Source organism: Cavia porcellus, unplaced genomic scaffold (assembly GCF_034190915.1).
Source record: "Cavia porcellus strain 051 isolate PalLab524CR breed Dunkin Hartley unplaced genomic scaffold, mCavPor4.1 scaffold_8, whole genome shotgun sequence".
NCBI lineage: Eukaryota > Metazoa > Chordata > Mammalia > Rodentia > Caviidae > Cavia > Cavia porcellus.
The window spans coordinates 22197965-22319935 of record NW_026947491.1 but is presented as its reverse complement, the minus strand read 5'-3'; the positions used below and the strand labels follow the sequence as shown (position 1 = coordinate 22319935).

The 121971-nt window shown below is 39.0% G+C and overlaps 4 protein-coding genes, 2 non-coding genes and 1 pseudogene across 25 annotated transcripts; 3 read left to right on the top strand and 4 right to left on the bottom strand.

Annotated features, from left to right (window-relative positions):
- The first annotated feature begins 4358 nt into the window (after window positions 1–4358).
- LOC134477455 (large ribosomal subunit protein uL5-like) lies at window positions 4359–28075 on the top strand (annotated as a pseudogene).
- Window positions 6526–28075, top strand: LOC100722805 (zinc finger protein 14-like). 6 transcript variants are annotated; one of them, XM_063254170.1, is made up of 6 exons: window positions 6581–6708; window positions 11865–11915; window positions 13929–14055; window positions 14245–14305; window positions 16102–23616; window positions 25623–28075. In XM_063254170.1, the coding sequence occupies exons 3-5, from the start codon at window positions 13941–13943 to the stop codon at window positions 18233–18235; spliced, it is 2310 nt and encodes a 769-aa protein (XP_063110240.1). In that variant the 5' UTR covers window positions 6581–6708; window positions 11865–11915; window positions 13929–13940; the 3' UTR covers window positions 18236–23616; window positions 25623–28075. The 6 variants fall into 6 exon arrangements, with proteins under 6 accessions (XP_023419566.1, XP_063110239.1, XP_063110240.1 ...); XM_023563798.2 differs by lacking the exon at window positions 11865–11915 and having other exon boundaries at window positions 6526–6708; XM_063254169.1 differs by lacking the exon at window positions 11865–11915 and having other exon boundaries at window positions 6567–6708; window positions 13906–14055.
- Window positions 28076–36582: 8507 nt separating this feature from the next.
- On the bottom strand, window positions 36583–53978 carry LOC134477132 (zinc finger protein 14-like). 5 transcript variants are annotated; one of them, XM_063254173.1, is made up of 4 exons: window positions 53833–53977; window positions 41749–41875; window positions 41501–41561; window positions 36583–39593 (listed from the first exon to the last, which is right to left on the bottom strand). In XM_063254173.1, exons 1-4 carry the CDS (start codon window positions 53833–53835, stop codon window positions 37742–37744), a joined length of 2043 nt encoding a protein of 680 aa, XP_063110243.1. In that variant the 5' UTR covers window positions 53836–53977; the 3' UTR covers window positions 36583–37741. The 5 variants fall into 5 exon arrangements, with proteins under 5 accessions (XP_063110243.1, XP_063110244.1, XP_063110245.1 ...); XM_063254174.1 differs by lacking the exon at window positions 53833–53977 and adding an exon at window positions 52066–53821; XM_063254175.1 differs by lacking the exon at window positions 41501–41561 and having other exon boundaries at window positions 53833–53978.
- LOC111755926 (small nucleolar RNA SNORA2/SNORA34 family) lies at window positions 45617–45753 on the bottom strand. The gene has a single exon (XR_002790446.1). It is a non-coding gene; the product is annotated as a small nucleolar RNA SNORA2/SNORA34 family (small nucleolar RNA).
- A 4347-nt stretch (window positions 53979–58325) lies between the features above and the next one.
- On the bottom strand, window positions 58326–80798 carry LOC100723080 (zinc finger protein 709-like). 3 transcript variants are annotated; one of them, XM_063254178.1, is made up of 5 exons: window positions 80649–80792; window positions 67015–67084; window positions 61692–61818; window positions 61436–61496; window positions 58326–59955 (listed from the first exon to the last, which is right to left on the bottom strand). In XM_063254178.1, exons 3-5 carry the CDS (start codon window positions 61723–61725, stop codon window positions 58797–58799), a joined length of 1254 nt encoding a protein of 417 aa, XP_063110248.1. In that variant the 5' UTR covers window positions 61726–61818; window positions 67015–67084; window positions 80649–80792; the 3' UTR covers window positions 58326–58796. The 3 variants fall into 3 exon arrangements, with proteins under 3 accessions (XP_063110248.1, XP_013004836.3, XP_063110247.1); XM_013149382.3 differs by lacking the exon at window positions 67015–67084 and having other exon boundaries at window positions 80649–80798; XM_063254177.1 differs by lacking the exon at window positions 67015–67084 and having other exon boundaries at window positions 80629–80792.
- A 9437-nt stretch (window positions 80799–90235) lies between these two features.
- LOC106027014 (zinc finger protein 791-like) lies at window positions 90236–110604 on the bottom strand. 9 transcript variants are annotated; one of them, XM_063254161.1, is made up of 5 exons: window positions 110445–110604; window positions 95634–103713; window positions 95049–95175; window positions 94792–94849; window positions 90236–93359 (listed from the first exon to the last, which is right to left on the bottom strand). In XM_063254161.1, exons 3-5 carry the CDS (start codon window positions 95080–95082, stop codon window positions 91319–91321), a joined length of 2133 nt encoding a protein of 710 aa, XP_063110231.1. In that variant the 5' UTR covers window positions 95083–95175; window positions 95634–103713; window positions 110445–110604; the 3' UTR covers window positions 90236–91318. The 9 variants fall into 9 exon arrangements, with proteins under 9 accessions (XP_063110231.1, XP_063110230.1, XP_063110229.1 ...); XM_063254160.1 differs by having other exon boundaries at window positions 95049–103713; XM_063254159.1 differs by lacking the exon at window positions 95634–103713 and having other exon boundaries at window positions 110445–110601.
- LOC111755924 (U6 spliceosomal RNA) lies at window positions 99612–99714 on the top strand. The gene has a single exon (XR_002790444.1). It is a non-coding gene; the product is annotated as a U6 spliceosomal RNA (small nuclear RNA).
- Window positions 110605–121971: the final 11367 nt, after the last annotated feature.

Sequence of the window (121971 nt, the reverse complement as noted above, 5' to 3'; positions counted from 1 at the left end):
TGAGGTAAGTTTCTGTTCACTTACCCTAACATTTAATCTAATACATCTAAAATTTTTGTGGGCTTCCCATCTACTTTACTTTTGGGAACATGATGGATATTCAGCAATACCATAGGTCGACAGGTGCCAGGTGATTCTGATCACAGTTCTTTTTCTGCTCTACATTTTCATAAGTGCCTGCACTTTGCTTTTGGCAATTTTGTGTTGTCATTTCACTGTTCCCACTTTAGGATCAACCAAACTCCTTGCCCTCAGTTTTCCCTGTTGCCTATCTTCGGTTTACACCCTAAGGTCCGGCACAGAGAGCAAAGCTGTGGCATGGCTCTTCAGGGAAGTAGTGCTCCTCTTATGAATCCAGTTCTCAGGGTTTTAGTGTCAGGAACATTTCTCTGAAGCATTCTGGTGTGTCAGATTAGCATAGACATGAAAGATCCCTTTTAGCATTTTCAATGCCCTAGACCTCTAGATACCCTCATTAATATTAAAGTGCAAAATGTAAGGCCCCTCTGTCATTCACAGTGGGCCCCACTTCAATGTATACTTCTGCCAAACAGTGAAATATAAATTAAATCTTTCTTTACTACATGAACTGCAACATCAAATTCAGAATCACTGCTTAATAGGCCCATATCAACAAGTTCAGCTTGATCCAAGTGTATCATTTTCACTCCATTATCCCACACATAAAATCATTTCCCATGATGCTCATAAAGCTTTTAATTATCAGAAAATTCAAGAAGTTCTTTGGGAGACTATGGGATCTCCTCATTGGTCATACTATGTATGTCACACTTTAAAAAGTGTCCTTCAATTCAAATCTGGCTGTGGGCATTGGGGCAATTGTGCATGGTGAATGTGACACCCAAATGGTATCTGGATTATCATGCTTGTTTAACAAAGAATCAGTTTTATCTGGTATACTGGCAGAAGCTAACTCCACAGGCATGGGGATGTTCATGACTCCAAATTTAGAATATGGAAATCTCTTCCTCTGGAAAATCAGTCTCATGAGAATTTAGATGCTCAATGCCCTCAGTCGCATCAGGGCTCCCCTAAATGTTCCTATTCCAGTATATGGGGTCCCACTGTGTTCGGATCAGAACTTTCACTTTTACTTCCGATTCTTGTTGAGGCTGAGCATTAACTCAGCTTTTTGGCTATTCAGACTATGCTGGCCAGTGTTTGAGATTTTGCAATCTTGTCCAAGTGGCTAAAGGAGAGGAGATTACTTTTCAGGACACACTTTGAAAATTTTAAGTTTTTGTGTTTGTTTTCAGCTAGGAATTTGAATCTTAGAGTTCTTAATTTTCCTTTATTAGGGGCTGGAGATTTAGCTCAGTGGCATAAGAACCTGCCTTGCAAGCAGGCGGTCGTGAGTTCGATCCCGGGTACCGATAAAAAAAAAATAAATTCCTTTATTTATTTATCCTTACACTTAGAAGCATTGGATTGCTTCCAAATTGGTTGAGCTAAATGTTTCCTTTCATTAGTTTGCCAAAGATGCTATGAGCAACCAACAATCATCATTATGCTTTCCTCTCTGCCGATACTACTAAAAAATTTCATATAGTCAATAAATTCTTTCCATTTCATAAGTGGCAAATCAGGACAATCGATTAGATCCACATTGTGTGTTATTTTAAACAGTTCCCAGCAAGGACTATTCGTATTCTCCAAAGTACTTGACAGAGAGACCATGGCATCTTTAAAGTCTCATCAATTGGGAGAGCCAACTTCAGAAATTTTTTCTGCCATTAAAGAATTTCATCTTTGTAATTGTCCTTGAGAGTGATTCCCAGTACTAAAATTTGGGTCAGTCAGCCAAATTTATGAGAGCCAGATTTAATGGAAGATACACACATAGATTTAAAAGACTGCCATACAGGGGGCTGGGGATTTAGCTCAGCGGCATAAGCGCCTGCCTTGCAAGCAGGCAGTCGTGAGTTCGATCCCTGGTACCGATAAAAAGGAAAAAGACAAAAAAAAAAAAAAAAAAAAAAAAAGACTGCCATACAGTGGCCACTCACACAGTCAGATGTGGAAGAGTGCAAAAGGTGTGTCCATTTGCTCGAGATCTGAGTCTCCCTGTGAAATGCCCAGGGCACACACTGTAGTCCTTCCAAGTTCATATCAGGAGGCAGAATGCTCTGTGCTGGAGGATTCAGAAACTACACGGGAAGCCAGGAGACAACCTCCAAGGTGAAGGTGAAAACTGCAGTTCTGCTGAAGAAAAAGAAGCAAGTTTTCCTTTTCATTTTGGTTTCTCTTTTATTTCCCTCTTTTTTTTTTTTTTTTTTTTTTTTTTTTTTGGTACTGGGGATTGAACTCATGACCTAGTGCTTGCCAGTGGCACTTACTCCGCTGAGCTAAATCCCTGGCCCTCCTTTATCCCTTTCTGATAACGGTCCTCCTTATTGTGGGTCTTCTACTCAGGATATGTCCTTTCAATTTATGTGGGCATTTCTTACTCAAATTCTCACCCTCAGTTAACTATTTCAAGTAATAAATCTCTCCAAAAGTACAAATGATGGTGTGGTTTGTCAGAAGCAACACTGACAAAGGAATTTTCGTGAATAGTGGAATTATTTGGGGGAAAATTATGTTTATTGCATGACATGAGGAAAATGTCTTTTATCTGTTCCCTGTTACTGACAAGGCCATTGCCTTTGGTACCTATTATTGTTTTTACATAAAAAGGTGAATAATAGTACAAAGGAAAAGTAACCGTTTACTAAAAAGAGGAAATTTACTAATTTATGATTGATTGTGTTCTACTTTATAAATTTTTGAGATAAATTTACACAGTTCCCTTTTTAATTTTACTCTTCCTTGTGGCTGAGTAAATTAGTGGAGAAATATTATTTAAGATGCCTACATGCTTGAATTTGAATCTTTTCTTCTTTTTGATGAGATAGCTAGGTGTTTTTCAATTTTATTTCATCTTGTAAAGGACCAACTCTGACTCATTCTTTGTATTGTTTTCTTTGTCTCAATTGCATTCACTTCTGCTTTACTTTTATTATTTCTTATAATGTGCATGCCTTGTGTTTGATTTCGTCTTCAAATTATACAGGACAGAAACTTTGAGTTCTGTGTAGAGGAGCTGGAACTTTCCATCAAGCCCATGGGTGACGGTCCTGTCGGTCTGCAGAGTGCACAGGCTTGCATGTAAACCTAGGTAATGCTGAGGGACGGTGGAGGAAGACTTGGAGGAACCGTCTGCAGAGGAACTCTAGCAACTTCTGACTGAGCAAGAGAGGATGAGAGCTGAGGAACTTTCTATAGAGGAGGGGGTATCAACAATCAGTGCAGGAAAGTTCTTCAGAAATAAAGGAAATCCTGAAAAAAAAAATAGAGCTACAAGTATCTGTAGAGAAGATCCACAGAGAAGGAAAAAGGACCAGTAATTAAATTCACTTGCTTAATGAAAATCACATGTAATACTGCAGTTCAGTGTTTAAAAAAGACAGAACAGACAATCTTGGAGAGGTTTTTAGTTCTGAAAGTTTCAAGAACTAGTAAGCCAGAAGCAGGTCCTAGTGGGTGGCAGAATCTTGCAAGAAAAAAGTGCACCTGAGACCCAGATTCCTGAGGTCTGTGTGGCAGGAGTCTCTGCTTCAAACAATTTTCTCTTTCTACTTCATTCTCCCCTCTGCAAGCCAAATATGTGAACTTGAATGGTGAGTACAGTAGGAAATTTTTGGTTTTCGTAAAAAGGAGACAGCTTACAACGTTTTGTTGAACAGAGAATGAAATGTTTTGCAGGCTACAAACGCCAAGAAAAGAGCACAGCAGAGAGCTGGAGTCCTGACGTTCTCACCGAAGGGGCCTGCGGTAGGCGCTCGGGGCGGGCGGGCGGCTGGGCCCAAGCGGGGAGCTGGTGGCGGCAGGAGGCCGAGGGCTCGGCCTGGGGAGTTGAGGCAGGCTCCGCTGGGCGCTAGACCTGTGTGTGCAAGTCCTGTTGTGGGCCGGATAAGAGGCAGGTTGCACAGACTCTCGGTAAACATTTGTTATGGAAAATGAAGTATTGTGTTCTGGTCTCCCAGAGGCATTTGCGTTTCAGACTAGGAGAGAGAGATGGAGTTTGAGACTGCGCAGCAGGCAGCAAGCACCGACCGGGAGAGGGCCGGATTTTGCTTGTTCGTTTGCTGAGTACAGAGCGAGGTGTGGGCCGAAGCAGAATTCCCGGCAGGGAGCAGAGGCGGCCACTGTCGCACCCGCACCTGCTGTGTGAGATGAGCAGCAGCAGCGCCTGCATCGAGCGCCTAAGGGAAAGCCGAGCCCCGATGGGGGAGTAGGAGGCCCAGGGCCGTCACCCCGCGATCGCCAGTCACCTGGGGAGCCAGGAAGGAGAAGCGATGAGCGGAGAGGAGAGCGCGGACCTGAGCAGCAGCGGACTGCCGAAAGCACCGGGTTCCGCGGAGAGGGGGAACCGGGGCTGCCCAGTGGGGTGGGAAAAACGTCAAAGGAACGAGAGAGAAAAGCCCAGAAAGGGAGCGAGCTTAGCGATCCGAAGCAACGAGCATGGGGGAAACTGGGAGCTTTCTGGATTTAGAGAATCTTGCAGGCAAAGTTAGGGAAAATAATAAAGAGGGAGACACGGAGATTGGGGACAGGGAGCTTTGCCAATCTGAAATCCCAGCGAGATCTGGCTCAGCAGAAGCTGCAGAAGCTGTGGGGACCGTGGTCTGAGGATGTTGCCAGGTGATCTGAGCTGAGGGAGAGTTTCGAGAGGGCTTAAAACCTTACAGAGAGAGCTTGTCTTCCTTCCCGGACCTTGGCACCAAAATGTGGCATAAATAACCAGCGGAATCCACCAGGCTTGGGTAAAGAGAACATGGCAGGGAATTTATTGCGCCTGGGTTCAGGCAGAGAGCACCATAAGACCTTCTCCCCGCACACCCCCCCACCCAAGAGAAGCCTGTCCTTTTATAGGGATAGAGAAAAGGCAGGGACATCAGGCAGCAAGATCTCAGTGAATACCTGTGGTTAAGTTTTCTAGCAATCTTTCTCTTCCTGTTCCCCACCGTGGTGCAGGATCAAGGTGAAAAGGAGAACCCCATGCAGGAACTGTGAATCTGCAAAGCTCTGCCTTAAGAGACAGACTGACCAGGGCAGCCAAGGTATGGGAGCAACTCACAGACCAGACTCTGGTATTTTCTGAAGCTAGGTACACTGTCAGATCCTTTGCCATCAGGAGAAATGAAAAGATTGCTGTCCGCTGCACAGTCGGTGGAGCTAAGGCAGAAGAAATCCTGGAGAAAGGTCTAAAGGTGTGAGAGTATGAGTTAAGGAAAAACAACTTCTCCGATACTGGAAACTTTGGTTTTGGCATTCAGGAACACATTGATCTGTGACCCAAGCATTGGCATCTATGGCCTGGACTTCTACGTGGTGCTGGGTAGGCCAGGTTTCAGCATCGCAGACAAGAAGCGCAGGACAGGCTGCATTGGGGCCAAACACAGAATCAGCAAGAGGAGGCCATGTGCTAGTCCCAGAAGAAGTATGATGGGATCAGCCTTCCTGGTAAATAAATCCCTGTTTCTGTGCAAGAGGCCAATAAAATGTTTTCAGTGAAAAAAAAAAAAAAGTTTTCGAGCAATCTTGCGATTCCCCTGGGCTGAATCCTTTGAAGTGCCCATTGAAAATCTGTGGGTGTCTCCAGGTCCCAAAGTTGCTTATCCTATCTCATCTCCTTTCCCAACCTTGCCAATGACAGGCTTGGTGCTGAGCTGAGTTCCCTGCAGAGAGAAGTAGTTCTGCTGTCAAGCAGGCTGGGAGCTGAGAGAGTCAAGCCAGCTTGGACAGTTAGCGCTTTTTTGCTTGGAAATATGTTTATCTTCAAAATTCAGGTACTTTCGGGGAAAATGTCTGCAGTTTGAGGGGGATGGAATGCCTGCTTCTCTTTTACCTTCACTCTTTTGCAGAATACTACCGTTATGCTACTCCATTATTTTCATGAAATTGTATTCTTAAGGGCCATATATTCATTTTCATAAGTGAAAATGAGTAGCTTGAGAGAGTGTGTGAAACTCTTGGCAATGAAACCAACTGCCTCATTTCCAATAGCAGGTCTTGTCTTTATTCCATTTTGTATTAGAGTTATCTAAACTCGTAGTTTTTGTTCATTTGTTTTTGTATTGAGAATCAAACGAAGGCCCTTGCACTTATCAGGTAGACACTGTTCCGCTGAGCTACATCAAGGGCCATCATATTTTCTGACATGAAGGGATTTGATTCTTCCGCAGGGCATTGACCCTGGAACCTTTTGGGGACGTTTGTAAACCAACCCACTTTCAGGAAGTGTCCATTGAGTGCATTAATAAAACCACGGAAGTTTTGGAAAACTAGGATGAAAACCTTAAGTGCAAACATGAGAGTGCCATCACGGGAGACAGACGAGCCCATGAGTTTCTGGGTTTGAATTTATCATTTGAGCTCCACTGATTTTGGGAAAAATTTGCTTTTCTTGTACTCACAGTCCCTGGACCCTCAATGGAGCAGGAGCCAATCGGTGATGAAGGTGGGCTGTCTGAACCAACCAATCAGGTGCGGTGAGGGAGGAAGTCACTTCCTGTGTCATGGCGCCAAACAGTACCGCTGGGGCTCACTGCTGAGAGCCCGCACCTGATGTCCTCCTGTTTCCTGTGACTTCTGCTGGCTGCACCTGCATTAGAAGGATCCTGGGAGACTATCACGCACACAATGGTGACGTTGTGTGATGGGTGCAGGGACGGGGTGGGGGAATCGCGTAAGTTCTGGAAGGAAGGGGCAAGAGTGAGCAATGACAATGAATGCTCTCTGCTTCGTTCCAGAATCAGATGAATGCGGGGCTTTGTGAAACCCTTGGTTGTATACTCTGCAAAACAATTGTCATTTTAATTGTTTATGTGAGACCACTACTCACAATGGTATTCCTACATGAACAGTCCTCGCGATCTCACAACAATGAGAACGGGGGCTGTGAACCGAGTGGAGGCTGTTAGATTTTATTGGAAATAATAACTCCAAGATTTCCAATAAGAATCCCAAACAAGTGGCCATATGACAGTCCTTCAGTCAATTCAGAGCTAGTCGTGGGTAAGCAGAGCACAGTAACTGCTCAGTTACTTCGTGATCACCTGTCAAAGATGTCTGGCTTTAAAACTAACGCACTGAATTCAGGATCTCTAAACAATTTTCTTAGCATGCACAGTTTAAAAGAGACTAGGCTTTTAGAGGAAAAAAAACTGGGTTGTTTTGTATTTTAAATTCCTGGAAACTCAGGAGCTTAGTAGCATGTGGCTGCATCTCCTTTTAGTAGTGAAGTGGCTGCATTACTAGATGGGCAGAAAGTTTACTCTTGGTCCAACATTCTAGGTAATTCTACCCTCATTTCAATTCTTAGAAAAATGTCTAATTTCTCTGTCTCGAGCCCTTCCCCAGCCAGGTGCCTTATTTATGTGGTAATAAAACAAATTATTCTTTACTTTTATGGTATTTAAAAGAAGCTTTCTATAGAGTTTAGAATGCTGAGGAAGATGGAGGAGTTGTTAATGTATTACCAAGGGAGGGGAAAATGTTTTTGCTAAGGACAACTTCCTGAAGAGGCTGCCTGTTAAACCACAGGGAGAAATGCTTGGTTGGATTCTTGTGAACTGCCCAGCAGCCTCACTGTCCATGGAGAGGAATCTTTCTGTGTCAGGAACCCAAAGCATAAGCTCTCTGTGACATTTCCTGGTGGCAAGTTGCATGGACAGGGCTTTGAGAGACCCCTAATCCTGAATATAGTGATGTGCAGCTTTCAGTGATCCAAGAAAAGAGTGAGGCTGTGCTGGAGGTGGGAGGTCAGTTACATATGGACAAAAGCAGCCGTGGCAGAACCTAGACCGCTGCATCACCTGAGAGGTCTTGGTCCTGTGTGTCAACTGTTGTTTTTGTGTCTTTGTTCTACTCAGGCTTTCAGGGAGAGCCTGAGAAACTACCAGGCCCTCAGCATCCTGTGCTATGCAAATGAGATGACTGTCATGGGCAGCTAATGGCCTGCTCCCCCACAATTCATCATATTAGGCACTGTCAACTGGACATTTTTGGTGGATCCTCTGATTCTTATGTGATGTTTGTTTTTGAATGACACTGGGCTGGCTTGTGTCTCCTCTTTTCTTTTAAAGTAGACCTGGTGTTGTAGCCTATGTGTAAAATATCTCTCAAATCTCTTTTCTGTTAAAACTTGATTTGATCATGTGAGATTTATAGTTTTTGGTGAATTCACCCATTGATATTTTCTTTTTATTATTATTAGTATTTTGAAAGTAGTAAAATACAACAGAACAAGACAGAACAAAGCCAGTTGAGACAGTGTAATGAAATTGGTACAGAACTTCACAGCAGGTTACTGGGATAGCAGTAATAGGTATCACAGTATATCTTGTTATCTGCACAATAGTTGTTCTTTCAATCACATAGAGCAAAATAAAATGAAATACAGAACATTATAGAACTTATCAAAACATTGAATAGAGCAATACCATTAATCAGAATAAAGCAAAACAGTAGTAAAAATATTTGCCTTCAAAGAGATGGTAGAAGAAAATCCCCCTTATTTGCTATATTGCATATGGTCAACCTCCTAAGAGATGTTCAGATCTCTAGTTCCCATTTGCTGATGGGGCGGGCAGGGGAAGTGGGATGTTTGACTCTTAGCACATGCACTGGTAGGCTCACTATTGCTTAGCAGAGAGGCAGGCTGGTTGCTTGTTTTCCCAGCGCCCTAAGTTCCAACATGGATCTCAGGAGACACTGGTGGTTCTCCCCGTGGAGGGGCCACAGCCTGCCATACCACAGCCACTTACCAGGGAGGCAAGCTGGTTGCTTGGTTTCTCAGTGTCCTAAGTTCCAACATAGCACGGATCTCAGGAGACGGCTGGTGGTTCTTCCCCTGGGGCGGCTGCAACCTGCTACACCATAGCCGCTTACCAGGGGAGTGAGCTGGCTGCTTCCCCATTGATGTTTTCAGCATCAAGGTATGCTTCAAGGCAGTGAAGCTTGAGTGGAAGAAACTCATTAGGGAAGTTTCCTGGAAAATTGTATTTGTCTGTGGCTCTTCCCATTTTTCTGTGCTCCTTCCTTGCTGCAGTGAGTTGCCCAGACTGGGTTTGATATCATCATGGGCTTGATATCAAGCATCCACCAGAACAGCAAATAAAGGCATCAGGATTATAACAAAAGAGAACAAGCAGATAGGGCCACAGATGCAAGCACACCTAGCAGGACCACAGAGCTTGTTCAAATAAGACATCATTGGTTATTCCTTTTAATGTCAAGAATGTAGAAAACATTTTTCATGACAATGTATTGAGATTATTCTGAAAGACTTCTTTGGTACCTAGATAAGTAGCTGTGAATTTGAGTTTAGTTCTGCGTGTAGTATAATTTTTAAGTGAAATTTTCCCTAGATTCTAAAGGAGAAAATCTATGACTATCATACTTTTCTGCACCATAGGGATGACCAGCTTCTTAACACTTTGAGGCAATATATTCATTTCTATTAATGCTGTGACTCTGTGCCACATATTCAGGACTTAAGAATGATGACTTGTAATGAAAGACATCGTGTCTTGGACAGCAGTCTACTTTTGAAGCAGGATAGTAGGATTGTGCTCTGAATTACATAACATTCTATGTAGTGCATTGATTTTGGGAACACCACATTTTGTTGGAGAATTGCTTAGTGCTCAGAAAACTGTACACACATGATTTTGAAATAAAAATTGGGAAAAGTCAAAAAATCAAACTTCAGCTGATTGTGGGTGCTTGTCTCTGCTCAGTACTGAGACCTTGGAAAAGAGCACAATTCATCCTGTGAATTGTGATGTAAAGTAGCCCAGATCTAAATTTCTTGACTTTTCATGTTTCCCACTGTCACCATCTTGATTGAGCTACCCTGAGCTGCAGACGCACTAGAATTTTATGCCACCTTGGAAATATGTTTAACCTTCTGAGTGGGGGTTCCCTTGTGAAGGGCAGTGAAGGAGGGTCTTCCTCAACAGCCTCCCTTTTGCTTTTTCTTTGCAACAAGTTGCTTGTTTAAAATACAAGTTATTATAAGAATTTAAGAATTGCTTTTCAAGATTTCACCATAAGATTATGGTTTTCTTAGTTTAACAGGGAACATAATATTTATTACATATGAAGAAATAAAAGTAATACATGCAATTATTTATTTTACATTCATTATAAATATATGTAAAGATCCATAGAATCATGATGGAGGTGAGGAAATGAGCTGTGTTTACCTCCAGTGTTTCCCTAATTTCATACAAATCCCCACAAAGTGGCCATAAGATGGAGCTTTGCACAAAATCTTAAGTGGTTTCAACATTTTGAATTGGCATGAATAATCAAGATTAATATATCTTTATAATTATGATGAAAAGTATTTAAGGTTTGTGTTGGACAGCCTAGTGGGTATAACATTGTAGAGAACTTCATATTTCACTACCGCACTCCACTGCCTCTGGGTTTGTGTCATTTCAAATTGGTTTTCTCTTATTTGGGATGGACATTTAGCTCTAGGGCACAAGTGCCTGCCTGGGAATCACAAGGCCATGAGTTCGATCCCCAGTACCAAACAAAAAAAAAAAAAAAAAAAAAAAAAAAAAGAAAGAAAGAAAGAAAGATGGTTTATGTTATTTATTATCTATTATATGTTTAATATGTTTAATATGTTACTGGTCATTTTTTCTACACATGATAGTGAACTAATAATTTTGCTAGGATAAGAAAAAAATACTGGTATGCAGATGATAAAAAATTTCAGCATTTGTACAGCAGTTCATGTTTAAAGGCAAACAAATATGTAAATGAATATGACCATTATTATTGGTCATTTTACCTACATATTTTACATCAAATTAAGTGAATTTTATTGATAATAAGTATAAATTATCCTTGGTGTGTTTAAAACATATCATAATTGGGCTTTGGGCAGAGGATGAGAGTATGCATGTGATAAATTCCCTACCTGATTCAAACTTTGCCTACCTTATTTTTGACCAGTCTCATTCTTTGGCAACTTTTCCTCAGTTTACCAAGTGTGATTTTCCATGAATAATTTTGGTTCATTTCTTTTCATGTAATTTTTGATAAGTATTATACAAGTTGCACAGGGAAATTCTGGGACTTTTTATTTGTCTCATTCACACATGCTGATGTCTTAATCAAGGAAAAAGTACTTTCTCATCAATACTATTGGTAACGAGGTTCAATATTTTTCAAGTTTACTTAACAATAATCACATCCATCTACAACAATAATAACACAATGTATTCTCTGGAAATTAGAACAAAGTCACTGTTCCATTGCTTTTGGCAGACTTGAATGGAAAAGAGATGAGTGTGTAGTGCTATCAGTCGGTTCTCTCACCTTGTAGAAGTCCTACTGAATTCTTCCACACCTCACTTTTTCTTGATACTTTGCAGATTTGGTATTGTTTTATATTCAATGTTTCTTTTGAGTGATATGTCTTGCATATTTTATGGATTTGTGTTCATTGATCTTTATTCTTTATACAAAATATTTGCATTCTACACAAAGCTAATATGCTAGTCTTGTTTTGCTTATCTGCTATTGTTTTCCTAGACTTCAACTGATGGCTACCATTCACTGAGGAAAGTCTTTGTTGTCATATCTAAAATTTATTTCACTGTAACATTCTTTTTTTTTTTTTTTTTTTTTTTTTTTTTTGGTCTTTTTCGTTTTTATCAGTACCAGGCATCGAACTCAAGACTGCCTGCTTTCAAGGCAGGCGCTTATATGGCTGAGCTAAATCCCCAGCCCCTCACTGTAACATTCTAAGGCATTGGAATTTATCTTTCCCTTTTCAGGATGTAACTTAATGTACATAAAATAGAAGAGGATACAATTTAGATTTCCAGGTACATACCTATTTCTCTGTAAGCATAAATAAAAAAGTGTCATTACTATTGGATGTGTTTAACACTAGCTGCATCATTAATCACTATTCTATTTACATGTGGAACTGCAGAAGACTGCCTTTCTTTTCTGAGATCCATTTTGTTATTCTCTCTACTAATCACAAAAGATGTAACATACGTATTTTCAGTATAGTATGCAAGGTATCATCTTGCACAGGAGGTGCTGAATATTTTCAGTCTTCTGGTATACTTTGCAGTTGAAATTTTTCAAACAGAACAAAGGAGTGACTTGTAAGTGATACAATATTTTCTTTGTTTTCCTTTTGTGGAGTTAGTTCAAAAAGAGTCTCACTGTAAAACTTGACTTATTGGGGCTGGGGGTATAGCTCAGCAGGCACAGTTGCTACCTGGCAAACACAGGGGCCTGAGTCACATTTCCGGTACCTCCTCCACAAAGAAAAAAGAGGGTTGATTATGGCTGGGGATATGACTCAGTGGCACAGTGCCTGTGTGACAAGCACAAGGTCATGAGTTTCATCTCAGTTAAAAAAATACAATAAACCTTTACTGGCCTTGAGGTTACCTTCTGGCTTGGGCTGGACTGTGAAATCCTGGCCATCATGACACTCCTGGAAGTCTTCCTGCATCAACCTCCCAAGTGCTAGGATTACAGCCTTGTACCGGCACACCTGGCTGAAGTTTCCCTTTGTAATTAATGCCTAATTACTTTGTGATATCTTCATTTTTAATGTGTTTAATATGTTCACATCCTTCCCTTTATTAATCTCACAGAAACAGTGGTAGGATTTCTTATAATCTGAATACAACATCATACTATGCCGCACTACCCCTATTTTCTTTTTCATTTTTTTCCCATAGAATTTCTACAGGAATACTGCTTTTTTTATTAGCATGTTAATATTATTTGTAGAAATTCTTTTTCTTTTTTATCAATAGGTTTTAGGTATACATAGTAATGACATTTATCTTGGGAATTCATAATTAGACATATTGTATCTTGCTTCTTTTTCACCAACTCTCCTCCCTTACTATTAAACACTTTTCCCCTCTTTATTTTTAAAACTGTCGTCTTTTTTTGCTTCTATTTTTGTCTTGTACCTTCTTTCCTTCCCCTACCTGTCCATTTCCCCGCCCCCCATTTATTGAAACATTTTCTTTGCAGATTTCTCAAAAAACAAACCTAGAGAATGCATTTGATCCAGCAATTGTTTTTCTTGTTCTTGCCCCCCAAAATTAAAAACTTCATATGACAATGATATTTATACACTCATATTTATACAGGCACAGTATGTAATAGGTATATCTTGAAAATAGCCCACATCTCCTTTGACTTGTGAATGGATAATGAAGATCTGGTGTTTTTATACAATGGATAGTACTTTGCTGTAAAGATGGACAAGCTTGAGACATTTCTATCTAATGTGGGTGGACTTTGAGGTCACACTGTCAAGTGAAACAAATTGGGCTCACATGTAAATATCATGATTTCTCAAGTGAAAAATGAGATGTGTAAATACAGGCAAAAATGCGAAGTGTAAATATGGGCAAAAATGCATATATGTTAATGTTTATTAAGGTTTTTTTCTGAAAAATGATTCAGATTTCAAAATGCTGCCTCTGAACAATACTAGGATGAATGATTTAATTCTACGAGTAATCAGATTTGAAAAGTGGTATAATCTATGGTCTGTTGCAATTCTTCATTAGATATTTGTCTAGCCTCTTTTTGCGAATGGTGATTTGTAGGCTGCTCCTTGAACTCTGCTTTGGCAGCAACACACAGACATGTTTCCTGTGAGCCTGCCAGGAAACCAGGGCTTCTGTTGTGCCATCTTCAGAATTGTGTGTGAAACTATTCACCTGGGTTTGGTGACAAAGACATGGAGTTTATATTTGAAGGAGCAATCTCAGTTCAGCTTTTATAAGAGGAGTGCAGGCTGTCAGGCTATGAGTGTGAATCTTTTTTCAGGAAATACACATGTGATTCTTTAGGAGGCAGTGAGCATGGAGGATGTAACTGTGAACTTCACGAAGGAGGAGTGGGCTCTGCTCAATCCATCCCAGAAGAAGCTCTACAGAGATGTGATGTGGGAAACATTTAGGAATATAAACATTATAGGTAAGAATGATATTTTATCACTATATAGTGAGGCAACATTAGTTTTTGATGAGATTAGATTTATTAAATAGTATATGAAATCTTTTTGAAAATATCTCAAGCATGTTTATATTATTCCATGAATCTGACATCCAGTGATTGTTACATACTGATATGGTGACTTTTTGTATTTCAATGGCTACAATTTAGGAGGGACTTGGAATAACCAACAAATTGAAGAAGAATACAAAAATTGCCCAAGAACTCTAAGGTAATTTGCATTCATAAGAAAAAGGAATATTTCTCAAGTGTTGATCAGAGAGTTGATATATTACAGGGAAACTACCACGTATAGTCATACCATGTATAAATTTATTTAATTTTACAAAAGTTTTTCCTACATGCATACATATAGGTTTTTATATGACAGTGATATATATACACTCACATTGATACAGGCACAGTATATAATAGATACATCTTGAAAATAGCCCAAATTTCCTTTGACTTGTGAATGGATAATGAAGATCTGGGGTTTTTATACAATGGATAGTACTTTGCCATAAAGATGGGCAAGCTTGAGACAGGTTTTATATAGTCTTATACTTGAATGTAGAACTATTTCAATACAGGAAACTTAGAGGTGACATTATATAACTAGAGACACTATTGCATTGGTACCAAAAAATTCATGATTAACATCATAAAAACTTATGAAATTTCATTTAGATGTTGTATATAGGCATATGTGAAAAGAATACATCTTGAACTTTGACAAGAACTCATCTTCATGGTCTTTGTCTATGTATATATATGAATATCGGGTATATGTTATCTAAACAAATTGCTAACCTGGAAGCAATTCATATGGGTTCAAAATCCATATAATTTCTAGTATATTAATAGATATATGAAAACAACTTCCAAGAATTATGTGTGTTTATGTTGTAAAATTCTTGTTATGCATCCTCATGTAGAAGGAACATAAAACAATGAGTTTTAGGGGCTGGGGATTTAGCTCAGCGGTATAAGCACCTTCCTTGCAAGCAGGCGGTTGTGAGTTCGATCCCCGGTACCAATAAAAAGAGAAAAAGAAAAAATTGAAAAAAAAAAACCAATCAGTTTTATATTCCATATACAGATGTCTTAAAAACTAAAAATATAAAGTTTGCTTTATATTATATACATAGGAAAAACTCCCTATGTATATTCTGAAAGGAAGGATTTAAAAATATTATATCTCAGTGATGTCTATGTACTTATGCCCAAAGCAGAGTATCCATGGATTTTCACAACAGCTAAGTTCTGGACATAATGCACAACACCTAAGCTCTGGTAACAGCCTAGGTGTGAAGCACTGTTTGCATGGGAAAGGAGAATGTGGGGTTGGCTCAGCATGATGGTGCTTCTGATAATCCCAGCACTCTGGGAAGCTGAGCAGCAGGACGACAACATGTGATTCACCCTGACCAAATGAATGAGCAATGAGAATCTCTCTCAATATAAGTAACTTAAAAGCTAGAAATGTATTTTATTGCTCAGACCCTTGTTAAATTCTCACCACTGGGAAAAAAAATATCTGCTACATGTACTCAGCTAAAAAAGAATGAGAATATCCTATCTTCTGGCAAAAAAAAAAAAAAAAAAAAAAAAAAAAGAAAGAAAGATGGGACTCTGCCTTAAAATGTTCAGTGATCTAAATCAGAAACAGAAAGTGAGTTATCAAATGTTTCCTTTTATATGAGGTACTAAAATACAAATTAGGGTATAATTTTAAGAGATAGAAGGGGAGAATCATGGGGAAAAATGTCAAAAATGATAAATGTGTGATACACATATATTTCAATGACTTAAATGAAGCTAGACCTCAAGTATTACAAATGTATACCCACTTAAAATTGCCAAATGAATACCATCTTCTGGGGAATGTGCTTTTGGAGGCATCCTCCAGGGTATTTACCCTATGCATTCAGAAAGTTTCTTAGCAGATATCATGCCAGAACTTGTCTTGGTAAATTATTGATATGGAAACCTTTATATTGTGATTGATATTTTGTTTCTTTATAGAAATGAAGAGGTAGCAAAATACTATCAATATAAAACATTTAGTCAACATAAAAACACATTTCTTCACGCATCAGAAGCTAATGTGAACATGAAAAAAGCTGCTTTAAAGCCAGCCAGAGATCTTGTTTGGAGAGACTCCCTGATTGGGCATTTATCATTAAAAGTACTAATCTTACCTCATACTGGAGAGAAGCCACATGAGTATTTGGGATTTGATGACAAGCTGAATAAATGTAATGAACACAGAAAATCCTGCAGTGATCTCCAGCCATTTGAGAAGCATGCAAGGACAAAGGATGGAGAGAAAACCTATCATTATGAGCAATGCATGAAATGCTACTCTGAACTTAGTGAAAGAACTCAGCCTAGAAAGAAGACCAAGATAGGTCATAAAAGTGTGAAAGCCTCCACCACCCACAGTGGTTTTCAAATTCAAGAAAGTATTCACACTGGAAAGAAACTATATATATGCAAGCAATACAGAAAAAACTTCAGTACTCAAAGTTCTAAATCACTTGAAAGGAATCACAAGGAGGAGAAACTCTATGTGTGTAAGCAGTGTGGAAAAACATTCCACACGCAAAGTTGTTGCCAAAGACATGAAAGAATTCACAATGGGGTGAAACCCTATATATATAAGCAATGTGGGAAATCATTCAGCAGATACACCCAGTGTCGAAGCCATGAAAGTACTCATACTGCTGAGAAACCTTATATGTGTAAAACGTGTGGTAAAGCTTTCACCAGACACAGTTATTGTCAAATACATGAAAGAAATCACAGTGCAAAGAAACCTTATGTGTGCAAGCATTGTGGGAAAGCATTTACTACAAAGACTTATTCGAATATACATGAAAAGTTTCATACAGGGGAGAAAAATTATATATGCAAGCACTGTGGGATGGCATTCATTACACGCCAATCTTGTCAAATTCATGAAAGAACTCACACTGGGGAGAAACCTTATATGTGCAAGCAATGTGGAAAGACATTTACTACACACCAGTCTTGTCAAATACATGAAAGTACACACACTGGTAAGAAACCTTATGTATGCAAACAGTGTGGAAAGGCATTCACTACACAGCAGTCTTGTCAAGTACATGAGAGAACTCACAGTGGGGTAAAACCTTACATGTGCAAGCAATGTGGAAAAACATTTACTACAAAGACTTATACCAAAATACATGAAAAAATTCACACTGGGCAGAAACCCTATATGTGCAAGCACTGTGGAAAGGCATTCACAACACATCAGTCTTGTCAAATACATGAAAGAACTCACACTGGAGAGAAACCTTATGTGTGCAAGCAATGTGGGAAGGCATTCAATACACACCAATCTTGTCAAGTGCATGGCAGTACACACACCGGGATGAAACCTTATGTGTGCAAGCAATGTGGGAAGGCATTTGCTACCAAACAATCTTGTCAAATACATGAAAGAACTCACACTGGGGAGAAATGTTACATGTGCAAGCAGTGTGGGAAGACATTCACCACACACCAGTCTTGTCATAGACATGAAAGAATTCATACTGGGAAGAAACCTTACATGTGCAAGCAATGTGGGAAAGCATTCACTACACACAAATCTTGTCAAGAACATGAATGTACACACACTGGGAAAAAACCTTATGTGTGTAAACAATGTGGAAAAGCATTCATTCAAAAGAGTAATTACAAAAGACATGAGAGAACTCACACTGGAGAGAAACCTTATGTGTGCAAGCAGTGTGGGAAGGCATTCAGTACACGCCATTATTGTCAAGTACATGAAAGAATTCACACTGGGGAGAAACCTTTTGTATGCAAGCAATGTGGGAAGGCATTCACTACACACCAGTCTTGTCAAATACATGAAAGTACGCACACTGGGAAAAAGTATTATGTGTGCAAGCACTGTGGGAAGGCATTCACTGAAAGGAGTAATTATAAAAGACACGAAAAAATTCACAGTGGGGAGAAACCTTACATGTGCAAGCAATGTGGGAAGGCATTCACTACACGCCAATATTGTCAAATTCATGAAAGAATTCACTCTGGAGAGAAACCTTATGTGTGCATGCATTGTGGAAAAGCATTTACTACAAAATATTATCATAAACTACATGAAAAAAGTCATACAGGTTAGAAAACGTGTGTAGGTAACGTGGGAAGGCATTCATTATATACCAATGTTCTCTAAATCATGAAACAAGTCACACTGCAGTGAAATGCTATGTGTGCAAATAATGTGGGAAGGCATTCACTACAAAGAATTCTTACACAGGAAAACCCATATGCATATGAGTCCTGTGAATAAAGACTTGCTAGTTACTCATTTTGTACACCTAGACCCCACACTGGAGAGGAACCCTATATGTATGAACAATGGGAAAACATGCAGTGAATACTTTTTTTAAAAAGTCAATAACATGAAAGAAGTCACACTGGAGAGTGACCCTTTATATGTAAACCAATTTTGAGAAATGGCAAAAATTCCTCATGTAGTGGAGTATTGTACACATATGAAAAATTTGATGTCAATATTTCTTCATGGGTTTTTCTGAAACTCCACTCCAGGATAAAGGTTGAGGTCTCCTGGTATGTACTTTTTCTGTGTTAATAAATCACTTGTAAGTAACTGAACTATATCTTTAGTCTTATTAGAAACTATTTAAGTAATATATTTTTATATAAACCATTATCTTTGTGAACTTAATATATATCTTATAACATGATGAAATGTATTTGTCACTTCCAAGTAGGGTTAGTGTTTATGTAGTTTTAATTTTGTTTTCTTACTATAATGAAGTGTAGGCTGCTAAAAAATTAAATTGTAATAATAACTTTTAAAATTGGAATTTCTACTATATTTGATTGTAATTTTCTTGGTGTATACAACCCCTATTGTGTATACAAAGAGATAATTTTGAATTCCATGTTGTATATATAAACATGCACATTTAGAGACAGGGGAGTATGTATTTTTTAAAGTCCCTTTGTTTATAGACAATTTGTAGACTAGCAAGTGTTTTATGTGTTATTTCCTAACTTGATACCTGTGTACATCTCAACATAAATATATTACATAAAGCAAATAATTTCACCCATTTTGCTTTCATGTTGAAGTCAATACTATGAGTGACATAAAATCTGTTTTCCTACAATCGACAGTTTACTTTTCATGCTTGTTTTTTTGACCATTAGTTTGGTGCTAATTTAACAACAGTTTACACCAAAAAATAAACCACATTTCTGCAAGATTCTGATTGTCACACATCTGAAGACCATGCTTTCACTAATAAAGTATATTATGCTCTGTAATACTGTTATCAGAGTGCTTACTAGAGATATACACAATGCATAAGAGGTGTTCAAATGAGATATACAAAAATATATAAGCATTTACAAGATTGGATTATAATCTGTCCACGCACTCAGGCAGGCGCTTATGCTGCTGAGCTAAATTCCCAGCCCTAACACAAACAGATTTTTAAAGTACATTATGTTCAACAAGGTACATGAAGTATTTAGCACTTTATTATGAATTTTACTTTGTGTTACATTATTGTTCCCAAAAACAGATAAGCATTTTTGTAGTGAGGTGAAATATCAGTGTTGTTTTAAATTTGCATCTCTCGAATGACCAGAGATATTATAACTTTTTAAAAATCACTGTTCATCTATATTAGCTGTTCAGAGTTATACTTAAAAATACCTGTGCATAGTTTGAACACTTTGAGTGGAATGAGTTAAGGTGTGGTTGAAGAGTTTTTGCTGTAGCTGTCACATAGTGCATATCCAGAAAATATTTTTGCCTAGGAAGTTTAAGTGTGGGGATTTGTGTAAGTACTGATTTTTTAAAATAAAATATCTATTCTCTCAAGAGATTGATTGGCAGCCATGCATTGAATTAGCAGTCAAGTATTGGTTTCTTGTATGAATAGTGTATTATGAATAATACATGAGAGTATTTACATATATATATATTTAAATATTATTCTGTTAGAGAAAATAATCCAGTAACTACTATCTGATATTTGGACTGCATGGAATAGAAATTCTTTTGTCTGGAAATGACAGGTTTGGGGGTACAGGCCTAGAATTTTGGAATAGCCAGAGTTGTCATTATTCTTCCCACAGTTCCTTAAGTGTCAGGATGTGTCAAGTAAGTTTCATCTGTATATAAGTTTTTATTAGAGGAAAGAGTTGTGTTTTTTTTATTTCATTTAAGGAGAAAAAAAAAAGAGAAAGGGTACAAGTTATACAGATTTACAGAAAAAAATAAACAGTAGGAAATCACTAGTTAATGGATTACATATTGTCATCTTAGAAATAATTGTTCAAGTTACAAAATTAAAGCTTATAAAGTGGACATTCCAACAGTGAGATTGCAAACAGTTCTGTTCAATGATCCAACAAAATTCAGTAATATCATTATCTGTCTTATACACTTAAATATACATGCAGTTATATCGTTTAGAGCACTTTCTTTTCCTCTCTTTTGTATAATGACAATTACACATTTTGGGTTTTGTTGCTCCCACAGTTCTTATTACTTTTTTGGAAGAGAGTAGAACCAAATGTGACATAACAGAACAGAGTCAGTCAAATCAAAAGGGTGGACATAATAGATAATGTAAAAGCATAATACAAGGTGATCAACAATGGTTACCATAATGCCTCCCGCTATCTCTAATAGAATTGCCTATATCATCAGTTATAATAAAATTGAACAAAACAGTTCGTGATTTGATGGTTTGTGCAGAGAAGTCTGCTGTAATTCTGATGGGTGTTCCCTTGTAAGAGATCTGTTTCTTGTCTCTGACGGCTTTTAATATTCTGTTCTTGTATTGGATTTCTGGAATTTTAATTATTATATTCCTGGGTGTTGCTCTGTTGGGGTTGTAGGTGGCTGGGGTCCTGTATGCTTCATACAACTGAGTATCTTTACCTTTTGCTAAATTAGGAAAATTCTCCTGGATTATTTCTGTGAGTAGCTTTTGTAGTTCATTTGTTTGTGTCCCTACTTCTTCTTTTATGTTCTTAATTCTTAGGTTATAGATTCTCTTATCATCTTCTAGTCTTTGTATTATTGCTGTTTGTTTCTTTATTTTTAAGAAGTTTTTCATTTCATCCTCCGATATTACAGTTCTGCCCTCCAGTTCAGATAATCTGTCCTTAGTTTCTTTCAAGCTGTTATGCCAGTTTTCGATAGAGTTTTTAGTTTCCTGGTAATCTCTTTGAACCTGTTTCATGTATTCTATGCTTTCTCTATTTTCTCCATCAAATAATTCTCCCCTCTTTTTCTGTTCTTCCATTCCACCATCTTTTTTTTGGTTGGTGCTTAGCATTTCTCTAACTATTCTGCTTATGTCTAGCTTCAGGTCATTAATAACTTCATTCCTGAACTTGTCCATGAGGCTCTGGAGATAGCGCTTTATATCTATTGGTGCTGTGTCTGCTATTGCCTCTTTCTCAGGATTGGGGGCCAAGGACCCTTTCTTGTTGCTGCCTCTTCCCATATTCTTTGTTCCTTATATATGCAAGCGTATATAGGAGGCCCAGCTTCATTCCCTGTTGGCCACAGTCTGATTGAATTGCACCGGCTAGGTGTTCCCGCCCATTGCTGCGCACCAGGAATTTGCAGACCAGGCAGCCTATGTGAGGCTTGCCCCTCTAGGTCAGTCTAACTTCAGGCGCTGGGACCTGGGTTGTGCTAGCCTACTGGGTCTCAGCCAGCAGCATCACATAGGCCAGGCACTGTTCACCAATCCCACTTGAGAGAGGGATATGTGACTGAAGTCACTGCAGCGCCCTGTTCCCGCAAGTCTGCCCGGTCCCAGAATGTCCTCTGTTGGAGTCTCCTAGACCATGGAAGAGTCCCAGTTTCTCTCACTCACTGCAGGTCAATGCACAGCTCCCCGCCCGTCCTGCTTTCAACTCCGTTCACCGATTCCCTTTCTCAGAGCTTTCTTGCGTCTTTCTCCCTGCCGAGCCGATGTAGACGCAGCAGTGGTGGTGGGAAACCCAAATCACGGCTTCCAATGGTGCGGGCTGCAGCTTCCACACTATGGCTTTTCTGTTCCTGTTATAGCACCAGGATTGCATTCCCAGTTGGTTTCTCTCAGCCCAGTTCATTCTTGGGTCAGCAGGGCATATCTCCTCTTGCTTATGATTCCTTACTCCACACCATTCCAGAATTCTAAGCTGGGTCTTTCAGAGAGCCTCCGTAGCTGCTGCTATCTGTCCACCATGTTCTCCCGGAAGAAGAGTTGGTTTTTAAAAACAATTTTCCAGTGTAACTATATCTAAGACAAGTGAGGGAAGTATGTGTGCTCAATAATACATGTCAGTATTTGAGGTATACACATAAGCAAACTGAGAAAGATAAAAGGCCATTTTACCTTTTAAATTTTGGAGGTACAAGTGATTTACATGATCTTTGTAACAAACAGATTTTCAAGAATAAAGAAAATTTGTGTGCTTTACAGAGTCTTCAGCTGAGTGATAGCTTATCTGTTCTGCTATGAACCTTTTGAATTATAGTTTTAAAAATGTAAAGTTTTGACCCATTTTCCCCTTTTTCATATTATACATTTAATTTTTAGTAAGTCACCAGCACATTCTCTAGTTGCTTGTCTATTGGGGTTAGTAGGGATATTCATGAAATATTTAACATGTCAGAGTTGGAAGAAAGTTTGTAAAAAAATTGACATTGCCCTCCATTAGAAAGCTAGAGAAGCTACTAAAGAGAATCTTAGCATTTTCATCATGAAAACGATCATTAATCATGTTTAGGATGTCCACAACATAGGCTCAATCAGGGACAATATTGATAGTTTGAAGTAGGCAACTTTTTTTTTTTTATCAGTTATGGTTGTCTTAGAAGTAGAACTCCTAGAATGTTAAGAGGTAAAAATTAGAAATTTCCAAAGAAACTGGAGACCAAGAACAACATAGAAAATTTTTATAGTCATCATGATGACATCACTGTATTATATGAGATGAAAATTTTACACCAAAAATGTCATCTTTCAGTAGAGTGTTACAGAAGAATGCTTGTATTCACAGATGTATTTTATGTGGTATATGTTGGGCCATTCAATAAACATACACATGTATTGTAAAGTGATTATATAACATACATGTAGTAATTTAAATGTCTTTTTTGAGATGACAGAGTTGATATTTGAGGGAACAAATTCCACTGAGGTTTTACAGGAAGAGCTCAAGTTCTCAGGATTTGAGTGTGAACCTTCTTTTTTTTTTTGTCTTTTTTGTTTTTATCGGTACTGGGGATCGAACTCATGGCTGCCTGCTTGCAAGGCAGGCGCTTACGCTGCTGAGCTAAATCCCCTGCTCCAGTGTGAACCTTCTTTAGGAAATACGTATGTCATTCTTTAGGAGGCAGTGACCTGAAAGGATGTAGCTGAAGTTCACCCACGAGGAGTAGGCTCTGCTCAACCCATCCCAGAAGAAGCTACCGAGATGTGATGAGGGAAACACTGATGAATATAAATGCTGTAGGTAAGGATGACATCATATTCTTATATACTCAGTGGAGAGCTATGCTTCTTGTTGCTGGATACAGATTCAGTAAATAGAACAGGAAAACATTTTGAACAAAATTTCACTGCCGTTAACTTTATACCATGAATCTAATTGCTAACAGCTAATTTTTTTTTTTATCGGTACCAGGGATCGAACTTATGACTGCCTGCTTGCAAGGCAGGCGCTTATACCACTGAGATAAATCCCCAGCCCAACAGCTTATTTTTATAAAATGATACAGTGACTTTTTCTATGGCTACAATTCAGGAGGGATCTGTGATAACCAAAAAATTGAAGAAGACTATAAAAACTGCTCAAGAAATCTAAGGTAATTTGCTTTCATTAGGAAAGGCAATACCTCTAAAGTGATGGTGTATGATCAGAAATACTACAAGGAATCTACAAATCCTGGTATGTTCAAATTTATTTAATATTGCTGGGGATTTAGCTCAGCAGCATAAGCGCCTGCCTTGCAAGCAGGCAGTCTTGAGTTCCATCCCTGGTACCGATAAAAATACGAAAAATGAAAAAAAACCAAAAAACCAAATTTATTTAATATCACAAAATTCTTCCAATATGTATACAGGTTAATTTTATATAATCTTACAGTTGAACAGAGAAATACTCCACTATAGGAAACTAATTTATCAAGTGACACTATGCAACAAGAAACACTATCTCAAACATTGGTATAAAACATTTCATTCACAGCATCATGAAAATATATGAAGTTGGATTTATGTATTGTATATTTATACATATGAAAAGATATATCTTCAACTTGAGCAGGAACTCATCTTCAAGTTATCTGTTTATTTTTATGGATGTATATAAGCTATACGTGAACTGAATCTTGCTAACATGGAAGCAACATTAAAAATGCACATAAATGCTAGTGTTAATGATTGAAAACATCCTCCAGATAATTGTGTGCATTCATGTTTTAAAATTCTTACAATGCACCCTCATACATTATTGGTAAGTATATAAAAGTACTATTTTTATATTCATTATATAGATGTCTCAATAAGTAAAAATAAATGTTTGCATTTGATCCAGGCAAAACTCCCTGTATATGTTCTGAAACAGTTTAAAAGTATCTTGTCCTAGTAATACATATGTACTTATGCTTAAAGCAGGGTGTGCATGGGAAATTATTCACAATACCTAAGCCCAAAAACAGCGTAGATTTCAATCAGTGTTTGCATGGAAAAGGAGAACATGGGATGGGTTCAGCATGGAGGTGCTTATGATAATCCCAGCATTCTAGGAGGCTGAGCCAGCAGGGTAACAACATAAAGTCCACACTGCCAAATGAAGGAACTATGACAATCTCCAAATAAGAAATTAAAAAATATTAGAAGTGTATTGTATGGTGGAGACCCTTGTTTAATTCTCATCACTATAAAAGATGTGCTATATATATTTACCAAATAAAAAGGAGAATGTCATATCTTCTGGCAAAGAATAATAATAAAAATAATGGGACTCCACCTCAGTGTCAAATGAAATAAGTCAAAACCAGTAGGTGAATTATTGGCTGGGGTTATAGCTCATCAGCACAGCGCCTGCCTGGTAGGCACCAAGTCATGAATTCGACCCTCTATACCAAAAAAAAAAAAAAAAAAAAGTGAATTGTTTCCTTTTATATGAAATACTAAAATACAATACTAATAGGGAATAAAATTAAGAAGAGGTTGAAACAGACAGTGTTGGGGTATAGCTGTCAAAAATGATTGATATCTGATACACATGAGTATCAGTGACTTACAAGAAACTTGACGTTTTGTATGACAAACATATACCAATTTAGTATTTCCAAATGAATACCATCCTTTCGGAAATGAGTGTTTTGAAGGCATCCTTCAGGGCTTTCAGCCTATTCATCCTGAAAATTTCTTAGCAGGCATCAAGCCAGAACTTGTCCTGGTAAATTGATATGGAGACCTTCTTATTGTGATTGATATTTTGTTTCTTTTTAGAAATGAAGAGGTCACAAAATGTTATCAATATAAAACTTGTAATCAAAGTGAAAACACAATCCTTTGGACTTCAGATGCTAAAGTATACATGCAACAAGCTGCTTTAAAGCCAGCTGGAAATCTTGTTTGTGGAGAGACCTTGATTGGGAATTTATCATTAAGTGTGTCCATCTTACCTCACTCTGAAGAGAAACTACAGGAGAATTTGGAATTTGATGACAAACTGAGTAAATGTAATGAACATCAAAAAATCTGTAGTGGTTTTGATTCCTTTCAGAACCATGACAAGACAAAGAATCAAGAGAAACCCTATCAAGAAGAGAAATGTGGGAAATCCTCTGAACTTAGTGAAAGAACTCACTCTGGAGAGAAGACAGTTGTTGGTCAGAAAAGTGTGAAAGCCTCCACCACCCCCAGTGGTTTTGAATTCCATGAAAGAATTTACACTGAGAAAAAAATATGTAAATAAGCAAAATGAAAAAACTTTCAATACTCAAAGTTGTAAAATTCTTGAAAATATTCACATGGAGTAGAAACACTATGCATGTAAGCAATGTGGAAAAATGTTCACTACAAAGACTTATTCTAACATACATAAAAAATTCACACAGGTTCTGACATCAGTAAGCATAGTGTAAAAAAAAATTCACACAGGGGAGAAACCTTAGATGTGCCAGTTCTGTGGGCAGGCATTCACTACATGCAATCAATGTCAAATACATGAAAAAACTCACTGTGGGGAAAAACCCTATGCATGTAAGCAATATGGAAAAGCATTCCCTACAAAGAAATACTATAAAGTACATGACTGAAGTCACACTGGGGTGAAACCATATGTGTGCAAGCAGTGTGGAAAGGCAGTCATTACACATGTATCTTGTCAAAGACAAAAGGACTCACACTGGGGAGAAACCTTATGTGTGCAAGTTTTATGGGAAGGCATTCACTACAAAGTTATTCTTTGAGCATACATGAAAGAACTCATGGGAAAAACCTCATGTGTGCAAGCAATGTGGAAAGATTCACTAAAAGATATTGTAGCATGCATGAAAAGGCTAACACAGGAGAAACTTTATGTGTGCAAGCAATGTAGAAAAACATTAGAAATACTATGAAAGACATGAACAAAATCACACTGGGGAGAAATCACGAGTATACAAGCAGTGTGAAAAGGTACTCATTACACACCAATATTGTCAACTACTGGAAACAACCCACACTGAAAAGCAACCTTATGTGTATAAGCAATGTGGCAAAGCATTCCTTACAAAGAATCATTTTAAACAACATGAAAGAACTCACAGGAGAGAAATCTTATTATGTTCAAGCAATGTGGGAAAGCACACACCACACACCAAATATTGCAAAGTATATGAAAACTCACAAAAACAAGAAAATATATACATGTGAGTCGTGGAAAGATTTACTAGTAAGTCTTCATTTATATACATGGATCTCACACTGAGGAGGAACCCTATGTGTATCAACAATGTGGGGGAAGTAGTCTGTGAATCCATTTATTAAACTGAAAGAAGTCACTGAAGAGCTGGGGATTTAGCTCAGTGGCATAAGCACCTGCCTGGCAAGCATGAGATCATGAGTTTGATCCCTGGTACCAATACTCTCCAGTGACTGGAGAGTGACTATATATAACCCTATTTTGAAAAAACATTCAAAATTCCTCAGGTATTGGAGATGTGCACACCTATAAATGAAAATTTCGTATCAATATTACAAATTTTCCAGAAAATATAATTCCAGATTGAGATCTCTGAGAATGTTTTCTTTGTTGTTTTGTTTTGTTTTGTTTTTTTGCTGGTTTCTGTGAAGAGACAGATCCCAACAATGAGTTGTGGTGGATAAAAAGAAAGCAAGAGAGACAAAGGGATCTGGGGGCCACAGCCTCTAGGAATGAAGCCCCAATTACAGCTCTCTTTGTTTTTTTATTAGAGTCTTTTTCACAAAAAGCAGAAGCAGGGGTAAGGTACAGATAAGTAAAAACTTAGTTTTTTAACTATCCCAGGAACAATGTTTGCCATTCTTTTGGACACATCTTAGTAGCACATCTCATGCTGTCCCAGCATGAGACTCAAGACCTTAAATACCTTAACCAACGCATTTGTACGACTTCCTCCAGAACAATCCTATGGCCTACTACACCACATAAACACTGGTTATCTCAGGTTAAACTAGTTAAGTTAACCTATGATCCACAGTTTTTCAGTAAATAACTTGAAAGTAACTGAACTATGTATATGCAGCCTGACATAGTATATTTTTGTGTAAGTCGTAGTTTTTGAACTTAATATATAATGTCTTCTAATAAAACATGGTGAATTGAAATGTATTTCTCACTTCTGAGTAGGTTTAATATCTATGTAGTTTTGGTTTTATGTTTTTAGTATTGGAAAGTATATGCTGCTAAAAATAAAATTGTATTAATAGTTTTTTAATTGGGCTTGGCCAGTATCATTTTCTTAGTGTATATACTTCATATTCTGTATACAAAAATGTTGGGGTCTATACCAAGACTTCCAGTTTCCCAAATGGGTGCATAGTGAAGGCTCAAAGGAATAAGACAAGCAGCATGATCTTCAGGGTTGCAGGAGGAGAGAAATCCTCAGCAGAACTTGTAACTCTGCTAGCTGGCCAGCTGACTGACACTAGGCAGCCTGTATTTAATCAGAACAAGTAAGGAGTTGAGCAGACAGTGGAGGAAACCTGAGCAGGATCTTGGGAGGGGCTCAAGGACCTCTCAGCAACAGAAGATGCTAATTAAGGAAAACTATCCAGAAAGTTTCTGTGTGTTCTCAGCTGTGGCCTATCTTGCCCCCTGAGGCATCTCTTCGTTCTCAGGGGGCAAGATAGGCCTGGGCCATGCTGCAGCCCTGCACATGTATGTGTATTCAGCTTCAATGCTCTCCAACACAAAAGTATAATCTTGAATTTGATTTATTTTATATATGTCAGAGTATACATATTTAGAGAAAGGGTGTATGTGTATTTTTTAAAAGTTTCTTTGAATACAAATTTTAGATTAGCAAATGTTTTGTTTTTATATCCTATTAGGTATCTGCATATTTTTTAACAATTGTATTTTATAAAGCACATAATTCCACCTATTTTGTTTTCATGTTAAAGTCAATAATATGATTTACATAAAATTTTGATTTTTTTTATCAGTACCAGGGATCGAACTCATGATCGCGTGCTTGCAAGGCAGGTGTTTATGCCGCTGAGCTAAATTCCTAGACCAAAATTTTGATTTTTACCATCGCCATTTTAATTTTCATGCTTATACTATTAAAGATTTAATTTATGGTGATTTGCCCACAATTAATACCAAATAATAAACCATATTGCTGTGAGTTTCTGATTGTGACACATCAGATTCACCATGGCTTTTCTAATAAAGGATATCATGATTTGTAATACAGTCAGTGATTACGAGAGAAACAGGTTTTATCTGATATACAAATTTTTCACAACTTAATAGATTGCCTGCAGTATCTGTGCACAAACTCAGATGTTGTAGAGTGCTAAATGTTTCTCATTGCACTGGATATGCAAAAAAATCTAGTTTAAGCCCAGGAGCACACCACAATGTCCCATGTGAGTCTGTGTTAGAGACCTAAAGGTCTGTGCCTGAAGATTGATGGTCTGAGCTGGAGGCTGAAGAGTCAGTGCTGGAAGCCAGCATGATAGTGAACACTAGAGCTCCTCCACAGAAACACACATAAGTCTTTGTTTGTTTGTTTGTTTGTTTCTTTCTTTCTTTCTTTCAACATTCTAGCAACAATCTGTTCTAGGGTAGGTCTTCCACAGCCATATTTTCTGGGCAAATGTAGTTAGGTATACTCACATTTCCTTAAAGCACAGTTTCCAGATACAAAGATGAGTTCATAAATAAATCTAGCATGTTATACCTGTCCTGCATACAAATGGAAATACTGTAATTCGCCTGCCCAATATAGAAAGGATGTTTCCTTTCCATGATGCTTACTCCTAATATTTCACATCTGGAACACATTGACAGGTTTAACAAGGCTTGACCAACACTAAGTATATCAACATTACAGGGGATAATACTAGGAATTAACTATTGCAGTCCTCATTTCTGTAGCTGATCATGGGGAGATAGTTTGTATTTAGAACAACTTGTGTGACCTATTCTGTATTCCTCAGTATTCAGCAAGCAACTTAGCTTGTCTTGGTCCTTTACCAGAGGTGATGACCCTTATATTCATTCCTGAATGTTGTAGACCATTTGACATTCTTCCTGGATTGCATTATTATTACTTCCCATTGACTTTAAAAACTTCATGGCACTATGAGGAGACACACTAAGAGATCTCCTGTATTCTTTCTACACTTGGGAGTAATAGTATAATTTTACTTTGACAATCTTGGTCAGATACCTCTCCACACTACACTGTACTCCACACTGTAATTCCCTTTTTTTGTCATAAGAACATTCAAATGCCTAGTGGGAAGTCATTGCTTCCAGATGATTGATATCATCTGGTACAAACCTTTCCCCCTCTAAACTAAGACTTCATACTAAGTCCGTAGAACATAAGGTAATGAGAACAGGGTTCAAATTTTTACTAGTATATCACTGTGGGTAACAGTGAGTGGTACCACTCAAACTTCCACACCTTCATTCCTGGATCCATGGATCTTGGCTATGCACAACACAGTATCATATAGCAGATACTGACTCAAGGCATATATACCCTGCCTTTTGAAGACCCTTGCCCCAGCACTGTAAGCTATTGCTACCTAACTGGTGTGGGAATGTGTCTCTGAAAGATCATTCAAACTTTATGTCAATGCAGCCATTTCTGAATGGTGAGGAAAATGATAACACCACTGAATGCCATGAGCATGAGACCATCACCTCACTTCTTTGGGCATCAAATGTTTTCCTTGTGGTCAAAGCCAATGCTGTGTAGAATTCCACAGAGGTGGATAAGGCACTCTATGAATCCATGGGTGGGAGTTTTGCCAGAATCATGACATGTGGGAATGGTAAGTCCATACCAGAAAAAGTGTCTATCCCAGTAAAGACAAAGGGCACACCTTCCATGATGGCAGTAATCCAATATAATCAAAATGCCACCAGATACAAGAATGATGCCATATAGGGGAAATTTTTTTGGTTAATGCTGCTTGTGTATAGGGCCTACAGCAGTGGTTGTAGACAAAACAGCCCTGGATAGTGGTAGTCCATGTCACTGACCATGAATAACCTGCATTCCTGCCAACATGCACACTCTGTTCATGAGCCCATTGGGAAATGAAAAGGGTGGCTGAAGAGAGAAGCTGACTGTTATCTATAGGCCTGGATGGCTTATCCAAATGACTGTTAAAGTCATTTTCAGGTGAGTCACACTTTGGTGAATGTTTATAAGGGACACAAATCTGTAGACAGGTGGATCCCTCATCCCCAGACACCTTGTCACCAGGTTTTCCACTTATTCTCATGTTTCTGAACATCTAAGTAGACTATTCAGTATATAAATCAGGATACAGTTGCATATCTGGTGGTTTTTCCTTGTAGGCAAAATGTATTACCAGGTACAAAGCCCAGAGTCTTTTCCTACGTGAATATTTCCCTTCACCAATGAAAGTGGGATATCTTGCAAAGTGGTTGAAATGTTACAGCCATCCACTTACAGGTTATGCATCCATAACATGCAGAACCATCCATAAACTGTGGTTAGCATTTTTGACCCTAAGAGCTGAATCCAAGAATCCATAGGTACCTGTTGGGAAAAGAAGATGATATGGCAGGAGTTACAGCCATGGACATCTGAGAAAATTCTTCATATAATTTACTCATACCCTTGGATCTGCTCTGTCTCAATTGCATATAGTTTCCATGTAATGATAAACTGTTACTGTACATATACAATTTATGCTTTGGTGGATAAGGCAATACCCAGATGCTAAGCAGCGCAGGTTGCATGGTAACTTGGTGTCCTGTGATAAAGTTTTTATTTTCCACTATGGCCCAATAGCATGGCAAAAACTTTTTCAAAGGGAGAGTAGTTTTCTGCAGATTATGGCATAATCTTGCTTCAGAATCTTAATGATCTCCATAGCGATGGACATATAACATCCTGGCAGAGGCTAAAAGCAGCATCCCTACCAGGCACTGACCCTTGAAATACCACTGAGTTTGCTGAATTATATGCCCGCAGTGAATGGGTAGTCTGAGCAACAGCATGGACCTTTTGTGGATCCCTTTCTTCTTCAGGGCACCACTCCAAACTAGGCAGCTTTCTGAGTCACTCAGTAATTGCGCCAAAGTAAAACACCTAAGTGAAGGAGGTATCTCCTCTAATACCCATACAGGCCCACTTGACACTGTGTTTTTTCCTTGTTAGGGAAGCCAGATCAATGAATCATGTTTTATCTTATAAGGGACATTTACACATGCCCCACATGACTGAACTCCCAGAAATTTCAGAGTTAGGGGACATTGAGTTTTAGCATGACTTATTTCCCATCCTCTGGTTCTCAAATTTTTACTAGCAAAGCAGGGATGTTTCTAAATTCTGCTCACTTGGTTCAATCAGCATAATATAGTGTGATGCACTGTGATAGAGAAAGTGATCAAGATCCCTTCAGGCTAAGTTTAAACACAGCGCTGAAACATTAATGTAACCTTGAGGTAGGACAGTGAAGGTGTACAGCTTGTCTTTCCCACTGAAAGCAAATTATTTCAGATGACCCATATGGAGGTAGGTGGAGAAGGAGGGCACATGGCAAATCAATACATGCATTCCAAGACCAGGTGATGGATTAATCTCAGCACAAGATCCCACTTCTGGTGTAGGAGCTGCAACAGGAATCACAACTTGACTGAGTTTGTGATAATGTATTATCAACCTCTGCAATACATCTGTCTTCTTCACCATCCATATTGAAGAATTAAATGGAGATGGGGTAGGAATGACTTGTGCCTGCATTCCTCTAGGCCCTGATAATGGCTATGATCTCTGCAATCCCCCCATGAAAGCACTATTTTACAATAGTTTTACAGTGATTTGTCCAGGAAAGGCAATTCTAATGGATTCCGTTTAGAGTTTCCAGTTATGCTAGCTGTCATATTGCAGTTGAAGGCACCACTGTGAGTGTTCTGTCAAGTACCGTGTACACCTATCCCAGCTACACATTCTGAAAAGTAGAAATAAATATTTGATGAACTTGAGGACACACTGAACAAGCAGTGAGTTGGACCTTGCAAAAATTCCACTGATTACCTAAACTCCATAGGCCTATATTCTTACTGGAGGGCCACAATGATATTTTGAATCTTGTGGAAAAAGCTTTGCCCACCTGTCCCCAAAATTCCACATTTCTCAATTTATGGTTATTCGGGTGACAGTGTTTTTGCTCTGTTGGGGAATGGTGGGAGAAAAATGGGCCGTTATAAACTTCTGGTGGTGCACTGGGATTCTTCATCAAGGAGACTTATCTTCATTCAAGGAGTTGTGGAACTGTAAAGTTTCTATCATCCAGGAAGTGTTTTAGGGGCCATGATTCACATTTACAGTGCTCTGAAGTATTTTTCTATTCATTTGCCCTTATATTTCATTTATATTAAAAATTCAGTAGGGCTGGGGATTTAGCTCAGTGGCATGAGCACCTGCCTTGCAAGTGTGTGGTCATGAGTTGCATCCCTGGTATGGATAAAAAAAATTTTAGTAACATTTTTGTAGGCTACCACCGAATTTCACTGTTGGGAACACCACAGATAATCAACAAATGGCATATGTCTACAGGTGTCACACTATCCTGATCACTGCTGTTACTCTGCTGTACATTTTCCTAAGGATTGCACTTTGCTTGTGGCAATCATATGTTGCCACTTGGCTGAGGCCACTTCAGGATCCAATTAGACCCACTTTCCTTAAGCTTCCCAACTGACATCTCTGGTTCCCATTGTAAGGTTCAGCACGGAGGGAAGGCCAATGATAGGGTTCTGCAGGGATAATAGTGCTCTCCTCATAAATCCAATTCTTTGTGATATACAGACGGGAACATTTTCTGGAATATTGCATGGTGGCAGATGAGCAGTGACATGACAGATCCATTTTAGTGCTACCTATGCTCTGAATCTCGGAATACCCTCACCAACAGTAAACCACAAAAGGTAAGGCATCTCTAAGTCATTCAAGGTGAGCCGCATTTTGATCCAACTTCTGCTAACCAGAGGAATACACTGTAAAACCTTTTTTACTACATGAGCTGCTACAATAAATTCAGAATCGCTGCTTAATAGGCCCATATCAACAAATTAAGCTTAATCCAGGTATATCATTTTCACTCCATTTTCTCACATATAAAATCCATTCATATATTGCAGTCCTGTGTAATCAAACTGCCACCAACTTGAAGGTACATTACCCATAGCGGGAAAACTGTTGGTCTATGCTGCAGGAATGTTGGGCCTAGGGCAATGGCTCAGAGCAGCCTCAGCGAGTTGGGAGTCCTCATCACCAACCATGCCCAGCCTCCATTCCTGCCAGCACGCCCACTCTTCATGAGCCCATTGGAGAGTGAAAGGGGTAGCTGAAAAGAAGTTGACTGCTATCTACAGAATGGGTCAGCTTTTTCAACCACTTGTCAAAGTTCTCTTATGCTGAGATCACATTTTGGTGAGCATTTATGCTATACATATATATTTAAATACCTTGCCTATATAGGTAAGTCTGTCCCTGTCATTCCCAAATTTGTCACCAATTTTCCACTCAGTTCAGCCACCATTCTGAAAACCCAACTAGATCATCAGATACAGGCCATGAATCAGTATGCAGTTGCATATCTGGCCATTTTTCCTTCCAGGCAAAATGTACTACCAGATACACTGACCAAAGTATGGTCGACTGCGAAGATCTGCATTCACCATTTTCAATCAGATGTCTCCTGGTATGTGGTTTTAATGCTACAGAAGTTGTATATGGTGCTTATATAACATGAAAAACCAACCATAACCAATGGCTAGCCATTTTTATCCCACCAGCTGAATTTATGGTACACCAGCTAATCCATGGATTCACATAATTCTTTGTCCACCATTATGGACTTCTACCCAGCATTGGTTTTGACCCCAAGGAATACACTTACTTCCCAAATAAGAGAGCTGATAATCTAATGCTCATGGAATTCAATGGTCTTATAATTTTCCTCACCATCCAGAAGCAGCTGGATTGATAGAAAGTTGGAATGACCTTTTGAAGACACAGTTCCAGCACCCATTAAATAGCAGTATTTATAGTGCTGGGGGCAAGGTCGTTCCAGAGGTGGTCTATGTTTTCAGTCAGCAATTACTATACTGTGTCTCCCAGTCAGGAAATGGTGGAAGAGTGGTACCACAGTATCACTAATAGATCACTGGTGTCCACAGTTATCTATCAGCAAAGATTTGTTCCCTGGTTTTATGATCTTATGTTCAACTGGCTTAGAAAAAGTCCTAGTTCCAGAGAAGGGAAGGTTGGTACTGAAAGTATTTTGCCCTAGATATTATGGCAGTGAGAGGCAGGACCAAGGGATGTTTACCTTGAGGTCACTTCCCCCTTCCCCTACTACAACTTCCTTTTCCTTCTATCAGTGGCACAAAAAAAGCCCCTATCAGCTGCTCTCGTGTCACCAATGCCCACCCTAAGTGCAAACCTGGGTTAGAGGTTATATGTATGTCCCCATACCCCACATCCCAATCAGAAGAGGCCTGGCTGTCTTTGGTTGTGGGGTGCTTCTCCTCGTCCTTAAATAAAGGCTACTATTTCTTTATACTTACCTGACACTGAAAACCCTATCAGGTACCAGGAAGCACAGTGATACATATAAACTAGAACTGAAGACTTCCTTTTGGTTATTTTGCTCTCATGAATCTGAGGAAGGAAACTAAATAGGCAGAATGCTCAGAGAAGTGACTGAGCCAGTGTCAAGGGTAAATCGTACTATTACTCCACAATGGAGGAAAGAAAGAATGCACTTGGAGTATAAGAGATCCCTATGTGTCTCTCCTTTTATTGCCTTGCTATTAACGTCAATGGGAAACTAGAAAAATCCAATCCAGGTAAAATACCAAATTGTCCACAACTTTCAGGAATGAAAGTGTAACTCCACATCAGGAAAAGGAAAACAACTGCTGAGTGCTTGCTGAAATCCACGGAATACAGAATGGGTCATATAGTAAGTTCTAAATACAAGCTTTGGCCTCATGGTCAGCTACAGAAATGAGGATTGTAATTGTTTTTCCCTAAAATTCTCCCAAAATAAGTTGCCGATAGACTTATAATTGGTAGTCTTAAACCTGTTATAATGTTCCAGGTAGAAAATTTCCCTCTATGTTGGGCAGGGGGAGTGGTGCAGTTCCAAGTATAATAAGGTAAGTGTATTTATGAACTTATCTTGGTAGCAGGAAGCTATGGTTTAAAGAACCGTGTGCAGTCAGATGTGGATAGTGACAACTAAGGGAATTGTGTCAGGCTGAGAACTACATGCCGAACTAAACCTGCCCAGCAAATTACTGATGTGGAAGGCCTACCTTGGACAGAATTGTTTCCAGAATGTTATTTAAAAAAAAAAAAAAAAAAAAAAACTCCCAAAATGAAGGCATACCCATGTTTCTATGGAGGAGCTTGGGTTCACATTGGAAGTCATCCCCTGGTTTTCAGTGTAGACTCTTCAGCCTGCAGCGCAGGCCGCTCGGGCTTCTGGCACAGACCCTTTAGTCCCCAACAGACCTGCACAGGATACACTACAGTGAGCTCCAAGAATAGAAGTGGATTTTTTTTTTTTTTTGGCATATCCAGTGCACAGAGAGACTTTTGCACTCTCCCAGATGTAAGTATGTGGGCAGTGATTCTAAGTCAATCTCGTGAATTCTTATACAATTGTGATTCTCCCATTAAAACTGTTTATCTGGTAAGCACTGACACAATACTACAGTTGATAGTATCCTTTATTTGACAAGGCAAATGTGTCACAAGCACAGCAGTATGGGTTACTTTTTGGTAAAATTATCACCAAATTGGAAGTCATAACAATATGAGCATGAAAAGTAAACACTTTTATGTTAAAACAAAACTAGGTGTGAATCATAGGACTGACTTCGACAGGAAAGCAAACAAGGTGAAATTATGTTCTTTATATAATTATGTTGGGATATATGCAGGTATCTAGTTAAGACATTAAAAAACCATTCGTTAATCTACAAGTTGTGTCAACAAATGAACTTTTTTTTTGTACCAGGGATCAAACTTACTACTGTGCGCTTGCAAGGCAGGCACTTATGCTGCTGAGCTAAATCTCTGGCCTAACAAATGAACTTTGAAAAACATACATGTTCATGTCTCTAATATGTATTTACACATAGAGGATCAAACTAAAAAATATCTTTTTGTATACAGAATATGAAATGTTTACATGAAGAAAATTACAATCAAATTTAGTGTAACCTGTATTTCCCTATAGTAAAAGCAAAACAAAACTACATAAATACTAACCCAACCTGGAAGTGATAAATGCATTTCCATTCACCTTGTTTTTGTAGAAGACACAATATGCTAAGTTGAAAGACAGTGATTTAGGGGCTAGGGAATTTAGCTCAGCAGCATAAGCACCTGCCTTGCAAGCACGCAGTTGTGAGTTTGATCTCCGGTATCAATTAAAAACAAAAAGACAGTGGCTTGTATCAAATATACCAATATTGCTTCTAGTAAAGACTGTGGATACATTGTTCAGATATTTACAAGTGCTTTAATGAAAAAACAATTGAATACATCAGAGATCACCATCTGGGAGTACATCTTCTAGTAAACTCATGAAGAAATACTGACATCTAATTTTTCATTGATATGTATTCAGGTCTCCATTACTTGAGGAATTTTCACAAACTTTAAAAAATAGGCTTAAATAAATAGGGTCACTCTCCAATGTGACTTCATTCATGTTGTTCATAAAGTATGTGTTAATTGATGACTTCACCCACATTGCATATATACATATGGATCCTCCCAATGTGGGATCTGTGTATGAGGGCCTAATAACTAATCTTTTTCCACATGGCTCACATGCATAATTTCTACCCCGTGAGAATTCTTTCATGTGTAAGAATTATTTGTAGTGAATGCCTTCCCAAATAGGTTGCACACATAAGGTTTCTCCCTAGTGTGACTTGTTTCATGTTTTTGACGAGATTGGTGTGTAGTAAATGCCTTCCCACACTGGTTGCACACATAAGGTTTCTCCCCAGTATGAGATCTTTCATGTCTTTTATAATTACTTCTTATAGTAAATGCTTTTCCACATTGATTGCACACATAAGGTTTCTCACCAGAGTGAGAGATTTCATGTCTTCGACATAATTGGTGTGTAGTGAATGCTTTCCCACATTGCTTGCATACATAAGGTTTCTCCCCTGTGTGAATTCTTTCATGTATTTGACAAGAATGGTGTGTAGTAAATGCCTTCCCACATTGCTTGCACACGTAAGGTTTCTCCCCAGTATGAGTTCTTTCATGTATGTTATAAGAATTTTTTGCAGTGAATCGCTTCCCACATTGCTTGCACACATAAGGTTTCTCCCCTGTGTGAGTTCTCTCATGTATGTTATAAGAATTCTTTGCAGTGAATGCCTTCCCACATTGTTTGCACACATAAGGTTTCTCCCCAGTGTGACTTGTTTCATGTCTTTGACAAGATTGGTGTGTAGTAAATGCCTTCCCACATTGCTTGCACACATAAGGTTTCTCCCCAGTGTGTGTTCTTTCATGTACTTTACAAGATTGCTGTGTAGAATATGCCTTTCCACATTGGTTACACACGTAAGTTTTCTCACCAGTGTGGTTTCTTTCATGTCTGTTATAATGAGGCTTTCTAGTGAATGCTTTTCCACAGTGCTTGCACACATAAGGTTTCTCCCCAGTGTGTGTTCTTTCATGCATTTGACAAGATTGGCGTGTAGTGAATGCTTTCCCACATTGCTTGCATACATAAGGCTTCTCACCAGTATGGCTTCTTCCATGTATTTGACAAGATCGATTTGTAGTGAATGTCTTCCCACACTGCTTGCACATATAAGGTTTTTCCCCAGTGTGAATTTTTTCATGTATGTTAGAATACGTCTTTGTAGTGAATGCTTTTCCACATTGCTTGCACATATAACGTTTCTCTCCAGTGTGATTTCTTTCATGCACTTGACAATAACTGCGTCTCGTGAAAGCTTTCCCACAGTGCTTACATACATATGGTTTCTCCCTAGCGTGAGTAGTTTCATGGCTTTGATCTTGAGTGTATCTGATGAATGATTTCCCAAACTGCTTACATATAAAAGGATTCACACCAATGTGAATTCTTTCATGTCTTTGGTAGCAACCATAGATATAAAATGTTTTTCCACAGTGCTTACATATATAGGGTTTCTCCTCCATGTGACTCCTTTCATGAATTTTACAACCTTGAGTACTGAAGATTTTTCCATATTGCTTGCACACATATGGCTTCTTCCCAGTGTGAATTCTTTCACCGTTTTGAAAATCAAGGGTGATGGAATCTTTCACAGTTTTCTGACCAACAATTGTCTTGTCTCCAGGGTGAGTTTTTTCACTAAGCTCAGAATAGGAATTGAACTGCTCATGTTGATAGGACTTCACTACAGTCTTTGTCCTTGAATGCATCTGAAAGGATTGGAAATCACCGCAGGGTTTTCCATGTTCATTATATTTACTCAGCTTGACATCAAATTCCAAATACTCATGTGGTTTCTCTCCAGTGTGATATGAACTTGGCTCATTTGAAGATAAAAGCCCATTCAAGGGTTCCCTAAGGACAAGACTTCCAACTGGTTTTAAAGCACCTTGTTGCATGTCCAAATTATCAACTGGAAGCTGAAGGAATATATTTGCATGATGATTACAAGTCTTATGTTGATAGCATTTTGCTACCTCCTCATCTCTGTAAAGAAATAAAATATCAATCAAAACAAAAAGGTTGCTATTGGGGCTGGGGATTTAGCTCAGCGGCACAAGCACCTGCCTTGCAAGCAGGCAGTTGTGAATTTGATCCCTGATAAAAAGGAAAAAGACAAAAAAAAAAAAAAAAAAAAAAGGTTGCTATTAATAATTTACCAGGAAAAGTTTAGATTGATAAGTGCTAAGAAATTTTCATAGTAAATATAGGCTGAATGCCTTTGAAGATGCCTCCAAAAGTTCAATTCCAAAGAATGGCATATATTTGGTATACATTTATAATACATAAGACCAAGTTTCATTTAAGTCATGAATACAAATGTGTATCGTGTATTAGTCAATTTTCACACTTTTGCCCCTCACTCTCTCCTTCTATTTAATTTTACACACTAATTTATATTTTGGTATCTCATATAAAAAGAAACACTTGATAATTTAGTTTCTGTGTCTGACTTATTTCATTATACATTATGAGGTGAAATCCAATCTTTTTTTTTTTCTTTTAAACAGAAGATATAAGATTTTTCTCTTTTGGCTGAATACATATAACATACTTTTCTTTCAGTGCTGAGAAATAAACAAGGTTCTGACCAATAAAATACATTTATAGTTTTTCTTTTTAGTTTTTCTGTTTCTTGTTTTGAGACAGCTTGTGTTATGCTTGATACACTGTCAACTTGAGACGTTTAGAAGTTTAACTGAGATTCAGCAGTGAGCCAGGTTCTTTGTAAACATTCTCATTTTGTGCAAGAGGAGGGCACAGAGATTTCCTGAGTGTTATACCTGCTCTGGAGTGGAGCTGGTGACTTGTATACGATATAAGATAGAAAAGGTTTGTTTTCCTTTTTGCTTGCTTGCTGCCCCGGTGTCACACTAACCCTGCCTTGAAGCCAGCTGATTGTGGACTGAAATCTCCACAACAGAGAGCTAAATAAACATCCTTCATTGTGGGTGTTGGGTATTTTGCCCCAGCAACAAGAACAAACCAAGATAGCTTGTCACTGATCGTTCATTTGGCCAGGGTGCACTTCATGTTGTCATCCTGCTGGCTCAGCTTACCATGCTGGGATCGTAACAAGATACCACCACGTCCAGCCTATGCCACTTTCTCCTTTTCCGTGCCTACTACTATCAATGACAGGGCTGTTACCAGAGCTTAGGTACTGTGACTTTTTTCCAGATCTTGATACTGTGAATATTCATGCATACCCTGATTTGAGCCTACATATGTATCACTAAGATAAGGCACTTTTAAATCCTTTCCAAATATAAATAGGGATTTTTGCCAGAATCAAATGCAAACATTTATTTTTATTTTTCGTGGTATCTGTGCATTGAAATATAAAGCATCCTGTTTTACATTTCTGCCAAGAATGTATGAAGGTACATTCTAAAAATTTTAAAACATAAATGCACACAATTCTCTGATGGATGTTTTCAATCATCTATTAACATCAACATTTGTGTGCGTTTTGAATGTTGATTCTAGGTTTGCAATGTTTTAGATCGTATGTATCACATGTTGATATATACACAAAACCAGGTAACTCTGAGATCGGTTCCTGCCAAAGTTCATATTTATTCATTTCATGTAAGCCTATAGAAATACCTAAATGCCACTTCATATATTTTCATGTTTATTATAAAAGAATTTTTGATACCATATATGAGACAGTGCTTCTTCTTGAAAATGTCACTAATAAATTAGTTTCCTATACTGGGATATTTCTCTATTCAATTATCAGCTTACACAAAATCAAACTATATGCATAGGTGGAAAATTTTTGTGAGACTAAATTTGAACACTGTCTGATTTTTCGAGTTTTCTTATAATATTTCTGCTCACACAGTGAGTCTTGAGAAGTATTGTTTTCCTATATGAATACAAATTACCTTAGATTTCTTGAGCAATTTTTGTATTCTTCTTCCATATGCTGGTTTTCCCAAGTTCTTCCTGAATTGTACCAATACAAATACAAATAGTCACCATATCATTATATAAAAATAAGCAGTTAGCAGTTAGATTCATGGTATAATGTTATCAGGACTGAGATATCGCTCAAAATGTTAATGAGTCTGTATTCATCAGAAAGAACCAATACTCTATCACTCTATGTATGACAAAATGATGTCATCCTTACCGATAGCATTTATATTCATCACTGTTTCCCACATCACATCTCTGTAGAGCTTCTTTTGGGATGGATTCAGCAGAGCCCATTCCTCTTTGGTGAAGTTCACGGTTATATCTGCCAAGGTCACTGCCTCCTAAAGAATCACATATGTACTTCCTAAAAGAAGGTTGACTCTCATATACTAAGAACCTGAACTCCTCTTGTAAAAGCTGAACTGGGTTTGTTCCTTTATTTTTTGATTTTTTTTTTCTGAGTTTGTTCATTCAAATATAAATGTCATGTCTTTGTCACCAAATCCATGTGTATGTACAAGGTTTCACATGCAATTCTTTTTTTTTTTTTTTTTTTGTCTTTTACCTTTTTTATGGGTACCGGGGATCGAACTCATGACTGCCTGCTTGCAAGGCAGGTGCTTATGCTGCTGAGCTAAATCCCCAGCCCCCTCACATGCAATTCTGATGCTAGATTGGTTCTCTGATGAGAGCAACAGCAGATTATTAGCTGTCATTTCCTGCTAGGTTCACAGAAATTGTATTTGTGCACTGTTTCTAAAGCAGAGCTCATAGATGGAGCTTGCAAATCAATATTATAAAAACAGGAGTCAGAAAAATATCTAATGAATGACTGTGACAGACCTTAAGTCTATTCTCTTTTCAAGACTGATTATTCTGGAAATTAAGTCATTTTTTGTTGTTTTGCAAAACAACAAAATGTACATAGACAGCATTTTGAAATATACATGTTCTTTTAGAAATAGAAAAAATTAATAGACTATTAAGGATATGTACTTTGTTACTTATTTTTAATTTTTGGTTTTTCACACCAGAGAAACCCTATAATATTCATATTTGTATGTCCAATTCATTTCATTCAAGTGTGAGATCTCAATGTCCACTCATTTAGCTACAGTTGTCTCAAGCTTATCATTCTTTATGGCACAGTAGTATTCCACTGCACAACCCCCCCCCCCATCTTCTTTATGCATTTACCAGTCATGGACATTTGGGCTGTTTTTTAAGATTTATCTATTACAAACTGTGCTAGCAAAAACATGGGTGCATACATCACTGTAGGAAGATGCTTTTAATTCTTTTGGGTTAAGAACAAGAAAGGAAATTGCTGGGTTAATGGATTCTGTAGGTTTTGTTTTTTGAGGACTCTATGAAGAAACTGTTTAAATGAACAGGGCAAAAATGAGGTGCAGGGGAAGGAAAGAAGGGCTAAGAAAAAGAAAGGAACAAATATGAAACAGCTTTGTAAATAAAGAGGGGAAGAGGATCTGAATGGAGGGGAGAAAAATAAAAAGCAGCAGCAGCAGCAGCATAAAGATATATCATGAACAGGTACAAATTCCCAAGATGAATTTTATCACTATGTATATCTAAAGTGCACCAATAAAAAAAAAAGGTAATGAAAAAGGTGGCAGGTGGCATATTATCTGTAGTTCTTTGATTATAATTGATCACCATGCACTCAGACATAAGAAACTCTAGCATTGTCAAAGTGATTGGGGCTGGGGATTTAGCTTAGCGGCATAAGCGCCTGCCTTGTAAAGCAGGCAGTCGTGAGTTCGATCCCAGTACCGATAAAAAGGAAAAAGACAAAAAAAAAAAAAAAAAAAAAAAAAAAAAGAAACAAAGTGATTGGTACTAGGGGAAGGATATGAATAAAACATTACACATTAAAACTGAAGACATCATGAAGTAATTAGGCACTAATTCCAAAAGGAAAACTTCAGCCAGCTGTGGCAGTACATGTCTATAATCCCAGTATTTGACCAATTTATCACCTGCACATCAGTAATTTATTCTAAAAAATGTTCTTCATTATCTTTTGCAAAAAAAATCAATAGTAACATTTTAAAACCCATGACAATAAATAACAAAAAAAAAATCTGAAATAGCACAAACCCAGAGGCAGTAGAGTAGGGGAATGAAGTGTCAGAGATATGAACTTTCCTACAATTCTATGGCCAGTAGCCTGCCCAATACAAACCTTGTATCCTCATCCAGTTAAAATCACAATGACATATTAACCTCAATTAATTCATTCCAGTTCCAAATGTTGAAACAAAATAAGATTTTTGTCTGATGAGATTTTTAAGGGTCAAAGAACTTGCAAAACTCCAACTTATGTCCAATGTGTGGGCAGTTACATGAAATCAGACTAACATTGGAGGTAAACACAGTTTGGTTTCCTCACCTGCATCAAGATTACATGGATTGTTACACATATTTATGACAAATGCAAAACAAACAATTGCATCTAAGTGTTTCTTTATTTCTTCACATGTAATCAATATCATATTCACTTTTAAACTAAGAAAAACACAATTGTATAGTGAAATTTTTTTTTTTTTGTTTTTGGCACCAGGGATCAAACTTATAACCTTGTACTTGCCAGGCAGGCACTTGTGCCACTGAGCTAACAACCCCCTGCCCCATGAAGTGAAAACTTGAAAAGCAATTTTTAAGTCACTGAGGTAACTGGTATTTTAAACAAGCAACTTGCTGTAAAGAAATAGCAAATGGATAACTGGTTAGGGAAGAACCTTCCTTCACTGCCATTCATGAGAGAATCCACACTCAGAAAGTTATATAGATTCCCACAGTCTTACAAAATTCTCAGTGCCTATGCAATCCAGAGTAACACAGTCAAGATGGTGACACTGAGAAACATGAGAAGTCAGAAAGTTAAATATAGGCTTCTTCACATCACAGTGAGCCACCATCAGAGAATGAAATTGCTCTCTTGTCCACAGTCTCAGTAACAAGCAGAGACAAACACCGATAATCAGTTGAAGTTTAACCTCCAACTCTCCCCAGTTTGTTTTTTCTGCAATTGACTGAGATGCTCTTGTATATTTGTCTCTTGCTGTATTGATATGGTGTATTACATTCTTTGGTTTGTGTATATTTAGTCATCCTTGCATACCCAGGATGAATCCTTCTTGATCATGATATCTAATCTTGATGATTTATTGTATTCTGTTTGCCAGTATCTCAGTGAGACTTTCTGCATGTATTTGCATTCATGGTATTCACCCACAGCTCTCTTTTTTGGTTGGTTTTTTTCTGGTTTTTGCATCATGGTAATACTTGTTTCCAGGAAAGATTTCACAAATACTATTTCCCTTTCAATTTCATTAAAGAGTGTCATCAGTAGAGGCATTAGCTCTTCTCTAAAGATCTTATAGAATTCAGCTATATACTAGTCCATACCTGAGCTTTGTGTTGGTCATTTTAAAATTACTTTTCTTTCTTTCTTTCATTTTAAAGGGGGTAGAATTAAACACAACAAAACAGAACAAAATAGTACATAAGAAAGCAATGTAAGAGACATAAATTTCAAAGCTAGACGACCTGAGAGCTTCACTGTCTATCATATTGTCTCTTGTTTTCTTCCAAATAGTTGTCCATGTCTTTGCAGAGAATTCATATAAAACAACATAGTATAAAACTGATCTGAACAGAATGAGGAAGGCGATTTAGGTCTTCAAGACCAGACAATAGGGAAGTCACTAATAGCTGTCGTAGAGTTTCTCTCTTCAAAATAGCTGTCCATACTTTCATGTATATTGAAGTTCAACAAAACAAAACATGCAGGGGGGGGAGGGGTAGCTTGGTTTCCCGGTGCTCCAGGTCCCAGCATGGCATGGGTCCCAGTAAACGCCGGTGGCTCCTGTCCTGGGCCGCCACAGCCTGCCACATGCACAGCCACTCATCAGGGGGGAGGGGTTGCTTGGTTTCCCAATGCTCCAGGTCCCAGCATAGTGCAGGTCCCAGTAAATGCCAGTGGCTCCCGTCCTGGGCCGCTGCAGCCTGCCACACTCACAGCCTCTAACGGGGAGTGGGGGCAATGAGGGGTTGCTTCAAGCTTTTTCTTTCTAATGAATTGACCATTTCACTGCCCAAGTTCTGAAATGGCCAACAGATCATAGAAAGACATCTCTTTAGGCTCCTGCTTGAAACCAACAGCGTCAGGAAGCTGCTGGCCTTGATTCAGGGCCAATAAAATTACTTTTGCAACTTCACTGACTGATACTGGGTTAATTAGAATTTTAAATCCTCAGTTCAGTTTTGGTAATTCAGATGTTGGTAGGAATCTGTCTAATTCTTCTGTGTTTTCGAATATTTGTTCTCGTATTTGGTACTGATAAACTTCTGAATTTCAGCAGAACCTGTTGTAATTTCACTGTTTCATATTTAATTTCATGAATATGAATCTTTTCCTTCCTTTTATGTTTGCAAAGTGATTTTCAATTCATTTAATCTTTCAAATCATCTCTTTGATTCCTAGATTCTTTAGTCTCAACTGGATTAGTTTCTGCTGGAATATTTATTATTTCCTCCCCCATATAAGCATTTGGCTTGCCTTGTTCTTCTTTTTCTAGAAGTTCGAGTCTCAACATTAGGCTTTTTATTTGCGCTTCCTAAGTTTCCTTGATGTGGAAATTCATAGATAAAATTTTACCTCATAAGACTTTTCAGAACCCAGTTTGGGGGATAAAATTTTCCCTTAAAAGACCTTTCAGAACACAGTTTAGGAGAGCCTGAGGTGGCAGAGATTCCCATCACCTCTCCACCTTCACTGGGAACCCAGAAAGTCATTAGCATAGAAGAAAATAGGAGACACACACCTAAAATCTCTGAAATGATAGCAACTGAGGTAAAAAAAAAACAAAAAAAAAACAAATCCATGGGCCCAGGGAGTTAGCTCAGTGGCTCAAGCACTTGCCTGGTAAGCGTCAGTTCATGAGTCTGATCCCTGGTACAAGAAATAAAGAAAAAAATCAAGAAACCAATCCATAAGGCTATAAAGGAAATCAGATCAGAAATAGTCTCTCAGATTAAAAAGAAATGTCAACACTTTAACCAAAATGTTCAGCAAATCTAGAGCAGAGACAGATAAGAAAATAGATGATGTTAGGAAGAGGATGGAAATCATGAAAGATCAATATAGGAAACAAACAGAACATTCAAGCAGATATCCAGGAAATCAAAAATTCCATTGAAAGCTAGCAAACCCACTTGAATGAAACTGAATATGAAGACAGGATCATAGCTAGTGACTAGGAAAGGACAGATATCTTGAAAATAACTAAAAATTAAAATAATTCAACTGCTACATGATAAGGTAAAGAAAAATAATATAAGGATAATGGGTGTCAATTAAAAAGCAAGGCCTAACACAAATGAAATTAAAAAAAAACTATTTGCAAAATAACAGAAAATTTCCCAAGTATTGAAAAAAAATCTGACATATACCTAAGTGAGCCATAGAGAACCCCAATCAGGCATAACTACGAAAACTCTACACAAAGACATATAACAAGATCCCAGAAATTCAGCACAAGAACAGAATATTAAAAGCTATTACAGAAAAGAAATATCATGAATAATAAGGGAAAGCCTATCAGAATCACAGCGAAGTTTGCAACACAAACAATGCAAGAAAAGCTTGGAGTGAAGTTTTTTAAGTCCTAAAAGAAAACAAATTCCAACTCCGACTGATGTACCTGACAAAACTATGTTTCAAAATCAATGGAGAAGGCTGAGGGTTTAACTCAGTGGTGTAAGCACCTGCCAGGCAAACGTGAGGTTATGACTTCCATGCTCAGTACAAAACAAAAAAAAAAAAGGAGAAATAAAGTACTTTTCATGACAAAGAACAACTGATGAAATTCATGACCACTGATCCAACACACTACAAAGAATACTAATACTAAAAGGTATTCTAGACAGAGACAATAATGACCACAATTCTAACAGAAAGAAACCAACAAGCAGGGCAAGCAGTTAAACTGAGGGAAAAGCAGGGAACCAAGAACAGGAAACTAGGGGCTGGGGATTTAGCTCAGTGGCATAAGTGCCTGCCTTGCAAGCAGGCAGTCGTGAGTTCGATCCCTGGTATCGATAAAAAGAAAGAAAAAAACAAAAGCAAAAAAAAAAAAAAAAAAAAAAGAACAGGAAAATAACATGACAAAGACAAGCCAATACATATCAATAATTATCATAAATGTAAATGGCCTTGATTCATCAGTCAAAACAAACAGACAACCAGAATGAATCAACAAACAGGATCCAACAATCTGCTGTATACAAGAAATGCATTTAACTCAAAAAGAAACTCATAGACAAAAGTTAAAGGATGAAAAACAATACTCCATGCAAAAGGAACCTAGAAAAAAGCAGGGGTAGCTATCCTGTTTGCAGAAAATGTGAACTATAAACCAAGAATGATTAAAAGAGATAAAGAAGGTCATTAAATTCTTGTTAGGAGAAAAATTCAGGAGGAACACATAACAATGACAAATATAAGCACCAAATATGGGAATGCTCAACAATACATGGCAAATATTAACGGACACACAAAAAATTATAAGCAATAACAAGTTATAATGGGGGACCTTAATACTTCACTGTTACAAACAGACCGGTCAACAGTACAAAAAAATTAGCAAAGAAATAACTGAACTGAATCAAACCTGTGAACAAATTGACCTAGTAGATGTTTATTGAGTGTTCCACCCCACAACATCAGATACACATTCTTCTCAGCTGCACATGGGATGCGCTCTAAAACAGACCATATACTATCCCACAGAACATGCCTAAGTAAATATAAAGGAATTGAAATTATCCCATGCATATTATCTCACCATAGTGTAATTAATTACAATAAAAACCACAAAAGGAGCCAGGGATTTAGCTGAGGGGCGTAAGTGCCTGCCTGGCAAGCACTAGGTCATGAGTTCAATCCCCCATACCAACAAACAAACAAACAAATAAAAACAAAAAATACAAAAGCTCTGTAAACACATGGAAATTAAGTAATACCCTCTTGAACAACCAATGGTTAAGAAGTTAAATGAGAAATAAACAGTACCTACAATTAAAAGAAAATGCAGATACAACATACTAGAACCTGTGGGATGCAATGAAAGCAGCTCTAAGAGGGAAATTGATAGCCAGGAATTCTCATATCAGGAAAACAGAAAAAGCACAAATAAACAACCTAATGCTACACCTGAAGCTTCTAGAAAAAGAAGAGCAAGGGCTGGGGATTTAGCTCAGCGGCATAAACACCTGCCTTGCAAGCAGGCAGTCGAGAGTTCGATCCCCAGTACCGATAAAAATGAAAAAGACAAAAAAAAAAAAAAAAAAAAAAAAAAAAAAGAAAAAGAAGAGCAAGGTAATCCCAAAGAAGAGAGGAAATTGTAAAGATCAGAGCAGAAATTAATGCAATGGATACTAAGAAAACAATACAAAGAATTAATGAATGGAAGAGCTGGTTCTTTGAAAGATTAAATAAAATGGATAAACCCATACTCAACCTTATCAAAGAGGAAAAAACCCGCATATTCATGCAACAGAAAGTGAAAAGAATGAAATTACTACAAATCCTGTGAAACAGAAGATCATCAATACTTACTTTGAAAGTCTATACTCTCATAGGATGAAAAACAGAAGAAATGGGCAGAATGGGGCTAGGGATTTAGCTCAGCGGCATAAGTGCCTGCCTTACAAGCAGGCAGTCGTGAGTTCGATCCCCGGTACGGGTAAAAATGAAAAAGACAAAAAAAAAAAAAAAAAAAGGGCAGATTCCTAGAAACATATAAAATTCTGAATTACCCAATATCAGTTAATAAAATTGAAAATGCAGTTAGAAACTTAACAACAAACAACGGCCTAGGTTCTGATGGATTCACAGCTACATTCTACAAGAAACTGAGAGAAGACAACACCAACACTCCTCAAACTCTATAATGAAATTAAAGCATTCCTGGTGGCAAGTATTATCATGACACCAAAACCAGAGGAAGACCCAACCCAAAAAGAAAACTACAGGCCAGTCTCCCTAATGAACACAGATGACAAAATCCTCAATAAAATACTAGCAAACAGAATGTAGCAAATAGTCAGTAAGATTATATAATATGACCAAGTGGGATTCATCCCAGGAATGAAGGGATGTTTCAACATACACAAATTAATAAATGTAATACACATCAACAGAGACCAATACAAGAATCATATGATCATCTCAACAGATGCAGAAAAAGCTTTTGATAAAGTCGAACACTCATTCATGATTTAAAAAGCCCTACAGAAATTCAGAATAGTCTTTATCTCAACCTGATTAAGGTCATATATCACAAACTAACAGTTAACATCTTACTAAATGGACAAAAACTGAAAGCTTTCAACCTAAAGGTAGGAACAAGACAAAGATGCCCACTCTCACTACTCCTATTTAATACAGTTCTGGAAACATTTAGACAGAGTAATTAGACAAGAAAGAGAAATAAAAGAAACAAAGATAGGAAAGGAAGAAGTTTAACTATTATTAGCACATGACATGATACTCTACATAAAAGACCCCAAAAAATCCACTGAAAAGACTTCTAGATATAATAATCAAATTCCATAGCATAGCTAGAAACACCCCAAAATCAATAGCATTCCTACACAGAAACAAGAAACTCACCAAGAAAGAAACCATGCCCTTTACAATAGCATGCCAAAAACTGAAATATTTATGAATCAGTAAAAGATCTATACATTGAAAATTATAGTACTTTGAAGAAAGAAACTGAAAAGGATTTCAGCAAATGGTAAGATATCCCTTGTTTGGGGCTGGAGATTTAGCTCAGCGGCATAAGTGCCTGCCTTGCAAGCAGGCAGTCGTGAGTTCGATCCCCGGTACCGATAAAAAGGAAAAAGACCAAAACAAAAACAAACAAACAAAAAAAAAAAAAAATAAAAAGATATCCCTTGTTCATGGATAGGAAGAACCGATTTTGTGAAAATAGCCATACTCTCAAAATTGTTACACAGATTTAAGGCTGTCCCAATCAAAATGCCATTAGCATACCTCACAGATCTAGAGGAAACATTCTTAAAATTCATCTGGAATCAGAAGAGACCGAGAATAGCAGAGGCAGTTCTGGGCAACAAAGGCAAAGCAGGAGGCATCACAATTCCTGACTTCAAACTATACTATATATGATCAAGGAGAGATGTTTCACTTTGTGAAAGATGTGTAACTGTTTTTGTTTTTTGACAGTTCACATGGGATGCATTTTCCAAAATGGCTTATTTGTAAGCACTAGCAATTTCGGTCATCTTTAATTACTTATGGAGTGATAATAAATAACCATAAAATTTCATCTCTAAAAAAAAAAGACTATACTATATAAAGGTACTGTGTAAAATCAGTGTGATATTGACAAAACAAAACAAAATAAAAACCACAGACCTCGAGATCAATGGAACAGAATAAAAAATAGTCACAACTGTAAACATACTCAGCCATCTTATCTTTGACAAAGGGCCAAACATGTTCATTGGAAGAAAGACAGCCTCTTTATTTTTAAAAAAAATTTTTTTTTTTGTCTTTTTCATTTTTATCGGTACTGGGGATTGAACTCATGACCGCCTGCTTGCAAGGCAGGTGCTTATGCCACTGAGCTAAATCCCCAGCCCCAAGACAGCCTCTTTAATAATGGTGCTGGAAAGACCAAAGACTAAAACTAGACCCATGTCTATCATCATGCACTAAACTAAAGTCAAAATGGATCAAAGATCTAAATATTAAAACAGAAACACTAAATCTATTAGATGAAAAGGTACTTAGAAATCTTGAAGATAGATATAGGGGTAGGAAGACAGTTGAACAAAACCCAAAATGCATGGGACATACTTCAAAGAATAAATAAATGGATCTCATCTATTAAAAAGATTTTGCACTTGAAATCATCAACAGAGTAAAAGAAAACCCATGAGCTGAAAAAAAAATTTAGCCAACTGTCTTTCAGACAAAGGACTTCTATCTAGAACATGCAACAGCTCACTCCAAAAAGAATGATTATCATCAACCAATAACAAATGTTGGTGGGGTTGTGGGGATAAAGGGACCCTTCTCCATTGCTGGTGGGAGTCGAGACTGATCTAACCACTGTGTAAATCAATAATGCGATTTCTCAAAAAAACTAGGATTAGAGGTTGCAATCAACCCAGCTATTCCCATTCTGAGCATGTTCCCTGAAGAATTGAAAATCATGCCAAACTGATATATGTGTACCCATGTTTATAGTTGTACTATTTGTAATGCTAAATCTTGGAAACAACTCAAATGCCCTTCAACCAAGGAATGGAAAAAGAGACAGAGGACACAAGGCAGCACGGTGCCACAAACACAAACATCACACGAGTCAGCAGATCCACCAATACTGTGCAGTTGACAGTGTACGCTATGATGAGAAGTGATCCAGCCAGTGCTAAGCTGCCCATGACAGTACTTTGAAAATGCTTAAGTCACCTCATTTGCAGAGTATAGGACACTGATGGCCTAGAAGTTTCTGGACCTCACCCTGAAACCGGAAAAAAACAAGGGCAGAGAAGGAGCAGCTAACATACAGGTACAAGGGTTAATGGTTGATGCAAATTGGTCAAGGTCCTTCCAAGCTAGTTCTATTTACAACCAATTGAGTCTATGTTTTCACAAAGCCCCAGTTCTTCCTGAGGTCATTGGTCCCTACAGGTCACCATATCCAAGAATGGGGGTCTCCCAAGGCCCTTTCCATAACCTGCAGTCAGTGATCTCACAGAGCAGTCAATGTGTGCTAGCCAGGCCGCCTTTCACCAGCACACTGGAAGCTTTTGACTTGGGTTCCTGGCAGAGGAAGAGTCCTCATTCTGGACAGCATGCCTGACTGGACAATTTACAAAGAACCAGCCTTCCTTCTCATGATGCATATGCTTTAACAGTATTATCAAAAGTGAATCAAGATGAAAGAAACAAACATTTCTACTGTCTCAGAAAGACAACCTACTTCACCTAGGAATGCAAAAACCTAAATTCTGAACCACTGATCTCATTCTTCACCAGCTGGACCAGAATGACTGATAAAAAGCTGCACCACCTTCAATTACTTCCTTATGATGAGTTAGCATCACTTAAGCATTTAACACAGCAAACTCTCGGTTTAAGAATTTTCCCACCTCAGTTCGAGAGCCTCCCTCCTCCACCCAGTAGTTTCACAAAAGCTAAGTTCTGCCATATGATCAGCCTGACTACCTTGAGAAATGCCGGGGATATCAGTAAAGCAAAAACCTCCAAATCATCTGCACACGAGATTCCTGTTTCCATCACGCGGCAGTCTGTTATAGTACACAACTGCACACTTGGCCATTTTTTCTCCAAGAAATGAAACCATCTCTCTACTAAAAGAAGCTGCAGTCTCTCCCTACTAAGCTGCTGAATTTCCAGGTTTTAAAGTACAAAATAACCAGTGCTTCTCTAAAATGTTTCATTTTAACAGTGCAGGCTGACGAAATGGATTAGAGAGCTCGAGTTCAAAGCGGTTATTTTAAATCCAGAGGCATCTGTGATAAGTCCCCACTAAACTGAGTTTTTATTTACTATGCTCTGCTTATCAGAGCATAGTATAATTGGTTCTGGATTGCAGGGCTACACGGCGACTCAGAGCACTTGCAAAAACCAGGGCACTATTCTTATTTCCAATAAAATCTCCCCTAACATTCTTCTTTTGGTTCACGACATCATTCTTCAATGTTGTGAAACCACGAGATCTGTTCATGCACTAACGCAACTGCAAGTAGAGATCTCAAGTAAAACGTTATAGTGATAATATTTTTCGTTGCTGAGGATGAAACCCGAAGTTTTGACGAAGCTCCTGCTATCTGCAGAGCTGTGGAGATACAGGTGTGCCTGGGGACGACCTAAGTGGTATTCTGGGTTGGCTGGGTGTGGTGGCGCACGCCTTTAAATCTAGCAGTTGGGGGGCTGAGGCCGGAGGACTGCGAGTCCAGTGCGAGCCTGAGCTATATAGTGAAACAATGCCTCAACAATAACAAAAAAAAAATCTGTGTTACAGTATGCTACGCTCCCAGAACTGTCCTTGTCTGAGCAAAGGCAAATGTTAAAAACGATGATACAGCACCAAAACACAGAAAAACCTGGCGACTGGAGCTAAACACTAAGGATCATTTTAGCTGTTCTGACCACTTCCATTCAAAACGCAACCGATTCCATCCCATCCCCGCTCCCGTCCCACAATGTCACCATTGTGTGGCTTGAGAGTCTCCTGGGATCCTGTGAATGCAGCTCGCACGCAGTAGAAATCACAGAAAAAAAATGACCTAGTTAGCTAAGGGGATCTCTGAAACACAGCGTCCACTGCGACGCCATGACACAGGAAGTGCCCTCCTCCCTGGACTCACCTGATTGGCTAGTTCAGTCAGCCCGCCTTCACCGCTGATTGGCTCCTGCTCTTTGCCAACCGGGCTGAATGTGAGGGGAGAAATAACAGAGGTGTACTTCGCAGATAGTTTGTAGCTCAGGAAATTCTATACCAGTCCCTGTCCTGCGATGCAAATCTCATCTCACCTGAGGAATGCTTCATTTAAGGGCTTTGCTTCTGGCTTTTCAGAGCTAAACTTGTTTTCTTAATCCACCCAGTGGCTTCTTAAAGAAAATGTGTCGCAAATGTGCTCAGAATGCTCCAGAGTGAATGTCTTATAGAAGAATCAATCCTCTGACGTCTGAAAACATCATGATGCCAGGTCGGGCCACATCAGGATAAAATGGAATGGAGGAAGGCCCTAGTGTTAGGAATGAGGCGGTCAAATTTGTTGCCAAGACTTTTACATTGTCAATTTACTCATTTTCATCCATGCAAATAAATATGGCCCCTAAAAGGAATACAAGTATTATGTAAATGAAGAAATAAAATTTCAATGAGAGAAATATTTTGCAAAAGAGTAAAGAGGAAAGAAAAGCAAGCGTTCCAATGGCTACAATAATATATCTTATTATCTTTAAAATAGCTGCCCATGTCATCAGATATAACAAAATTAAACAACAAAACAGAATAAAACCCAACTCAACAAAACAATGAAAACGATACAGGGCTTCAGAACAAGATAATAGGAAATTAACAATGGCTACCACCTTTAGAAGGAGATCTCTCCCGTAGAAGCTACACTGCATATTACTGAACAGATGATCAGGCTACCAGCTTTAGACCTGCAAAGTCAGTGAAACACTACACTACAAACATTATTTTAATTTAATTTTTTTTTTTGTCTTTTTCGTTTTTATCGGTACCAGGGGTGGAACTCACGACTGCCTGCTTGCAAGGCAGGCGCTTATGCCGCTGAGCTAAATCCCCAGCCCCACCAACATTAAATTATATTCTACCTCAATAGCCATCATTGCAGCCTGCATTTCTTCCAATCAGCTGATTGCTTATAGTGGGATATAGGGAGTTGGCTTTTCTTGTTTCCCAGCCCGCCCACCAGAATGGGCTGGCATCTGGCTGTGCCCCCAGTGGCTCACACATGGCGCTGATTTGCAGGGAGGGCTTGCTTCTTGGTGATTTCTTCTCTTTCCCTGCAGACTGTGAATGGTGCTGACTCACAGGAAAAGGCTGGGTCTGGCCATTCCCCCAGCAGCCCATGCATAACACTGATTCACAGGGCACACTCCTTATTTTATAATCTTACAATAGTTTTTAAAATTTTCTTATATTGTCACCATCATGAGTTATGATAGACAATTATACTTCTAATCTCTATTACTTCATCACAAAGAATGGTTTGTGCTTTCATTGTGTGAACAATTTTTCACCTTTATTCTGAGCAACTGCTTTGAAGATAAACATATGCAATATAATAGCCATTGTTAAATATCTGTTGTTTTGCAATTCATCATCACTTTTATTGTCTTTTTTAAAAAGACCCATTCTGTATTCCTTGGCTTTCAGCAAGTATTGTTATTTTACATCAGGTATTGTTATTTTCCCTCCTTCAACTCTTTTCTTGCATTCTGGAATGGATTTTCATGGTTTCCCACTGACTTTAATAACAGCATCATAATACACGGTGACACTCTCAGATATCCTGCACTCCACGTATATTGTTTCTTTCCTCCATTGTGCAGAAATAGTCTAATTTTCCCTTGACAGTCTGGATCAGTCATCTTTCTAAACACTTGAACTGCCTTTTTCATTTCTTTCCTGAGGGTCCTAGGAGACCAAAACGGGCAAGGGAAAGTCGTGACTTTCAGTTCACATGTATCACTGTGCTTCCTGGTATAAACTTTCCCCTCTATGGAACCAAGACTTCTTTCAAAACCAGATGAACATAAGGTCATGAGAGCAGGGTGCTAACACATCATTATTGGTAACAGTGAGTGGTACCACTCTTACTTCCAACCCTTCATTCCTGGACCCTTGAATTCTGGCTATGGGAGAAACAGCAACATAGTGGATGCACACTCAAAGCCTATACATTGCCTTTTGAAGAACTTTGCCCAAGTCCTATAAATTATTGCTACATAACTGGTGCTGCAAATGTGTACTCAAAAGATCATACCAACTTTCTATCAATCCAACTGTTTCTGGTATACAATTGCATATCTGGCCATTTTTCCTCCAAGGCAGAAGGTACTACCAGACACACTGCGCAAAATATGGTCCATTGTGGATATTTCTTTTCACTAGTGTCAAAAATTGGTGTCCTGCCAAGTGGTTGTAATGTGCAGAACTTGCAGGTGGTGCTTATGTAACATTCAGAGCCATCCATAAGTGGTGGTTAGCCACTTCCATTACTTTCCTATGCTCCTGCATTTTCTATCCATGTCTTCTCTAGCTATACTGAGAAATTCCTTCACTTTTTAAAACCTGAGATTATTTCTGATGTTTTCCTCTATAGCCTCATGAAATTGTTTACTTCACTTGCTATCTTTTCAGAAATTTCAGGTGTCTTTTATATTTTTCTGTGTTGATGGCTTCTGTACATATTCTGGGTAGACTGGAGGTCTAAGATTGCATTCTGCCATTTTTGTCCTGTCATCTTCACCTCTTCGGTGTCACTTGAGGTGTCTCAGGCTTACTGGGCTCTCTGAATGGAGAAAGGGGTTATCTGTGCTCTCACAGACCAGTCTAGGGCCCTCTGGATGGATGGAGGGGTCACAGAATAAGCCTTACAAGTAGTTCTAAATACAAGCTGTGATTCTATGATCAGCTACAGAAATGAGGATTGTAATATTTTATTCCTAATATCCTTCCAATGAAAAAAAAGTTGATTGACTTAATATTTGTTAATTCTTAAACGTGTGATAGTATTCCTGGTGTGAAATGTCAGGAATGACACAAAGCAAACTTCTCTGCCTGGCAGGGAAGTTAGTGCATTTCCATTTATATACAGGGGAATTATAGTATGTTGGGTATATTTATGAACTCATCCTTGTATCTGAAGACTGGCTTAAAGCAACGTGTAGTTGTGAAGATGCAGGGGTGGACAACGACAGTTAACGGATCATGTCAAGCTGAGTACTACATGCGCAACTACATTTGCCCAGCAAAGTATGGATGTGGAAAACCTACCCTAGAAAGGAATTTCCAGAATGTTATTAAAAAATAAGAAAGAAAGAAACAAAAGGGCCAGGGATTTAGCTCAGTGGTGTAAGCACTCGCCTGGCCAAGTGTAAGGTCATGAGTTCCGTACCTGGTACAAAAAAAAAAAAAAAAAAAAAGAAAAAGAAAAAGAAAAAAGAAACAAAGAAAGAAGCCTTCCATGCGTTTCTAGCTTTCACTTTCACATTGGAAGCCATCTCCTGGCTTCCAGCAGACTCTTCAGCCTCCAGCACCGGTTATTCAGTCTTCCAGCACAGACTTGCACGGGATAATACAGTGGCATCCAGACAGTGAAATGGACTTTTTTGGATATCCAGTACACAGAGAGACCTGTGCTCTTCCATATGTGAGCATGTGTGCAGACACTGGAAGCCAATCTTGTAAATGCTTATATATGTCTCACATTTAAGCCTGTAAACACTGACTGACAAGGCATGGTCCATCTGATGTGTCACAAACAGAAACAACAGTATGGTTTAAGCTTCAGAATAAATTACCACCAAATTAAAAGTCATAAAAACATAAGCATGAAGAGTAAAAAGTTGATGGTGAGAAATCAAAATGTTATATAAATCATTATATTGACTTCAACAAGAAAGCTCAATAGGTGAAATTATGTGCTTTATATAATTATGTTGAGATATATGTGGTTATCTAATTAGGATATAAAAATCAAAACTTTCAAATCTACAAGTTGTGTGTAAATGAATGGCTTTTTAAAAAAACACATGCTCACATCTCTAAATATGCATGGACTTATATATACAACATCAAATTCAAAGTTATCTATTTATATACAGAATATGAAGTATTTATACCAAATAACTTACAATCAAAGATAGTGGGTTATCACAGTTAAAAGCCTAGTGAGTTAGCCGGGTGTGGTGGCTCACACCTGTAATCCCAACACTCAGGAGGTTGAGGCAGGCAGATTGTGGCAAGTTCAAGACAACCCTGGGCTACAAAGTGAGCTCAAGGCCAGCCTGAACTGCATAGACAGCCTGTCTCAAGATAAATAAATAAATAAATACATACATATATAAATAAAAAACTAGCATTAATTTTTTTAGCAGCTTATACTTCCCCACAGTGAAAACAAAACCAAAACTACATAAACACCCTACTTGGAAGTAAGAAATACATTTTAATTCATCTTGTTTTATTAGAAGACGGCATATATTAAGTTCAAAGACAATGGCTTACATAACAATATGTCAATATTTTTTCTAGTAAAGACTACACATACATAGTTCAGTGATTTATAAATGATTTACTGAAAAACATGAACGAATACATTGTAGGAGATCTCCACCTGGGAGTATATTTTCTGGAAAACCCATGAAAACAATGCTGGCATCAAATTTTTCATTTATAGGTGTATACTCTCCAAAATAAGAGAAATTTTCCTAGGGGCTGGGGATTTAGCTCAGTGTCATAAGCGCCTGCCTTACAAGCAGGCTGTCGTGAGTTTGAAGTTCGATCCCCGGTACCGATAAAAAGGAGAAAGACAAAAAAAAAAAAAAGAGAAATCTTCCCGTTTCCACAATACACTTAACCTACATAGGGTCACTCTCCAGTGATTTTTATCAAATGTTTTATAAAAATGTGTTCATTTAATGCTTCTCCCACACTGTTTATATACATAGGGTTCCTTCCCAGTGTGGGATCTATGTGTATAAAAGGAGGACTTACTGGAAAATCTTTTTCCACATGGCTCACATGCATATGGCTTCTTGTCTGCATGACTTCTTTCATGTATTTGACAGGATTTTGGTTTACTGAATGCCTTCCCACACTGTCTGCACACATAAGGTTTCTCCCCAGTGTGAGTTCTTTCATGTCTTTGACAAGAATGATGTGTAGTAAATGCCATCCCACAGTGTTTGCACACGTAAGGTTTCTCTCCTGTGTGAAAGTTTTCATGTAGTTTATAATAGTACTTTGTAGTGAATGCTTTTCCACATTGCTTACAAACATGTCTCTCACCAGTGTGATTTCTTTCATGCCTTTTAAAACTGCTCCTTAGAGTGAATGCTTTTCCACATTGCTTGCACATGTACGATTTCTCCCCAGTGTGATTTTTCTCATGTATTTGACAATAATTGCGTCTGGTGAAAGCTTTGCCACACTGTTTACATACATGTTTCTTCCCTTTGTGAGTACTTTCATGGTTTTGACACTGAGTGTATCTACTGAATGACTTGCCACATTGCTTACATACGTAGGGTTTCTTCTCCATGTGAATCCCTTCATAAATTTTATGAGTTTGAGTATTGAATGTTTTTTCATATTGCTTGCATAAATATGGTTTCTTACAAGTGTGAATTCTTTCATGGATTTGAAAACCACTGGGAATGCTGGAGGCTTTCATGCTTTTCTTATCAATAGTAGACTTCCCTGCAGTGTGAGTTTTTTCACTAAGTTCAGAACAAAATTTTGTAATTTGCTCATATTGATGGTGTTTCTCTCTAGTCTTTGTCTCTTTATGCTTCTGAAAGGACTGGAAATCTCTGCAGGGTTTTCCATATTCATTACATTTACTCAGTTTGACATCAAATTTCAAATACTCAAGTAGCTTCTCTCCCGTGTGATGTAAACTGGGCACATTTAGTGATAAATGCCCAATCAAGGACTCTGTAGGATCAAGGCTTCTTACTGTCCTTAAAGCAGCTTGCTGCATGTCCACATTAGCATCTGGAGTCAAAAGGAATATGTTCTCATGTGAATTGCAAATTTTGAACTGATAGCATTTTGGTATCTCTTCTTTTCTGTGAACAAACACAGTATTAATCACAATAAAAAAGGTCTCCACATTAATAATTTACCAGGACAAGTTCTTGTTTGATGCCTTCTAAGGAATTTTGAGAATGAACAGGCAGAATGCCCTGAGGACCCTTAAATGCCCATTTTCTGAAGGATGGTATTCATTTAAGAAATTTAAATTGGTTTATGTTTGCAATACACAAGGTCAATTTTCATTTAAGTCACTGATACAGGTGTATCACCTACTGATCTTTTTTTACACTTTTCTCCTTCACTCTCCCATTTTATCACTTCTTAATTTTATTTCATCATTTATTTTTTAATATACCATATAGAACATTGAAAATTCACTTTCTGTGTCTGACTTATTTCATTTAACATTATGAGGTGAAGTCCCATCTTTCATTTTTTTTTTTAACCAAAAGATAGGATATTCTTCTTTATTGGCTCAATACATATAACACATGTTTTTTCAGTTCTCAGAAATAGAAAGACTCTGATGAATAAAATACATTTCTGGTTCTTTTTTTTAAGTTCTTATTTTGAGAGAAATTCTCACTATTAACTTGAGCAGGGTGAAATTCAAGTTGTCACCCTCCTGCCTCAGCTTCCCCGAGTGTTGGGCTTATAAGAAGCACCACCATGTCAAGCCTATCCCATGTTCTCCTGTTCTACTCATATGATGATTGACAAACATTTAGGCTGCTACCAGGACTTAGGTATTGTGAATTATTTCCATAACTTAGATACTGTGAATACCCATCCTTACTCTGCTTTGAGCATAAGTACATATGTATCACCAAGATACTTTTAAATCCTTTCAAAATATACATAGGGAATTTTGCCTGGATGAAATACAAACTTTCATTTTATTGGGATATTTGTACATTGAATATAAATATAGTTCTTTTTATATTTTTATAATGTATCATGGTGCATTCTAAGAATTTTAAAATATGAATGCAGGGGGCTGAGGATTTAGCTCAGTGGCATAGCGCCTGCCTTGCAAGTGGTCATGAGTTTGATCCCCAGTACCGATAAAAAGAGAAAGAGAAAAAAAAAAAAAATGAATGAATGCAGCACAATTCTCTGGAATATGTTTTCAAACATCTATTAACACTAGCATTCATGTGCATTTTTAATGTTGCTTTTAGATGCATGTGCATATATATATATACACACACAAAACAAATTGAAGATGAGTTCCTGTCAAAGTTCAAGACTTACCATTTTCATGTCTATGCATAATACCTAAATGCAACTTCACACATTTTCATGTTGATTATGAAAGAATCTTTTAATACTAACATGAGATAGTGTCTCTTGTTGCATGTCACTAATAACTTAGTATTCAACATCAACCAGTATGCAAATTGGGAAACTGTGAGATTAAATTCGAACATGGCCTGATTTGTAGTTTCCATGTAATATTCCTGCTCAAACTCTGAATCTTTAGTAGTGCTTTTCCTTTTGAACACAAATTACCTTAGATTTCTTGAGTAATTCTTGTATTCTTCTTCAATTTGCTGGCAGTCCCAACTCCTTCCTGAATTGTAGCCATGGAAAAACAAAAGGTCACCGTATCATTATTTAAAAACTAGCAGTTAACTGTTACATATATGGCAAAATGTAAATACTGAAATATTCAAAATGGTTTTACGTTTTATTTAGTGAATCTGTACCCATCAACATGGACCAGTGCTCTCTCTTTATATATATGAAAAACTGATGTCATCCTTACCTACAGCATTTATATTCATCAATGTTTCCCTCATCACATCTCTGTAGAGCTTCTTCTGGGATGGATTCAGCAGAGCCCATTCCTCCTTGGTGAAGTTCACGGTTACATCCTCCAAGCTCACTGCCTCCTAAAGAATCACATACATATTTCCTGAAGAAGGTTCATACTCACACTTTAAGAACTTTAACTCCTCTTGTAAAATCTGAATTGAAGCTTTTCCTTCAAATATAAATGTCATGTCTTTGTCACCAAACCCATGTGTATGCATGTCGTTCCTCACAGAATTCTGATGCTAGTTTGTTTCTGTCTGCTACACCAACAGCAGAATAGTGGCACTGGTAGATTGGTAGGGTCACAGAAAGTGTCTGTGCACTATTTCTAAAGCAGAGCTCATAGAGGCAGCCTGCAAATTGTGATTTCTCCTAAAATGAGGAAGAAAAATATTTAATGAAGGGCTGTGACAGACCATAGATTGTACTTCTTTTCAAATCTGATTATTCAGAAAATTACATCATTCTTTGTTGTATTGCACATAAGCAGTATTTTGAAATGTGAATCTTTAAGAAACAAATAATTGAACATTAAATAAAGGATGTGCATTTTGTTCCTTATTTATATTTTTCATTTTTCACAGCAGTGAAACCATGTGATATTGACATGTGTATCCTATTTATTTCACTGAGAATGTGACCTCAAGGTCCACTCATTTTCCTAGAAATGTCTCAAACTTATACTTCTTTATGGCAAAGTAATACTCCATTGTTTATATATTTAAAAAAAATAACATCTTCTCTATCCATTCACAAGCTGGTGGACATTTGGATTGTTTTCAAGATCTAGCTATTACAAAATGTGCCAGTATAAATAGCATTATAAATACGTAAATAGCATTGAGGTATGATACTTTCAATTCTTTTGGGGAGAGATCAATAAAGGGAATAACTGGGTCAAATCGATTTTCTAGTTTTTTGTGTTTTGAGGAATTGTAGAAGAAAATGTTTAAATGAGTAGGAGAACAATAAAAGGGTGCAAGATAAAAGGGATATGAAAAAAAAGAGTAGAAGGACAAAAAGAAAATAAAGACAGAAAGAGGGTCTGAAGGGAAGGAGGAGAGCAGAAGAAAAGGAGCAGCAAGATACACTGTGAAGAGGCACAAACTCCCAAGATGAATGCTTCCAATGTGTGCATCTAAAATATACCAATAAAAAAGAGAAGAAAGAAGCTTCATGAGTAATATTAAAATGCTAATGCAAAAATAGTATTTTTGAGCGAGTCTATGAAATAGGGGTCTGGTTGGAATAGTATCTTATAGTTCAGTGACACCAAATGATCACCTTGCACTCAGATATAAGAAATCCTAGGATTTTCTCAGTGAGATTAGCGAGGGGAAGGATATGGATAAAATACATTAAATGCATTAAAATGAAGATATCACACAATGATTAGGCATTAATTACAAAAGGAAAACTTCAGCAAGATGTGCTGTAACACGCCTGTAATCCCAGCACTTTTGAGGCTGATGTAGTAGGATTTTCATGAGTATGATGATTGCCAGATCAAAGTCCAGCATAAGGTGACTTTGAAACCTATCAAGATTTCAAATTGAGACTTTGTCAGGCAACCTCCACAAAAGGAAAACTTTCAGAAAATATTGTGTTACTTACAATTCATTCCTTTGCTCTATTTAAAAAAAAATACAACTGTGCAGTGTTACAGAAGACTGACATTCAACACATGAGCCAAGTAATAGCTTGCATACTTTACATAAAACACATTCATGTTACAGCTTTTGTTACAATCTGCAGTTAGTAGAGGAAATGGCAAATGGATCTCCAGAAAGAAAGGCATTTTGTCCACGATCTCAGTACCAAACAGAGATAAACATGCACAATCAGTTGAAATTTGACCAGTGACTTTTCCCAACTTTTCTTTTGAACTTATGTGTATATTGTTTGCTAATTCCTTTGATTGCTGAACCAATTCTACATTAAAAACTGGTATTCCCAAAATCAATGCACCACTCCAAATGAATTTTGACAAATTTATAGCACAGTCCTTGTATACTTACTGAAATGAAGATTGGTGTTCAAGGCATGTGATGTTTTTCATTATAAGTCATCATTCTGAAGTTCTCAAAATGTGGCACATTGAGTTACTCCGTTAATAGAAATTAATATATTGCCTCAAACTGGCTTATGATAAAGAGAGCATTCCTATATTGCAAAGCCTTATTGACTTAGTTCTGCCGTGTTCTGCTGTATTTTACTATCTCAAAAAAAAAAAAAAAAAAACAAAAGGAAATGATAGCCTTAGATTTTCTCCTCCAGAATACAGGGACAATTTCACTTAAAAAAATTTACCACATATGAAATTAATGTCATATTCGCAGATAGTTGTCTAGGGTATCATGTTTCCAAGGAAGTCTTTCAGAATGACTCTCACACATTGTCAATGGACATTTCCAACATTCTTGATATTAAAAGGAATAACTGATGAGGTTGAATTTAACTGTGATCCTCCTTTATAGTTCTACTTGGTGATCTTCATTTATGATCATGCCATTCTAGACGGCTAGAGGAAATCAATGCCCAGCTTGGCCTGAGCTCCAGCTCAGGCCCACTATGAAAATTCAAAACAATAAAACCAACCACATAAAAGGCTAGCTGTGACACAGAATAAAAGTGCGAGGTTCAGTATCCAGTAAGACATCCTAAGGGAAAATTCCTGGTTCAGGAGCTGATTGTTCTGTCTTCTTTCATCCCCTGCTTTCCCACATGCTATGTGTTCCTCCTTGTCCCTTCTGACACAGAAAACTTGTTTGTGCCTCCCACTGACAGGTATGCATAGGTACACCTGATGTTTTGCCCTAATCCAATACTGTTTATCACCAAAGTGCTTACCTCATTCAGTTTGTCCTTTGTGGACACAGTTTATGCACTATCAATGAACTACAGAAATTGTGTGAGCAATAGTATTTTTCTTTCTGCACTAAAAGATGAATTATGTGCATATCTGAGTACCTTACTCTAAGGGGTTTTAAAAGGTGTGTTTGAAAGGCAATCCCCTGTGAATTGTCCTTCATGGCATTACATTTATCTTCCCTTATTTAAATTGAAAACATATCATCTAATTTCTGGTATTACAAACTATAACAGCTTATTTACTAGTCATTGTGTAACAAAGGAGCTTTAGTATGGTTGGCAAGGACTCCAGTAATGATATTTAGTACAGACAACGCTAAACAGCATTTTGTAAGTTTTGTGTGATATTTATTTAGTGGTACAGAGAATTGAACTCACAATCTTATGCTTACCAAGTAGGCACTTACGCCACTGAGCTAAATCCCCAGGCCTTTGTGTGGTTTTTAAACACCTTTTAATGACTTTAAGATTATGTGGAAGTGTTTGGTAATTTTGGAATTATACCACCTTAAAAATAATGCCCAGAGAGCAGAAAACAACTTGTGTTTGAGATCTCATATTCCAACTTTTAGAAATTTAGCATAATTAGATGCCTTAGCCACTTTATTGTAACTAGGAAAAATATTCAGCAATCTCAACTTAAAGAACCAGGGATTATATTGACTAATTTTTTCAGTTCCTGTTCTCCTTGTTCCAAGTTTGCAATGGCATGGCAAAGTGGGAGTGGAGGAAAAGGAACTCAAAACAATGACGGCAGCCAGAAAGAAGAGACTAAGACAGAGAAGAGTACACTGTTCCAGGACCCTAGTAACCAATCGCCAACTCCCCATCCCACCCACACATTCTGATACTGAACTCATTGGTGAATGTGTCCACTGAGAGACAGGGCCCACATACACCATTCAATTTTCACACTTAGGAGACAGTTAGTGGATACTGCAGATACAAAACTATGATACTTGATGTGTTGATGAATGAAAGAATAACAGAACACAGCCCAGTCTCACTCGCACAGAAACTTTACACAGGTTGGGAATCTCCCCTCAACCCTCTTGCCCACTGCACAGTGTGGAGAAAAGTGGGGCTGTAGGCACACAGCGGGAAACATCAGGGTTCTGCCACAGTAAAGTCAACGGTCTCACACAGGACAGGATGCTTAGCTCCTGACGAAACCTCAGCTTCATCCTGAGGACCAGAAAAGACCTGATGTGTACTAGAGTGTTAACAAGAACAAAGATTTCTCAGCCAATGTGCTGAAGCCCAAATCCTGATTCTGCTCATTTATAACAAGAACCCATGTCTCCAACACAACTCTTACTCCTGTGTTTGCTCATTTGGTCCTACACCATCACCTCTTGGGGACTGAGCTCTGCCAGCTGCTTCCCATGCTACCCTGGAAGCTACAGAACGAGTCAGGCTGAGTCAGCATGCGAGTCTCAGCAATACTTTGTGAGCTTATGTCTTAGCTTCCTGAAAAGGAGGATTTTATTCTCTGGCCTGCATATCTCATTTGACTTTTCATACACCCAAACTCTTCCTCACAGATGCAAAGCTGCTTGGTGTGCTACTAACTTAGCCAGAAGGAAAATAAGACAATTTACTACCTGCTCAAGAGAAGCCCAAGTGGGAGACTGTAAAATCCCTGGCCAGCCGAGGTTTCCTCCCAAGGACACTGACTTGACCCAGCCTGCTGTAGTGCTGATGTGAAGCAGGATGTGCTCTAAGCATGGTCTGGCTGCTTGTGTCTCCTTACTGCACTCTGAGGGCTTTTTATATTTGGAGTTCTTATTGGTGGGCTCACAGCTCCACTACTGTACTTCCAGGTTTAAAGATAGAGAATACCAATGAATCCACTGAAGATTTGGGTTACAGGCAATGTACTAATGTATTCTGAGAGCAGAAAATTTAATGAGGGCCTGGGGATTTAGCTCAGCAGCATAAGAGCCTGCCTGGCAAGCTCGAGGTCATGAATTTGATTCCTGGTACAAAAAAAAAAAAAAAAAAAAAAAGAAAAAAAAGAGTAATGAGACACTTAGGTTCATGTTACAGATTTTCTCATCTTTATTTTTCAATCTAATCATTTTTCATAAAGAAAATAACAGCATGCCAATAGGGAATATAATTATTTAATGAACAAAAAACTGTTGTAATTTTTTAGTAGTATTAATGTAAAGTAATCAAAAGGAAAATAACATTTTCACGTGCTTCAGAGAGGCAACTTACAGAAACCCAAATTTCTAACAACTAATGACTCCTGGTCACACTGACAGCTGCAGTGTAGCGCACCCTCAATCACTGCCCTGTGAGGAGGCTGTCACAGCTAAGAATTTAGCACAGTAATTTTACCACAATATCCTCTTTCCTCCTCACAGTTTTAAAGTTTCTCTTCTTAGGTATATTACCTTTTCCAAAGTGATGTTCTTTCCTTAACAGTTAAACTTCAATCATCACGTTTCTTGGTTTGAGAGATACCTAGGATTAGTAAGCACGTCTGAGTGTCAGAGTGACATTAATACATGATCTATGAGATTATAGCTGGTGCATGGCTCCTCCCCCTCAAGCTCCTTCTCTGCTGAAGACTCTTTTTTCAAAGGTAGAAGAACTGATGTAGAAGCCTAAAGTAATGAGACCCATAACAAATGGCAAATCTCTGGCAAATACCAGAGATCATCCACAGAAAAATGGGGAGACTTCATTTTCCCTTTTCACTCCATCCAGTATATAAGCTTATTGTTCCTTTTGAATGACATACAGGGTGGGTTATCCCTCTTGCATTTGTGCCCTATAAACCAGTTGTCCACAGAGAAACATTGAGCTTTACAAATGGGCTAAGTGGTTCTTACTCATCAAGGGGACACAGCACAATTTATGGTCATAAAAAATAAGTAAGTCTTTTTTTTTTTGCTAATCATGATCTTTACATATACTCTTCATAGATAGCATTTATTATCTAATTGTACTGACTGTTGTAAGCGAAAAAGCATACATTTTACAATAAGAGCCCTATGGCAATCAGTAACATCCCCAGAAAGAAGAAACCCACAAAACAATCTGTGAGATACCAGTTTATAATATACTGTTGCTTGTTATAGTCAAGAATACTTCACACTGCACATAGGCTAGAAGCAATGAAACAATTTTTGGTTATGGTAAGTCAAAGATGCCAAAAACTCATTTTAAATGACAAAATTTATAGAAAGAACAAATCAAATTGAATTGCCCATTTTTTCCAGTGCACTGGTTCCTTCAGCATTCCAATTTAGTATATGCCCCAGTGGCTCTATTCTCAGTGATAAATATTTTTAAAAACTCTGCACACAGACATCTCAACTAATGCATGCAGTCAGTTCTACTATAAATCCTAAGCATCCTAGAATTTCCTCTCCCCTCCAAAATGTGCAACTGCCCTGCATTTGAATCCTTCTGAAGATGAATCACACCATTCAATTGAAATTATAAATGTGAAGCTATGTTACACTACCTGTGATGACATTTTAGATATATATTACTGAATTACTTGGTGTGACTAGAATCAAAGGCCTGTAATGGCACAGAAAATAAAATGACACACATACCATATTATTGGGCAGTGTTCTAGAGATTATGACCCAAGAGGTTCTGAGACTCTTTTTTTTCTTAGAGTTTAAACTATAATTTTTATTAGTACATAGGTGCAGTATATAATGTTTACATTTACTGTGAGGAATTGGTACATGTGCATACAAAATGAATCTTACTTATTTCTCCTTCGCATCCAAGATCTTTCCTTTTGTTAGCATTAGTTCTTTTTTATTTCTCATACAAGTTCTTAGAAAGTTGATTATCATGTATGCAGATTAACAGCCAGGCAAATGGGGAACTCCATGAAAGAACTCACAAGAAAATTATATTAAATCAAGGCACGCTTTTAGGTACACTGTCCATGCTAGATTATAATAAATTCCTTTTTGCTCTTCAACTTGTTTCCTACTATCTCTCTTATATTTTGCACTTTATATACTGTTTTCACATAAGTGAAACCATTAAATGCTTCAGACATTAAAAGCTTTTGACTGATTTAGTTCACTTAATGTTATAGTCTCAAAATGCATTCATTTTCCAACAAATACCTCAAACTCATCCCTCATCATGGCATAGTAGTAGTAAATTGTGTATAATTTGTACATATTCTTTGTCCATTCATCTCATGCTGGGCACAGAGACCGCACTTAAGATTTAACCTTTATGAACTGTGCTTCTCTAAATGTGGGTGACCTTGCAGTGCTGTGGTGTGATGTCTAGGATGCCTGAGATCTCTCAAGTGAAAATTCTGTGCTTAAATGTTAATAACATGCTCAGAGGCTGGATCAGCTTGGTAGATTCAGGATAACTTATAACTGGCATGCAGAAAGACTAAGAAATGTTTAGAAAGTGAAATTTTCAAGGCAATTTTTTTTTGTCAATTTTGTTTATAATTACCCAGTGGGTTGAAATATTGAGTCCTTCTACTGGATCTATGAAAAGGGAAAAGAGAACTGACAATGAATCAATCATCAGAGACAAAGACTTAATTAAACTTGTACATACAAAAGTATACTTTAAAAACCTCTAACTGGACGGTCATAATGATGTACTCCTTTAACCCCAGCACTCAGGCGGCTGAGGCAGAAGGATCTTTGCAAGTTTGAGACCAGCCTGGGCTACAAAGTGAGCCTCTGGCCAACCTGAACTGCACAGCAAGATCATGTCTCAAAAAAAGACAGAGACAGAGTCATAGAGCTCCCGTACATTGAGGCACTTTTGGTTCTGAGAACACACCAATCCTTCATTAAGTCTTATGCTCCCACTGAGATCCTCTTAGCTAACTCTACCGCGGCTCAAACTTTTCCATCTTGCCCTCAAGATTCGCTTGAGGATGTTCCTCTGGTGTTTGCCGCGGTCTGCTTACTCCCCAACTCGTTCCCTGCTGTTACCTCCCGCCGGATCCCTCTCCCCTCCTCCATGCCGGGTTCTCTCAGCAGTCCTGGGCCCAATGCGTCACAGGTACCTCCTGCTGTGCGATCGTCTCCTCCTTCCACCTTCCTCGATACAGGCTTCTCCTGGCAGCTCTGCTCTGCCCTCTGATACCTTCTCACCGCTCGCCTACCACACTAGGTCACGTTCATTGTGCCCCTCCGGCACACAGTGTGATTTTTCTAGCTTGTGCCGTAAACAGCCGCCATGTTCTGGAAGTTCAGACGGGTCATGTGGCAATGGAGCATCACCATGTTCAGTTAGTTGCCATGGTCACGGGGGAGGGGGAGCCGCTGCCATGTTCTAGAAGTTCAGAAGGGTCACGTGTTGACGGAATGTCACCATGTTCAGTTAGTTGCTATAGTGACAGGATGCCGCCATGTTCTGGAAGTTCAGACGGGCCACGTGGCAATGTAGGGCCACCAGGTTCAGATAGTAGCTATGGCGATGGGCCGCAGCCATGCTCAGAGGGGTCACGTGGCATGCCGTCATGGTGACAGGGTGCCACCATGTTCTTTCTGGTCTCACGGTCAATGGGCGCCCTCTTGTGGCTCCTCTTGGGAACAGCAACAGCAGCCTTGTTGCGCTCGTTTCAAGGCACACAGCACAATGCCATCTGCCTGTATTCCCTCCTCATAGGGTAAGCGGCAGCCACCCTGTAGCCGCTCTTCAGATAATTACTCACACTCGTCTACCGGGCAGATAGCTGCACAATAGCTCCTCCACATTCTTCTCCTTAGGCTCTGCTGCCACATCGGGGGCAAGCTGGCCCTGAAGGCCTCGTTAATATTCATGTGCCTTTTTCTCTTTCTGATCTGTCTCAGATTACCCATAAATTGGGCAGCTTTTTGGTGACCCACAGAATTATATCAGGCAATTTGAATTTATCACCCATTGTTATGATTTGCATTTTAAAGATATTTATGTGATTTTAAATACCACCCTTAGCTCACAAGAGTGAAATCAGCTGTGGCAAGCAGCTCGAGAAGAGGCTGACCGCAGGCACAGGGCAAATACTACTGACAATGACCCTGGGCCTGTAGCTGTGCCAGACCAAGAACCTAACTGGAACTATCAAAATGGTCAAGGTTCAACAAAATTACATAAGATGATCGAGTGTCTGATTGTGGGCCTTAATAAGATCGCTCACAAACACACTAATTATAATAAGCTTTTAGAACAGGTCCAGGAGGCTAATGAAAACCTGGCTGTGTTTCTAAATCGGCTTCGGGAAACCTTAATTAAATATACCAATGTAAACCCAGACTCTCATGAAGGGATAATTGTTATTAACTCCTATTTTATTTCACAGTCTGCTCCTGATATTCGTGCAAAATTATAAAAGGTTGAACATGGCCCTCAAACTCCACAAGGAAATCTACTTAAATTAGCCTTCCGTATTTTCAACAATAGAGACAAGCTTCAGAAAGAGGAAAAGCAAGCTCAGAGGTTAAAGTTTGCTAAATATCAGTCTGACCTCTTAGCAGTGGCACTTGGGGCTCCCAAAACAAAAAATCCACAACAAGGTGTGGCTGCCCGAGTCCTGCCTGGACCATGCTTCAAATGCGACAAACAACGACATTGGGCACGAGACTGCCCCAACCATGGCATTCCTCCTGGGCCCTGCCCATACTGCAAAGATGAAGGGCATTGGAAGAGCGATTGTCCTAAGCGCCAGCGAGCGACTAGGCCATCCTCTAATCCCTCACCCTCACAGGAGACTTGGTCAATGCCAGATTCATTGCTGACTGACCTGCTCGGATTTGCTGCGGAAGACTGATGGGGCTCACAGCCCCTACTCCAGTCACCTTGACAGAGCCCCGAGTCTCAATGGAGGTCTCAGGCAAAATAATATCTCTGCTTGTGGATACGGGGGCCACATATAGTGTACTTCCTGAATTTTCAGGACCTTGTACTAAGTCTCTGATTTCTGTTGTGGGCACTGATGGCCAGCCAAATCAACCCTTGCAGACTGGGCCTATCCCGTGTAGATTCCAGACTCTTTTCTTTACCCATAGCTTCCTAATAATTCCAACATGTCCCACACCCCTTTTAGGTAGAGACCTTCTTCAAAAGCTCAATTTTTCCTTTACTTTCTCTCTCCCCACAGCCCTAATCCTCCAAACTGCCTCACAATGCATCGCAAAGCCATCCTCCCCTCTTCCTCCTTCTCTGGTTGACCCCATGGTTTGGGACACATCCAATCCCACTCTGGCTACACATGCCACGCCTGTTTTAATCCATCTCAAGGATCCCTCAATTTTTCCCTGCATTCCCCAATACCCCATAGCCCCCCAACATTTAAGGGGACTTAAACCCATCATTAAGCGGCTTTTAGACAATGGTTTTCTTAAACCTACCCACTTAACCCACTCCCATTCTCTTGGTACTCAAGACTGATGGGTCCTATCACCTGGTACAGGACCTTAGGGTAATTAACAGTGCTGTTACCCCAACTTACCCAGTGGTATCAAATCCTTATACCATGCTCTCTCATATCCCTCCCTCCACTACTCACTTTACAGTTATAGATCTTAAAGATGTCTTCTTCACTATCCCCCTACACCCTGATTGCCAGAACCTCTTTGCATTTACATGGACTGACCCAGACACTCTCAGGTCTCAACAACTTACTTGGACAGTACTCCCCCAGGGGTTCAGGGATAGTCCCCACTTCTTTAGTCAGGCTCTTGCTACTGACCTCACAGAGCTCGATCTCAAACCTAGTGTTCTTCTTCAGTACATAGATGACCTCCTATTATGTTCTCCATCCCATGTTAGCCATACACCACTCAGCCAGTCTTCTTAATTTCCTTGCTAGCCGTGGATACAGGGTGTCTCCCGCCAAAGCCCAGATAGCCTCCCCAAAAGTCAAATACCTAGGTCTTGCTCTCACCCCCACCACTCGCTCCATCACCTCAGATGGTAAGGCAATTCTTCATGATCTCCAGGTGCCCACAACTAAACGGCAGGTTACATCTTTCTTAGGTTTAGCTAATTTCTTTCGTCTCTGGATTCCTAACTTTGCAGCCCTAGCTCAACCCCTCTACAAGGCTGCTAAGGGTCCCTTATCAGAACCCCTGGACCCTACTAGCCCATACATGCCTCCTTTAAAAAATTAAAAGAGGCTCTCCTAAAAGCTCCAGCTCTTACCCTTCCTGATCCCACCCAACCTTTCATCCTATACACTACTTGTCAGGGCCACAATGCTATAGGTGTACTAGGACACAAAAAGGGACCTTCTTTTCAAGCAGTAGCTTACTTATCAAAACAGATCACACAGTAAAAGGATGGGTTCCTTGTCTCCGAGCTCTTGCAGCTGCAGCCCTCCTGACACAGGAAGCTAAAACGTTTACATTAGGTACACTCACCTCATCACCTACGTGACCTTATCGCACATAAGGTGCTCCCTGCCCTAATGACCCCTTCTCGCCTTCAACAAGTACACTTAGCTCTCTCTCAAGACTCTTGCATCTCTATTGCAACTAGTGGTCCTCTAAATATAGCCACCTTACTTCCTACCTCAGAGGACCATCCTCACCATGACTGTATAGAGTTTTTACAGATGACTCCCACTCCTTTCCCTCACATCAGTAGCACACCTCTCTCCTTGGCCTTTGACACATGGTTCATAGATGGCAGTTCAACAAACACAGACAACCAAAAGAAGGCAGGATACGCAATAGTTAACCAGTCAAAAGTTATAGAGGCAAATCCACTGCCACCTGGGACCTCTTCCCAGAGGGCAGAACTTATTGCCCTTACACTAGCAAAAGACAAGATTATAAATATATACACTGACTCAAAGTATACATTTAGCATTTTGCACTCTCATGCCTCTATCTGGCAAGAATGGGGTTTTATTTCCACTCAAGGAACCCCCATTATTAATGCTCTCCTTATCCTTAAGCTTCTAGAGGCAGCCCAACTTCCAAAGCAGGCAGCAGTCATCCATTGCAGAAGACACCAAAGCTCTACAGATCCTATTGCTCAAGGCAATGCCTTTGCAGACTCACAAGCCAAGTTAGCTGCACAAGGGCCCTGCCCTTCTCATCTTCTCCCGTTAGTCCCAAATAGTCTACCTCAGCCCAATTATTCACCAGAGCAGTTACAGTTACTTCATAAACCAGGTTACACACAAAACACTCAGGGATGGATTTTTCAGGGATCTAAACTTGTTCTCCCACATCAACAGGCCTCAGACATCACCACCGACTTACACAACTGTTTTCATATAGGATCACAGGCCCTATACAAACTCTTAGCCCCAACAATCACACACCCTTCTCTAAAAGCTTTCATTCTTAAGATTACTCACACCTGTGATTTCTGTACCAGGACTTCTCCTCAGGGACGCATGGCACCCCCTTTCTTTCCTACCCATCAATTTCGGGGCACACCCCTGGTCAGGACTGGCAGATACATTTTTACACACATGCTCCACCACAAGACTCTCAAATATCTTCTCACCTTTGTTTGTACCTTTTCGGATGGACAGAAGCCTTTCCCACAACCAGGGAAACTGCTGATGTAGTTACCAAAATCATATTACAAGAAATCATTCCGAGGTTTGGTCTACCTCATAGTATTCAGTCAGATAATGGTCCCGCCTTTATTTCTCAGATCACTCAACAGATACCCTTGAGCTTGCACATCACCTGGCACCTACACATTCCATACCATCCACAATCCTCACGAAAAGTAGAAAAGGCAAATGGCCTCATAAAGACACACCTTACAAAACTCACTTTAGAACTACACCAACTTTGGCCTCAACCTTTGCCCTTAGCCTTAGCCAAGCTTAGGGCACTTCCCGGGCTCCTACTTTCTTAAGTCCTTTTGAACTTATGTATGGCTCCCCAATCTTCCTGCTCCCCAAAATCTCCCTCCCCTGGCTGACTATCTCTCAGTCCTCTCCTTCCTCTGACACCTATTGCGACAAGATGCTGATCTCTGCCTTCCACAACCCTCTGGAGAGGCCAAACCAGATCCTCCCATATCCCCAGGAGATCTAATTTATCTCAAATGTTCTAAATCCACAAGACTACAACCAAGGTGGAGTGGCCCTTACCTGATCTACTTGGCTACCCCTACAGCAGTCAAAGTTGCTGGACTCCCATCCTGGTTTCATATCACTCAGGCTAAGAGGTGCCCTCCTAGCCTCAATTTGATCATTCTGAGTGGTCATCTCATCTTCTGTCACCTACCTGTCTCTGTCTCACAAAGGCCTCACAGCCGCAGTTAACAGGCTAAGTCATGTTTTGTTATCCAATTTGGTTCCCAATCTCTTACGCTCTATTAATGATCATTTTTACAGCAGGACTCTTGACAGTCTTTCCTAGAGACTCCCACATCATGCATAAGATCATCTTTATAATGTTCTATGTGATAACTGTCGTGGTTCTTTCTACCCTCAGCTGTCTGGTTAAATGTGACATCCCTGAAAGCCTAAGCCCTTATCTTCCCTATACTGGTACAGCCACCGTCTCCCCTACTCCCCCTATTTTTTCCAGCTCAACTCCTAGACCGGAGACAAGTTTTACACACCTACCCTCCTAACTTTTATGCCTTCGGATGGGGGAGTAATGACCTCTCATAATTTCACTCCTTCTAACCTCACACTTATTTTTCAGAATTCTACCTCGCTGTGATAATGATCCTACCTCAACGTCATCCTAATAAAGCAACATGTCTAAATCAAAGACACCTTTCCTTCTACCTCACCTGGGTCCTTAAATATGATAGTGCCATGTCTCCTCATAACATCTTGTCTGTTTTTTTTCAGTCTAACATACCTACATTCACCAGTGAAGTTGTCCTGGCTAAAACACCTGGCGTCAGTGTCTACCTGGGCATCAACCTTCATCCCGTCGACTCCCCTAGGCTCCAGTACAGCGCCCCCTGCCAGCAGGAAATAGTTAAAGAGAGAAATCTTTGCCCCTTTTCGTAATAATCATAAGATGGGATATGAAAGGCTTGTTGACCCAGACCGGACACTGTTGCCAGAAAAAGCCTCAGCCGGAATTCCCCTGCCCCTAGAGATTTACCTGTAACCCTATACCCCCCACCCTTCGGAATCTGCCCCTGGCACCAAACGTGTGCCAATGAAATACCTGTGCATCTCTAAGGGCCTTAGGGCACTCCCCTAAGCTTAGGCTACTTATATTCCCCCACACCACGTGTCCGCGTGAGAGAGATCGCCAGATTCCAGTGGCCAGCATGCCAATCCTCTCTCCCCGTGTTCCCAGAATAAAGGCCTCTTTTGTTTTATACTCCTCATCTTTTGGAAATATTTTTCATCCTCTGGAAATAATCCTATCAGCCAGGTTGGGTAAAAGGAAGTCTGGAATGTAAATTTGACTAGCAGAAGACCTAAAGGAGCTCTAGTGCAATTGCAAGAGTACAACTGTGAAATCAGACTTCAACTTGTGACAGTGCCAGAATTCAGTGGCATTATTAGAGACACAGTTCCTGTCTCCAGAGGTGAATAGCATATTGTAGGCAAAGAAAGAAACTACCACATATATTTGCTGGAAGTGTTATAGATAAAATCAGTGCTATTGGCCTCTCCTTAGGTGTGACAGTTTACACTGTCCATGCTACGTTGCACATAAATCCCAAGTCTGGCACCTGGACAGAGTTTAGGCTCAGTACCACTCTAAAACTTATCCAGCCTCCCCTAAAGTCTGCATTCCTCAGAGTGTTCTTCAAACAGCTACAATAAACTCCATACAATTCAACATCTGGCCAGGCAGTCATTCTCAACTTCATTGGTGCAGACTTCTGGTAAATTTTTCACAACACTTACATAAGCTGGTGGAAACTTTATTTACTGTGTACCAATGACATTTGTAGGTATACAATAAAAGATCACCTGCAAGAAAATGTAGATGCTAACAGTGGTGCCATATGCAAAACCAATAAATTATCCCTGAAAATGTTCACACAGTATTAATATTATACAGTTCCATCTGAATATATTTAAAAGTTTGGTCATCATACTATGCTTTCTTGGTTTTTAAACTCTTGAGTTTTCTGTTTAGTTACTTTACTCCCAGAACTTCCTAAACCAGTCCATAAAGACATGGCTTTTTGGATGCACCACTCTTAGTGTACCATAATTCAGTCTCCCTGAGCAACAGAAATAATGGGCACAGTCAGCCAATAAGGAAATATGATAACAGAGGAACCAAAATGTCCTAGTAGAGCGGAGAGCACACTACAGGAATCTAGCTCTCTATCTGAAGACACAAGTGTGTCTTTGTCCCATTTTAGCTGTGTGAAGTGACAAAATATTACACTTCTCTATCAGATGATTCACCAAGAGCTACTAATTCAAATATAAGTGGAGCTTATAAGGTCACTATAAAAATAAATATATCTAGAGCACAATATGTCCTGCACATAGACAATGCATATCTTCTAATACTATGTTAATAGAGTACAGATACAAGCTTTGAAATTAAAATGCTTTCAGGAGGAAAAGTTCCAGTGTAGAAAGATGATGATCCAAGTTTAAGGCAGTAAGAAAGGTTCCTATGATCAGCATAAATTAAACTAGAAATGGAAATGTTTTCCAATCAACCTTGCACATGATTGGTGTGTTGTGTTCTAACTACTTAGCCCTGTATGCTTTCACTGGAAAATTCCATCCTGTTCCCTTAAGCTGGGGATGTTATTCAAACAGTGTGACCAGAGTGGGGCACTTATTTATAATTAAAAAAAAAATCAAAACAAAACAAAGAAAAAAAAAACCAAGTGTTTTTTTCTTTTCCAAACAGTATTATACTGTCCTAATTTGGTTGCTCAGGAAAAACTAACATGGCATCCCACACAAGAAATAATTGGGGCCTGAGATTTAGCTTAGCGGAATAAGCACTTGCCTGGCAAGGGCGAAGTTGTGAGTTCGATCCCTGGTACCACAAAAAAAAAAAAAAAAAAAAAAAATTGGTGAGTGTCATGTTCTACAAAGGACTATATGAAGAGTTGAACAAATGAGTCTATAGATGCCATTTAAGTTGGAAAGAGAAAATCTTCATCAATGCAAAGATAAAGATAAAATGTATTGAAAAAGCATAGGATGTACCAGATTCACCAAACATAATGGCTAAACCTTGGATTCTTCAAACCTGCCTGACACACAGACCTTGATCTGTATTTGGGGTAGTTTATCTAACTCAAAACCAGTGTTATGGTTGGTACATTATGTCAACTTGAGAAGTTTAGTTCAATTAAGTCACTGAAGGGACCCAGGGCCCTTACTTTGTAAATATCCTCATCCTGTGCAAAAGGAGGGGATGGGGATTTTGGAATTGCTACACCCGCCCTGGTTAGAGGAGGGCAGCCTGCATACAGCATAAGGGAGGATAAGAGACTTCTTGTTCTCCATTTTCTCTGACTGCTTTTGTAGTCTTCTGCCACCTTAACTGTTGTCCCTGTGCCATGCTACCCTGCCTCAGAGCTACCTGACTAGGGGCTGAAACCTCTACACAGTTAGCTAAATAAATCCTTCCTTCCTTAATTTTGGGTGTTGGGTATTTTGTCCCCAAAACAAAATCAACCAAAGCAACAAAATTCATTAAAATATCTCCACTATTTCATGTAGTTTATTGAATACAATACAGTGTAAATCACTGGCTGTTGACCTATGGTGTTCTGCTTCTGACAGAGCAGTGACTCACTACTGCTATCCAACACCATGAGGTACTGCACCATGTATCACTAGTGTGTAGAATGAGTAAATTTCAAAATTAAAAGATTTGCACTAAGTAACTTTTCTTTTTCTCTTCAATACTAGAGACTTAAATCATGACCTCCTGCACATTAGGCAAGTTAACTTACAGTAAAATATTTATCTTACATTGAATGATTAAGTTCTCCAGTCAGAGATTCCCCAGTAGCTGGAATTAAAGGTGTTGAGCACCCTGCCCAGTGATGTCTACTTGTACAAAGCACTGAAATCTTGGTTACATCATGGTAACAGCAGACCCCAATGTTAAACTAGCAAGGTGGCACACAACAATGTTACCAACAGTTAAGGGGGTGGAGACTATCAAAATTTCTCCCAAGCCTGGAGAACTTAGTGAAATCGCTTTCAAAAATTAAAAAAAAATACAGAGAAAAAATTTTAAAATTTAGCATGTTGCAAACCAGAGTAAAAATCCCTAAATTCACTCCCTATACAATGAAAAAGACCAAACACATCTTGAAATTTTTAGTACACAAAAATAGTATACGAAAAAAAAATATGTAAGAAACTCTTTCCCATTTTACATCAACGATGATGTCTACCCTATTTTTAAATTTACAATAACACCAGTTTCCTATTTCTAATTTTGCCTCAAAAATGGCTAGATGAGCTGATTAGTACCCACGGAAGAAATATTTATCTATTACTAAGTTGACCTCCTTTCTTTAGTTCTGTGATCTTTGACCCAATCTCAGAACAAGAAAACAGATAATCCTTCACTTATTAATGCACTATGAATAATGTGACTTCTGAAGTTTACTGCTGTAGTGACTGATTTTTTCCATACTGCAAAATCCCTTGCTCTTTCATTTCTGTTTTACTCCCCTTTGATCTTACATATTTGAAAAATCCTTTTATTCTATTTATTCATATGCCTGCAGACCTTAAACTATGGGTATTTACCCTTACTTCAGTACTTAATTTATAAAAACATCTCATTCAGTATTTTAATTATTTTTAATTAATTTATTAAATAATTTTATTTATTTATTTATTTATTTTGGTACCAGGGATCGAACTCAAGTGTTTTAAATTTTTTTTTTATTGGTACTGGGGATCAAACTCAGGACCGCCTGCTTGCAAGGCAGGTGCTTATGCCGCTGAGCTAAATCCCCAGCCCCTAAGTGTTTTAATTTTTAAAACAATGCCTAGAAACAGTTCACAGACTACAAAGGAATTAGTTCATAAATGATGCCCCTTTCCCCTTCCACTCATACCAACAGCACATGTACACATCCCTGAAGATGCCCATCTAAGTGTGGGCTTAACAGGCAGCTCCCCCAGGAAGTTCTCCTTAGCAGGAATACTTTGCACTCCCTTCATAATACATTAACATCATCTTTCTCAGTATTGTAATCTAAGGCCTAATTATAATATTTTATTTAGTTACCTTTTAAATAAGGCACCTGGTTAGGAACGTACAGAGGTACTAATACCTGGTTAGGTATTAGTACAGAGGTGGGAAGTTAATCATTCTGATAAAAATTAAAATGAGCATAGAAAATTCCTAGCACTGTGGACCAAGAGTACATTTTCTGCACAGCAGGAAACAGCGCTTTCGGTACTAAAAGGAATGGAACAACTCCCTACTGACCTTCTAATTTTCCACGAAAATCCCAGTTTCATTTTAACAATGCAAGCCCAAGAAACGGGTGAGACAGCCTGAGTTCAAAGTGGTTGTTTTAAATTCACAGAGGATCTGTGATAGGCGGCCACTAAACAGCTGAGCATTCTTTGGGCTCTGCTTATCTATAATTAGCTCTGGATTGAGCGGCCACCGGGCCACTCACTCGGGACACTTCTAGAAATCACAGAGCTATTCTTCTGATTATTTCCAATAAAATTTCTACCAACATCCTTCTTTTCGTTTGCGACCTCACTACTCAATGTTGTGAGACCATGAATTCTGTTCATGCAATAACATCATTATGACTAGAGGCCTAACATAAAATGAAAGCGAAGAATTTTGCACTGCTCACTCTGAAATTCAGGGTTCCCTCAAAGCGCCTGCTCTCTCCAGACCAGTTGAGACAAAGCTCTGCCTACCGCTGATCAAGAAGCTATGCTGGAGCAGCAGTGTCGAAGCACACTGTTTGTATGCTACAGACCCTGAATTGTTCCTGACTGGGCAAGGGGGAAAATGTTAGATGAAGATGCAGCGCCCAAGACCAGGGAGACCTCGGCGTCTGGAGCTGAGCAGAGCTGTTCTACACATCATCAAAGCCGTTTCTGAGCATTTCCATCCGGAACGCACCCTATTCCACTCCATCCCCACCTCCCGTCCTATAACGTCACCATTGCGTGGTCTCAGGGTCTCCTGGTATCCTCTGAATCACCGACAGTAGAAGTTTTAGAAAACAAGCGGTTTAATCAACTTGTTCCTCCCAACAATGAACTCAGTGCTCATTTTGGCGCCATGACACAGGAAGTGCCCTCCTCCCTCGGCCCACCTGATTGGGTAGCTCAGACAGCCTTCATCACTGATTGACTCCTGTTGTATTTCCTAACAGCTGAGCGGAACCCGACAAGACAAACGAACCTCTTCCGGTAGGCGTGGAGTTCAAGGATAAAGTAACGCAGGAAATTCTGGACCAATCTGTCTCCCACGATGTCAGTCTGACTTTGCATGAAGAATGCCTGAATTTAAGGGCTTTGCCCCTGGCTTCTCAAAGCGCCTGTGGTTTTCTAAATGGGCTCGGTGGACTCTTCCTGCAAATGTTGCATCACTGTGCTGAGAAGGTTCCAGGGTCAGTGTCCTGTGGAAGAATCACTCCCCTGATACCAGAAAATGTTAAGTACAGGCCAGTCCAGGACAAATTGGAATAAAGTTGAGAATGAGGTAGTTGGTTTTATTGGAAAGATTTTCACACTGTGTCGCAATCTCATTTTTATCCATGAAAATGAATTTATGGTCCCAAAGAAGAATATAACTACTGTGTGAATGCAGAAATTTAGAGTTGAGCCGGGATTTAGCTCAGCGGCACAAGTGCCTGCCTGGCAAGCTTGAACTTGTGAATTCGATCCCCAGTAACAAAAAACAAAAAAAAAAAAATAAATTAGAGTTGAGTGATAACAGTATTTTACAAAAGAGTAAAGATAAAAGAAAAGCAAGCATTCCACCTCCATCAGACAAGATTCATTCTTTACCCAGCATCATAAAAAATAATTGAATTCTAAAAATAAACATTTTCAATTATGAAGGCTAGAAAGAGTTTGAAACAGGGCCACACTTAGTTTCCCAGGCCTTATCCTGGCTTCTTACAGGTTTCCTTATTTTTACTAAGCTCTATTTTTGTTTTTTAATCTGTATCTTCTGTATATTGACCATCATCTCTTAAGTTATCTGAGAAATTATTTATTTGAATTTTTTCGTGAGCCTCATTCATTTGCTTTGTTATTTTAACTGTTACCACTTCAGAGAGTCCAGGTGTGTGGATTTAGAATTATACTACCTCACTGACACCTGGCTTTTCTTTTGCTGAGTTGGAAGTCTGAGGATGCATGTTAAATCTGCATCTTCTCATTTTCTGTAATTTTAATTTCTGAATTCATGCTTGAAAATTGCTAGGTTTGATACCATTATTGATAGCATCGAGATCCTTTAGGTAATGATTACTTCTCAGAGATGTCCTCCAGTTGTAGCTGGCTTTTGGATTTTGAGTATATTGCAAGATCCTTCCTCTTTGGTTTATAGGGAATCAGAAATTGCTGTCCATTTGGCCTAGGCCCTGCTTCTTTGGCTGTCTCCTATAATACTGTTTATGACCATCAGGCCACCTAAAACTTTGCATATAAGAGTGAATAACTGATCAGACCAATTAAAGTAGTACAATCAGCAATAACAGGATCAAACACACTCTAAAAAAAGACAATACTGGTAACGATTAATTTGTCACCTTTAACCATATGAACAAGGTTTGTGGCTACATCTAATAATTATACAAACAGAAAATTGTGTTCAGTAAACATCCCCTCAATATAACCACATGACCCTTAGGGGAGAAAATTAAAAGGGACTTTAGTGAGAAATACTGAAATAGAGATAGAGAAAGGAATTAAAAGCAAGACTGGAGGAGAAAGCAAAATTGCACAAAATTTGGAAACTGGTAAAGAAGACTGGAGGAAAAGAAACATGGAAGAATCAAAAACAAAAATAGAACAAAAAAGCAACAAAAAATATAGAATATTCTCTCTCATATAAAATCAAGAACCACCAATCAAGTAAAGAGAAAATTTTAAAAAATTAAATAGCATTGGGACAGGGATTTAGCTCAGTGGCATAAGTGCCTGCTTGGTAAGCTCAAGGTCGTGAGTTCAATCGCCAGTTCAAAAAAAATTAAATGGCATTAACAAAGAAAGAAAGTGAGAAAAACAACTTTGCACTTCAGGGAGTATGACTGCTGTCACTGAATGACAGTGGATGGACAGAGACCATATCTGTGTTGATTGATCCTAGCAAGGCAGCAGCATTATGGTCATTGTGGATAATCCCAGAAAACCTGGATCTTTATTTCATCTCCAGAAACTATGGCTATGATAAGGAAATCCATCAGTAACAAATTTGGGAAGAGCTACGAGGGAAAAGAAATACTCTCCTCCTGTTAGTGAGTATAGACTGGTACAATCACAGTGGAAATTAGTGTGGGGAGTCCTCACAGAACTAAGACTGGAGTTCCAAATGCACACATCACTTCCCTTCTTGTTATATTCCTAAAAGAATCAAAAGTATCGAACCACAGAGATATGTGTGCACCATGTTTAAAGCAGTGCAGTTTGTAAAAGCTGAATTTTGGAAATGCTTCCAAAGCTTATCAACTCGTGAATTTGTAAAAAATGTTATTTTTCATACAATGGAATAGCAGTCTGGCATAAAGAATAACATACTTGAGACACTAATAATTAAGTGGATGGCTCTTGATTTGATTTTCTTATGGGAAATAAATCTCACACACATATTATATAAGTTTCATATTTACTTTCTGGTGTGAGAAACTGAAAGCATAAGTAAGAACAAAACTGTATAATAATTACTGGGAAATAGGAAGAAGTTTTTTAAAAGGAAAGTTGGACCAGGAAGGGAGGAGAAAAGTAAGGAAGGATGGGAACACAAAAAAATCAAGAAAAATGGATAAAATGAAAAGAAATTTCATAAATAATTTGGGAAAGAAGGGTTGAATAAAGGGGACTAGAAGGAAAAATATGCAAAAAATATCATGTATAGTTACTTATTCTATAAGTATGTTCATTACGTATATCTAAATTTTACTAATGAAGTTTTAAACATTCTGTCATGCCTAGAATAGTGATAGCAATATCGATATATATTGTCCTGGTGATGATAAGAAGCAGTAATGAGCTACAGGGGAACTCAGCCATTTGTTCTAGGGTATATGTGTGTTACATTCCATGAATTCATTGAGATATTTCAGATATACAGTAGATACAATTTTAGAAGCTACTGCCCTACTGTCGACTAAGTTGTGTGTCTAAGCTTGATTAAGTGTAGAGCAAGCTATGTAATGTGTACTGCATTGTGCATATTTAACTCTGCTCACTTATGTTTTCATGTTACCATAGAATGACAGTAGTAGAATTACTACAGCATTAGAACAAGGACACTGAAAAAAAAAGAACAAGGACACTGTATAAAACATTGTACAATACAGTTAACTGTTAAAAAGCAAGAAAAATTTAGTTCAAGATCATCTTGTCCTCATACTCACAGACTGCCTAAGTACCTCATATAACAGGCACTGCTCCCTATGGATAATGGAAAAAGATATTGTGTAAACTCATCTGAAAAATGATGAATTTGAAAACAACCTGAATCATAAATTAGTTTATTTCTTTTCACTAAACTACTACTTTTCCTTTGTGACATTATTTCACCATCTTATGTAAAAACAATAATAATTACCAAAGGCAAGCACATTGTCAGAATCAGGGAAAAATTAAAGGCATTTCCCTCATGATAGGCAATAACAATCATTCTCCAAAAAATAACTCCACTATTAACAAAAATTCCTTTGGCAACGTTGTTTTTAGAACTTATACCATCATTTATTCATTGTGGAGCGATCACTTGAGACAGTTAACTAAGTGGGTCCATTTTAGTACGAAATGGCCAGTTAAATTGGAAAGACAGTTCTGGGTGTAGAAGACCCACAATTAGGAGATTTACTGCCAGAAAGGCATAAAAGAGAAGCAAAAAGGACAAACTGTTTTTTTTTTTTTTTTTTTTTTTTTTTAGAGAAACTCCAGTTTTCACCTTCATCTTCAATGTTTTCTCCAGGCTTCCAGTACGACTCTTAATTCTCAAGCACAGACAACTCAGTCTTCTGCTCTATACCATTCAGCCTCATGAGACAAATTTGGATTAAACACTGCAGTGGATTCCAGGCATTAAACAGGATGATGCAGATTCCAAGCTCATGGACCAAATTTCTGCACTCTTCCACATCTGCCTGTGTGACAGGCCATTTTATTCCAATATTTTAAATATATTTGGCTATCAGTTTCTGTACTAATTTTTTTTGTCTTTTTCCTTTTTATCAGTACTGGGGGTCAAACTCACGACTGCCTGCTTGCAAGGCAGGCACTTATGCCACTGAGCTAAATCCCCAGCCCCTGTACTAATTTTTGACTGAGAGATTTTAGTGCTGAGGATGACTCTAGAAAAGGAATACTGAACATCTGAAATTCTATCATGGCTTTAGAAATTCCTGAAGTCAGCTTCCTAATTTGATGAGATCTATACATGTCAAGGCCTGTCTTTCTATTACTGTAGGGAATATTAACACTCCTTGCCATGAACTGTTTAAAACAATACAGTGTAGATCTATGTGACTGTCCTAACATGTTACTTATGAAATGGAAGGAATTTAGCAATTCTCTATATAAAATGCTTGAATATTTATGACAGAGTGGGGAAATATGATTATAACTCCTGGTTGCTCAAAGCATCTTTGGAAAAAGTCATGAAACACAATATTTAGTTCAACCAATTCACCAGTAATCAAATTCTTCTAACTGTAAATTAGAGGTAAATTAATAAAGGAAAACAAGGAAGTAAAAGATACAAATTCCTAGATGAAAAAGTACACAGAAATTTAAAAGTTTTAACAATGAGATCTAAAGCTAATCTCTTTTCCTTTGGCCACTTGACTAAGATTGCAAAAGAATATATACAGGCCCTCATACTTTGACTAGCTGAAATGTAGTGTAAGTTTAATGCTCAGTATTGAAGGGTATCTGAATAAAGAAGAGGGCCTTGGTTGGAACAGAATGGGATCCTGTATAGGAGGATAGAAATGTTTATGTGAATCCTGTTGAGGCTGATGATGTGGAGCATCTGTACTCTCATGAGATTATTTTCCCAGAGGAAGAGATTTCCCTAGCTTCAGTGGTGTAGGCATACCAAGCCCTATGCCTGTGGAATTAGCTTCATTAGTATGCCTGAGAAAAGTGATCCTGTGTTGACCAAGCATGACAATCCTGACACTGGGACCCACAACACCACGTGACTGCCTCAATGCCTAGAGCCAGATGCAAATTGAAAGACACTCATAAGGGTGAGGTACATAGTGTGACATGAGGAGGTCCACTGTTCTTTCAAAGAACTTCATGAGTTTCCGCTGATAATCAAAGGCTTGATGAGCAACACATGAATGTACTTTGTGTGGGGGATAGGGGAGTAAAGGTCATACACTTAGATAAAGGTGAATTTGTTGCTAACAGCATGTTAAGCAGTTATTGTGAATGTGTTGCAGTTCATGGAGTAAAGAAAGGCTTTAATAGTTTCTTTCACTGAATGGCAAAAGGATGGATCAAAATGGCCCCCTGTGAGTGATTTAGAGGCAGCTTGCATTTTACAGTTTACCATTGATGAGGGTTTTCAGAGGCTTAGTGAAATGGTAATGCTAGAACGGATTTGTCATCAATCCTAATCTGTCACACTGAAATGTTCCAGAAAACGTGCCCTTCATTGGTTTAGCTCAGCAGCATAAGTGCCTGCCTTGCAAGTGCACAGTAGTGAATTCAATCCCTGGCACCCCCCGCCAAGTTTCCTTCAGTAAAGCCTTGAGATATGTATTTGTCAGGAGAGCATCTTTATCTCTGAAAAGCCCTGTCAGTTGTCCTCTCTGTGTGCTGGACCTTAGTGTGGGGACCAGAGATGCTCAGTTGGGAAACTAAATAACTGAAGGAGTTGTCAAGTTGCAACACAAAACTGCCGAAGCACAGTGCAGGCACGTAGGAAAATGTTTGCATAGAAAGAACAATGATCAGAATAGTAAACCTATGCCATTTGCTGGTCATCAAATGGTGTTCCAAAAAGTGAAATGCATAAGGTTACAAAACTTTTATTGGATTCATGGTACCAAAAAATGTAAGGTCAAATGAACAGAAACTTACTCTACAGTAAGCAGGAATCATAATCCCTCAACCAGATCTCAAGTAGTAGCCCAGTCTTCCAGAAACCCTTGAATGAAGGGGACATTCATGGGGGAAGGATCCCGAAGCATCACCAAAAATCCATGTTGCCAATCATTCCATCTTTCCCCAAGAGAAGCAGTGGGCTGTTACCAGAATCACCACAGATTAAGGAATGTGGAATTTGGAGGACTAATGGACATTGATTTGTAAACACAGCTGGCTCCACAAGATTCAAAATATTGTGATTTTCCAGTAAGAGTAGGGACCTATTAAGTTCAATGAATCAATGGAATCTTACCAAATTCCAATTCACTGTTCATCAAGTATATCCTTAAATTCATTCCATAATTATTTCTGATTTTCAGTGTCCAATTTGTATAACTATACTATGTACTTGGCAGAACTCTCATGTTGGCTCCTTAAATTGTAATGTGAGGGCTGGTATAATTGGAAATGTCAAACAGAATCCACTGGAATTGCCTTTCCTGGACAAAATCATTAAATAATAGTAGTTCTTTCTTGCAGGGATTGCAAAGATTATTACTATTGTTGTCATTAAGGAATGCAGAGGTGGTCCTTCCCATTATGTTTTCAAATAATTCAATTTGGTCTGTGAGGAAGATGAATGAATTTTAAAGAGTGATGATACATTACCACAAACTGAATAAAAATGTGACTCCAATTGCAGCTCCTGTTCTAGATGTAGTGTCTTTGGATGAGCAGACTAATCTATCACCTGGTCTTGGTATGCAGGTATTGATAGGACAAATGAATTCCTTCTCCACACATATCCATGTGGATGATCTGAAATAATCTGCTTTCAGTGGAGATTATAAATAATATACCTTCACTCTCCTACCTCAGAGTTACCTTTCCAGTCCTGTGTTACAACTTATTCTGCAAGAATCTTGATCACTTTTCTCTTCCATAATGCATCACACTATCATGCTCATTGGACCAAGTGAGCATGAGTTGGAAGCAGCACTAGAGTTGTTAGTAAAAGTTTGAGAGCCACAGGATGGGATGTAAGTCATAATACAATTCAAGGTCCTCTACCTCAGTGAAGTTTGTAGGTGTCCCATCATGTGCAGCATGTACAAATATACCTCTTAACATAAAAGATGCATTGTCTATCTGGATTGCCAACAAGGAAAAAGAGGCAGACTGCCTAGTGGACCTCTTTGGATGTTGGAGGCAACACCTTCCGCCTTTAGGTACTTTTGTCTGGCTCATTTACTCAGTGACTTGAAAACCTCCTACTTTGGAGTGGTGTCCTGAAGAAGAAAATAATCTGCAACAGGTCCATGCTGTTGTACAAGGTGGTGTGTCACTGCAGTCATATTGTCCAGCAAACCCAGTGGTGTCCAAGTGTCAGTGGCCCCTACTAATGCTGTTTGTGGTTTCTTCCAAGCTCTTATGTCGATTGCTATGGAGACCATTAGGATTCTGGAGAAGGTCTCTGCCATATTCTCCAGAAAACTGCTCTCCCAAGGAAAAAAAAAGTCCTTGGCATGCTACTGGGCCATAGTGGAAAAAGAAGCCTTGATCACAGGACATCAGGTTACTATGCAACCTGACCCTCTTAGCATTGCTGTGTTCTGTCTTATCCACAAAGACCTAAGTTGGATTTACACAATGACAGTCTATCATTAAATAGGAATTGTACATGTTGAGACAAAGTAGGTCCAGACTGTACAAATAAATTACATGAAGTCCCTCAAGTGCCCATTGCTCTGACACCTACTATAGCATATTCTTTTTCACCATGCATCTATGGACTCATGGATTATACAGTGAATTCAGCTGTTGGAGGGAAAAAGGCTGCCACTGTTACAAATTGTTCTGTAGGTTATGCAAACACCACCTGCAAGTGGAGAGCGGCAACATTACAACCATTTTCCAAGAAGTCCAACTTTGACATTGGTGAAGGGAGGTATTCATAATGGATCAAACTCCGGGCAGTGTACATGGGAGTACAGGGTGCCTCAGAGGAAAAATGGCTGGATATACAACTGCATACAGATTTTTGGGCTGTATCTTGGAACATAAACAGAAAACAGGTGACATAGTTGTCTGGGGATGATGTAGACAGGCCTATCTATGTAGGCAAGGGATGTAAATATGTTTCTAACAAACATTCACCAGTGAGACCTGAGCACAAAATAACTTCAACATGAATTGGATAAGCTGACCAGTTCTGTTGATAGTAATCAGCTTCTCTCTTCGGCCAGCCCTTTCATTGATCAATGAGCTTATAAACAATGGGCATTTTGGCAGAAATAGAGGCTTTCATGATCACTGACATGAACTCTTACTCCCCAAGGTTATTCTGTCTACAATCACTTGCTATAGGCCCAATATGCCAGTAACATACAACTACAGTTTTCCTGATGTGGCACCAATCCGTAGAGTGATACTCTTCAACCTGGTGGCAGTTTTATTACATTGGACTGCTTCCAACCTGGACAGGGTATCCACTGCATTTACTGGAATACTTTTTCAGAATATGTATTTTCCTTTAACTCTCATGCATGCATTCACATAATTGCTTCTCCACCATTACTGAATTCTACACAGCATTGGCTTTGACCACAAGGAATATATTTTATGCCCAAGGAAGTGAAGTGATAAGTTTCGCTCTCATGAAATTCAGTAGTCTTATCACATTCCTCACCATCCAGAAGCAGCTGTCTTCATACAAAGTTGAAATGATCTTTTGGAGACATATTCTTAGCACCAGTTAGGTAGCAGTGTCTTACAGGGCTGGCACAAGGTTTTCAAAAGGTAGTATACACGCTTTGAGTCAGCATGTGATATTGCATGTCTAACAGCCAAGAATCCTGGGTCTGGGAATGAGGGTAGGCAAGTTTGAGTGTTAGATATTCTTATGACACATCTTTGTATCTGGAAACCATGGGTTAAAGAAATGTGCGTAGATGTAATGTTGTGAGGCGTAGCCAGTGACGGTTAACTGATCAAGTAATGAACAACTACCTTATTGCAGCTAATTATAGATGTGGAAAACCTACCATAGATTGTTTTCAGAACATTATAAAAAGGAAACAAAGCTAGGCTACCTGTGTTTCTGTAACAGAGCTCCCGTGTTCAGCATTGTGTGGGAAGCTGTGTCTTGGCTTCCAGCACAGACTCTTCAGCCTCTAGTGCAAACTAGTCATCTGGCACACACTTTGCTTGCAGACTCAGGCTCTCATGGACACTACAGTGGACTCCAGGCCTTGAGCTGGATTTTTATTTTTGCAGACCCACAGCAGACAGATCTTTTGCATTATTTCACATATTAGTATGTGCCCCAACATTCTAAGCCAATCTTATACGTCAGTATGTATTTGTCTATCTCTGATTAAATGTTCCTTTAGTAATCACTGACTGACGCAGTGTTGCAATACATCATACCCTTTCTAGGACATCTGATGTGTCACAATCAGAAATTTACAGCAGCATGGTTTATTTTTTGGTATAAACTGTGGTAAAATTGCCACCAAATAAAAAGCCATAATATAAGTAAGAAAAATGGTAATGGTAAGAAATTGAAATTTTATATAAATCATACTACTGATATCCACATGAAAGCAATAGATGAAATTATGTGCTTTACATAATTATGCTGTGAAATGTGCAGATACAACATAAAAACCAAAGCATTTGCTAATCTACAAGTTGTATATAAACAAAGAGACTTTTTAAAAAAAAGTACATGATTACAGGTCTCTAAATTTGTATACGCTGACATATCGATTATACAATCAAATTCAAAATTGTTTTTGTATATAGGTTACAAAGTGTAATACGCCAAAAAATTTACAAGAGTGGGAAATATCAATTAGAAATCTATCAATATATTTATAGCAGCCTACATCTTCACATAGTAAAAACAAAACAAAATCAAAAGTAAATTCTAACCATACTTGGAAGTGAGAAATATATTTCAATTCACCTTGTTTCATTAGACGAAACTGTAACATAAAGTTAAAAAATTATGACTTACATAAAAATATATTAGTATTATAAAGACTAAAGATACATATTTCAGTTATCTTGAAGATATTTATTGAAAAACAAAGAAAACATCTAGATCTCCATCTAGGAGTATAATTCCTGGAAATCTTATGAAGTAATATTCACATGAAAATTTTCATTTGCACGTGCTCATGGCTCAAATATATGAGGAAGTTTGACCAGTTTTCCAAAATAGGTTTACACATATTATCAATCTCTACTGTAAGCTCCTTCATGTATTTGATAAAAAATGCATTCACTGAATACTTCCACCACATTGTTGCTGTACATAGAAATCTGCTCCAGTGAGATTCTCATACATAAAATGAGGACTTAAAAATCCTATTCCACATGGCTCACAAGCATGTATTTGTTTGTACGTGTGAGTTTTTATGTACTTGACAGAATTAGTGTGTAGTGAATACCTTCCCACATTGCTTATACCTACAAGGTTTCTCTACTGCATGAGATCTTTCATGTATGCTACACGAATTCAACACCATATTGCTTGCACCTTAAATTCTTTCTTTAGTGTGACTTCTTTCATGTCTTTTATAATACTTATCTGTAAGGAATGCTTTCCCACATTGTTTGCACACGTGAGGTTTCCTCATGTGAGTTCTCTCATGTATGTTACAAGCATACTTTGTAGTGAATGCTTTTCCACATTGCTTGCACACATAAGGTTTCTTCCCAGTGTGTGCTCCTTCATGGATTAGACAATTGTTCTGTGTAGTAAATGCTTTCCCACAGTACTTGCACACGTAAGGTTTTTCGCCAGTGTGAATTCTTTCATGTATGTGACAAGAATACTTTGTAGCGAATGCTTTCCCACAGTATTTGCATACATAAGATTTTTCCCCCGTGTGAATTTTTTCATGTACATTACAATAAGCCTTTCTGGTGAATGCTTTCCCACAGTGCTTGCACACGTAAGATTTTTCCCCCATGTGAATTTTTTCATGTACACTACAATAAGACTTTCTGGTGAATGCTTTCCCACAGTGCTTGCACTCATAAGGTTTCTCTCCTGTATGAGTTCTTTCATGTCTTTGACGATACTGAGGTGTACTGTATGCCTTCCCACAGTGTTTGCACACATGTATTTCAGCAGTGTGAATTTTTGCATGTACATTTAAAAACGACTTTGTAGTGAATGCCTTCCCACATTGCTTGCACACATAGGGCTTCTCCCCAGTATGTGTTCTTTCATGTATTTGACAATATTGCTGCACAGCAAATGCCTTCCCACAGTACTTGCACACGTAAGGTTTTTCCCCAGTGTGTATTCTTTCATGTACATTACAGTAAGTCTTTGTAGAGAATGCTTTTCCACATTGCTTGCACACATATGGTTTCTCTCCACTGTGAGTTCTTTCATGTATTTGACATTTACTATATATAAAGAATGCTTTTCCACATTGCTTACACACATAAGGTCTCTCCTCAGTATGAGTCCTTTCATGTGTTTGACAAGATCGTGGTGTATTATATGCCTTCCCACAATGCTTACACACATAAGGTTTCTCCCCAGTGTGAGTTCTTTCATGTATATTACAATAAGCCTTTTTGGCAAATGCTTTTCCACATTGCTTGCATATGTAAGGTTTCTCCCCAGTGTGTGTTCTTTCATGTATTTTACATTTATTGTGTGTCCTGAATGCTTTCCCGCATTGCTTGCACACATAAGGTTTCTCCTCAGTGTGAATTCTTTCATGTATTTTACATTTATTGTGTGTAGTAAATGCTTTCCCACAGTGTGTACACAAATAAGGTTTTTCCCCAGTGTGAGTTCTTTCATGTATTTTCCAGTAACTGTGTCTTGAGAAAGCTTTCCCACATTGCTTACATACAAAAGGTTTCTTCCCTTTGTGAGTACTCTCACATTGAGTATATGTGCTGAGTGATTTCCCATATTGCTGATATATAGAGAGTTTCACCTCAGTGTGAATTCTTTCATGTTTTTGGCAGCTACTGTGTGTGTGGAATGCTCTTCCACATTGCTTACACACATCGTGTTTCTCCTCCAGGTGAGTCCTTTCATGAATTTTACAACTGTCAGTAATGAAAATTTTTCCATATTGCTTGCATACATGTGGTTTCTTCCCAGTGTGAATTCGTTCATGGATTTGAAAACCACTGGGTGTGGTGGATGCTTTCCCACTTTTCTGAGCAACAATAATCTCTCCAGGGCGAGTTCCTTCACTAAATTCAGAGTAGGATTTCCCACAGTGCTCATATGGACAGGCTTTCTCTTCCTTCTCTGTCTCTGCATACATCTGAAAGGACTGGAGATCACTGCAGGGTTTTCTGTGTTCATTACATTTACTCGGCTTCTCATCACATTCTGCATGTTGCGGAGGCTTCTCTCCACTGCAAGGTAAGATGGGAACATTAAATGATAAATTCCCAATCAGGGGCTCTCTACAAACAAGATTTCCAGCTGTCTTTGAAGCAGATTGTTGCACGTCCTCATTAGCATCTGCAGTCCAAAGGAATACATTTTGATGTTGATTCCAAGATACATATTGATAGCATTTTGCTACCGATGCATTTCTGTAAAATAGCAAAATATCACTCACAATAAAAAGGATCTCCATATCAACAATTTTGCAGCACAAGTTCTGGCTTGATGACTGCTAAGAAGTTTTCAGAATAAAGAAGCATACAGTAAGTAAGTAAGGTACCTCTATAATACCTATTTTTCAAAGGATGTAATTCACTTGGAAATTTTAAATCACTGTATCTTTGTAATACGTAAAGAGATGTTTTATTTCAGTCATTGACATGCATGTGTATCACACACCTGTTCCCACTCTCCCATTCTATCACTTCTTAATTTAACTCCTTAATTTGCATTTTAGTATCTCAATAAAGGAAAACACTTGATAATTCATTCTCTATCTGATTTATTTCATTTACTACCCTGAGGAAGAGTTCCATGATTATTTTTGCCCCAACACATGACATTCTTATTTTCCAAATAATATAGGACACTTTTTTAATGATGAGAATTAAACAAAGATCTCATCCTTAAACTGCACTTCTAGTTATTTTTTTAAAATGTCTTATTCTGAGAGCGATTGTCATTGATCATTCATTTGGTCAGTGTGACTCCATGTTGTTATCCTGAAGACTCATTTACCAGAGCCCTGGGAATATAAGAAGCCTTCACCATGCTGAGCCCACCCCACATTCTCCTTTTCCATGCACACAATGATTGACATTTAGGTTACCAAAGCTGAGGTACTGTGAATTCTTTTAGAACTTATCTATTGAGAATACCGTGATTACCCTGCTTGGAGTGCAAGTACATATGTATCAGTAAGATAAAGTATAAATCCTTTCATAAGATACATAGGGAGTTTTGTGTGTATCAAATGCAAAGCTTTATTTTTAAATTCTGAGATATCTGTGTCTTTAATATAAAAATAGTTGTTTTGTATTCTTACAAATAATGTATGAAGTTGTAGTCTACAAATTTCAAAACCTGAATGCACACAACTCTCTAGAAGATATTTTCAAACATTTATTAATACACTAGCATTCATGTACATTTTGAATGTTTGCTTTAAGGTTAGCGATAGTTTAGGTAATGTATATCTCACATTCATATATATAGTTAAACAAATAACTTGCACATTAAATCCTTCCAAAATTCGGGATTTATCTTTTCATATGTATCTATACAGAATACCTATAATGTGACTTTATATATTTTTATGCTGATTGGGAACTCATTTTTATGCCAATGTATAAAATAGTGTCTCTTATTGTATAAATATCACCAATAAATTAGTTTCCCATAGTGAAATGTTTCTGTATTCAACAGGCAGATTATACAACATCAACCTATATGTGTGTTCAGAGAATTGTTGTGAGATTAAATAAACTCGAACACAGCCTGATTTGTAGAGATTCCTTGTTATATTTCTGCTCATGCATAAAACCTTTGGAAATACTGCTTTTCCTTATGAATGAAAATTACCTTACATTTCTTGAGCAATTTTTGTATTCTTCCATTTTCTGGTGGTTCCAAGTTCTTTCTGAATTTTAGCCATGAAAATATAAAAAGTCACCTTATCATTATATAAAAAGTAGCATTTAACAGTCAGATTCACAGTATAACATTAATAAAACTGAGATTTTCTTTAAAATAGCTTAATATTCTATTTAATGAATCTGTACCCATCAGCAAGTACCAAAGCTCTCATTGTATAGATGAGAAAATGATGTCAGTCTTACCAATAGTATTTATATTCATCACTGTTTCCCACATCACCTCTCTATAGAGCTTCTTCTGGGATGGATTCAGCAGAGCCCACTCCTCTGTGGTGAAGTTCACAGTTATATCCTCCAAGCTCACTGCCTCCTAAATAATCACATACATATTTCCTGAAGAAGGTTCACACTCACACCGAGAACTTGAGCTCCTGTTGTAAAAGCTGAATTGAGACTGTTACGTGAAATATGAATGCCATGTCTTTGTCACAAGAGCCTGGGTGTACACACAGTTTCCCACACAACTCGATGCTATATTACTTGTCTCTACTACACAAAGAGCACAGAGGTAGCACTGGTTGCTTAATAGGTTCACATAAATTGTGGTTCTTTTGTTATAGGAATTTAACAATGCTTGTTATATAGCATTTTGTTATCTTCAAATAGTACTTCAGGTTACCAGATATAGGAATAAAGCAAAACAATGAAATGGAGGAAAACATTAGATTTCAAAAACAAGATGTAATTAGATGGTTTAGTAACTTTCCTGTAACTAGGACAAATATCCAACAACCTCAATTTAAAGAAGTAGGGTTTATGTGTACTTACTGTTCAGTTCATGCTTTCCTTGTTCCAAGTTCGGCATGGTATGGCAAGGTGGAAATGGAAGAAAAATGTACTCAAACTGTGTCAGTCAGTAAGAAGGGAAAGATGGGACTAGGACAGAGAAGAAAACACTTTCCTAGGCCGGGACCCCAGAAACCCATCTCCAAAAACACCCTCGCCCTAAGAGCCCGTACTGATACAGAACTTATCTGTGAATGCCTTCATGAGGAGACAGCCTACAGAAACCATTCAATTTTTACACTTAGGAGACATTTAATGACATTGCAGATATAAATTATGATACTTGGTGTGTTGCTGGGTAAAAAATTTGCATAAAACAGTCCAGTCTCACCCACATAGTAACTTCACCTAAGTCAGGCATCTCCTCTTAGCCTGCTGCTCACCGCACAGCACGGGGAGAAGAGGCACTGAAGGACAGAGTGGGGAGCATCAGGGCTCTGGTCACAGTAACAGCACCTGTCTCACAAGGACGTCTTTAGTTCCTAGAAGAAGACAGAGTCCCATCCTGAGGGCCAGGAAATACCAAATGTGTACCAGAGAGAATGGCCAGATAGGAACTAAATTTCTCAACTGAGGTGCTGAGGCTCAAATCCTGCCAAAGCTGGTTCTGCTCACTTGCAACAAGAACCGAGGCTTGCAAGAAAGATCATATTCCTATCTTTGCTCATTTGATCCTGTACCATCACCTTCTTGGGGACTGAGCTCTGCCAGCTGCTTCCCATGCAAACAGTCAGTAGAACCCACAGAATGAGTCAGGCTGAGTGAGCTTGGGAGTCTCTCAACATCACTTTGTGAACTTTTGGCTTTGCTTCCTGAAAAGGAAGATTGTATTCTCTGGCCTGTATATCTCATTTGACTTTTCATACACCCAAACTCTTCCTCACAAACCTGCTGGGTGTTCTACCCAATGAGCAAGAAGGAAAGCAAGATGGTACATTATCATTTGAGAGAAGCCCAAATGACAGAGTTCAGAATGCCTTGCCTACCCAGTTTTCCTCCCAGGGACACTGACTTGACCCACCCTGTTGCAGTACTGATTTGAAGCAGGATTTACTCCAAGCTTTGCAGAGCTGATTGTACTTCTCTACTATATTTTGTGGCTTCTCCATACCTGTTGTCCCTGTGAAAGAGAAGACAGCTCCACTGTCTCTGAAAACTTCTAGTTTCAAAGACAAACAGAGAAGATCAACAAACCCATCAAAGAGTCTGGGTACGGGCAATGTACTAATTAATGTAGTCCAAGTGCACAAAATTGAATGCAATGCCTAGTTTTATGTTACAGGTTTTCCTACCTTTAGTTCTCAATCTAATCAGATCCAAGAAGAAAATAACAGCATGCAATAGAGCATGTAATTGTCTGTGTGTGAGACTCAAGGTTTCCCTGCGCTACGCAGCCTGTTACAGTTAAAGACTACTTCATGCTGCATATAGATTTAAAGCAATAAAGAAGTTTTGTCACAATAAATCAGGTATCAAAAACTCTAATGATGAGATTTATAGAGAAGCACAAGAATGAAAAACTGTAGAGCCCAATAATTCACTCTCTACACCACTATGTAGAAAGCTCTGTGGGAAGAGCACGGTGAGTATTGTTCTTCTGACCCGTTTCTGAGGCTGAGAACTCTGATGCTATGAAAAGGGAATGCAAGACTCTTCACAGTGCCTTCATTACTTTCCAAATTGGGATGAAAGTCAATGAACATGAGGAGCCAGTGTCACTCTCAGCTACAGTGAGGTTAATTACATACAATGACAATGACACCTGGTGTCAAAAGAAGACATGGTAAAACAGTGAGGACTAATAGTGAGATCTGACATGCGTGTGTTAAATCTCTTCTCACGACCATTCAGGCTCATTAGGAGAATATAGCAGAAAACATGTTAGGTTACGTTAGTCTACAGAAGAGATGAAAACTACCATTGTTTCCAAATTGCAATAACAGAACGTACCCCAGGATAAAGTCCCAAGATAGGCACAATCAGGAATGGTATTGATTTTCTTGTGCCATACAGACACAGAAAGACACATATGGTGAACATATTCTATAACTATCAAGAAGGCTTTGGTGACTAACTTGGACTACCCATGTGACACAGCTATGGAGCCAGAGAAAGTTGGTCAGCTTTGTTGGCCCCCTGGACATAGTTCTACTCACAGAACTATCAGATTGTAAGTGGTACATGGATGTGATTGCACAGCACACACTGAAACCAGGATCCCTAGCAGTAGGAACAGGTACGTCAGCAGATAAAGGAAGAGGAAGTTTGCCTGGAATTGCCATAAGGAAGCCATGAAACTGAGGAGGATGAACTGAGATAGGTGGAATAATTCCAAACAAACACAGCTATTATATCTCCTAAGATCCAAACCAGAAGGTAAACACAACAGTGAAACCTTATGCTCTGACACAGCTCAAATTGCAAATTAATAATTCTATCCTACTGTCATGGTTTATGTTTGTGGCCCCCAGGCCTCATGAGTTCATTTGTGATGGTTCATTGTATAGTTCTTGGATTGATGGTGTCAGTGTTCCACCCACAAAGGGGTGGAGCCAGGATGTGATGTAATGGCAGGAAGAAGGTGTGTCTTGCTCTTTACTGGTTCCTGTTTGCTGTTGACAGCCACCATGAGCTGCGGCCCAGCCATGCCCGCCTGCCTTGGAGCCAACTAAGTGCGGACTGAAACTTCCAAAAACTGTAAGAAATAAACCTTTCCTTTCCCAACCTTGGGCTTCAGGTCTTTTGTCTCAGCAACGAGTAAAAAGTAACTAAGACACCTACCAAACAGCTTCTTAGAACAAATGAATGGTGTCATTACCATTTCTTGAATGTAAAGGTCTTATCATTTACCATCTGTATACAGTAAAATAAAACCTACATAAGAAAACTGAAAGTCAGAGTTTAGCAACAACTTGGGAATAACATTTTTCTGTTTTATGAAAATATAAGGATTATTTTGGCAAAGTATTATATTGATTTTAATTAAGAAAAAAGATAAATTATAGAAGGATGGCCTACAGAATTACAGGGGAAGCTTTCCCTAGGAAAACTTCCCAGTTCTGAGCCTGCACATACACTGTGTGAGGGATAAATGATTAAACTTTGGTGTAACTCAGGCTCTGTGAGAAGTGAATGGCTAAGCAACGGACAGGTTTAGATTCATGAGGCTTGTTGCTTCTGACCATTTTCTTCCCATTTTCCCACACAAACTGAATAGCCTTGAGATAGCTCTTTACCCACATTATTTTTTCTATGCTGGTTTCACTAACTCTGACATTCTAAATGAAAACTGGGCAGGGATTCTCCTGGGAGTCCTTCTTTTTTTTTTTTTTCTGTCTTTTTCCTTTTTATCGGTACCGAGGATCGAACTCACGATTGCCTCCTTGCAAGGCAGGCGCTTATGCCACTGAGCTAAACCTCCAGCCCCCAACCCCCAGGAGTGCTTCTAATGCTGGGTGCTGTTGGTTGGTGTAGCTCCTCTGTGCCCCTTGGTGCTTGAGTAAGTCTCACCTCTAAGCACTGTATGCCACCATGCTTGCTGATGGCACACGTAGGTCCCTATGGGAGGAAAAAGCTGCTGCTGCAGGTCGGCGCAGAATACTGCCCTCCCAAAGCCTGGAAAAGGAACAAGGACTTGTCTGACTCCTCAGCCCAACAAGGGGACAGAAACAGCTATGGGACAGCCTGGCCTTGTTACCGCAGGTATGAATACAGGGTTTATGAGCCCAGAGTTCTTTTAACTGTCCAACTGCTAAATAGGCAGAGGCACTTCATGTGAATTTCTTTTTCTTCCTTCACTTTTATTTCTCATATTTTCCTTATAATATGAATCAATTTTAGGGGGAAAAATCAATGTACACCATGTTTATAATGTGTCTTGAAAACATGAGTGGAAAAAAATAGAATGCAATGAAGTGGAAAAAGAAGAAAAAATGAAAAATGAAAAATGTAAAAGTCTGCCTGCTTCAGCTGCACATATACTAGAACTGGAATGATACAAAGAAGATTAGTGAGGCCCTTGCAGAAGGACCACACATAAATCTGTCAAGTGTCCCCTGGCTTTTGGCTGCTCCCTTTCACAATCTATAGAAACCAGTCACTTTCCAGCATGTGTGCATGCTGGAGAAAATTTACTTCTCAAGGCTTAACCTGTCTGAGAAGTTTGCATTCTTTCTGCAAATGAAAGTGCTGTTTTGGTGCCATTGCTCCTGAACAAAGGTAAGGCATGATGTGTGTTATGCTGGTGAAACAATACTTCTCGTAATGATTAGTTTATTCCTATGAGAATTTCTCTTTAGCTTTTTATTTCTTTTTCCTTGTACTTATGCTACCCCTTCTCATTAGACAGACAAGCATAGAGCTCTTTGCTATTTTACTAGCACCAAAGAGTCAGTACAGAATGTTAGGGAGGGGCTCCTGTAGCTGATCAGGGTGCAGAGGGGGCAAAAAGCACAAAATGCCCTAAATAATTTCATGCGGCGGTTGGTCTTTGGTTTTTGACTGTCATCTGGCATAGCTTTTTCATTTCCAGGCATTGACAAAATATAAATACACACTGAAGCCTGCGAACCGATGCCACACATGGGCCGCTGTGGGGAGAGCCAGATGCCAGCTGCACTGGGAAACAAGACCAAACCCCATCCACCTTCCCACCATCATAAGCAACCGGCTGATTGGGAGAAATACAGGTTGTGATGATAGCTATTGAAGTAAAATACAACTTAATGCTTGTAGCAGTTAGTGTTTATTTTGCAGGTCTAGGGCCAGTGGTCTGATCATCTAGGCAGAGTTAAGATAACGGTACACAGTGTGGCATTTAGAGGGGGATCTTTCCTTCTGAAGGTGGTAGTCATTGTTAATTCTCTATTATCTTGTTTTGAAGTCCTATATCATTTTCATTGTTTTGTTGGGTTGGGTTTTGTTCTGTTTTGTTTTGTTTGATTTTATTTTATGTGATGGCATGGGCAGCTATCTCAAAGATAACAAGATCTATTATGGTTGCCCAGCACTTGGGAGGCTGCACAGGCTGCCTGCTCACCTGAGGCAAGCCTAGTCTACCAAGTGAGTTCAAGACCAGCCTGAACTACACGGCGAGACTCTTGTCTCTAAATAAATTAGTTAATTAATTAATAAGAACATAACTAGAATGAGATGATATCTCAAAAAACCCTTAGGCCTAAATTGTTACTATGTGCAAGTTTTATATTGATATCACAATTAGTAAATGTGCTTAATGTATCATCCAACAAATGTCACATAAAATACATCAGTGGACACATCTAATTCTTCTTAGATGACACTCTACTGAAAAATGACAAATATCTATAAAAGTTTCTTCATATCAAGTAATTTAATGAGGGTCATCCTGATTGCCATAATATGTTATACTGTCCTTGTTCAAGTCTTCTCTCTAAAACTTTCTAATTTTTAAATATTAAGTATTAACATTCTAGAGGAGTTTAACTTCTATAACAATCCTAAGTAATAAAAAATAACAGTTGCTACTCTGAACTTGTCCCTGGTTTGGCCTATATTGTGGACATCCTAAATATGATCAAAGCTATCCTTATTCATGATAAAAATGCTGAGTCTCTTTAACATGGTCTCTAGCCTGCTGATTAATGGCAATGCCAATTTTCTTACAAACTTTGTCATCACTATGACATGTTCCAACATTTCCTGGATATCCCTTATAAGTGCAGGAGACAAGCCATTATAGAATGATCTGGAGACCTCATTAAAACTAAATTTAGAAATTAAAAAGGGGGAATACTTGATAAGAATTTAATTTCCCAAACTTTAAATTTTCTAAATTGTGATGCAGAAGGTTTCACAACATTGCATGAGTAAGACACCAATCTTCTGAGAGACACAAAGCACAACAGTTTTTATTCTTAAAACTCGGGTTCTTACAAAGATCATATAAGATGCTTACATCTCCAGTATTACAATGGTAAAAAGGCTTCCTATTTTTTTGTATTTTTTGACACATATACCTCAACGAAGGGACATGGTTTATTGGATACATGTTCTTAACACACTTGTCTTAGATATAGTTACATAGAAAAATTTAAAAAATCAACTCTTTCCTCAAATAAATCCTTACATACAGACAAAATTTACCCGATACATTCTGATCACTTAAGGGATTGTGGGAAGGACTACAACCACTATGGCTATTCCAATGGTCTGTACCTCATAACCCAAAAAAAGATATTCCCAGACAAGAGATCTTCCATTATGTACAGCGCAACATCAGAGAATAGTTACTATATTCTTTTCCTTCATCCATGGTATATGTAAGGATTTACTATCTCTCAAACATTATCATATCACAGTACTCAGATAACAAGCCAATATGTGGTTACTAATCAATCTCATGGGAATGGTTAAAGAAAATTCAGCCCAGGGGCTGGGGGTTTAGCTCAGCGGCATAAGCGCCTGCCTTGAAAGCAGGCAGTCGTGAGTTCGATCCCCGGTACCGATAAAAAGGAAAAAGACAAAAAAAAAAAAAAAAAAAAAAAAAAGAAAATTCAGCCCTTACACACCAACACACACACACACACACACACCCCTCAGTATCCAAACTGATTACACAAATACATTTTATGGACATTCATTATGTGAAGCTGCAGAAAAAAACCTACTGTTGTCATGCTATCTCATTCCACTGGAAGTGATCTAACTATGAATAGTTATTTCTAAAATAACACCTCTGAATTGCTAACTCAGATGAACACCGGTTATAAAAAGTTACAATAACTTAATGTCTTTGTAATAACGCTCATTTGTCTCAATCAGCATCAAAAAGTTCTCAGGACAGTCAACTTAGTAGCGATGTGAGTTATTGTTCTGTGTGCATCGCATCTATCCCATAGGACCATTCAGAGTCCTAAGAAGTCCTGCCTGTTCTCCATGGTGCTTTACATACAAATCTGGACAGAGAGATTACTAATGTCCAAGGCTGACTGCAAACCCAACTCCATAATTACAAATGAAAACTTAGCATATCAATTTACATCTTCTGAATGGTATTCCCTACTGTCTAAATTCTAAAAATGTATTTTATGACCTTAATACTCAGACTGGCATTGTTAGTAGTATTGAAATTATCTTTCTGTGCTTTCCTATTACAGCACTCTGTTCCCTTCTATGCTGTTCTGGTGGATGCTCCATATCCAACATGTGATGACCTTTGCACATCAAGACCAGTCTGCTCACCACAGTGAGGATGGAGCACAGAAAAACAGGAGGAGCCACAGACAAAAACAATTTCCTAGGAAATTTCTCATGGGAACTCCAACACAAGCCTCACTGCCGTGTAGCACACCCTGCTGCTGAACATACCAACGGGTGAATCAGCCAAAACTGTACAGTCCATACAATCTAATCCAGTTTAACACAAAAGATATTTGGAAGGTATTTGACACGTAAGTCACATGAGGTCTGCTGTTGAAATAAAAGTCGGGGACTCAAAGGCTGGCTGAGGGCCGCTTGACACAAACATCACAGAGTCTGCAGATCCACCAAAGCTGTCCAGAAGTCAGCGCCCACTATTACGATAATTGGGGAGCAGGCCCTGAGCTGCCCATGACAGCGCTTAGGACATGCTGAAGTAACCTCCTTTACACAGCACAGGATGCTGAGGGTCTTGCAGAGGAGAACAAAGGCATAAAAGCAGCAAAGGACACACAGGAACGAGACACCTCAGGTGACGCAGAGGTCTAGGTCTTGTCAAAGCTGCTTCTGTCCATATGCAGCTGTCCACCTGCCTTCACCACAGCCTCACTTCTGTCTGGGGTCACTGGTCCCTGCATATCACCATTTCCAGGATTAGAGTTCTCCCAAGGCCCCATCCATAAAATATGCTGTCAGTAAATGTCACAGAGCCAGGCAGTGTGAGCCAAGTAGTGTGGTTTTTGCAGCACACTGGGAGCTTGACTTGGGTTCCAGGTAGAGGAAGAGTCAGAGTCCTCTGTCGACAGTGTGCCTGCTTACACAGTTTATGGGGCACAAACATTTCTTCACTGCTGCACTGCTGCTCCATTTCTTGCCCCCTGAGCTAAAAAAAAGGATAAGAGTAAATATACACTACCTCTTTCAGAGGAGCACAATGACAGCGTATAGTGAAAACTCTTTCTGACACAGGTTTCCACCTAGGATACTGACTTCACCCAGCACAAGGGGTCACACATTTCACTTCAAGTTTCCCAAGTGTTGCCACTGTCTTACTGTACTCAAAGGGCCCGTCCTAATTGCTGTCCCTGACAGTCAGCTCACAAGTTTAACCCTGCACTTCTACATTCAGTATCTCATCGAGTAAACTGCAAAACCAAAAGAGGTAGTGGGTCACAGGCCAGGGTAAGACACAAAGAATGGAAGGAAATATTTAAAGTTGTCAGAGGATAGAAATTCAAATGAGGACCTTGGTTTTATGGGACAGCCTTTCCCACCCTTATCTCTTAATCTACTAATTTTCAAAAAAGAATGCAAAAACATGCTAAAAGAGAAAATAATGATCTAATACATGGGAAAACTGGCATAATATATGAACAGTATTTTGCAAAATAAATCAAGATGGAAAAAAAGGAAACATTTCACCTGCTCAGGCAAGCAAACTTCTTCTGCCAAGATCACAGACACATACAAATTAAGTTCTGAGTTCTGATCATGTTCTTCACCAGGGGGACCAGAACAACTGTTCAAAAACAGCAGCACCCTTAATTACCTTCTCATGGGAGGCAGGGTCACCTAAGCATTTATCACTAGGAACTTACTATAGCATAATTTCCTCACTTCAAAGTGTGAAAGCCAGGTTCAGTGATAGAACTCAACAGCATATCACATGGCTGGTAGGTACAAGGCCTTGAGTTTAATTCCTGGTACAAAAAAAAAAAAAAAAAAGAAAGAAAGAAAGAAAGAAAGAAAGAAAAAGGAAGGTTTCAAAGTCCTTCTCAATTTCACTCATTTCATCAAAGACAAGGTCTGACCTGCAGTCCTGTGCCAGGTCATCTTCAAGGTCAGCCTGATAGGCTTGAGAGACACCAAGGATCTGAGTAAAGCTCACCTCTGGTGGAAGCACAGCCCCCCAAATCATCAGCATATGAGGTATTTTATCTCATTTTTCTGCAGTTTGTCAGTCAGCAGTCCTTGTAGAGCTGCTCTATATGCAAGAATGACACAGACAAAAGTTTTGCATCCGGAAGTCCAAGAAGTCCATCACTTTTCAATGTGGGCCTCAACTTAAAACTACTGCCCTTAATCTCCAGTAGCTGAGCCCATGTTATTCACCTAATTGAAATCGATAGTGGTAAGTTACATAAGTCAAAGATGTTCCATCCAAGTCTTTTGCACTAAATAAGAGCTCTTGTTTTCTTTCTGAGTTCATCAACTAAGTAGATAGAAAATATTGTGAGTCATTATTTTTTATTAGAAAACCCTCCTGTAGAGCCCGTGATTTAGCTCTGTGGCATAAGCACCTGCCTGGCAAGCATGAGATCGTGAGTTTGATCCCTGGTACCAAGGGAAAAAAAAAAAAAAAGACAAAGAAAAAGAAAACCCTCCTGCAAATTGTAGCCCAGTGATAGGCACAACATTCTAGATTCAGCCCTCATACTGCAACAAAATGCAAGCAAGAATCTTATTTTTAGGCAGAAATCTTATTTTTACATGACAAAATATACAGATCCACTAATAAGTGAATTTTATGAAAATGAACTTGATTTTGCATCACAGACTTTCAAAGGTAGACTCCACATACTGGAGAAACATACAACATATGAAAATAAAATCCAGCTGGGCATGGTAGGGTACTCCTGTAGTCCCACCACTTGGGAGGCTGACGCAGAAAAATCGTTTGCGATTTCAAGACCAGCCTGGACTACAAAGTCAGCCCAAGGTCAGCCTGAACTACATAACGAGACTGTCTCAAAAAGATTAAAAAAAAAAAAATCCAGAAAAAATATAAGAAACTCAAAACGAAGAACATCTTCAAAAATAATTTTTCTCAAAAATAAATTTTTAAAGAAAAATATGCTACAGTGCCTTTGAAAAGATACAAACATAACTTAGAATTCTTGCAAGGTGAATAATACAGTTTATGAAGTTAACATGTAACAAAAAAGGAATCTAGCATTAACAAACTTTTAAGTAATGCTGATTCTTTAGAAGTGGCAATGAAATACCTAGAAAAAAGCTTTATTAAAAGAAAAGTGTACTCATCTCAAATATGACAATACCACATAGGCAGATAATTGACAGAAGGACTTAGGAAACAAAAAAACTAGCCTATCACAGAGATGTAGAACACAAAAAATGAGAAAAACATTTCAGTTTCACAATGAGTCTATGATGCTCATCAAACTACAGAAAGCCAAGTGCTGGCTGAAAGTTAGAAATGGAAACTTGCATTGCTTGTGGTGTCTGCAGATGGTGCAGGTCAGCACTTGAGATGGACACAGGCTCTGTGCACCACCAAGAGGCTCCAGAGCCTCATGGCATTGTCTCCCACCTGCCAGTGCAGAACTGGGCAGCCCCTCCCTTCCAGAACTGCGGAAAGGCAAATGAGATGTCATGGGCAGGGACACTGGAGACCATGCTAGGAGTTAACATGGATGTACAGGGACAGGGATATGGCTCAGTGGCACAGCGCCTGCCTCGCAAACTCGAGGTTGTAAGTTTGACCCCTAGTACCAAAAATAACAACACAACAGAACACAACCCAAAACAACCACAACAAAAAACATGCGTATAAAGCAATTCAAAACAGTCTAGAATATAAAACTGAGTTAATTTAGCTATATACAAGTAAATTCTTCCAGTTTGGTCACACTAATATTTCCATTAGTGTGATATGTATGCTAATATATATGCTGAGGAATTCCAACACGTTTAGAGTGTGGAGCACTCTCTGGGCTTTACAGCCAGTATAACAAATGTCCATAAAGCCATAGGCTGTAATCTACTAGCAGGGGCCAAAGGGTGGAAGGAATACAAAACTGCAGCAGGACAGTAAAGGAGATCACTAGTGATACTGGGGGCACTTTCTAGTATGGGTTCACCCTGTGTGCTGTGTGGTATTGATCAGTATCCCTGGCCTCCATCCATGAGCTGCTCTCATACTTGCTCATGCTGTGTGTTATGATTTCAACATATTTCCTGATGTGCACAATCACCTATACCTGAAAACCACAGACTTAGCAGGTGCAGTGGGCAAATATGCAGCTAAGTGACAAAAGACACAGAACAGGCAAACAGAAGTCACAGGAGATGGAAACTCTCTAGCTTTGCATACCACACCCAAGCTCAGTGGCTCTCCCCAAAGTACCTGCTCTCTGTACGCGCACGCTCCCTTCCCTATCCTCACTACCTGCATTACATTTCAGCCAGGTGCTTACACCACTGAGTGAAATCCCCAGCCCCTGCACTACATTTCAGATATCAGAAGTGTGAAGAAAGAATGGGTTCTACAGCTGTACAATGATATCCACAAGGTCACATAGAGGCCCGGCTAAAATGTTCCTTGAAATGAAGCTCTGTGCATTATCTCAACTTTGCCTTTGATAACAGGCCATTCCCCTAGGCTCCTCTACAACATCAGCGGGGCAGATCTGTGGTCAAACTGTGGACAACCGAAGACAGCCTTAAAGAGATTACAGGAAATGCAATTTCTTGGCATTTATGGAACAAGGAAGAAAGGTTTGAGATCATCTCTTTCCAGAGAGATATCAATCTTTTCAAAGGGGAAGGAGTTGTGGAAGCGATGGTGATGGATATACCTGCCTTTAGTACACTAAGATGGTAAAAGACAAAGTTAGGTTACAACTGAGCAATCCAGTGCAGAAAGGTAGCTAATGCTTTACTTTTAAGAGTTAGAAGAGCCCCCATAATCAGTATAAATTAAGACAAGTCATTTAAATGTTTTCTCTTTGACATTGCATAAGCTTGGTATCTTCTGTTCAATGTACTCTGCCCTGTGTCTGCCCACTGAAAATTTGCAACCTATCTTCCTCACTTTGGTGATATATGAGAAGGGCACCTCTCCATAAAATTCTCTCTCACATAGCCCCCAAATATACACAAAGACCATCAGTGTTCTACTATGCTTTTTTTTTCTACCATGCTCTTGATTTGGTTGCTCTGAAGAATCTATTTAGTAGAGCACTCAAAACAGGAAACACACTGGGCATGGCGGCACACAACTGTAATCCCTGCACTCGGGAGGCAGAGGCAGAAACATATTTATTTAATGTTGAGAGAGGGTTTCACTTCAGTTATCCAGGATGTGCTTGGTGATGTAATACTCTTGCCTCACCTCTCGGGTGGACGCCATTAGGTGTCCACCACAATAGCTCAGTAATATTTACTTTTGGTAAATCTTGGTGATTTAAAAACTTCAATTTTAAACTAGCAAAGTAAGGGGCCGGGGACTTCGCTCAGTGGTGTTAGTGCTTGCCTGGCCAGTGCAAGTTGTGAGTTCCATTCCTGTTACCAAAAAATAAAATAAACTAGCAAAGTGGCAAAGGTCCCTCATCCCAACTTACAAGGAGGTACAAAAAGTATCAAAGGCTTTCCATCACTTGGACAATTTAGCACCATGTGATCTCAAATATTTAAAAAGAAACAAACTTTTAAGGGACATAGTTGAGGGAAAAATCTTCTAAGATCAGTCCCTGTACAATAATGAACATCAAAAACATATTGAAATCTTTTAGGGGCTGGGGATTTAGTTCAGCAGCATAAGCGCCTGCCTTGCAAGCAGGCAGTCATGAGTTCGATCCCTGGTACCGATAAAAACGAAAAAGACAAAAACACACACACACACACAAAAAACCAACATTGAAATCTTTTGAAAGTAGGAGACTAAATCCCATTCAACCTCAAAGATGACATTTACAATATTTCAAACTTAGAACAAGACCAGTTTCCTAATTTCCAATTTTGAATCAAAAATGATTAGACGATCCAATAAGTAGTTATTGAAGAAATGTTTATCCATTCATAAATGCCCCTCCATTCTTTAAGTCTGAGTAGTGACCCAATCTCAGACCAAACCAACAGACAATTCTACATTTTCTATTACACTGTAAAAAATCTGGAGTCACAAGGAGTATACTGCTGTAGTTGCTGATTTATGCCTCACTCCAATATCCTCTGTTTACCCATTTGCTTTTTATTCCTCTTTCCTTTTGTTTTTTCCAAAAATCTTTTATTCTACTCATTCAAATGGCTGCAGAATTTAACTATGAGAATTTATTCCCACTTCAAAAATTGTATTTGTGAGCTGGGCATGGTGGCACATTCCTGTAATCCCAGCACCTGGAAAGCTGAGGCAGGACTGCCATCAATTTGAGATCAGCCTGGGCTACAAAGTGACTTCAAGTTCAGCCTGAACTACAAAGTGAGACCTTATTTCAAAAAAACCAAAGAAAAAAATTTGCATTTTTGTCTCTATTTTGAGACAGTCTCACTATGGTAGTACAGGCTGTCCTTGAACTCAAGGATAATCCTGTCACAGTTTCCTAAATGCAAGGATTGCAGGTGTGCATCACCACACCACACTCAATACTTGATTTTACAATGTGCATCTCTATCAAGTTTCAGTTTTTAAAACAATGTGTAGAAAAGGACCACAAATTACTTCAGTTATTACAGAAATGAATCCCAGGGGCTGGGGATTTAGCTTAGAGGCATAAGTGCCTGCCTTGCAAGTGTGTGGTCGTGAGTTCGAGCCCTCATACCGATAAAAACGAAAAAAAAAAAAAAAAAAAAAAAGAAAGAATCCCCTTTCCCTTTCCACTCAGATCAGTATCACACATATGCATCCCTGCGAGGCCACACTTCCATGTGCACTTTCTCTTCCCTTGCTGATAGATGAACATCCCCATTGCCTTCCTCAGTATTCTAAATTCTAACCAAAGTCTTAATTTGTTTAAAAGCAAAGAATAATTTGCTTGCTTAGCATATGAACAAGGCTCTAGCTAGGGAATCACCTCACCTCAGGTAGAGTTGGGAATTTAGCCATTTAAAGAAGAATTAAAATAATAGAATTACCTCCAATTCAGGAGCAAGAGTGAACTTTCTGCCCTACAAAGTGTGATGCCAGCTCCCTACTAAAAGGAGTGCCTGCCACGAAAATAATCAGGATTTTTCTCTAAAATCCCTGTCTGCTTTAAAACGTGTATGCTGAGGAAATCGGTTATGGATCCCGAGTTGAAAGTGGTGTTTTAAATCCCGAGAAGACTCATCTTTAACAGGGGGTCTCTAGGCAACAGAACAGCTAAGGTGCTCTGCTTATCTGTAATTAGTTTGTTGGGAATGAGGGTGCGGCCGCATGGACCCTCCTTCAGGATTTTTTCTGGAAATCTGGCAGCTCTTCTTAAATAGTTTGCAATCGAATCTCTCCTAAGACTCACCTACTGGTTCACAACCGTATATCTCAGTGTGGTGAGACCACGAGGGCCGTTCGTGCAGTAACAGCACAGTGAGACCAGGTCTATATAAATACTGAAAGAGATCGGTGTTTTGTCCGCTGAGTGCAGCACAGAAGTTTCCCGGCCTGGTGGCGACACAGCTGTGCCCGGGGTCACTCAAAAAAGGCATTCTGGGCGGGGAGTACCGAAGGAAATAAATGCGAGCAAAGCAGAAAAGGGACGCAGATGACCCAGAATCAAAGACCAGGAAGAAGTCGGTTTCTCAATACAGAGGCTGTTCCTTGCCACAGCTCACTCTGGCCCCCTCCTGCCAGAACTCACTCGACTCCACCTGGTCCCTGCACCCATCCCACGACCTCACCATCTTATGCATGATCTCCCAGGACCGTTCCAACGCAGGCTGCAGCCGGCAGAAGTCATAGGAAAGCGTGGGCCAGTCAGGTGCGGGCTCTCAGCACTGAGCTCCAGCTGCGCGGCTCAGCGCCATGACACAGAGGCGCCGCTCTCTCTCAACCCACCTGATTGGTTGGTTCACACAGCCCGCGTCTGCATCGCTGATTGGGTCCTGCTCCATTGTGGGCTGGTGATTAGAGAAGCAAGCTTCTCCCTGAGTGGGTGAAACTTAAAGGACAAACTGTAACTCAGGAGCTTGGGGGGCAATTTCTGTGTCAGGGTGACAGTCACCCTTTCCGTGAAGAATGCTTGCATTTAAAGGCTTCAGTTATGCATTTCAAACATTCCGTGGTTTTCTTAATGTACGTCGGGAAGTCTTCATGAAAGTCGGTTACAAGTGTGATCAGAAAGTTCCAGGGTCAGTGTCCTATGGAAGAATGAATCCCTTGATAGCAGAAAACATACAGTCAGGGGCTGGGGATTTAGCTCAGCGGCATAAGCACCTGCCTTGCAAGCAGGCAGTCGTGAGTTCAATCCCCGGTACCGATAAAAAGGAAAACAAAACAAAACAAAACAAAACATACAGTCTAGATTAGCCCAGCATAAATTACAAAAGGCAAGGTCTGTTTTTGGACATGTGGCAGTCAGATCCATTGTCAAGATTTTCATACTGTCTCTCAATCTTTACATTTTTTCCCATGAAAATGAAAATAAGGCCCCTAAGAGGAATACAATTTTTGTGTAAATAAAGGCATTGGAATCGCATGATAGTAAGATTTTGCAAGAGTAAAGATACAAGAAAAGTAAATATTTCAAATCCTTCAGACAAACTTCAGACTTTTCCCAGAAACTACTAGAATTTGGAAAATAAACATATGTCTAAGCATGAAAGCCAGAACTCTTGCTTAAACTGACATCAACATTTGATTCACCCAATCATTTCCTGGTGATGTGGCTGGTATAAAAAAGGATTTCAGCCAGTGAGCTCCCGCTGCCCTGTCTTAGTCCATCACAGGTTTAAATTATCCATCCTTCAACATTAATATTCCTAAAAAAATTACATGGGGCCAGGGTATTCACACTTCTTACAATTTGTTTTTGCTTGTGAGATGTGAAGAATATTAGTAGCATACTTCTTGGTGTATCTGATTGAGACATGACAGTGTGAGCAGAGGGAACAATTCTGGACCCTGGACCACAAACCTTTCCCTCAGCCTCTTTCCCTCCTCTCTGGATGCTGGCTGTCATCAATTAGGCATCCTTCTCCTTTATTTCTATTTAAAAAGCACCCTTCACTTTTTTTTTTTTTTAAACCGGTACTGGGGATCGAACTCACGACCGCCCGCTTGCAAGGCAGGTGCTTATGCCTCTGAGCTAAATCCCCAGCCCCACCCTTCACTTTTTAAACTCAATTTACTCACAAAGACTATTTGTGATTAGTGTTGTTTGTAAGTCAAGACTATTTTCCCACATGATATAATGAAATTGTTCGTAATATGTACTGAACCTCCCAAAGCACTCCGTAACTAATTTTTTATAATATACAGGGCTGTATGATGTGAATAATTTACTAGAATCACCAACCATTTTCCTAGTGTGTGCACCAAAAAGTTATGAATTGTGCCTATTTTACCAGAGACAACAATTTCATACTGTATTCAACATTGTAGTTCACATCTTTTGCACAGGAGAAATAGAGGCTGGTTATTTTTGGAAGGAGTTCCCTTCCATAAGAACACCAGAAATCTGGCTGTCTGGTCTGCTTTCTTTGCTTGGCAGACTATGTAGCCCACTAGGACCTACTTGTGGCTCACTAGGTCTCAAAATATTCAGAACTAAAAACTGGTCCGAGGTTGTCTATTTCTGCCTTTTGTTTAACTCATTTCTGTTGTAAGACATGACATTTTCATAAAGAAGGTAAATGCAATGATTGGCTTTTTCTCTGGGTGGGTTTTCTCTATGAATGTTTGTAGCTATATACATTTTTTTCAGAATTTATTTTTTTTAAAAAGAATTTTGCTGCACTCAGTATTGATACTCTTCCTCTTTTTTTTTTTTTTTTTTTTTTTTTTTAGTACTGGAGATCAAACTTATGACCATGCACTTGCCAGGCAGGCACTTATACTGCTGAGCTAAATCCTTAGCCCGTCTTCCTCTTCTTCATAAAGCTCCTCAACTGTCACTCTCTGTTGCTCAGCCAGAAGATGCTGAGCTTCTCTATGTGTTCCTATAGCAGTTTCTCAACATCATCACTGTTATCTTCCAAGTATATGGACTCTGTGACACTAAATCATCACCCATAGCACTCATTAAGGGCTCAAGTGCCTGTGCTCAGCCTTCAAAATCTCTCCCCTATCAAATTTTAGCCCACAAATCCTGAGTTCAGACCTCAGTGTCTTTAGGGAGGCACTGGCACAGAATTTTGTAATAAACCCCACATAGGAAGTGGTGTTATAATGTTCCTTCTTCAAATCTTTAGGTGTTACCTTGAGATAATCTACAAGCATTTGAGATACAGTTCCTTGGTGTATACCTTCTTAAAGGTAGCTATTATGTACTGGTCCATAGGCTGCATTAGAGTAGCTCTATTAGGAAAGAGGACCTGGACCGAGAGCCTTGGGAATTCTTCAGCCAATTCGTCTTCCTAATCTCCTGCGTGAGTAAGAGCATTGTACACAATGAGGAACTTGAGTGGTAAACATTTGTCCTGTGTATGTATGTATGTGTATATATATATATATATATTTTTTTTCTTTTTTTGGTATTGGGGATTGAACTCACAATCTTGTGCTTGCCAGGCAGGCACTTGTGCCACTGAGCTAAATCCCTGCCTGCCCCCCATATATTTCTTAATAGTGTGACAGAAAGCATTCCTTGCCCACTCAAAAAAATAATTATTCTTATATTCCAGGCTTTTGAATCAGATCTCCACAATGAGCCTCACCCTGTTCCTCATGATTTCATGTTTTCTAAACATTCTAGGGGTCTTAGAGTTGGAGAGAGAGAGAGAGAGAGAGAGAGAGAGAGAGAGAGAGAGAGAGAGAGAGAGAGAGAGAGAGAGAGAGACAGGAGACAGAGACACAGAGAGAGGGAGAGAGGGAGAGAGGGAGAGAGAGAGACAGAGAGAAGCATTTCCTTGAAGTTATCATTTACATGAGAAAAAAAACCTTATACATAAAAGAGTAGCCTATTTTTTTTTATAGGATTGTGGCCCAATGTTTAGATCTTTTGCTGAGTAATGTACGTTCTCCTGGACATTTTCTTCCACAGAAGTCCAGTTTCATCATAGTTGAACACTTGAGAAGTGCAAACTCCATTTCTGTTTGACTTCATTTCAAAGTGGTGTGTGTAATTTTCAGAAGCCCTTTTATCAACACTGGCTAGTTTATCATCTGTAATTATGCTATGAACTACAGTTCTTGCTGTAAAACTCTAGAACTACCCCTTATTGCCATGAAATTTTTCATCATTATCACTCATTGATAGTTTGTCCTCTGTGAAATTAGCATTTACACTCTAATTTTTTCACAAATTATAGACTCAGAGTATAACCTGACACTGACCTTTCATTTATCCAGATGAATAATAACCTCTGTACCTGGAATAAAACTTTTAATCACTATGATCTAATTTGAGTAAAACCTTAACAACACATGCTCCTTATATCAATCTTTTCTCTGTGAGACTGTCAAAATAGTGATATGGTGTTTATAGTAATGAGATCAGTCCTATGATCTCACCTTTCTATGTGTACAAAATTTCCTTCTTCTTTTTGATTGTGATTTTTAAAATCCTTCTTATGCTTCATTATTTCTTCTCTAGCTTTTTCAGACCATTTTGATAGCAGTAATGATAGCGATTACATAAAGCACTGACAAAATTCAAGCCACAAATACATGCTTCTAGATTCAAACTGATACATATGCTTTTCTGACATTGTGAGTGCTTATTTGCAATTGAAAAACCAGCTGGCATTTGGGTTGTAAATTAAGACATTGGTCATAAGATAAATCTAAATTTTTGGTAATTACCCAGGGTATTTGGAAGACCAGCCATCATGGCTTCCTATATCCATAATGCTCTCCAATTCCTCTCTTTCCATCATATGAGGACTTTGTACTTCATGGTGAAAATATGCTGTTGAGAGCAGACTGCGGCCCTTCCAGGGGGAGAACCACCAGCATCTCCTGAGATCCATGCCATGTTGGAACTTAGGACCCTGGGAAACCAAGCAAGCAGTTCGCCTCCCTGGTAAGCAGCCACAGTGTGGCAGACTGTGGCCCTTCCAGGGGGAGAACCACCAGTGTCTCCTGAGATCCACACCACACTGAAACTTAGGACCCTGGGAAACCAAGCAAGCAGCTCGCCTTCCTGATAAGTGGCTGTGGTGTGGCAGACTACAGCCCCTCCAGGGTGAGAACCACCAGTGTCTCCTGAGATCCACACCACACTGAAACTTAGGACCCTGGGAAACCAAGCAACCAGCTCACCTCCCTGTTAAGCAATAGTGAACCTACTGGTGCACAGCCTAGAGTCAAACATCCCACTTCTTCTATCCCCTTCCCCTGTAACCCTGTTAACAAATGGGAACCAGAAATCTGAGGATTTCTTGGGAGGTTGAGCATAGTAAATAACAGGATTCCTTCTACCATCTCTTTGAAGGCAAATATTTTTGTTACTGTTTTGCTTTATTCTGATTAATGGTACTGCTCTATTCAATATTCTGTTTTGATAAGTTCTATAATGTTTTGTATTTCATTTTATTTTGATATACGAACTATTGTAAGGATAATGAAATATACCGTGATACCTATTACTGTTATTCTGATACCCTGCTGTGAAGTTCTGTACTAATTTCACTACACTGTCTCAGTTGGCTTTATTCTGTCTTGTTCTGTTGTACTTTACTACTTTTAAAATTAACAAAAATGTGCTGTTGCACTCTGCCTTGGAGCTATGGAATGATAGAAACTGTAAGTCAAAAGCAACTTTCTTTCCTTAACTTGTGGGTGTCAGCTATTGTTTTCCATCAACAATAAAGAAACTAAGACAATATCTCAATGGAGATGAATGTAACTTTCCCTACCAATTTAGGATTTTGGTACTTTGCATACTTCAAATCTCAAAACTGACCTAATATTATCTCATAGCTCAGAAAAGTCACTTGATGAACTGAAGCAACACTAAGAAAAACTGAGCCATATTAGGAGGAAACAATCTGACACATATGGTTGATAGAAATGTACAGTTCTTGCTTTACACATGATGTCACCTCTGATATGTGGTCTTCTGTGTAGGGAGCGGTGTGACTGCCCCACTGCTGTGTCCCCGCCTCTCCTTCATATGAACACATAGTGTGCCTGCCTACATTAACCATAATCCTCTCCTACTCATGTCACGTACATGGACGTGACGATGACCCATCAGAGGTCACCCTGCAGCCTCTTTGTGTCCCACCCATCAGAGGTCACCCCGCAGCTTCTTCGTGTCCCACTGACCTGCTCCTGCCCTATAAAGCAGTGACCACTTTATTAATTAATGAGGCTTGATTGGATTCTCTCTCTCTTGCTTGATTGGATTCTCTCTCTCTTGCTTCCATCTCTCTGTCTCCGGCCCTGTCTATGTTAATCCCCGTTCCTTCTTCAGGTAACTGCCCCGTGGATCTGGATTGACCTGCGGGCCAGGTCAAGTGGCGCCCAACGTGGGGCTCCTGGCATGAAGGGCTCAATGAGGGAGCCGTCCTGAGACATGTACGTAAAAGTGAAACTAAGAGTTTTGTGACCAACGCTATGTGGGACCCTGCCATGCAGCTAGAGTCATGCTAAGTGAATGGCGATATCCTTTCCCCTTTTTTCTGGCATGGGTCAGGCATTAAGTGATCATACACACTCTGTGTCAGATTTAAGTAAAGCTTTAAAGACAAGAGGGATAAATGCTAAAGAAAAACATTTATTGCAGTATTTTCAATTTATTCATAAGTTTTGCCCTTGGTTTCATTTAAAGGACTCTATTGATGCAAAAAGATGGGACAGAGTAGGAGATGCATTAAAAGATTACCATTGGGTCTTTGGCCCTGAAAGGTCCCAGTTACAGCCTTTGCCTACTGGAACCTAATCTCGGAGCTACTTACACAGCGCTGCCGAAACTTTCAAACTGATAAAACAATCACTCACCCAAGGTGAAATCGCTTTACATGCTTCCACTTCGCCAACATTGCTCCTTTCAGGAGACAAATCGAAACCTTCTTGCCCCTCCGGTGAGTCAAATGATATGTTAAAAAAAGCCCCAAGATGGTGGCCCACCGCCATCCGAGCACCTACCACCTGAGGCCCGCCACAACTCTCTATCTAAAATGGTGCTTTCCTCACTTCCACCACATCAGGGTGGGCCCCTCCCCAAAATGGCATTTCCGGTGATGGAAACAAATGTACCTCCCCAAGATGGTGCTGCACAGCTGCAAGACAGCATGGGCGCATGCCACTAGCTCCACAAGTCATTAAGACCCATACGCCATTCACAGTGGCAGCTTTAAAAGAATTAAAGACAGTGGTTGCCCAATATGGCCCTATAGCTGCTTTCACTCTTGCTGTTTTAAATTCTCTGGCTGACGGCTGGCTCACACCTACAGACTGACAAAGGTTGGCCTGAGTGACTTTATCAGGTGGGGATAATCTTTTGTAAAAATCAGAATATACAAAAAATTGCAAAGAGACCACCAGGCGCAATACACAAGCCGGCAATGGGTGGGACCTTAATAGATTAATAGTGGAAGATGCCTATGCATGCAGAGAAGCTCAAAAAGAGTTTAATCCAGCACTTTTCACTCAAATTCAAACAGCAGCTACTCGAACATGGAGAAAGCTGCCTGCAAAAGATAATATGAGCTCCTCTCTCACTAGCATTAAGCAAGGCCCAGATGAACCCTTTTCAGAATTTGTTGATCATTTGATTACTGCTGCTAACAGAATCTTTGGCCACGCTGATGCAGGCACTGATTTTATTAAACAGCTAGCTTTAAAAAATGCCAACACCACCTGCCAGGCCACTGTCAGACCTCATAAAAATAAAATAGACCTAACAGGATATATATACCTTTGCTGTGACACTGGAACTGCTTGTCAGCAAGGCCTTGTTATGGCTGCTGCCTTGCAAGGGTTTACAGTTAAACAGTTCTTATCTCAAAAGCACAAACAAAACTGTTTTACCTGTAGAAAGACTGGTCATTTTACAAAAAAGACTCCAGAGATAAGAGATTCCAATGTCAATTACTTTGACTCATTTAACTGATCAGAGTGATATTGGTCTGGTCTCTTGAGTTTAATTTCAGCATATATAAGGATGGGGACAGCTGCTGAGAAAAAAATGAGAGATACCACGTTGGTTGTTATTGTCTTCCCCAATGTCAGATCTTTAAAACCTGAGGAGCCTTCATCATCCTGTGGTGGTTTGATTAGTTCTATAATATGCAGTGTGTATTTAATGTGCATAAAGAGGGGGACACCTAAAAATATTCTATCTCATGCCTTATTCATCCTTAATTTTTAAAATTTGGATGCTTCTGGACAGTCAGCAGCCATGCATTTTTGGCATACTGAAACACAAAAGCAATTTGCTTCTGTATTATGGAGAGACCCCCTGACTAATTCATGACTTGGCCCTGACCCCGTTCTCATATGGGGACGTGGTTCAGTGTGCATATACTCCCGCCAAGACAAAGAAGCTAGATGGCTCCCTGAATGCCTCATTAGGCAAATTAATGAGCCAAATAATAATAACCCCAAAAAGGCCCAGGAGTAAACACATACCCTGAGGCAACTTCTTGTGCTTCCTTATAGAAAATGCCAAACCGATGGATTACGTGGTGTCTTCTCGAGATCCTCCTTGGACCACCCTTGACCAATGGTGGATTTGGACCTCCCATCACAAATGGCCTCTAATCCCTTCTCCATGCTCTGGGGAGGGCTCTTCCCCTACCTAGTATCCCTCCTGGGGCCCCTAGCGTCCCTCCTGGGGCCCCTAGCTTGTTGCTTCTCCTCTCTGTGGGTCCTTGTATTTTTCAGAGGATTATGGCGCTTAGATGCGTTTATGCCAAAGCCCATTCAGGTACACTATCACCAGCTGGAGATGGCAAATTAACAAACCTACCAAGAAAGAATTCCCATGAGTGGCCCATATGACGATGTGGCCTAACCGCCCTGAGGCAATGGACAGGCAGTCAGAGACGGGCAACTAGGACATACATGCTACAACAGCGGCTGCCTAAGACAGGCACAGGACCAACTGCTGTCCTGCAAGCCCATGACGGGTAAGGCCTGGTTGGGTTCATGTAATGAGGTCCTTGACCTAAGACAGGCGCTGTCCTCACAGTGCCTGCCATACTCCTGATTAAAAAATATAAAAAGGGAGGAGATGTACGGAGCAGCGCGACCACCCCACTGCTGTCTTCCTGCCTCTCCCTCCTATGGGCACATAATGCGCCTGCCTACATTAACCATAATCCTCTCCTACTCACGTCACATACATGGACGTGATGATGACCCATCAGAGGTCACCCCGCAGCCTCTTCATGTCCCACTGACCCACCCCTGCCCTATAAAGCTGCGACCACTTTATTAATAAATGAGGCTTGATTTGGATTCTCTCGACTTGCTTCCGTCTCTCTGTCTCCGGTCCTGTCTATGTTAATCCCCGTTCCTTTTTCAGGTAACTACCTCGCGGATCCGGATTGACCTGTGGGTCGGGTCACTTCTGTGTAAGTGCACATTCTTTAATTGTGGATTTCAACATGAATATAGGGACAGCTTCATGCATTTACAGAGTCATGTGTTGCTGTATCTCAGTTTTCATATTGAAAATACTTAGTTTATGACCAACCAGGTTGCTATATACAGGTCATGTAGTAGGTTTTCGATCCATCAAGGAAAACAAATTTTCCCTATATTGTCCACTCATTTGACATTACTATGGCATTCAACAGTATTTTCCACTGTACTCACTGTACTAGGATCTTGGCATACTTTCAGAGATATTAGAGTTCAGACAGATCTTTTCTTATATTTTAATATTTGTCTGAAAGAAGAATGTAGAACAAGGCAGCTTATTACAGGGGTAAATTTCTCAGTAGACTGAACAAGAAAATCACAAATAGACAGGTGTGGTGGTACATGACTGTAATCTCAGCATTTGGGAGGCTAAGGCAGGTGGATCGTTGTGAGTTCAAACCCAGCCTGAACTGTATAGTGAGACCCTGTCTCAAAATGCCAAAAAAAAAAAAAAAAAAAAAAAAAAAGAAAAGAAAAGAAAAGAAAAAAATGGTGAATGTTTTCCTATGGAAAATATACAGAGGCGGTGAGAAAGGTCAGATGTCAGAGGACAGATGAAAGAGGCAAGGGACATGAGCCTGAGGAAAAGCAAAAAAAGGCAGAACATAGTTGAATCTCAGCAAAATTTTCAGGAATGAGGTCACAGACACATGCTAAAGGTCAGAGAAATGACTGCAGTTCTTATTTCTGCAAGTATGACTCACACAATAATACACTTCCTAAGACATTCTTCTACAAAATAGTAAGTACATAGAAGTCTTAAAGAAGATGCTACAGTAAAGCATTCTGTTTACTTACTGTGCAAATGTGTTTCAGAGTGCTGAAACACTGCAGAATCATTTACTCACCAGACTTTATGATAATGAGTAAAACACTGATTTCCAGTGATCCCATTGTTCTTTAACCAGTATATCATTTTTATGAGTGTTGTTCTCCAACCCTGGTGAGATTTTATTCTGTCTAAATGCTGTAATATACAGCTAAGTAGCCAACTAGCTAAAATGATGCAGAGACTAGTTGTTACAAATATAGTATGTGTTGTTGTTCATGCACAAAAACTTAAGTTTTTCATTGATCAAATTAATATATTCTTGTTCTCATATATTATCAAAAATTGAGATAATTATAACTGAAGCTAGAGGGATTTATGACAAAATGCCAGACTCTATCAGTAAAGGGACCTAAGAGTCAATGGGTTCTAATTGCTATCCTTTAGAAAGTTTCTAAACTTACCTCTCAGCTCTAATATTCATGCTTTGATTATATATGCCTTTGTATATACATTTAATTATACAGTGCTTTGATTAACATTTGTTCTTGCCTATAGGGTACCAAATCCCAAGGCATCAAATAGGTAAAACCAGTAACAAATCTGCTAAATTTCTTTTAGATTCCTAGGATCTACCAGATCGTTTCCAGAGAAAAACTTATATGACACATATCAAGACCTTAATTAACTATACTCAATGGGCCTTAAATAATACTGCAGCTGGTTTCTCTCTCTTAAGTAAAAAAGTAAAATTAATGAGACAGGCCATCCTCCAAAACTGGATAGCATTAGACACTCTAACAACATAGGATATACTTATATTGCAAAACCTAAATGTTGTGTGTATATTCTTGATCCTTCTGCTAATATCTCAATAGCTGATCAAAATATTAAATGACAATCAATAATATGTCAGACTGTAAAATCACCTGGATCTTATCTTTATCCATCTTGTGGGAAACCATTACTAGTTCCTCTGGGTAGAAATCTTTGTTAACTATACTCATAATCACCCTGTTGATTCTTTTTTTAAAAAATTTACCCTGTTGATTCTATTACTTGGCTCATACATACTTAATTGTCACTTTGACTTTGTCTCCTCCAGACTTAAAGCTGTACCAAGATGAAAATGCCTGAATGTCTATTGAGGGCCTTTAGATAGACCCTCGGCAGAGTATTCCTGACTGCTGGTCAACAACTACAACCCCCTTCAGCCCGAAGAAACCAGATTGGTTATCACTCATTATTCTCTCATGGCAGTTCAGATTACTTCTTCAGAGGGGGAATTGTTAACAGTTAACTGAGTTAGACAGAAATATTACAGGTTGTCAGACAGGTCTAGGCCCTCAAAGGAGCCAATGCAGAAGACCAAATATCTTGAAACCTTGGAAAAGACAGACACTTCTAGCTGTAGGCCAGGTCTAAAGACAAAAGATCAAATAAATACACTCACAATCTAAGGATTGATTTCTAAATAGATATAGATCATATTGAGGAAGCCAGGAGTCACCATCCCAACTCCCTACCAGAAGAGTCACTGCTGTTTAAGTATGTCTGCTTGTTATGTGACTTATTTTCCAATTTGTTCCCTGTTTAATAAATTTTACTTGAGTAATTACACTCATAATCTTCTTGGCTGACCATAGTTCTGTCCTACTTCATGTCCCCTGCCTTGTGAGTTTCCATTTTTCCCCACCTTGGACCCATCTTATCCATGGTTTTGTTTTATAAATGTTCCTAGAAAAGAAGAGGTTTTGGCAACCCACTTGGGACCCCTTGTGTCTCCTCAGACAGAAGCTTTCTCTCAATATAACCTCTCTCTTAACCTCTTTTACTCCTAAAACTATTCTTCAACTTTAAAGAACAAAAGCTCTTACCAGGCATTTAGTAGGTTGGGAGTTCCA

Bases quoted from the DNA above. Each gene is read 5' to 3' on its own strand.
- LOC106027014 (XM_063254159.1), bottom strand. The intron at 94,850-95,048 runs GTAAGACTGACA...GCTAAAATTCAG, and splicing joins GATGAATATAAATACTATTG to AAAGAACTTGGAACCACCAG. The intron at 93,360-94,791 runs GTAATTTTCATT...GCTATTTTACAG, and splicing joins AATTGCTCAAGAAATGTAAG to AAATGCATCGGTAGCAAAAT.
- LOC134477132 (XM_063254172.1), bottom strand. From the start codon at position 42,005: ATGAACAAACTCAGAAAAAAAAAATCAAAAAATAAAGGAACAAACCCA. The intron at 39,594-41,748 runs GTAAGGATGACA...ATTTCTTTACAG, and splicing joins GATGAATATAAATGCTATCG to AGATGAGGAGGTAGCAAAAT.
- LOC100722805 (XM_063254167.1), top strand. From the start codon at position 6,722: ATGGGTGCAGGGACGGGGTGGGGGAATCGC. The intron at 6,752-13,928 runs GTAAGTTCTGGA...GTGATTCTTTAG, and splicing joins GGACGGGGTGGGGGAATCGC to GAGGCAGTGAGCATGGAGGA. The intron at 14,056-14,244 runs GTAAGAATGATA...GCTACAATTTAG, and splicing joins TAGGAATATAAACATTATAG to GAGGGACTTGGAATAACCAA.
- LOC100723080 (XM_013149382.3), bottom strand. The intron at 61,497-61,691 runs GTAAGGATGACA...GCTACAATTCAG, and splicing joins GATGAATATAAATGCTGTAG to GAAGGAGTTGGGACTGCCAG. The intron at 59,956-61,435 runs GTAATTTGTGTT...GTTTGTTCACAG, and splicing joins AATTACTCAAGAAATCTAAG to AAAAGAAGAGATACCAAAAT.